The 144,179-nt window shown below is 41.4% G+C and overlaps 1 protein-coding gene across 1 annotated transcript; it reads left to right on the forward strand.

Moving 5' to 3' along the window:
• The first annotated feature begins 26,517 nt into the window (after nucleotides 1-26,517).
• On the forward strand, nucleotides 26,518-110,160 carry SLC9A4 (solute carrier family 9 member A4). The gene is made up of 12 exons (XM_075562571.1): nucleotides 26,518-26,779; nucleotides 43,028-43,491; nucleotides 66,722-66,981; nucleotides 68,201-68,418; nucleotides 71,207-71,409; nucleotides 72,213-72,299; nucleotides 76,433-76,503; nucleotides 79,618-79,779; nucleotides 88,229-88,325; nucleotides 93,674-93,805; nucleotides 94,545-94,632; nucleotides 109,805-110,160. The coding sequence occupies exons 1-12, from the start codon at nucleotides 26,518-26,520 to the stop codon at nucleotides 110,158-110,160; spliced, it is 2,400 nt and encodes a 799-aa protein (XP_075418686.1).
• Nucleotides 110,161-144,179: the final 34,019 nt, after the last annotated feature.

Consider the following 144,179-nt stretch of genomic DNA (forward strand, 5'->3'; position numbering starts at 1 on the left):
GGTGCCATTGAGTTCATTCTGTCTCATAGCGACTTCAGTCTATAAATAAATAGCAAGGATGGAACGTAAACTGAGCTTTCGTCTGAACTGTTTGCCTGCTGAGGCAAGAACTACTGGTGCGTGCTTCCTGACCTCAAAGTCTCAGGTAAGTTCTCTGAAGTAGCAGGTGTGAACAATTGTTCCCAATAAGCAAGCTTAACTACCTTCTCATCAGTTTGCTTTTATTTATGAGCATTCACCCTACGGTGAAAATGGGGCTCCAGTCACAGATGGATGGAAGACCTTCGCAAGATGTCTTCTCTGATAGAAACGATCTATCATTTGAGTGATAAAGCAAAGCAACTTCTGGGCTGACTCACTAATAACGTGTCACCTCCCCTGGTCTGAGAAGGATCTGTGACACGCTCGGTGTCATCGGGTCACTGCCTGGAGTCCCTGTGCAGTTGCTCTTCTGCTCCTACTGCACCGAGGCACCCACATCACAGAAGCCACAGTGGTTTGGGCACCAAGCAACACCCTTGTTGAAAATTTCAGTGATAAACTTAAAGATGAGTTTGAGGGTATAAATTATTCCTGGAGGAAGTTTCTTTGGGGCAGGATTATTGCAGGGTCTCAGCAGGGAAGAACCCACACTCTCATTGTGCCACTGTGCTCTGGTGCTGGGCCAGCGTCAGCGCGTTCTTGCCAGCTTTCCTCTGAGATCCGAGGTTCAGAATCTCTTCAACTGGTATATCCAGCTGTAAGCCTTCTAAGGCAATAATGGCCCCAATATAAAATTCACTGCCATAGAGTCGATTTTGAATCACAGAGACCCTAAAGGAATTGCCCCTTGTGAGTTTCTGAGACCATACTCTTATAGACGTCGAAGGCCGGGAGTTTCTCGGGTGGAGCATCTGGTGGTTTCAAATTACTGACCTTGCAGTTAGTAGCCCAACTGGATAGAAACTTTAATAACCAAGTTACATAGAGGTTCACTGGTTTGCCTTAGCTTTGTAGGAACTCACACCGAACCTTGGATTTGTGCATGATGCACACACACACACACACACACACACACACACACACACACACCTATCTAGCTCTAACATTTGATAGGTAGGTAAATAAGCACACTCAAGGTCTTAAATAAGCACTCAGAACAAAAGGTTAGTGACCCTCCTGACATGTAAATCAATAAAAATATACTGGCTGATTGTTATGGATTGTATTATGTTGACCCAGCTCCCCCAGCAGAAACAAAATAAAAATGTTACAGTCCTAATCCCTGTGCCTGTAGGTATGGCTCTGTTGGGCAGTGGGGACTTCCTTTTGTTTTGATAATTGGTCATCTCTGAGTAGGGTGGGCCCTAAGTCTAATCACACATAAATAACTTCTAAGTACAGAATGGACAGACATAAAGGAGGAAGACAAACAGTATGTGGGGACCGATCTACAGTGAGAAAAATACTAAGGATTACCAGTAGACACCCGAACTAGGAGAAAAGGTACAGAAACAACTGACACCGCCAAGATCTGGATTTGAACTTTTAACCTCCAGAACTATGCATAAGCAAAACTCTGTTCTGTGAAGCCTTCTACTTGTGATGTTTCTGATATGACCTCACTAGGTAACTAAAACAACATCCAAAGCAAATGTTCTACTGATAGGACCCTGATTGTAATTGGACAATTGGAATCAATGACACACATTAAAAAGAAGGCTATTATTTTTTCCACTACATATTCTAAGAACAGGAACCATATGTCCCAGTTCCTGGTTTACTTAAGGATAATTTTAATAGTGCTCTCTTTGATTCTGATAAAGCACTCCTGATTTCGATGGCAGTCACCATTCCTCTAGCACATAGTATAAGATACTCCTTATTGTTCCTGAATAAGAGCTCAGGCAGACTGTACAACTTTCCTACTATCCTTGCGGTTTTGATGTCTCATCTTCTTAAAGACTTCTGGTCCATATTGGTCTCTACCTGAAGCAGAAGGAAAAAAAAAAAGAGGAAACTATAGACTCAAAGAAGAAACCAGTTAACAGAACTAATAGTCTGCACGAAGCATGGCTTCATGGACACCGAGACCAGGGGCACTGTGCTGTTTGGGCGTGGCTGGGCAGGGCGTGAGAGATGCCTTCACACGCCCACCTGCTGACCTCTGGGCTGTAGGACCAGGGAAAAAGCACAAAAGCCAGCAGTCGCAATTCAGGCAGACCTTGCAAAACCCAAATCCAACCAAAACAACTGCCATCACGTCCGTTCTGATTCACAGTGAGCCTAAAGGACAGAGGAGAAGTGCTCCCCAGGGCTTCCGAGGCTGTGAATCTTCAAGGGAGGACAGAGCCTCATTTTTCTCCCTCAGAGCAGCTGGTGGGCTACAAACTTTGCACCTTGAGGTGAGTAGCCCATGCAAAACCCACTACATCAACCAAGGCTGCTTTCATGTTTTCCCTTCTGACAGAGTTAATATGGAGCTAACTGCCAGGGATTTCAAAATCCAACTCACTGTCCTCAAGTCAATTCCGACTCACGGTGACCCTACTGGGCAGAGTACAAGTACCCTCGTGGGTTTCTGAGACTTTCACTCTTTACAGGAGTAGAAAGCCTTGTCTTTCTCCCCTGGAGTGTCTGGCGGTTTGGAACGCTGATCTGGCAGTAAGCAACCTAACACATACCCACTATGCCACCAGGGTTCCTCAACCCCCATGGATAAATTCTGTATCAACTAGTGTACTATCCCAAAATTCAATGGAGCAGATGATGCCGGATGCATCCATTTTCCCAAAGCAAAGGAAGCTCCATGGGAGAAAGACGAGGCTTTCTGCACTTGTAGAGATTTACAGCTTCAGAAACCCCGAAGGGTTGTGCTACATGTTCAATAGCGATCACTGTGAGGTGGGATCCACTCAGTGGCAGTGACTTTGAGTGATCCCAGAGCAGACACCGAATGATGGTCTGGGAGATGAGAGCTGCCTACACTGATAACAGGGAAAACATACGTAAATCATTGTACCGACCAACAATGGAAGCCATGTATGCCTTACAAATTATCACGGAGAAATAAGACAACTTTGATGAATGTCAAGGTACTAAACTGATTGAAAAAGTCAATCATCTCAAATTGTCATTTTGTTTTTGATAAAGACCAAATTGCAACAGAGAACAGGTGTATGGTTTCTGGGGGCTAAGTGGTGGGAAATCTTGTGATTAGAAACGAACCACATGAGAATGATTTGGGGTGATGAAATCTCCGTCACTGCCTTGTGTTCGGGAAGCTGGTGGTACCACAGTTAATGGCTCGACTACTAACCCAAAGGTCAATGGTTTGAGTCCATCAGTGGCTCCATAGGAGGTTGGTGCGACAGTCAGCCTTTTCACAGATGACACCCTGGGAAAGTCCGTGGGGCCCCGGGCTCTGTAGAGATGACAGCATGGGACATTCTATTCCTTCGGGGGTTGTGAGTTGGGGTCCACTTGACAGCAGTGTGTTGTTGTTGCTGTTGTTGTTATTTTTAATGGATGCATATATTAAAATTCTTAAAACAACACTAATCGGTACATTTCCCAGATGCTAATTTAAAATAAAAAATTTTAGAACCTGGTTGAGTCAGAAATTAAAGGTTCGATGCACTTCAAAGCTTCTCTCCTGACCCCAGTTTAAGCCCAATTTGTGTTTCCATAGACCAACAATGTGCAGAGGAGTACGTTCTCTTTCTCTCTTTCCTTGGTCCAGCTCCTCTGTTCTGCTTCCATGTTTCCCTCGGTTGAGTTTATGGAGTAAAAGAAGTGAAAGAGAGCAGGAGCAGGTAAGGGGTACGTATTTTTATTTGGTTGGAACGTTGTAATTGCTTTTTGATTCTGGAATGTTCTTTCTTCTGTCCCATGACCAACTGCTAGTCCTATTTCTCTGTCTTATTTAGACATTAACCCTACCTCCCATCAGAACTGTCACTGTTCCCTGATCAGGTGATGCATTCGCTGGCTTGTTTCTGTTCCCGCCCCATTAAGTGTAAGCCTGAATGAGCAAGTCCTTCAATGGACCCACATATCATCCTGGACACTCCTCAGTGTCACAAGAATTCAAACACCAAAAATGCCCGGCTGTACTAGACTGAATATCATGTGTCCCCAAATTTGGGACCACTCCTAAAAATTTTACATAGCATGATATTGTTTAAAGCAGATGGATAAGATCCCATAAGATGCAGTACATTGACAGGGAGCTGCCAGAAATTCCAGCCAGACTCAGAAGAAGACATGAAACAAGGAATATCAATGTTGGTCTCAGATGGATCTTGACTCAAATCAGGAACATCATCACCATGTCTGCACTGACTTTGTTTATTATGCATGGGATCCTGACACACTATGGATCGTCTTGAGAAGAATGGGAGTTCCAGCGCTCTGTGTCTTGCTCATGAAGAACCTGTACCTGTACGATCAGAACAAGGGTATGCTTACTGCATGGTGCAAAAGTGAAGAAAGGTGTCGTCCCCTCTCTTATTCAAGCTGCGTGCTGAGAAAACAATCAGAGCATCTGGACTATCTGTAGAAGAAATCAGCATCAGGATTTTAGGAATGCGTGTGAACAACGTTCTACATGACATAACCTTGCTTGCTGAAAGTGAGGAAGACTTAAAACAATCATTGATGAAGATCAGGGATTACAACCTTAAATACAGATTACAACTCTATGTAAAGAAACCAAAATCCTCACAACTGAACCAAGAGGCAACATCATGATCAATGGAGGCAAGGTTGAACTTGCCAAGGATTTCATCCTACTTATACCCACAATCGGTGCTCGTGGAAGCAACGGTCAGGAAATCAAACAGTGCATTGTGTTGGGTCAATCTGCTGCATGAGGCCTCTTTACAGTCTGGAAAAGCAAGGATGTCGCTCTGAGGACTAAGGTGCACCTGACCCAAGCCTTGGCATTTTCAATCACCTCATATGCATGTAAAAGTTGGACATTGAATCAGCAAATTAAAAATAAACAAAAGTGTATTAGTGGTTGCCAGGGTTGGGAGAAGGAGAAATGGTAAGTGATTATGTGAGGGTTACTGAAGGTTTCTGCGGATGATGAAAAAATTCGGGAAATAGATAGTGCTAATGGTTTCACACCGGGTGAGTGTAAGCAATGCCGCTGAACTGTAAAGCTGAGTGAAAGAACACATGCTTTGGTATGTACATTTTGCTATAATAACATTTCTAAATATGAAAACATTAACTAAACTTCTGTGCTCTTCTGTGTGGCAGGTCCGATAGAGACGTGTTCCCTGAGAGAATAACATGCACGGGAATACTATCATTTAGCATATTCAGCAATACAATGGGGCTTGATGTGAGGGTGTGGATGGGGGTCTCAGACCACATACCTTCTCAGAGCGCATGCAGTCTATATCCTTTCTATTCCACCACGAGCTCCCCCTCGCCTGCCCCATGCACTCAATGGAACAGCTTTGGCTTTCCCAAGAGGACACACAGCATATCCGAGGGATGATCTCCCTAGCCTTGTGATTTCCTGTGGATGGAAGCAGCCGGTGGGTTTTGTCAAGCTATGAGATTTCTGTCAGGGTTGACAAATAGTTTCATTCTTGGTGCCCAGTTCTTTGATTCCTGGAGCGTATATCAATCACGATTGCAGACAAAACTGCACTCACAGCCTATGCTTTCTCTCTGTGGACGGACAGATACTGTGCTCTCTTGGTTCCGGAATCTACCACTTCAACACCTGTTAGGCTCTTTCCCAAAGAGGGAGAAGGCAGATCCAGGACCCTACCCTTTACCTTGACACTCAGACGAAATCAAGTCCCCCGCATTCAAGTTGATTCTAACTCATAGTAATCCTTTATAGGGGTTCTGAGACTCTAAATATTTACTGACAGCAAAAATAACCACGTGCGACAACTGGCTCTTCTGCCCCATAGACCCCATAGGAGCTTTGCAGTAGATTGAACCTTCATTTCTGACTCACAGAAAACTCATTTTTCTCACTAAGGACACTCTCGCTCCGATTATTCTATTATTTGAGCGGTTTGAATACTCATTTTGGGCCAAGGGTCATCTGCACAAATTCATTTGCCTACAGTGGAACAAGGATCTCCTCCCAGATTGTTTAATGATCATGTTTAAAAGAGGCTTTCTCGTATACCTGCCCAATAGGTAAATATCAGATAAGTGGGTCCTACCTTCAGGTCAGCAAGCGACTGCCATTCTGTTACTTCCAACCTCACAGTATTTCTGAAAGGCATAATGTTCTTCCTGAGCTTTCTGCTCCCAGTGTTCCCGGACGATCTCTTCGCTCCATTGTTGGTTTTATATTTGATTGTTTCTTACACGAATATGTCATGTGGGAGTGTGGGGTGGTGGTGGTGGTGGTAGGGTCACGGAAGCGTACCCTTCAAGCAGCAGGAAACATTACACCCCCAGCCTCTGGCTGTGACATGTTAGGTCAACAGCTGTGAGGGAGGGATCTTGGTGGAGGGTTGTTTTCCCACTTTGAAGACATGTCTGTATTCTGTGGGCCCCAACTTTGTCAAGGCATCAGGAAACTCTGAATTTGGAGGTTTGGGGAATAGCCCTCCCTTTCTGCGGCCTGCCTGTTATGTTGGTTTGCAAAAGGAATGCTTGCTGGCCCTGCTTCACCTGCCCTACAAAGCACCTTTGCGGCTCCACGGCAGAGCCTTCCATCTTGAGCGTTGAGTTACAGCAACTGAACACAGAGGGGGATTTGGAATCCATTCTATGGCAATGGGTTGGAGAATCTCTTCGTCGTTTCATAGCAACATTCCTCTTGCCGGCTGTTGTGAGAGTTGTGAAAGCTACATCACCTGGGGGGAAATAACTCTGTCTCATAACAAAGCAACACATTCATGAGTTACAAGAAAACCCGGAAAGCTCCCTGCATTCAGGGATTGACAAAAAGATTCCACTGTCTTAATACAGCACCTAACAACTCAGACTGCCAATTCATCACTTGTCAGTACAGGTCCAAAAGGGAGTCATATATACCAAGTCCCATGACAGCAAGCTTAACCCTCATGAAGTTTCTATTTCTTGTAAATCAATGCCTTTGTCATAACCTGTCCAGGAGTAAAGCTCAAGTTGATCAATTGACTATCCCTGACATGGAAACCTAAGCTAACCATTTAGAATGTGCCTCGTTAATTAAGCCTCATTAAAATTTCCCTTTAATCCCAAATAAAGTAAAATAATACCACCAGCCAATCTCAGAATTGTCTAAAGTAGCTTCCTCATTCCTGTGTGTCAGGACTCACAAAAACTTTTGCTTCATATCTCTTTTAAGCGCTTCTTGTCTGACTTTCCTAAGTCATGAACTGAAAAATAAATCTTCTGGAATTTAATCTTGAATTCAATCTTGTGGAAATTTAATTTAATCTTGTGGACACTTAGTTTTTATACAGTTGAGAGAGGAAGAAAAGAGGAGATAGGTAGTTGTGTTAGACTGGGCTGAATAGAGAAACAAATCCAGTGATAAGTGTGTAAGAAATAGCTTCATATCAAGGAGTAATTATAAATCAAGAAAACATCCCAGCCCAGAACAATTCAAGTCCATAAGTCAAATACCAGCCTGAAAGTCCTTCAGACTCACATAGTCACAAGCAATGAGGCAGAACGTAGGACTATCCACAGGGTGGTGGGTGCAAAGTCGTGCCGATCGAATGGTGGTGGAAGCACTACAGGCTTTGCTAGCAGGAGGGTGAAGACCGAGAGGGAGAGGGAGGTGCCCAGGATCCCCCTTATGAAAAGGCCACACTCACCAGGAGGCCCCATCAGGCTGTGACCTGACTGACAGGTTGAATGCCACCCCTACACTTGTATAAATCTTCAAGTTACGTAAACTATGCATCTACCACAGTACTGAAGAAACTTTCCAGAGACTCTTTCAAGCTGATTTAGAGATTTAGTGCTGGAGACAATAGGAAGCAGGTATTTGCCATCTGAGCAACCGTATACTCAGATGAGATAGAATAAAACACTGCTTGGTTTTATGCCAACCTCACAATTGCTTTTCTGCTTCATCCCATTGCCATCTCATTGAGAACATTCCCTTTTTCCACTGACTTACCAAGCACGGTGCTCTTCTCTCCTCCAGGGACCGGTACCTCCCAAGACCATGTCCAAAGTGTGTGAGACAAAGCCTCCCCACGCTGCTAAGAAACATTATGACTGTACTTCTGTCCAAACAGATTTGTTTGTTCTTCTGGCCGTCCATGCTATATTCAATATTCTCCACTAGCATTATAATTCAAGGGCATACATTCTCTTTTGGTCTTCTTTACCATGGTTCAACCTTTCCTTGCATCTGACACGACTGAAATGACCACGGCTTGGATCAGGCACACCTTAGTCCTCCAAGTGGCATCTTTACTTTGTAATGCTTTAAAGAGATCTTTTGTAGTAGATGTGTCTAACACAGTAAGTCATGAGATAGGTAGTAGTCTTGATATGGGGGTCAATTTACCTTGATTGACTTTTGGAAAATGAGTGACATGAGAATTGGGTTGTGGAGGACAAAGTAGCCGATCCACACCTACCCTTGAAGCCTAGGGACAGGAGAGCATGGCAAAGCCCCTCAGGCCCACACTATCTTCTTACATCCCACTGGCCAGATCGTCACTTCTATTCCCAATTGGAGCAATCCATGGGGTATTTTTCTGGGTTACCAACAGCAGCATCTTCCCCAAGCCAGCACAGGTTAGCCACACCGCAGGGTGCATCAATGTCCTTGTAAGTCCAATGTCACCCTCAGGGAATATAAATTTTGTTGGACGATCAAAGGAAAGGAGCGGGTGACTGTAGACAGAAGAGAGGGAGAGCAGGTCTCCTGGGCAGAGCTACCGTCTAGACAATCGTGCTGCTTGGCAGTGTCTGAGCAAAGAGGCTGAGACGTGGAAAGAAGGCGGCCAGTAGGAAACAATGATTGCTGCCTCAGCCATTGGAAATCCTTTTCCAGGCAAGAGTGGTTGACAAGAGTGCATATCGTTGATGCTGGCTGAATGGCTAGCTGCCTGGTTGTCTTACTCCAACCACGCAAGACATTGATACAGCGTACATTGGGCACAAGAGAAGCAGCTCCACTAGCACAGTTCATTCTGTGTTGAGCTGCTAATGGGAAGGTCATCAGCTTGAGCCCCTCAGCCACTCCTCAGGAGCAAGATGAGACAGGCTGCTGCCTTAACGATGTGCAGCTCTGGAAACTCCATCCAGCTGTCCTGCTCCCTCACCTTGAGCACTAGGAGTGAGAACCAAGTTCACTGTAGTGGGTTTTGTTTTGGTTTGGTGTGTAAGTGGCTGCTTAGGTCATTGTGGCAGATTCTAAAGAACATCACACTTCCTATGAAAGATGAATTTCATAATATCATTGAAATAATGTGAATCTAGCACTCATCAAATATCTCCTATGTACCAACCATTTCTGTGTCGTGTGTTCTATGCTGTGGTACCAAGTTCGCGGGGGGTGCAAATGGCTAACAAGCTTGACTCCTCATCAAAAGGGTGATGATTCAAGTTTATCCAAAAGTATTTTGGAATAAAGACCTGCTGATCTACTTCTGAAAAAAAAAAAAACCAAAAAAACAACCATCGAGAAGGCTTTAAGCACTATTCTATTTGGATACACTGAGGTCAGAATAAGTTGAATTTATGGCAACTGGTTTGGGTTTTTGTTTTGAAATGTATGTCACTTATTCTTCAAACTGTCTTTTAGGCAGGCAGCAAGATGATCATCATTATAGATGAGTCAGTTGAGGCTTGAGTGGTTTAAGACATGCCCAAGATCACATCGTTTCAAGTTTCAACCCCTACAAAATCCCTGTTTCCTTAAAGAAGCTGTCACATTAGCATGATAAGAACATGGCATGAGCCCTATTCCTGTGCATGCAGGTCTGTCTCATTCAGGAGCCCATCTTGACACCGCCCCACCTGCCCACACTGCACCACTGTGTCTATCTCTCTTCAGGTCATCTGGGCTGCTTCTACCCTGCACCAGTGCTGTCTGTTTCTCTCAGCACAGTGGGAGCTTGGCTTCGGGGAGCAGAGAGAAAGCTTAGCCTTTCTGTCCTGAAAGCAAGGTCAAAACTGTTGACTGCACTCCAGGAAAAGATGCAGGTTTTCAATTTAGGCGTATGTTGTGCCAGGACTGGATCCAAAGCCTTCCCAGCTTAATTACTTGCTATGGGCTTGGAAAGCAAATCGTCTTTCTGGACAGCACTGGACCATTCTTAATCACTGCTTTCCCCTCCCCTTTCTTAAAAAAGAATAGAAATTGGAGCCCTGCAACTGAATGGAGAATTTTGGGTCAAGGAACAGATATTTCAGTCCGAGAAATGCTTTTGCAAGTACTTTCTGATAACACCGCTCGCTACCATGCACTATGAAGAAGAACACAAGATGTGCGGCTAGTTCCTCCATCACGTGTCTGGGGGAGACATGCCACTCTATATTTTATTATGCACTGTGTCAGAAGATGGTGTAAATTTTGCCTCATTTCTTTTGGGGGATTATCTAACACAAAAGTCTGAGGGTGAGAATGCAAAACTAAACAAAAACAAAAACCCTAAAGTTCTCTTCCCAGCCGGGAGCACAGCAGTGTGCTGAGAAGCCCCCTGCGGGGCTCATGTCTGTCCATCTGTCCAGTTCGGGAAGGTGGACTGGTGGGTGGGACATGGTGACCCGAGTTACGAACAATTCCCCGGTGTCATGAACTGAATCACGTCTCACTCCCCGGAAAACCACGTGCCATCTTCTGGCGGAATTGTGGGGTTCTCTTTCATTGTGAGGCTGGGTTGGAAACGCAACCTCTGCTTGGCATTACTGAGGCGGTACTGTAGTTTACAACCTCTGCTTGGGATTTTTGAGGCAGTACTGTAGTTTATAGGTGCTCTAAAGTTGCTTCCGTTTCGAGGAGACCCAATGCACAATGGAAGGAAACACCCGCACCATCATCACACGTATTATTACGGTGCCAGACCCATTGTTGAAGCCACTAGGTCAAGCCATTGTGTCTTTCTCTTCTTCACTGCCCCTCTACTTTACCAGCATGATGTCCTTTGCCAACCTCTTTTCTAAGGACAAGTCTGCTGTACTTCTTCCAAGACAGATTTGTGGTCCCTTATGAAAGTCCATAGTACTGTTCAATTTTCTCTGCCAGCACCTTACATGCATCTCTCTTTCTGGGCTCTTCCTTATTCAATAGCCAACGTTCGCATGCGTATGACGCAATGGACAACACCATGGCTTGGGCCAGGCCCACCTTAGTCCTCAAAGTGACATCCTTGCTTCTCAACACTTTAAAGAGAGCTTGTGCAGCAGATACACCTAATGCAACACGTCCTGTGATTGCTTGACTGCTGCTTCCATGAGCTTTGGTTGTCGATCCAAGGCAGATGATAGCCATGCCAACTTCAGTCTTTTCTCCCTTCGTCATGTTACTTATTTGTCCATTTGTTAGGCTTTTGGTTTTCCGTATTTGAGTTGTAATCCATACTAAAGGCTGCAATCCTTGATCTTCAAATCAAGGCTACATCATCTGAATATGGAAGATTTTTATTAAGCCTCTTCCGATCTTGAAGCCACATTCTTTTTCTTTCTTAAAAAAACATCATTTTATTGGGGGCCCGTACAGCTCTTATCACAATCCATAGATGTGTCAAGCACAATTGTATATATGTTGCCATCATCATTTTCAAAACATTTTCTTTCTACTTGAGGCCTTGGTATCAGTTCATTTTCCCCCTCCCACATGCTTCCTCCCTAATGAACTCTTGATGATTTATAATTTGTTTTTCATGTGTTACACCAACTGCTGTATACCTTCGCCCATGTTTCTGTTGTCCATCCCCCTGAAGGACATTGTTGATCATTGTGATCAGTTCCCCCTTTCTCTCTCCACCTTCCCCTTCCCCTCCTGGTATCGCTACTCATATTATTGGTCCAGAGGGGTTTACCTGTCCTGGATTCCCTGTGTTTCCAGCTCTTATCTGAGCCAGTGTATATCCTCAGGTCTAGCCGGATTTGTATGGTAGAATTAGGGTCATGATAGTGGGGTGCGGGGAAGAAAGGAAGCATTAAAGAAATAGAGGAAAGTTGTTTCATCGGTACTATACTGCACCCTGACTGACTTGTCTCTTCCTTGTGAGCCTTCTGTAAGGGAATGTCCAATTGTCTAAAGATGGCTTTGTGTTTCCACTCCATCCTCCCCCTAATTCACATTGACAGGATTTTTTGTTCTGGGTGTTTGATGCCAGATACCTGATTCCATTGACACCTCCTGATCACACAGGCTGGTGTGCTTCTTCCATGTGGGCTTTGCTCCTTCTGAGCTAGATGGCTGCTTGTTTATCTTCAAGTATTTAAGACCTCAGATGCATTATCTTTCGATAGCCAGGTACCATCAGCTTTCTTCACCACATTTGCTTATGTACCCATCTTGTCTTCAGTGATCATGTTGGGAAGGTGAACATCACAGAATGCCAGGTTATTAGAACAAACATGCTTGTATTTAGACCCCTATAAGTGCTCTTTGCCTCCTAGTTCTTTCCTCTATTTCCTTTGACTTTCCTCTTGTCCCACTATCAGGTTCGGCCTTCCTTCAGGTTTCAGTAATTCCTCTTGGTTACATTGCTCTTGATCAAGCCCCATCAGGCACGCTATGCTCTTCTCTTCATCGATTTTAGATTATTTGTTGTTCCCTTGTCACTGGGTTTATTGTCACCCCTCTTCTTTTCCTCTGCCTCCCCTTTTCTTGTATCCCCTCACTCTGGAACTGTCAGTCCCATTGTTTTCTCCTCTGGATTGTTTATTCCACCTACCTCATCTAGATAGACACACAGAGACAATAATAAACACAAAGACAAGTCAAAGGAAAACAAAAGAAAGCAAAAATAAAACATCAACAACTTAAAAATAATGACAAAAATAGAAAAGCCTATAAATAGTTCCAGGCCTGTTTGTTGAGCTTTCGGAGTGTTTTCTGGTCAAGTCTGATGGGGTGCCACACCCTGGCCCCACAGTCTAATTTTGGTATTCCCCGAGGGCTTCATTTCTTTGCTTCCCTTGCTGTTATGTTTCACAACCTTAGTGTTTCACCCGGTGGGATGGGGTCAGCTCGGGCACAATTCCTACTCTGTGTCTCCAGTGTTGTCCCCCGTAGCACTGTGGGTCAGTGGGTCATGTCTCATGGTGGGGCCAGACCTATGGTGCTCTCTGTGCATTGGCTTCTTTGAGCAGGAATATTGTCCTCGGGGTTTGGTGGGCCAGGATGTGTTCCATTCTCTCTCCTTCCCTTGTTGTTTGCTCCTGTGTGCTCTGATGAGACGTGAGCTGTAGCCTCAGTGCTGTCCTCTGAAATGCATACTTTGGGGTGGGGGTAAAAGAGGGGCGGGATTTCCATGTAGTTGGGATTGGGACCGGCCCCACAAGCCTCTCTGCATGCCGGTATGTTGTATTTTTCATGTCTCGACCCATTGGGTTGAAGTCTCCCTCTCTTGTAGATATGGGTTAGTGCCCTGTTGCCCCGATATCCATGTCTTTTTTTTTCTTTTAGGCAGCTTCTCTGATTATTTGCTGTCTATAAAATTTGAATAAGTATGGTAAGAAGCTGCATCACATTGATGACATTAAATAAAATTAAGTTGTATTTGCTATGTTAATGATCCAGGAGTTGAGTAGGGTGTGACTTAAGTCACCATCATTTTATCTTACAGGAGATAAATGGAAAGAGAGATTGATCATGGGAGAAAGGCTCTCAGTACTACCAAGAAAACAGATCCGAGAAAACATCGGTCCTGTGGACCTAGGGCCACTGGGAAATGAGAACCACCTAGACCCAGGAAAAATTGATGCCTGGACACTTGGAAAACTCCACGGTAGGCCAAGCCCACAGATGTTGAAATCCCTTCCCTCAGAGCCAATAGGAAGGAAGTGCCTCCCGAAGAGCTGTTGCCTGAATTCATACTCACAGCCTCCTAAACAGAAAGAGAATAGATTTCTGTTGGCTAAAGCCACCCAGCTGTGGCATTTTTATTATAACAGCACTAGATGACTAAGACAATTAGCAAGAGAAAATTGGGCCCTTCCGCTTCCCCATGGCACTCTATGTTTGAGCAGGTGTATAAGAGCAGATGACAAAGGTCACATGGATTCCAGGGCCTTACACCAAAAATGGGTCAGAACAGGCCAGGTTTCCACCATCATTGCAATTCTAATTATCTGGATAATTAGAGAAAAATATTCAGGTGATTTCATGTTTTGAAGCTGACCAAAAGTTCCAGCATGATTGCATTGACTACTTTGGAAATGAAAGTTGTTTTAATTTTTCCCCTCACTTTTCAATTATCACTCTCTATTAACAGCTAAGCGTCCACGGCATCTTTTGGTGCTTTAATGCCTCTGTTAACCAGTCTTTTCCAAGGAATTAAGTTAATTGACAGTTATCCTTTGTATCCTATTCCTGCGGAGATATGTCCAGAAAAATCAAGTTTCCATTCACTTGTGAGAATACCAATATAAGATTTCCACTGAGTGATGGTCAGGCTGTTTAGAGGTGCCATTGAGTAAGTTCTGAGCCACCCTGACCCTACACAGGCAAGGCCGAACAAAACCCTGCCCAGCCCTGGACCATCAGCACAATTGCTCTTAAGTCTTCGCCCACTGTTGCAGCCACTGTGTCAATCCATGTTGTTGGAGGCCTTCCTCTTTGTCCAGCCTCTCTGCTGGATCCAGCCCCTCTGTTGGACCCAGCCCCTCTGCTGGACCCAGCCCCTCTGCTGGACCCTGCCCGTCTGCTGGACCCAGCCCCTCTACTGGACCCAGCCCCTCTGTTGGACCCTGCCCGTCTGCTGGACCCAGCCTGTCTGCTGGACCCTGCCCATCTGCTGAACCCAGCATGATGGCCTTCTCTGTGGACTGCTCTCTTGCTCTCTCCTGGCCAAGACTTCAAAGTACATTAGGTAGAGTCTCATCATCCCTTTCTCTAAGGAGCATGCCCGCTGTAATTTTCCCAAGACATATTTGTTTGCTGTTCTGGAAGTCTATGATACTTTCAATATTTCTTTGCCAGCATTATAATTCAAATGTATCGATTGCCCCCTAACTGTGTGAGTTCCCTTGAGTCTTATTGGGTAAACCTTCACAACACAAAATCTGCTCTTTACACTCCTATTTCTTTCTTAGAACAACACTTAGTGTTTGGGTTTGTTTGTTTGCTTTGCTTTAGTTGTCCCCAGGACACATAACAGAAACGCACCCCTGCTTGTTCAGTGAATGAAGATCTGCTCTTATCCACTTAAAAAAATCAAAGCCCAGTTCTTCGTGCTGCTGGGTGCCAGGCATTGCCCTAAGCATTTTACAAATATTAACTTAATCCTCAGGACACTCTTAAGACAGGTAATTTCTCCAAATTATGGACGAGAAAACAAGGCACAGAGAGATGACAGACCTTGTCCCAGGTTACACAGGCACCGAGTTGTCCAGCTGAAATCTGGCTCCAGGTCATCTGGTTTGCAGGCACGAAATCATGCTTCCTTACCTGACATTTTCTCAAGAGACAACTTTCCCAGAAAAATTTCTAAGATGTTCTCTTTTGTAATTTTGACCTTTAGGAGGAAATGGATTTTATATGAAGCTTTGAAATAAACCATTAATTAATTTTCTTATTAAAAAACAAAATCAGATAAAAACTGAGTTTTTTTGAAAAACTTTTCATTTCAAAAAGAATTTTAATGCCCACAGATCAAGTGCAGCCTCCTTTGTGAGGCAGGCATTGCAGCTTCAAAGGGAAGCATGGCATCACCTTTGCTTTTGGTGAGCTTGCCAGCTAGAGGAAGGACACAGGATAACAGCCCAGGATCAGAAGCACATTCCAGGAGGAACTTTTCTTTTAGAGTGGAAAGAATTAAAATATTCCCTTGCTGCATCCCACATTAATAAAATTGTATCACCCAGATTCAAGAGAATGATGGAAGACAAAATTGGGCCAATCCAGTCGAAGAAGCTACCTTTACAATGACCCAGATGTGAAAAAAACAGGGTAAGACTTCTCCCAGGAACTCTCAATTGTTTGGGATAAGTGAAAGGTGATGTAAGACGATGCTTTGGATGAGTGAAAGATGAGCTATTTGCACCATCTTATTAACATGATAAGGAATGAGATGAGAGGCGTGTAGGTGTTACAACCTTCAGATTACTTCTATAGATACTGAGGAGTTTGTTCTTTGTTTTGAAAACTATTAAGCCTTATCCAAGTGATGAAATAAGTTGATTGGAGAGACATATTTTTCCCAGACCCAGTTATTATGCCACGCCTCCTCCCACCACCATGAGTTGCTAGAGTCTAACTTCATCTTCATTATTTACTCAATGGAAATTTCTGATTGCCATAACCTTTGATCTTGGGGCATATGTCCTTGAACAAATGCCAGAGTAACTACTATAGGTAGTAGTCTTGAGAAACTGGTACACCTAGGTCTTTTCTTTTTATTTTTTTATTAAAAGATCATCTTATTGGGGACTCTTATAATTCTTGTTGCAATCCATACATCGCTTGCATCAGGCGAATTTGTACATATGTTGCCTTCATTCTTTTCTAGACATTTACTTTCTATTGATCCCTTGCTTTCAACTTCTTTCCCCCTTACACACACACCCTGCCCTGCCCGACAATAACCCTTTGATAGATTGTACAGTGTTTTTATTTTCATATCTCACATGGCCCGCTGTCTCCCTTCCCCCATGTTTTCTGTCATCCTTCCCCCTGGAGAGGGGTGTATGGCTATGTGTTGATCATTGTAATCTGTTTCCCCTTTCTCCCTTCCTCTCCCCTCCTCCCCCTACCCTTCTGGCATCACTATTCCCACTCCTGTTCCTGGACTCTGGGTGTCATGAGCTCCCATCTCTTATCTATACCTGAGTACATGTTCCGGTCTAGTCTGAATTGAGAAACAGCACTGGGGGCCTGGTAGTGGGGGCTGAGGAAGCCTCAGGAACCAGAGGAATAGTGTGTGTTTCATCCGTGCTTCCAGGTGCTTTGAGCTCAGTTGCCACAGGTAGGGTCGAGCAGTTCAGGTTGCCCTATGCAAATCCCCACAGTTCAGCCTCTATCTGTGGCTCCGTGGACAGCCATGTGGCACCCAAAGCCAATCCCACCACCCCTGCTGTGGCGTCTGTTTTAACTCACACCGACCCTCTGCAGGGTCACTGAGACTGTGCATCTTTATGGGAGCCAAGAGCTGCACAGGTGATAAACAGATGCTGCAATTGGATGGAGTGAATGGCCTGTGGGGAAACTTGGACCAATGCGATCGTGGAAATGGGAAGGGTTTGCCAAAAAACCTTAGCAGGGAGGTTGCAACTACTGAGTTTGCAGTTAGCCACCCAACACCTAACCCACGGTGTCACCAGGATCCCTTCCAAATTACAGTAATCAGTGTTCCTGGCTTTTTAGCTCTAATTTTCTTTTCTTTCCTTCCTTCGGTAAAATAACTAGAGTATTTGGAATACCTGTTTGACTGCTTACCATCCGGTCAAGCAATTTGAAACCACCAGCCATTCTGGGGAGAAACATGAGATTTTCTCCATCTATAAAAAGTTGCAGCCTCAGAAACACAATGGGGCAGGCCTACCCTGTCCTATAGAGTCACCTTGAGTCAGACTTGACCTGATGGTAGAGTGTTTCTTGCGTAAGCAGACATTTGGCCAATTCTAAATTATCTCCTGCTCAGGCTGTACCAACAGCGACAGGCTCAAACCCTTCATGATCTCAGCTCAGCTGGCATCCAGGAAGCTGTGGCTCTTCCTACCACTTGGATGCCACAGTGAGACGCTGCAATCACTGCAGGGTATAGGCTCTGACTCCCCACAACTGCACTTGATGCTTCCTGGAACTGGAAGAGTTAATGTCCTTGGTGAAGGTTGGACCAAGGAGATCCAGGAAAGAAGGTGATTTCACACAGCTGTCTTGAAAGCATACTCGGTGTTCAAGTAGCCGGGTGCATTTCCTTGCGGAGCCATGACAAGCAGAATAACAAATGACCTCACCTCCTCTGCTTCATTTTCTGTCTTACAAAAACCATCTTTACCAAGATACATTCCACATATCAACTAATTTGCCTGAAGTATGTATTTTATTGGTTTTGAGTTTATTCACAGAATTCTGAAATGATCGTCGTGATTTTAAAATGTTTTACTGAATCCAAAAGGAAACCTCCTGCTCACTGGAGTCCTTGGGATTTATTATATGCAAAGCCATCTCCAAATACAGGTTTTCCTATCCTATCCGGATAGCTTTTATTTCTTTCCCTGATCTGATTTCACAGGCTAGAATTTCCAGTGCAAGGCTGAATAGTGCACATCCCTTCTTTGTTCCTGATCTAAGAGAAACACTCGGCCTTTCATTACTAAGTATGATATTGACTGTGGATTTTAAAAGGCTGAATAGTTTATCATAAAAAATGTTGGATTTTGTCAAACACATTTTCTCGGTGCATGGAGATGATCATGTGGTTTTGTTCTTCATTCTATTACCATTGTGTCTTATGTTAATTACTTATCAGATGTTGACTCATAGTTACAGTCTTAGGATAAATTACACTTAGACATAGTAAAAAGTCTTTTCTATATACTATGAATAAAATTCGCTAATCTTTTGTGGAGAGTTTTGGCATCAATAGAAGTGTGAGAAAGAACATATTGCTACAAAATCATGTTGCTATTGTTAGGTGCCATCGATTCTCCCCTGGAGTGCCACTGTGCACAACAGAAGGAAACTTTGCCCAGTCCGGCACCCTCCTCGCAATTGTTCCTATGCTGGAGTCCAAAGTATGGAAGACCAAGTCTCGCCATCCTTGCCTTGTCATTATCACGAGACTCAACTTGTGTTCCTTTCGACAGTACTTTGGGTTTGAGTCACCCAAAGGAATCTAAGGAATAAGGTGGATGCGTGATTTCTCCATGGGATTTCTGACTGGACAGTTCTGGCTACTTTTGCATTGTTTTGATGGGGAAAATAAACCTCAGTGCAATTTCCTGGCCATTTTCTCAACTATACAGTTTTAAATTAAGGAAAATCTGTGTCCTTTGATAAAATATATCATGAGTACCACCTTAGGAGCCCCTAAAATAGGCATTATAACTTGGGAGTTGACCTGTCTGCTTTGATTAGGCCTTTTTTTTTTTTAAGACAACCTCCCTGAAAAACTAAATTCACTCCCATCCATTGAGTCAATTCCTACTCATAGTGTCTTATATGAGAGTAGACAAGTACTCCCTGAACACAGAACACTTTGTTCTAATAATCCAGCACTCCTAGATGCTCACCTACCTGACACAATCGCTGAAGACAAAGCGGGTGCATAAGCAAATGTGGTGAAGAAAGCTGATGGTGCCCAGCTATCAAAAGATAGAACATTGGGGGTCTTAAAGGCTTGAAGATAGGTAAGCAGCCATCTACCTGAGAAACAACAAAGCCCACATGGAGGAAGCACACTAGCTCATGTGATCAAGATGTGTCAATGGGATCAGGTATCAGGCATCAAAGACCCAGAGCAAAAAATCATAATGTGAATGAAGGGGGGGAGTGCGGAATGGAGGCCCCAAGCCAATCTGTAAACAATTGGACATCCCCTTACAGAAGGGTCAGGGGTGGGGTGGAAGACAGGCCAGTCAGGGTGCAGTGTAGCACTAATGAAATATATAGCCTTCCTCTGGTTCTTTAATGCTCCCCGCCCACCCCACCCCCCACTCTCATTACCCCAATTCTACCTTACAAATCTGGCTAGACCAGAGCATGTACATGGATACAGATAAGAGTTGGAATCACAGAGAATACAGGATAGATAAACTCCACGAGACCAATATTGAGAGTAGCCACACCAGGAGGGTAAGGGTAAGGTGGGGGAAGGAAGGGGGAACCGATCACAATGACCTATCTATAACCCCCCTCCCAGGGGAATGGACAATAGACAAGGGGGTGGGGGGAGATATTGGTCAGTGCAAGACATGAAAAGATAATAATAATTTGTAAATTATCAAGGATTCATGAGGGAGGAGGAGGGAGGGGGAAAAGATGAGAAGCTGATACCAAGGGCTCAAGTAGAAAGAAAATGTTTTGAAAATGCTGATGACAACATATGTCCAAAGGTGCTTGAGACAATGGATGGATGTATGGATTGTGATAAGAGTTGTATGAGGCCCCAATAAATGATTAAAAATAATTAGATAGAGCACAAATGACCTAATGGTTTCCAAGACTGTAACTCTTTATGGAAATAAAAATCTCATTTTTTTCCAGAGGAGTGGATGGTGGTTTCGAACTGCTGACCATGAGGTTAGCATGTCAATGCATAACCACTCCACCACAAGGGTTCAATAAGGCAACCTAAGGAAGTTAAAACAAGTGTATCATGGAAATAATTTATCTGCAGCTATCTACTGATTACAGAGATATGCTTAACCATATGTTACTTAGAATAAACCTCTGCATGGTCTCTTAGTAACAATATATTTTTACATATCTTTGCATTCATAAGAGGTTCTTGTCTACGGTTTTCTTTTTTATTATGTTTTTGTTTTTTCCTGGCTTGATAAAAGATAGCACTGATTTCTAGAATGCATTGGGGAAGAGTCCTTCTTCTACACGCTGGAATAGTTTGTGAAAATGCCAAAATCTTCTCATTTGTTGGAGTACAGTTATTCATTGATTCCATTATAGTACTTAGCATTTCTATCAGTTGGGTCATGTTGTTCTCTCGTTCACTTCTGATTTTAGCAATTTTAATTATTTTCATTGTGGTTCAGTCAAAAGGCTTGTCAATATTATTTATCTTTTCAAGGAACCAACTTTATTTCCATTGCTTCTTTCTATTCCTTTTCCATATTTATATTTGGTCCGATTCAGTAGTATTTCCTCTCTTCTACTTACTTTGGGTTTAGTTTGCTTTTGGTTTCCAGTCTCTTTTGGTTCCGTTTGCTTTCTCTTCCAGTTTCAAGGAAGAGATTAGGTTGTTTGAATGTTTAGATTTTTAAAATAAAGACTTCAAGGTTTAAATTTATCTCTGAACACTGCGTTCACCTCATCCTTCGCATTTTGATGTGTTGAATGCTGTTCCACAACCAAACTCACTGCCATCACGTGAGACCCTCTCACAGTGACCCTGGTAAGGCAGGGTAGAGCTGCCCCTCTGGGTTTCTGAGACTAACTGAGCTGGTAAGAGAGTGGAAAGCCCGTCTTTGTCCCACGGATCTGCTGGTGTTTTCCCCCTGCAGACCATGTAGAACACAGCCCAGTGCGTAACCACCACACCATCAGGGTTCCTGAGTGCCACGCGCATTCATTTCAAATCATTTCCTAATTTTCCTTGTCATTTCTTCTTTTGTCCATTGATTATTTAGGAACGTTGTATTTACTTCTCATATATTTGTGAATTTCTCCAATTTCCATCTGTTAAGAGTTTTTGTAATCTCATTCTTCATTCCATTGTAGATGAAGCACATAGTTTGAACAAGTTCAGTCCTTTAGATCCGGAGATTTATTTTATGGATTTACATGTAATCAGTCTTATATAGTTTTCCATATGTGCTTGAAAACAATGTGAATTATTCTGTAATTGGGTGACATTTTCTTTAGGTCTACGTGGTTTGTAATGTTATTTAAGCCTTCTATATTCATGTTGATATTGTCTAGTTTTTTCTAATCATTATCAAAATTGGCCATCATTTTTCATATACCTTAAGAATAATTATCAGATATTTTGAATGTGTCTTTTTAAACTATTTTGACAAAAAGTCAGTAACACTTCTCTTACCCTCATAAGACGTTGCATCTACCTATTAGCCGGTCACTTCACCCATTTCTCATTCAGTTTGCCATTGATGTTTGTTGGGTGTGTGTGTGTGGAACTGAGAAAAGCTATAAATCGCTGCAGTTAGAGGTGCATGTGTTTGATTCAGTGTGTGAGTAATAACTATCACTTTCTTTTCTTGTTTGTTTGTTTTGTTTTGTAAAAAAAATACATAGCTTTGGGGGGGAGGATATGTGTTTTTTGAAATCATTTTATTGGGGGCTCATACAATTCTTATCACAATCCATGCATACTTCCATTGTGTCTAGAACACATAAATGTAATTACATATGTACATTCCAGTCTTTAGACCTCTATGAATACCCTTTGTCACCTAGTTCTTTCCTCTATTTCCTTTTACTTTCTTCTTGTCCCACTATCATGCTCAGCCTTCATGTGGGTTTCAGTAATTTCTCTCGGTTACCTTGCCCTTGCTGAATCCCTGCCTAGCCACTCACACCCTACTTGCTACTGTTCTGGATCACTTATTGCTTCCCTGTCCCTGGGTTGGGACTCACACTTTCTACTGAGTCTTATATCTCATTGGAACAGAAATGAACTTGATTATTTCCGATGTGGTATGAAATGTGATCAAACAAAATAAAACCCGGCACAGATTAAGTGCCAGCTCTGTGCCAGGTAGGATTCCTGGTGGCTTAGAAGTTACATTTTAGGCTGCTAAATGAAAGGTTAGCAGTTTGAAACCACCAACCACTCCACAAGAGAAAGGAGGCTTCCTACTCCAGGAGACTCAGAAACCCGCTGACGCGGCTCCACCCCACGGGGCCAGTTCTTAGGGTCTCTCTGACTCGGGATTGCCATGATGGTTGTGAATCTTTTGAGTATGTGTGTGCCAGTTTCTTTACTTTAAAATCTGAGCTTTCTATTGTGACTTGGGTGAAGGTTGACAGAGCAACAATTCACTTACGTTTTTTGGCATTTCAATTACTGCAATCCTGTTGGGGTGCCACCAAGTACCCCCTTCTTCCCTCTGTTTCCATTTCCATTCCACCTCCTTTCCTAATCTGTCTGAACTTTGTCCTGGGGTAAATGCTGTCATTTTTATCCTAAATTCCTCATTAGAATAAGGTGCACACCCTCAGTGAGGCTCCTGTGGCCCTTCAAGGTCAAGCTATGGTTTGGATGACCTTTGAGCCACCCACAGGGTGAGTTTAAGTGACCGAGAGTCATAGTGTAAGGATTTCATCATCTCTAATTGACTAGTTAACCTGGGCTCTTTTATGAATTTGGGTTTTGCTCCACATTGTTCTTCCACTCTATGCAGGACCTTCTAATGCGATCCCTCTTTGAGCCGTAGATAGTGGTAACCCTCTACCACCTCGTCCTCCCTGTCTCGGGATTGTGGAGACTGAGGTTTCTGTGATCCGTTACTCTACAGGACTCAGTTTTTCGCGGTGACTTTCAATTCCCATCGCTGTGCCCTCCTCACTCCCTTCCTCTGTCATCAACCCCTTCAGTTCTCGCATCTCATGTAATGCTTGTCACTTCTTTACTATCATTCTCCCCCACCCCCGCTCTCTCTTAAATAAATCCTTTTATTGGGGACTGTTACAACTCTTACAACAATCCATACATCCATTCTATTAAGCATATCTGTACATATGTTGCCACCGTCATTTTCAAAACATTTTATATCTACTTGAGGCCTTGGTATCAGCTCTTCTTTTTTCCCCTCCCTCCCCCATCCTCCCACCCTCATGAACCCTTAATAAGTTATAAATTATTATTGTTTTTATATCTTACACCATCCGCTGTCTCCCTTCTCCCACGTTTTTGTTACCCGTCCCCCTCTGGGGGCAGTGGGGTGTTGTTATGCATTGATCATTGTGATCGGTTCCCCCCTTCTCCCCCTTCCCCTTCCCTCTTGGTTACACTACTTCCCTTACTGTTCCTGAGGGGTTTATCTGCCTAGGACAAGACATTTTGTCAGAATGTTTATCCTACAAGCAGGATCGTTATTATCACGGAGATGAACACCTTAGGATATCATTTAAAACTTGAAGTAATTATACATCAATTTATCTAACCACTCCCCTCTAACTCCATGCTAATCACTCTACCAACCAACCAAATGAATTCCAATATAGGTCTGCCCACAGTCAGTGGTTGTGTTTAGGTGCCAGTGAGTCTGTCTGACCAATGATGGCCCTACACCGAACAGAACACCGCACAGTCCCGCGCCCTGTTTACGATTGTTCCTGTGCCTGAGCCCATCATTGCAGTCACCGTGTCCATCCTCATTAAGGGCCTCCCTCCTTTTCACTGCCCCTCCACTTTATGAAGCATGATGTTCTTCTCCAGGGTCTGGTCTCTCCTGACAACATGTCAAAAGTATCGAAGACGGCATCTGGCCACCCTTACTCCCAAGGGGAGCAAGGCTGTACTTCTTCCAGGATAAATTCGTTTCAATATTCTTCTCCTGCACCCCAATTCAAATGCTTCAATTCTCCTTAGTTGTTCTTTATTCAGTGTCCAATTTTCACTTGCCTGTGAGGTGATTAAAATATCGTGGCTTGAGTCAGGACAACTTAGTCCGCAAAGGGATGTCCTTGGTCTTTCAACACTCTGAAGAGGCTTGGTGCAGTAGACTTACACAGCACAACACGTCTTTTGACATCTCTTGACAGCTGCTCCCGTGAACATTGATTTTGGGTCCAAGCAAGAGAAAATCCTGGACAACTTCATCCTTATCTCTATTTATCAGGATGCTTCCTAATGATTGTGAGAATTTTGGTGTTCTTGACATTGAGTTGTAATCCGTACTGAAGGCTGCGATCCTTGATCTTCATCCACAAGGGCTTCCAGCCCTCCTCACTCTCAGCAAGCAAGCTTGCATCATCTGCATACCACAGGTTGTCTTCCTCCAATCTGGATGCCACGTTTTCCACGATCACGTCCAGCTCCTCTGGTGATCTGCTCAGCATACAGATCGACTAAGTACAGTGCGAAGAGACAACCCTGACTCACACCTTTCCTGACTTTAAACCATGCAGTAGTCCCTTGTTCTGTTTGCACCACTGCCTCTTGATCCATGTGCAAGTTCTGCATGAGCACAATCAAGTGTTCTGGAGTGACCATTCTTCTCAAGGTGATCCATGGTTTATTATGGTCCACACAACCTTTGCACAGTCAGCAATCATCTTTCTGGTTCCTCCCTTCCTCTTAAGAAAGATGTCAAGGTAAGCCGGTTGGCTTAGATAACATGGGGAGATGTAGAAGAAGTAGGAGTAGATTCTCAGGCTTCAGCTCAACATTCGTCCACGATGCTGTGTTCTGCTGCTTCATTTAGGAAGTCGGTCCCACTCATAAGACGATTTAAAATGGAAAATTTGATGTGGATCTGAGCTTTCAAAACTGGGGTTTGAGTCATATTTGATGGGTGTCTGTTCTGCTTCTTGCTTTAGTGGTTAATACCCTGGTGGCAAAGGAGCCGCAGTATCACACGAGGTTACGAGTTGAGCTGTAACCTCGGCAGCAGCAGTTCAAATGACAAGCTCTTACAAAAGGGAAAGATGAGATTCCGCAGCCTCCTCATGGTGGATCATCTTGGTCACGATGAGTCAGAATCAACTTGATGGCAGTTGGTTTGGTTTGGGGAGGTTTCTAGGGAGGTGGAACTCTATGTAAGTATCTGTATGAATTACTACTCATGAAACTGAGCATTATGTTGGCCTGTGGCTGTCCTCCGCAGCCTCCTCCTTTTCTCTCTAGCCTCCTCCTTCTCCTCCCATTCTTGATTCTTCCAGAGAGATCATACGGCCAAGTTTTCCAAGATATTCCTGGTTTACACTTGGGGTGCAAGTGTAATTACACATGCGCACTGCCATAGGTGCCCTGGTGGTGTAGTGGGCACGAAGTGGGCTGCTATCTGGGTAGTCAGCAGTTCAAAACCACCAGCAGTACCTCGGGAGAAAGACTGGGCTGTCTACTTTCATAAATAGTGTTAGAAACCGCTGGGGGGGCACTTCAAAGAGTCAGCATTGCCCTGCTGGCAGTGTTTTCCTGTTCATCCTGCATTTTTATAGATTCTAAGGATGTACACATCATGCTTGACCGCTAGATGTCAGCAGTGCTACCCCTGGAGAATCGTCAGGGAAAACATTTTATTACAAAAGTCAAATCAGAGCAAATAATTCAGTGTGGTTCAGTAGCTACCTGCTGCCTTGGCCATTCAAAACAAGGGCGACGGCAGGGGGAGGAGAGAGAGAAGCAGGTGCCGGACAGGTAGCTCTTCCTTGGGTTCCGGCGGAACGGGAAAGCGGCCTCTCCTCGCTAGAAAGACTGCGACCGTAGTTGGAATGGGCAACCAGTTGTCATTTTTAATTTTTCACTCACAAGGTGAGACCAGTGTGCAGTAACGCTTGGGATCGTCATTGAATGAAGACATATTTCCGATTTCCAACCCGTGCTCTTCCTGGTAAACAGAGAGAGGTCTGGCTGTCTTGTCTTGCCTTTGAGTTAGAAGCTGACTTACTTGAGCACAAATGCTTGGAAGAAGATTCAAAGATATCAGCACTCAGAGTTCAAGGACATGCTGGGATTCGTGGAACGACCCACGGGCTGCATGTGCTTCCTAGAGGTCTCCCCACTCCGGTGTGTGACACACCGCGGCACACACGAGTGTAGGTAGGCAGCAGAAGCTCACACCATGGCTTTTCATGTCTTTGCGGCTTTCCACCCTCGGAATTATTTGCTGTTGCTCATTGCGCTTCAGTGTTCGAGTGCATCTTCTGGTTTGAAGCCCCCCAATGCCAGTGCCCAGCCTACAAACAACAGCCCTCACGCTCGCGTGGCTGCTGCCAGCTCACAGCCAGACGAGAGGGTCTCTGTCTTTTCCCTGGATTACGACTATGTGCAAATTCCTTATGAGGTCACCCTCTGGATACTTCTAGCATCCCTTGCAAAAATAGGTAAGTCCTCACGCACCTGGTTATGGGAGTTTTACCTCATAGCTAATGCCTGATAAACGGTCCTTTGAACTGCGACTGCTTTTGCATAATCATTCTATTGGCTCAAAGGAATTGCTTTTTATAAAACCGTTTAATGCTTTGGGATTGTGCTGAGAAATGTAAGAGCAGACTTTTGGGTCCAGGTTTATCTCGGTTAGTTTCTAATCTTAGAGTGTCAACCACGGGGGGTATGTTTGGCAGGTAAAATTCTCCAGTTCGATGTCTTAAACAATGCAAAGAGCAACGACAGGACATCGCAGGTTGCAGATTTCAAGAGCTGCCTAATGATGCTTCTGTTAAATACACTTCTTTCATTCTTGGCTCTGCTAGCATGGACTTCCTCAATGGCTCCAATTGTTTACTCTTTAAAAGTGGCGAGCATTCCATGCAAATGGAGAGAAAGCAGAGCACAAGGGCACCGCCAGCAACATTTAAGTCGCTCGGTGGCTGTGGTGGCATGTGAGATGGTATCGATCTGTCAAATATTCCTTCACAGCTGAGCCAAATGGAGAGTCAGTGCGGGCACCTGTGGTTTCCTTCGCAAAATAAAGAGAATTTGAGTTACTGGATTAAATTAGAATCAAACATTCTTTGTCCTAAGAAACTAAAGGGGTGGTTTACACTCTGTGACCGTTTATCCCGAACTCCATGTCCTTCCCTTCTTAAAATCAGCTTCTCCTAAAAGTGGAAAATTGATACAGTTATCTCAGTTATTAAATTCTCCTTCGATTCACTTTTCAACCTTACTGGGTTTGAGAAACTCTATTGTACGTTTGGAACCATGATGGCTTTGTGGGTTAAGCGTTGGGCCACTAACTTCAAGGACATTTGAAATCAGCTGTCACTCCCCAGGAGAAAGTTGAGGCTTCTGAAAGGATTTCCAGCCTCAGAAACTCTCCGGCAGCATTCTAAAAACAGCCCACTGCCATGAGGTCCGCCTATTTACAGCCACCCACCAGGACAGGGTCGACCTGCCCTAGGAGTGCCCCACTGGGTACCCTTTAATGGAGTAGAAGCCCCGTCTTTCTCACTCCGAGGGCTGTGGCATATGTTGGAATCAACTCAGTGGCAGTGGATTTGAGTATTGCTATTGAGATAGAATCTAGATAAAATATTTCAATGTTAATTCACATTTATTTTCCTCTAGGGTGGATGTGAAATATGGGTTGAGTCATGAACCATTGGCCGTTAGTTTCTTGGTATCAGGGCTATGGATTTTGTCTATTTTTTATCACCTTTTCCAAGGATCTTAGGTATCATACCTGTTGTATTTGTTAGCTGCTTCTTTCTAAGTGTTACTCACTTTGAGTCAGTCAATTCTGAAATCGGAATGGAATTTGTTTGTCTTTAGATCTCTGTACTAATGTAATGGTCCTTAAACCATTACACGGGCTAACAGGATTTTAAAGAATTAGTCAAGTAAATTTAGCCTTCCAAATGGATACTATTTTCAGGTCAGACCTCACAGAGGAATACTTTCAATGAGACCAAGAGCAACCTCGGCGATCTTCCCTCACAAACATGCTAGAGAGCCTAGCCTTCCCGTCTCCACCCCTTGCCTCTTCGTGGAAATGTATAAACTGCTCTGGGGATCAGGAAACTGCATCTGTCACTTGCTAGCTAAGCACATTCTCTCTATAAATCTCAGTTTGCTCTTCTGTGAAGTGATTTTTAAGGCCTCTTTTCAGTCTAAATATTGTGCACAGAATATTCGATCAAAAACCCCGGCATAAACTATCAGGAAACATCTCAGTGCAGAACAGGTGAATTTTACCTTGACTTTTCTACTAGTAGACAATGAAGCTCATTGCCTAGAGGTGCAGTATGTGCTGAGTCACTATGCGGACTAGAATTGAGAAGCATTGAAAGGACACAGTTGTGTCTGTCACTCACTCCCATCAAATCAATTCTGATCCAGAGTGACCCTAGGGGCAGGTAGAAGCCCCTACGTTTGGGTTTTCAAAGTTGTCAATCTGGGCTGACATAGACAGCAGAACTACTGGTGGGTTCATACTGCTGACCTCTGCTTAGCAGTTCAGGGCATGGCTCACCAGGCCACCAGCTTCCCTCGATTCTCCATAGAGCTGTTGACCAGCAAGTTCCGGTGGGGTGCGCACTGGGTTGCTAACGGCAAGGTCAGCAGTTCAGAGGCACAAGCTGCTTTTTGGAAGAAAGATGGGACTGTCTACCCACGGAATGATTTAGTCTTGGAAACCCAAAGGAGCAGTTGCCTCTGTCCTACAGGGTTACTAGGAGTCAGAATCAGCTTGATAGTAGTGGGTTCGGTTATGTTTTGTGTACATGATTATAAAATTCAACACAGTTTTTAGAAATGAAAATAAATAATTTAAAGAACAGTCACTCATTCACCACCATTCAATTGATGCTGGCTCATAGTGACTCTTGAAGGCAGGGTAGAACTGCCCTTATGACTTCCCAAGACAGTAACTTTTTTTTAAATCATTTTATTGGGGGCTCATACAATTCGTATCACAATCCATATATCCATCCATTGTATCAAGAACATATGTACGTTTGTTGCCATCATCATTCTCAAAACATTTGCCTTCTACTTGAGCCCTTAATATCTGCTGCTCATTTTCCCCTTCCCTCCCTACTGCCGCCTACCTCATGAACCCTTCATCATTCATAAAGTATTATTATTTTGTCATATGTTACACTGTCCGATGTCTCCCTGCTGCCTTTTTCTCTGCTGTCCCTCCCCAGGGAGGAGGGTATACATAGATTCTTATAATCAGTTTCCCCTTTCTACCCCATATTCTCTCCACCCTCCAGGCATTGCCACTCTCACCACTGGTCCTGAAGGAGTTATCTGTCCTGGATTCCCTGTGTTTCCAGTTGCTATCTGTACCTATGGACAGCCTCTGGCCTAGCCAGATTTGTAAGGTGGAATTGGGATCATGATAGTGGGGGGAGAGGAAGCATTTAAGAACTAGAGGAAAGTTATATGTTTCACTGTTGCTACATCACACCCTGACTGGTTCATCTCCTCACCACAACCCTTTAGTAAGGGGTGTCCAGTTGGCTACCAATGGGCTTTGAGTCTCAACTCTGCACTCACCCATATTTTCAATGATATGATTTTTTGTTCCTTCTTGCTTGATACCTGATCTCTTCGATAGATCGTGGTCACACAGGCTGGTGTGTTTCTTCCATGTGGACTTTGATGCTTCTGAGCTAGATGGTCTCTTGTTTATCTTCAAGCCTTTAAGACCCCAGACACTATCTCTTTTGATAGCTGGGCACCATCAGCTTTCTTCACCACATTTGCTTATGCACACATTTGTCTTTATTGATCATATCAGGGAAATGGGCACCCATTGATATGATTTTTAGTTCTTTGATGTCTGATAACCGGTGCCTTCTGTACCTTGAGGTCAGACAGACTGGTGTGCTTTTTCCATGTGGACTTTGATGCTTCTCAGCTAGATGGCCACTTATTTATCTTCAAGCTTTTAAGACCCCAGACGCTATATCTTTTGATAGCCAGGAACCGTCATCTTTCTTCACCACATTTGTTTATGCACACATTTTTCTTCAGCAATCGTGTCGGGAAGGTGTGCATCCTGGAATGACAATTTCATAGAACAAAGTGTTCTTACATTGAGTATGTACTCAAGTGGAGGCCCAATGTCCATCTGCTGCCTTAGTACTTAACCTATACATATATGCACATAGATCTGTTTAGCTACACTCATATACATATATTTACATATGTACATTCTAGTTTTGGACCTCTATAAATACCCTTTGTCACCTAGTTCTTTCCTCTATTTCCTTTTACTTTCCTCTTATCCCAATATCATGCTCAGCCTTCATGTGGGTTTCAGTAATTTCTCTCGGTTACCTTGCCCTTGCTGAATCCCTACCAGGCCACTCACACCCTCCTTGCTCCTGATTTTGGCTCCCTTATTTCTCCCCTGTCCCTGGGTTGGTCAGCACCACCTCCTTGACCACTCCTCCTTTTCTCCCATGTCCCCCTGGAACCACTGGTCCTGTTGTTTTCTCCTCCAGACTATTCATCCAGTCTATCTTATCTAGATAGATCTGTAGCGATAATAATATCCACCCAAAATCAAGTCGTAGCAAGATAGGCGATGAGTGAGAACACAGCTATGACAACCAAAAAGGAAATCAATTACCCATAGAAAAATAAATTAATTAAAAGAAAAAACCTTAAAACGAAAGAAAAACCTGTAAATAGATCAAGGTCTGATTTTTTATCTCTAGGCATATCTTTCAGTCAGGTCCAATGGGGTACCATGCTTTGGCCCCAGAGTCTGTCCTTTGTACACCCCCAGGGGCTCCCTTCTCTGCTCCCATGGTTGCTCTGCTGCACGCTTTTAGTGTTTTGCCTCAGTATCATAGGGTCAGCCTGGGCCAGTCCCAAGCCTGAGTCTCCAGTGTTGTCCCCCTTAGGGCCCTGGGCCATCTAGGGACTGTGTTTCTCATAGTGGGATCAGCCATATTGTCTAATCTGTCCATTGGCTGTTCAGAGCAGGGATATCGTCCTCCAGGCCTGATGGGCCAGGATGTGCTCCACTCTCTTCCTCCCCCTTCTTTGCTCCCATTTGCTCTGATCGACTTGCCCCTCTCCCCTAGCTGCAGTTGCAGTGCTGTCCTCTCAAGTAAATTCTTCTGGGGTGAGGGACAATTGTCTACATAGCTGGTATGGGGGCTGAGCCCTCAGGCCCCTCCACTGGCTCCCCACTACTTGCTAGCACACTGCATTCATCTGGCACCGGCTTTATATCTGGTCCCACTTTCTCTGAATAGACACAAACAATACCCTCCCCTTGGGAGGGTCAGTGCCCTATTCCCCCTTCACACATTATTTTCCCTTTCCCTTTCCATTTTCCTCCATCCACCCCGTTTTATTTGGCTACCATATGTACCCCTGGATTAGGTCTATGCCCTGTCATAATACATGGACCTCACCCCTGGAGTGCTTGTATCCAGTATCTTTTCCCCTGTGCCCCTTTTGCATTTACCTTTATATAGATAGATATAGAGATAGAGATAGATATAATCAACAGACTCATGTTATACTTGTCCTTTTGTACTTGGCTTACTTCACTTCGCATAATTTCCTCAAGTTCTTCCCATGCATCCATATGCTTCATGCTTTCGTCACTGATTTTTAGCGATGTATAGTACTCCATTGTATGTATGTTCCACCATTCGTCTGTTGATAGAAATTTGGGTTGTTTCCAGCTCCTTGCGATTGTGAACTGTGCTGAAATGAACACTGGAGCACAGATGTCTGACTGTGGTTTGTTTCTTGCCTCTTCTGGATATATGCCCAGTATGGGGGTTGCTGGGTCATATGGTAACTCTATTTCCATCTGTTTGAGAAATCGCCAAATCGATTTCCATAGTAGCTGTACATACCTACAGGTCCACTGGCAGTGGTTTAGAGTTCCTATCTCATCTCAGCCCCTCCAACACTTGTTACTTTCTGATTTTTTTGAATTGGGTTATCTTTGAGGGTGTTAGGTGGTATCTCATAGTTGTTTTGATTTGCATTTCTCTTATGGCTAATGATCTGCAACATTTTCTCATATGTTTATTAGCCATTTGAATTTCAGACTCTGTGAAACTTCTGTTCAGGTCCTTTGCTCACCTCCTCAGTTGGCAATTAGTTTTTCTCTTATTGTAAGTTTGCAAAGTATTATAGATTTTAGTAATAAGGCCTTTGTCTGATGTGTCGTTGCTAAAGATGTTCTCCCAGTCAGTGGACTCTCTTATTACTCTCTTGGTGAATTCTTTCAATGTACACAGGTGTCTTATCTTCAGTATATCCCACTTGTCTATTTGTAACTCTTCTGTATTTGTATCCTTCCCTATTTCTGGAAGCCTATGTAATCCCTGTGCCAAGGTTCTTAGATTTGTCCCAATTCCCTCATTGATGACCCTAATTATTTGGAGTTTTATCTCAAGGTCTGTGATCCACCTTGAGTTTATCCTTGTACATGGAGTGAGGTAAGGGTCTTGTTTCATTTTTCTGCAGGTAGATATCCTTTTTTTCCAGCACCATTTATTGAAGATGGCATCTGTTTCCCATTTAATATTTTTTGGGCCCTTAGCAAAGATCAGTTGCCTGTATGCTGATGTTTTTATTTCTGGGTCTTCAACTCTTTTCCATTGGTCTGAATAGCTATCATTATGCCAGTACCACACTGTTTTGACTACTGTATCCATATAGTATGTGCCAAAATCAGGTAGAGCAAGCCCTCCCACTTTGTCCTTCTACTTCAGGAGTTCTGTGTTAATTATGGGTTACCTCCCTCTACATATGAAGTTGGTAATCTCTTTTTCCAATTCTTTGAAGAAGGATGGTGGTATTTGTATAGGGATAGCATTGAACTTATATAGTGCCTTGGGCAGAACTGATATCTTTACTATATTCAGTCTGCCAGTCCATGAGCATGGGATATTCTTCCATTTGTTGAGGTCACTCTTGATTTCTTGAAGTAGTGTTTTATAATTTTCCTCATACAAATCTTTTGGTTTTTTAGTCAGGTATATCCCTAGGTATTTCAATTTGTGCTTGGCAATTGTAATGGGTACTACCTTTTTAAGCATCTCTTCTGTGGTCTTGTCTGATGTATAGAACAGTCCAATAGACTTCTGTTCATTGATTGTGTATCCTGCCACTCTGCCATATTCCTCTATTGCTTTCAGCACTCCGCTTGTGAAGTTTAAGGGATCTTCAATATATAGAATCACATCATCTTCAAATAATGATAATTTCGCCTCTTCCTTCCCAGCTGAATACCTTTCTTTTTTTTTCTTTTTCTTATGTTGTTAGCTAGGACCTCCAGTACGATGTTAAATAGGAGTGAGGACAAGGGACATCCTTGTCTGGTCCCCTTTTCAGTGGAATTGTTTTAGTCTTTTCTACGTTAACTACCACATTAGCTGTTGGTTTTTCATATATGGCTTGTATAGTATTGAGGAATTTTTCTTCATTTCCTATCTTCTTAAGTGTCTTAAACAGGAATGGTGATGGATGTTGTCAAATGATTTTCCCACATCTGTTGATATTATCATGTGGTTCTTATCATTTTCCTGCCAATGTGGTGAATAATGCTGATGGTCTTTCATATGTTGTATCATCCTTGCATCCTTGGTATGAATCCCACTTGGCCGTGGTGAATTATTTTTTAATATGCTTTTGTTTCTATTAGCCAGTATTTTGTTAAGGATTTTTGCATCAATGTTCATTAGGGATATTGGTCTGTAGTTCTCAATTCTTGTGGCATCTTTGCCCACTTTAGGTATCAAAGTTATACTAGCTTCATAGAAAGAGTTTGGGAGTTTTCCATCTTTTTCTATGTTCTGGAAGAGTTTGTATTAGATAGGTGTCAGTTTTTCCCTGAATGCTTGGTAGAATTCTCCTGTGAAGCCATCTGGCCAGCAGATTTTCTGTTGGTAATCTCTTGATTACCTTGTCTATTTCTTCCTTTGCTATGGGTCTGTTGAGGTTGTGGACATCCATCTGGGATAGTCTAGGGAGGATTGTGTTTCCAAATATTTTTCCATGTATTCCAAATTGCTGAATTCATTAGAATATAAACCTTTATAGTACTGTGTATTTATCCTTTTGATTTCATTAGGGTCCGTTGTAATTTCCCCTGTTTCATCCCTCATCCTTTCCAATGTTGTTTGTTCCTTCCTTTCTTTGGTTAGGTTTGTCAGAGGTCTATCAATTCTGTTAATTCTTTCAAAGAACCAACTTTTAGCAGGATTAATTTTTCCATAGTTTTCTTGTTTTCCCTCTCCTGTATTTTTGCTGTGATTTTTATTATATCTATCCGCTTGCTATTAGTAGGGTTGTCTGTTGACTGCTCTAATTGGTGTAAGTTTGTATCAGCATATCATCCACGAGTCTCTCTTCATTTTAATGTGTGCGTTTATTGCTATCAGCCTTCCTCTGATAAATGACTTTGCTGTTTCCCACAGGTTTTGATACATCGTGTTTTTGTTCGCATTGGTTTCTAGAAACTTCCTGATTTCATCTCTGATCTGGGTCAATACCCACTCCTTTTGCAGTAGGAAATTGTTCATCCTCCAATTGCTGACCCTTGCTTTCTTCACTGTCCTTCTGCTAATTTCCAGCTTTATGGAACAATGATCAGAGAGAGATGTCTGTATAATCTCCATGTGCTTGAATTTACACAAGTAAACCAAACCACTGGTCAGATTGTTGTGGGCCCATGATGGTGTCGCTTCCATGGCCTATTTCTAAGAAGGCTTCACAGTTCCTGGAGCACCTCGGCTCTCCTGTGGTGTTTTTCTCTACAACTGTAGGGCTGAGGAGGGTGTGCGAGTTTACCCTCCTTGGTGTAGAGCTTTGTAGCTGGTAGGGCAATAACCGTAGACAGAGAGATCTGATTGGAGGTTGGGTGGATGTTCCCGCAGTTGTGTGGAGCCCACAAGTGGTGGTTAGGCGTTTCCCCCAGTCACTTGTAGGGCCTCAGGATTTAAGCTGGGGATGCCCCCACTTTTTGTAGGGGAGAACCCCCTGCTGCTTGGTGTATGGGAGAGGACCCGCGTGAATTCCACAGCTGCTTGCCAAGCCAATAAATGTGGGTGGGAGCTCCCCCAGTTGCGCCTTCAGAGTTGCCCTAGGCAGAGGGGCGTGTTCTGGAGGCCGCTAGTGTCTTGTGACAGGAGAGTGAAAGAGAGGAAAAAGAGGGAAAGAGGAAGACACAGACTGGGGCAATAATGCCAAGCAAACTGCCACCCAAATAACCAAGCACAACTAATATGCACAGAGTAAACAAAGGTGAAACAGTAAAAAAAAAAGAATAGAAAAGAAAACAACTAAAAAGGAGAACTAAATCTGTTGAGGCTGTGGTAGGAAATAGAGAAGAGCTTGAAGGAGAGGAGTAAGAAGAAAATGTGTAAGAAGAGCACAATGAAAGAACAACAGAGAAAAGGAATGAGGAGGAGATAGGATTTTAAAAATAGTTAAAGCAACAGCTGCCCCCGTGCTGTGCTGTGTGCAGCACTGCCTCGTCCTGTGTGCAGCACTGTCTAGGGGTCAGCCTGCCCACTGGGAGGACAGGGTTGCCCTAGGCCGAGTGTGGGGGTCTGTGAACCAGCAGTGGTAGTTGCAATGAATGAGAGGGAGCAGAGAGAGAGGCGAAGACAGCAAAGACAGAAACAGGAAAGATAAAAAAGAGAATAAAGAGAAAGAAGAGAATAAACCTAACTGAGTTTACTAAGATTTGCTGTGTGGTAAAGAGGGTTGAGAGAGAGAAATAGGAAATAACGAATAAAGAGATAGCTGATCCCTGATTGCCTGGATGTGGGGCCAGAGGGGTTTAGACTCTGTCCCCAAATGGCAGGTTGGTGTGCCCTTTTAATGCCAGGAGCCAGTGTTGCTGGGCAGAATTGCCCTACTTGACGAGATCTTCTTAGAGGTCTGACGAGGTTTCCTCAGCAGCACAGCGTGGTGTAGGTGTCTGTCCCAGCCGCCTGGTGTGGTGTACTGCACTCCCACCTATCGCAGGCTGGAGTCCCACCTGCTATTTGGGTTGATACACCCTAAGCGGAGGGTAGTGGCCTGGAAGCCAGCAGTGGCATATGATAGGAGAGAGTGGGAGAGAAATGGAGAAAGAGGGAAAAATAAGGGGATAAAGACGAAAGAGAGAAATGAAAACCTCAACACAAACCTGAGTGCCCGCGGTGGGAAAGTTAGAAGGGTTAGTGAGTGTAGAGAGAAGATATAGAGTCGTAGGTAGGGGAATAACTGAGACTTGATCACCTGTCCGTGAGGCTGGAGGAGTTCCAACTCTTCCTCAAGGTAGCGGGGTGGCGTACCCGTTTGATGTCGGGTCCACAGATGCTGTGTGGGATTACTTCAAAGGCAAGATCGTGCCCGTGGCCAGGCGTCAGTTGAGTGCTGGAGTTCGCTGGTGTACCTGCCTTGTGCTGTATGTAGCACTGCAGCAGGGACTGGGAGGGGGCACTGGGATGTTCCCTCAGCCCCGTCTAGGGCCCCAGGACAGGCAGGGCCTCCCCAGCTAAGTGTAGAGTCACTAAAAGGAAAGCTGGGCTTGTTGTCCTATCTAGTCTGCTGGTGCTTACTAGATCAGAGGATTGTATTTTTCATCCCCCTGGCCAGCTAGAATAAAATCAAATGAAATTGTCTCTCACATTCACTGGGCTGCAGCTCCCTACTGTTTAAAGCTGACACTTGCTACATACAGCAGGTCTTTGTTTGGCTAAAAGCCGCCAGGCCCTGTAGCTGAGTTCTGGCATGCCTTAGCTAGGTTTCTTCTTATGCTGATTTATGTTAAGGAACTCCACCTATGTGCTCCTTGGAGCTGAGCAACCAGACTTGGGCTTGAGTTTTAAACCAATAATATATATTTCACTTTTTTAATGCTTATGATGTGCTCCGATTTGGGGGCTGTCAGGCTGACCCCCAGAGGGGGAGATCCAGCTTATTACGGGGGTTGTTTCCTTCTCGGCCAATTGGAACTAAATTTGTTCCCTGGACTCCCAACTTTCTGCCTATTTTCTCCCACACCGCGATCTTCCTAAGGCAATAATATATTTTTTCTTGTACTATAAATTATGGCTACCCGCCACCACTCCCCTGGCTGTGAGCTCAAGGCAGCCAACCACGGGGAGAGTTCCAGAGTGGGGTTCCCCTCGCGTCTGGGATTCTGTCCCCTCTCCAGAGATCGCTATTCCCGGCAAGGGCACAGCCTGCACCTGCGGGCTCACCTACCCCAGAGCGCTTTAAAGCGTTCTTGGTTTGCTTTGCGAGTAGAAATCCCACACAAAAAGGGGTTCAGGAAACCCTGGTACCCTAGTTCTAATTTCAGGACTCCACCTCCCCGTTTCCTTTGCCATACCTCCCAATTTTCTGGTCTGGCAGCAGGAGTTCTGGGCAGATGAGTCCCATCGGTCTCCATTTTCTCCGCCCATTAGACTGTAACTCTTTATGAGAAGAGAAAGCCTGTTCTTTCTTCATCAAAATAGCAGTAGGAACTTTTAATTTAATTTATTTTTATTTAAGGCTATTTTCATATGTGCTAGTGCTCAAGAATTTAGATTATTTTTCTCCTACACAGAGAGATAGGGGTAAGGCGAAAAAGAGCACATATTTGTTAAATACGTAGCTAAATGCCAGGTACTAGCTAATCGTGATATATATATATATAGCATTTCCTTTCCTAGGGCTGAAAAAAAAAGACCTATAAAACTTTAATACTAAGCAACTCATATGTTTGGTCTTCCAGATTCTTTGTTAAAACACCTGAATCAGGATATAATTAATAGTCAATTATTGTCATTCATCGTTTGATTCATTCATCCTATCAAGTAATATTTATTGAGCTCTGGTACATTATTTAATGACAGATCAGGATCAGAGTAACCTAAAGACCAGAATCTAATCATGTAGACAGGTAACCAAGTACGGCCAGGTAGGTAATGTGACAACAGAACATTAAAGCTATTTCCACTTGTTCAAAACCATTAATTTATTCATGTTACAACACAAAAATTTCATCGAACCAAGATAATACAAATCATGCATGACTTTTCACGATTTATTCCCTTTTCAGTTCAAATTCTTGAAATATTACAGAAGAATATTCTTTAAATCATTTGACAATCCATCTTTATTATTTCCTCTTTTGAGAAGGGTTTTTAAAAAATTGGTGACCATTTATATTTCAGATGCTGAAATCGTAAAATCTCAGTAACTGTCTTTAGCATGGCAGGGGAGAAATTTCAAAAAGAAACATAGATAATGTACGGTCTTTGTTTTCTAGGGTCTCATCCATTATCCTACCTCATATGATGTTACTATGCCCAACTTATGGGTCTGCAGCTCCTTCCTGCTATTGCTAGTGTAGGGGACAGCTTGGGTTATGGCAAGTGTGTGTCAAAAACCATTCCAGGAAGCTGGATTCCTGGAAACAGGGCCAACACAGGGAGTCAAGGAGGCTGAGAAAACCCATCTTATGAGCGCATCCATCTTGAGGGAAATTAAACTGTTTAAAATAAGCTTTAAGAGAAAAACAAGAAATCCGCAGGAAATGCAGAGTCGAAAACTTCAGAAGAATCCCTTAGTCCAAAGAAAGACATTATCTCCAGAGTGCAGAACTCCTTAGATTAACCTTGAAACCAGTGGGATAGGGGCTTGGTGAGAATATTCTCTCCTGGTAGTAATTGCATTCCATTCCATTAACCCAGCTTTGGAAGGCGAATGGAGCAGGTAAAGGACAGGACAGGAAAACACATACTCTGCATGACAGAACTGAAAAATTCCTGAAGAGAAATCCAATAATTCCCTATGAGCTACATAAGGAAGACCACCCACCTTAGCCTGGAATTGGACTATCTTCTGACTCAAAGGCACCTAGTGTGCTGATGACCCACTGGGCTGCTAACTGTCAGGTCCACAACTTGAAACCACCAGCTTCCCCAGGGGAAAAGATGGGGCTTTCTGTTCCTTGAAAGAATGACCATCGTGGAAACTCACAGCATCCGTCCCACCTGTCCGACAGGGTCCCTGCGAGTGGGCAGCGAAGAGTTGGGTTTCGTGTCTATTCTATAGTTCAATCGCATTCTTCCATTCTTCTCCCACTACTCTTCCCGATTCAACATTTGCCAAAACATGAACAAATGAAGTTCAAAAGTGCTGGGTGAGTTATTGTGGCCTCTCTTTTTTTGCATTTGAAATTCTCCCCACAGAAAATGTCTTAAATTTTGTTGTTCAAAACAGACAAACAAACGCATGCCATTGTGCTGATTCTGGAGTATAACTCTTATCTTTCTTCCACAGAGTGGCGGGTGGTTTGGAACTGCTGACCTTATGGTTAGCAGCTAAATGCTTAACTCTCAGTGCCACCAGAACTTCTCCATCTTGTTATGCAGCTATGTAAGTCCTTATTCAACAAACAAACAAACGATCAAAACTAAACAACCCATTCAACTTCTCCTTTCCATACTTCTTAAGAGGAATATTAAATCATTCATTCATTCATTTATACACCTAGAGATTCTTTCAGGAGATATATGAACTAGTACGGAAAGGGCAGCTAGATAAGGAATTTGGAGAGAACTAGAGACGTGTACTATTGATTCTAAATGTCCATCGTTTCAATATTTTGAGAGATAAACTATATTCACACAAAAACAGGTAAGACTTATTGTTGTTTGACAGATACAGATACAACATTGCTATATGAAGGGCAAGGTATATTATTTCCTTGAAAGGAGCTCGGGAAAATATAATAGGCCTCAAAATATGAGCAGGACCAGAATAGGCAGAGGAACAGGACTAAGTAGCCAGAATAGCATATGACAAGATAAAAGGAATGGTAGACAAAGAGCGTTTGGTTAGCTACAATGTAGGGCGTGCCAAGTCATGGAGTGTGTGAGATAATTGCAGAGAATGCCCTGTCATCGCCATTCATCCTCTGAGCATTCCTCGGCCTTTTGGAATAGTCAGTGTTCTAGGTTATTTTAGAATATTCTGTCTTTGGGATTATGTAGTTCTTCTTCTTTCCTCAGGTCTTCCTAAATGCTCGTCAGAGCAGGAAACATCCTGGCACACATCATTGTCTTCCAATTCGCATTGCTTTGCAGAGTGTATAGTTTGATCTTTGCACACGGTGCCTACAAAGATCCTCATTTTAAAACCTTTGAGATGTTTTGCATGTCTTCATAGTGTTTGGTGGAAAATGAGACAGATATTCACGAGAAGAGAAACCTGTCTGACAGCTGTGTTGGGATAGATTTGAGGACTGAGCGTGAAATTTGATATATGGAATATAACACAGTGCAAGCATACCTCACCTCAGAGATATTGTGAGTTTGGTTCCAGACTACTAGAATAATGTGAATATCACAGTCAGATAAATGCATATATTTTTGTTACCCAGTGTATGTGAAAGTTGTGTTTATGGTATGGTACAGCCTATTACATATGCAGTAGTGTTATAAAAACAACTTCGAAATACTGTGAGGATTGCCAGAGTCTGACACATGATATGACGTGAACCCATGTTGCTCTTCTGGGGCCCTTCCTACAATAGAACCACACACTTCTTGTTCATGCGCCAGCCTCACAAGTGTTGTTAGGCTGAGCTCATTGGTTCAGCCATTGAACCAATTCTTCTCTTTGAAGGTCTTCTGCTTGGTGATAACTCACTATTTTGACAAGTCTGATGTCCCTGTCCAGCAGTGGAATCCCTTGATAGTATAACCAAAGTACCAAAGATACAGTTTCACCAACCTTGACTCTTAGGAGCATCCTGACTGTACTTGTTCCAAGATCTGGTTTTAGGTTTCCTGCATCAGTCAATATGTTGCCCAGAGGATCCGTCAATATTTCACCTCGAGGCTTTAATTTTATCTTCAGTGGTTTCAGTTTGAATATCCTGAATATGTTGTTCCTTTTGGGCTTTAAATTCCAAGTCTTTAGCCATTTCATTACTCAACTTTGTCTCCTAGAGCTGCCCTTTGAAATTTTCTGTTCAGTGATTTTACATGGTAAGTCTTTCCACTTGCGTTAGCTGATGCCTGTTCAGGAGTGGATTTCAGGGCTCTCTCGGCATCCACGCTGATCCTCTCTTTCTTTCCTGTCTTTGTGGTGACTTTTTGCTTTCTTTATGTATGATGTTCTTTTTAAAAAATCGATTTATGGATAAATAAGTCACATAGCATACAATTAAGTGGTTTGAATATATTAAAAAAGAGTCGGGCAATCGATGGAAGCTTTTCTTCATTGATATTAATTGCATTTCCTCTCAACCTTCCTTTCCATAACCCTGAGCAATTTATTCTAGTTACTGTTCCTATAAATGTACCTATCCTATATCTACTATAAGTAAAATCCTTGTACTATTATGCTACCTCATATCTCATAGCTCATCTTGTCTTCTGTCATTAGTGCCCAGTGTGTCAAAACAGGGCCCTCGTGGTAGAGTTGGCAATGCTCTGGATTGCTAATGGCAAGGTCAATGGTTGGAATCTACCAGACATTCTATTGTAGAAAGATGAGATTATCTACTCTCACGATGATGTATGGTCTTGATCAAAACCTCAAAGGGACAGTTTTACTCTATTCTATAGGTTCACTATAAATTAAATTAGCTCAATTGGTTTGTTGTTTTGGTATCAAATATATTCTTGGGTGTTCTCTAAATTCAGGAGGTTTAGACTCAAGATCATAATCTGGTTCATGTGAACTTGTTTAAATTTCCTTTACCTTCAACCTGTACTGTCATAGGAGCAATTGATGATCTGCTCACAGTCAGCCCAGGACCTTGTTTCGGCCACTGATGTTGAGCTTTTTTACTTGCTCTTCATACCACAGAGAAATTGGATTTGCTTCTTATATTGTCCATCTTGAAAAATTCACATGTGTAATCGCTGTTTATGTTGCCAACAAGAGGGCTTGCCAGAGTAAGGCACCGGAGAGACGAGTGCTGGAAGTGAGCATGTGGTGTAGGGAAAACAGGGTGCCCTGAGTGCTCAACACAGGCTTGCCACAAACGTTCAATAAAAAAAATCAGTATCTGCAATATGCCAGACATCATAATATAGTAAATTGAAGTATGCCTGTAATCAGAAGAAGAAATGGGAAGGTGCTAAATGAATGCAGTAGTCAGAGAAATAGAGACGCGTGTAATTGGTGAACTAGCCAGCGGAGGAAGGAAGGAGATTGTGGTGAAGGAAACGGTATAAGATAATGGGATATGGTTCTTCCAGAGGGACTGACCAAATGGCAATGTCATGGTTTAAGTAAATAGAACACAATAAAGGATCTCATTATTATTATGACTATTGTTTTTTTCGAGTGGGGAATGGGACTTGGAAAGGAAATTCATAACAAGGGGAATTTGGGGTAACTGCATGAAATACAAGTGAGTTTACCTGGTTGCAGAAGAGTTTTTCCTCCTTCTCTTTTGCCCTTATGCGCCCTTCACATCCCGCGCAGACAGAGAGCAGGCACGAAGGGAAAGAAGGACTGCACTGCGCCCCACACGGAAGGTGCTTGACCCCATTTAAGACCCAAAGAGTACTCTCTGAGGCTCAGAAATGACAAAGAGGAGACAAATGACAGTGCTTCTTCTACACACCCATCTCATTGATTAGTAGCGCGAACAGTTCTATTTGCAAGCGCCTTCAATTAACTCTGCTCTTCCCCAGGTTTTCACCTGTATCACAGACTGCCGCATCTCATGCCAGAAAGCTGCCTCCTCATCATTGTTGGAGTTTTGGTGGGCAGCATCATCTTTGGCACGGACCACAAATCCCCTCCTGTCATGGATTCAAGCATCTATTTCCTGTACCTCCTTCCACCCATTGTTCTGGAGGGTGGTTACTTTATGCCCACCAGGCCCTTCTTTGAGAACTTTGGCTCCATCCTGTGGTGGGCTGGACTGGGGGCCCTGATCAATGCCTTTGGAATTGGCCTCTCCCTCTACCTCATCTGCCAGATCAAGGTTTTTGGCCTCAGTGATGTTAACTTGCTGCAAAACCTGCTGTTTGGTAGCCTGATCTCTGCTGTGGACCCCGTGGCTGTGCTGGCTGTATTCGAGGAAGCACGCGTCAATGAGCCGCTCTACATGATGATCTTCGGGGAGGCGCTTCTCAATGATGGGATTAGTGTGGTAAGATGCCAATGGCAAGTCCCCTATAGGGGATCAGGAGTCAGGAGCATGGTTAAGGGTAAGGGGCTGGCCTTGAAGCTAACGGGCAATGTCCAAGCTAATGGGCTGGCCTATAGTGGGGCATGGACAGTTTCAATCAATATTGTGTGTCCCAGCTCCTCGTAACTTTTCTTAGGACCTGCACTGTGCACACAGATGCCAGCTAATGTAGCTGGTCACTTGCTAACCAACTAGTCCTTTAATAAAAGAAAAAGGACAGGGGAGATATAATTCTGTAGTTTGATCCACGTTTGCACTCAGCAAGCAGAACTATTGCTAAAATTCTTCTGAGTTTCCCAGTAGGAAAAGCAATATTTTATGTTTTTATTTTGACTGACTTACAAAACCACCCCCCCTATTTTCTTTATATGCATTGTTTTATTTAACACATCTCATTAGAAAAAGTTAAATAAAATGCAATAATAGAGGGAGAGAAGACACACAACTTGGTTCTAATAAACTCAATTACATGACTTACATAGAGAAAGTAAGTGAATTATTTTTTCCTTAAAATTTCCTCTGGAAAGAAGGCAAGAGTGGCTAACGGGCTAGATTACCTCTGAGTCCTAGAATCTAAGAGATGTGTGTAGGTGTTGCTGCTGACAGATGAGGGGATACCCCTCCACCCCTCACAAAACAAAACAACAACAAAACAAACAAGCTTCACTGGACAGAGCTTAGTTGCGCACATTCTTCCTAAAGGTGAGCATCACTTTGAGTTAGTGCACCCAGTGGCATCACCCAGGAAGGTTCCCTCTGGTTACAGGGAATTTTTTCATAAAAGGACTTTCACTTGAACCTCATTTTTTGTGATGGCCAATTTAAGAGAACAGCTTGCAGCTGTGAAATTTTGTTTCCTCCTTGGGAAAAATGCCACAGAAACTGTTGTGATGTTGAGCACAACTTACAAGGAGAGCACTATGGGAAAACCTTAATTGTACAAGTGGTTTTCTCATTTCCCAAAAGGTGAAATGTTGATTGATGATAAACCTCATTATGGACCTCCATCAACTTCCCAAATGGACAAAAATGTTCACTCATAGTGCATTTAGAGTTTGTTCCACCAGGTCAGATTGTTAATCAAGCTTTCTATTTATAGGTTCTAAAAAGATAGCATAACAACGTGTGACCATAAAAAGGTTTGATTTGTGGCAGACAGGGGACTGGTTCTGCCACCCCGATAATGCACCTGCTCACGCAGCTATTTTTTTACCCTTAGTGTTGCTTTGTAAAAAATAAAATAAAATAATTAGATACATAGCTTTGAGAAAAATTCCATTTTTTGGTGTGGGGGCATACCTGCCTGTATTCCAAATTAACTAGACAATTGTTCATTTTCAACCTATTAATTTAAACTTCTCATTACTTGGTGCTTTATGAGGCTTTATACTGTGCTTATTTTAAATTTTTATCATATCAGTTAAATTATGCTAAAATACATTTTCACTGTAAAGGCATCAAGCAATATAAGGCGCTACAGCATAAAGCATAAAAACCTCTCTTTACCCACTCCCTCTTTCAAGGCTTTCCTCAAGAGGCAATCACTCTTATCAGTTCGGCTTTCGCTCTCCCAGTCTTTGTAACGGACACATGCCTAAGTATATAGATTGGATTATTTATTTTAGAAAGTTTACATGTTTGAAAGTCCTATGGAATCCAGGTCTCCTCTGATCCACTTGTGGTCAGCATGAGTCAGCATTCACGGGACTAGTACTGCTTTAGATGTGTTTTAGGCATTTGATTTTATATACACGAAGGAGGATTATAATGTGTGTAGTGCTCACATAGAAAAAGTCCTGGAGCTCTTTCTATGTCTTTTCAATGATTGCATAATATTTCATAGATTGGATTTGCTATATTTTTTAACCATCTCTTGATTGATATATATTAAGCTTGCTTTCAAATTTTCACTCTCAATATTTCAATGAATATCTGCGTGTCTGTGTATATTTCTTTTTGTCTGAATTTTTATTAGATATAGTCTTCTAAGTAAAATTTTTGTGTTAAAATTATTTTCATGTAAATTGTTAAAAGTGCTTGCTAAGATTTTTCAGAGCATTTTAAAAAATTGAATCACATTCACATTAACAGTGCATGGAATATGTTTCCTTGAGTCCTTACCAATACTAGACAGTTTTCTTTTCTTTTTATATAAAAAAACATTGTATTGGGTGCTCTTACAGTTCTTGTCACAATGCATACATACATACATACATACATACATACATACATACATACATACATTGTGTCAAGCACTTTTGGACATTTGTTGCCATCATCGTTTTCAAAACATTTTCATTCTACTTGAGCCCTTGGTATTAGGTCCTTATTTTCCCCTCTCCCTTACCAACCCTTGATAATTCATTATTTGTTTTCATGTCTTACACTGACTGATGTCTCTCTTCACTCACCTTTCTGTTGTCCATTCCCCAGCGAGGGGGTTCAATGTAGATCATTGCGATTGGTTCCCACTTTCTCCCCCCACCTTCCCCTTACCCTTCTGGTATCATTATTCTCATTGTTGGTCCTGAGAGTTTATCTGTCCTGGATTCCCTGTGTTTCCAGCTCTTATCTGTACCCATGTACATGCTCAGGTCTAGCCGGATTTGTAAGGTAGAATTGGGATCAGGATAGTGTGTTTAGTGGGGGAAGCATGAAAGAACTAGAGGAAAGTTGCATGTTTCATCGGCGCTCTACTACACCCTGACCGGTTTGCTAGCCAGTTTTCTTACTGTTTCCAAATCTAAGAAACAATTTTTTTTTTCTCATCTAGGTTTTAATTCACTCACTCTCACTGACATGGGGTTGATCCTGACTTATAGCGATAGTGTAGAATAGAGTAGAACTGTCTCTGTGGGTTTCAGAGACTGTAGCTTTTTATGGGAGTAGAAAGCGTCATCGTTTAGGACCATTGGTGGCATGGCGATTATGTATTAGGCTGCTAACCATAAGGTCAGTAGTGCCAAGCCACCAACTGCTGCACAGGAGAAAGAACAGGCTTTCTTTGCCCAGCAAGAGTTATTGTCTCTGGTGCCCACAGAGGCAGTGCTACACTGACCCATAGAATCTCTATGAGTCAGAATCAACCCATGGCAATAGTTTATGGTTTAATCTGCATAATGATACTAAGCATTTCTCAATTATTGATGATTCTTAATATCGCTCCTGGTTCATAGAGTCAGGGATATGATATATCCCTGATACATATTCAGGGAAGTTCATATATTTTCAGGGATGCCAGAATTTTAAAAAAATATAATATATGCATATATATACCAATTTTTAATTTTAGCTAAATGGTGACTGGTTTTTAGTTGAAGCTTGTCACAATTGCAGGCACATATTGAAATTTGCACACAAATTGAGTTATTAAATTATCTGAATTTTAACTGAATGATTGCAGACAAGCCAATGTTTCTTCCTATTCCATTACTGATATTTTTGTAATGGATTCTCTTATCCTATGAAATTCATTAAAATAATTATGAAGCCAGAACAAAAGATGAAGGCCAGAACCATCCTTCAGTTCTCTGGGTTTCGTATTTGGCCTCGGGAGATGGCACCTGACCCTATGGAATAAGCGACCATTCCATTTTGTGGTTTTCCTGCTTCTATAATTCATTATTTAATTCATCTCTGCAATATTTTTATTCTAAGTGTTTCAGACCAAAATATATAGTATAAAATAACCTCTCAAAATAACCTCTCAAAAGATTTGTGACTATCAGAGGCAGATGCGACAAGTGCAGTGGGTCCATACACTCAAGGGAGAAGGCGACTTATTTATTTATACGGAGAATTCTCACTGTGGATACGAGAGGCTGGGATCATCGGGCCTGAATATGCTTTCCTTTCAGGCAAGTTTCATAAAGAGCTAAATTGTCAGACAGTAGCCAGTGGATGTGGACTACAGGTGAACACAAGAACGACATGTTTACTTTCTTGTGTGCGGGTTTCATGCTTGGACTTCAGAATCACCTGTGAACTTGAGGAGTATTTAGAGGCCCACGCCCCCACCCAGATTTATTGCCTCAGAATCTTAGAGAGTGGGACCTTAAAATTAGTGTTTTTAACGAGTATCTCAGAAAGTAGCTGAAGTGGGAGAACTACTGGTTTATTGTTTTTCGGTGGAGAGAGTGCAGTGGATCTTGATTTAATGTGATGGTATACTGAAAACCAGAATCCTCGCACCTCTCTCAAGAGTGGCCTAAATTACTTTCTGAGATATTTCAGTGTCCTACTTCTGGTACTGAGAACCTCCTCTTTTGATTCATAGATCTCTGGGTTGCTATAAAAAGTTAATGTGCTTGGATGCTAAAAGGTCGAAGGTCTGAGTCAATTCAGAAGCATGTTAATCTATTCTGAAAAATTGACCACTGAAAACAGCCTACAAGGAAGTCCATCCCATCAACGAAGCCCCCATTAGTAACCAGGCTTTGGAAAGCAACGCCCTGGTCATTCCAGCATCTCAGCAAGGAAGCCCCCAGTTATCCCCTTGCCCTGGCAAGGAAGCCCCCAGGTATCCCTGTGATCCAGAAAGTTCAGCCCTGTCCATCTTCATGACTTTGCAAGGAAGGTTCTGTTATTCTCGCACCTTGATAAAGAAGCCCCTGGTCACCCCCGTGGCATGGTAAGGAAGGCCCCAGACATTATCATGCCTCAGCAAGGAAGGCCCCAGGCACCCCTTGTCCTGACAAAGAAGGCACTACCTGTTCTGTGCCTTGGAAAGGTAGACTTTTGCCATCCCACAGGCCAACAAGGAAACCCTCAGGCATCCCTGCAGCCAGACAAGAAAGCCTGCAGTTGTCTCCACACCGTGGGAAGTAACCCTCTAGCTATGTCCATGCCCCAGTTATGAAGCTCCTATGCTTCTCCACAGCTCTGCAAGCAAGGCCCTAGCCATGCCCAAGAACCATCCAGGAAGTATCTGGGTGACCCCTATATCTGGAAAGGAAAGCCCTGGCTATTCCCAAACCCCACAAAAGAAGCCCCCACCAATCCCTCTGCCCCGGCAATGAAACCCCAGGCTGACTTTGTGTACAAACAAGACAAAGCCAACTAGTCACGTATGACTCAAGAGCCCTCTCAGCACTATCGGTTCAGAAAGGCAGTCACGGTCCAAACAAGAAAAACAGGCACACAAACATCCAGATCCAGAGGAAAATCCTGAAGACAAGACCCTGAAACTACTAGAAATAGGATTCCAACAAATGATGGTCTGGTATTTTCCATGGATGGAGGGATTGTTCCAGAGAACAACAGGAAGAATATAACAACTAGGCACCTGGCACCAAATAGCATTCCAGAAGATAAACAGCAAAGTAATAAACTGAGACAACACAGAAAAAAAAAAAAACACAGTCACAGCATCAAAGAAACAGAAAGCTGAATTAATGAGCTTGAAAACAATTTCCTCAACTACAATATATGTGAGCAACAATCAGCAAACATAAGAAATAAAGCCAAAGACGGACTAAGAATTATGTGGAAAACTATAACCTATGTCTCATTGAGATTCCAGAATAGGAAGAAACAAGCACAAAAAAATCATGGAAGAAAACATCCCTAACACCATATAATAGGAGAAAACAACTTTCCAAGAATCTGAAAGAAACTGAAAAGGGACAGATTCAAAACGATAGACATTGTGACATATTGGAGTTAAACTCTCCCGTATTAAAAAGAGCAGAGAAATAGAAGAACCAATAAACCAATAAAAACAAAATAAAATGTTCAAATTATGAAGCAAACACATGTGTATCAATAATGTTACTGAATGGTAATAGATTAAATGCACCCTTCAAGAGACAGAGAGTAACAAACTGGTTAAGTGAAAAAGACCTATCAGTATGCTGCCTACAAAAAATATACCTAACAAACACACAAAAACAGACTAAAAATAAAATGATAGGGACAAATTTACAAACATAACGAAGAAAAAAAAGTAGGAGTGGCAAGGTTAATCATCGATCAAATAGACATCAAGCCAAAAAACATCATGAAAGGAAAAAAAGACGCTACATAATGATTAAAGGGAAAAAATAGCAAGAAGGCAAAACAATAATAAACAAATACCCCATGAAAGATCCTCAAAATACATCAATAAAATCTTCATAAAGTTGAAGAGAAATAGAAAATGAAGCAATGACAAGGAGATGTCTACACCGCTCTCAAGTAAAGACGTATGATCATGAAAGAAACCGAGTAAGACACAGAACACCTGAATAGCACAAGTAACCAACTTGACCTCCTAGACTAAACCAGAGCACTCTAGCCAATAGCAGCACAGTACAGTCTTTTTCAGTGTACTTGGAATAGTCGATAGGAAAAAGCATGCATGTTAATTACAAAGCAAGTCTTAATAAATTTTAAAATATTGAGATTCTACAGTCCACTTTCCCAAACCACAATGGAGTAAAACTAGAAAATCAAATGCATGGAAAATGAATAACACAATACTTAAAATAACTGAATAATAAATGAAGTAAGGAAGGAGACTTTAAAAACAATATTCTTGAAACAAATGAGAATGCTAAATAATATACCCACACCTTTGATACACAGCAAAAATTGCATCAGGAATTTATAAAATCAACACATACATAAAATAGCAGAACACCAAAATAAATGCTTTAACTCAACATTTTCAGCAACTAGACCAAGTGCAACAAAATAAAACGTTAGCAACTTGGAGAAAAGAAATCATAAAGATTAGAGGGGAAATCAGTGAATTTGAAAACAGAGAAACAATAGAAATAATCAACAAATCAAGAGTTGGTTCTTCAAAAGGATTAAAAAAATAAAAAAAAACTCCTTGGAAACAACAAAAGAAAAGAAAGAAGATTCAAATATCTAAAATTAGAGAGGAAAAGGGTGACATTACAACAGAACCAAGTGAAATAAAAAGAATAATGCATTTCTGTGAAAGACTGAGTGCACTCCAACAAGTTTGAAAACCTACATGAAATGAACGGATTTCTAAAACCCCATCTACCCCAACTAGTGCTGACTGACATAAAAAGTCTCAACAGACCTATCACAAAAGAACTAGATCAGGTCATAAAAAATCTCAAACAAAACAAGTCCAAGACCAGCTAGTTTCCCTGAGGGATTCAACCAAGTATTCAGAGAAGAATGGGTACCAATTGTACACAGACCACTTCAGAATTCAGAAAACAGACAGCAAACTTTGGAACTCAATTTATGAAATGAGGACAACCCTAAGACCCAAACCAGCAAAGACACAAAAAAGAGAGAAAACCACCGATCAACATTCCTTATTAACATAAATGAAAAATTGGCAATGAAATTCTGGCCAAATAGAATCCAGTAATATATATATATTTTAAATACAAGAATCTACATATGACCTCCTCCCTGGGGTACCGACAACAGAAAAGTGGGTGAGGAGAGACGTTGGACAGGGAAAGATATGACAAAATAATCATTTATAAATTATCAAGGGTTCATGAGGGAGGGGGAAGTGGAGAGGGAGGGGAAAAATGAGGACCTGATGCCAGGGGCTTAAGTGGAGAGCAAATGTTTTGAGAATGATGAGGGCAATTAATGTACAAATGTGCTTTACACAATTGATGTATGTATGAATTGTGATAAGAGTTGTATGAGCCCCTAATAAAATGATTTAAAAAATGCACCACAATCAAATGGGATTCAAATTAGGTATGCAAGAATGATTCAACATTAGAAAAAACAATCAATTTAATGTACTATAGAAACAAAACAAACAACAAAAAAGCACCACATGATCATATCAATCGACACAGAAAAGACATTTAACAATATGCAAGACCCATTTTTGATTAAAAAAATATACTTTACAAAATAGGAATAGAAAGGAAACTTCAAAAGACAATCAAGGCCTTATTTGAAAAACCAACAACCAACATCTTGCTCAATGGGGAAAACCTGCAAACAGGAATAAGATAAGGATGCGCCTATCACCACTCTTACTCAGCATTGTGCTGAAAGTGTTTGCCAGAATTATTAGGTAGCAAAAAGAACTAAAAGGAATCCAAATTGGGGGAGGGGTGGAATGAAACTTTCACTATTTGTAGATTATATGAATTTATATGCATAAAACCCCAAGGACTGGATAAAATAATTCTTGGAAACAATCAAAAGATTCAGCAACTTTCCAGGATATTAGATTAACATGCAAAAATCAGTAGGATTCCTATATGCTATTCCTGTATACTAATGAAGAGAACTCTGAAAAATCAATAAAAACAATACCATTTACAATAGTCACACAAAAGATGAAATACATAGGAATAAGCCTAATCAGAGAATAAAAGTTTTGTACAAAGACTGCTATCAGACACACACAACTGCACGAGACCAAAAAATACCTACAAAAATGAAAGAATAATTCATTCCCAACTGTAGGAAAGCTTAACATTGCGAAAATGTCAATACGATACCTAGCAATCAATAAATACAAGATTCCAATCCAGATACCTATCAACAAGGAAAATCGGGGTTAAATTTAAGGACCCCATTGCAAGACATAGATGTACTATGAAACATCATGCAGGAAGCACACGCAATAGAAAACAGAATTGATAACAAGGACCTATTTAAAATAAAGCATTATGCACATGAAAAGACATTATCAAGAGAATAGGAAGAGATCCCACAGACTGGGGGAGAATCATTAATAATGACACAACAGACAAGGAACTAATTTCTAAAATCTACTGAAAACTGCAATTCCTCAATAAGTGTGTGTTTGATATTATTCCAATTAAAAAACAGACTAAGGACATAAACAGACATTTCTAAAAAAATTATATATAAGTAGATAATAAATCCATGAGAAAATGCTTGTAATCACTGCTGGTGGGTCTGTAAATATATGCGATCATTGTGGACTTTGATGTGGCACTACTGCAAACAACTGGGACTAGAAATTCCATATGAGCCAGCAATATTTCTTCTGGGGATATTCCATAAAGAAATAACAGCCATATGCACTCTTGTGTTCATCGCAGCACCGTTTGTAACAGCAAGAAGTAGGAAACAACCTAAATGCTCATCAGTAGACAAACTGATAAAGAAACTGGAACATTTGCACAATGGATGATGGATGAGCCCCTAGACAATGACTTGCATACCAGAGGGAAGAGGCTTTGGAGGTTCAGAAGCAGGGGAGGGAAATCATGACTGGGAGGTGGACAAGTACTGGACCTGGTGACAGGGGGAATGCAGGTCCACAAGGGGGAAAGGAGAAATCAAGGGTCGGCTGGGATAAATGTCGAGGTGGGGATCAGAGAGCTGTTTGAACTGTCGGATGCAGAGTTCATGTGACATCTGACATGTAAACCCCCACCTAAGTCACAATAAGAAAAATTATTTATAAGAAAAAAAATAAGGCACCTATGGGATGGTGAAACCTAGGTCCCAAACTCAGCTGAGTCAAGCACAACTCTGTTTTCTTTTCTTTTCATTAACTGTCACACTTTCAGTCACAATGAAAGAAGTGTTCTTGTCTAGGAAGCCATGGGACCTTCAGGCTATATTCCTTATTTCCCAGAAGTTCCATTCATTTCCAAGTTCTTTGGGGATCCCTTGATTACTATTATGATCAATAGTGACAGTGAAGTTAAGAGGGTTTGCCTGTAAGAACATCAAGCTTACCTATTGGCAGTCCAGTTTGAGTTAGTTACCCAACTCTTATCCATAAATCTTTAGAGAAGCCTAGAAACCACTTCATTTATTTAATATTGTATTAGGGTCTCATACAACTCTTATCACCATCCATACATACATCAAGTGTGTCAAGCACATCTGTACATTCATTGCCCTCATCATTCTCAAAGCATTTGCTCTCCACTTAATCCAGAAGCCACTTTCTGAGCACCTCCTTTACAATTCTTAGAGAGCACACTGTTTTGTCATTGGGAACGCCATGATGCATCTACAAAAAGCTATTGCCTGCGGATAGAGTCATTCTTAGCAACGAGAGCATTTGCAAAGCTTCGTTGGCTTTGTGCTCCCTCTGACCTTGAGACTCTTTCTTCACCCCGAGCTTTCCTCAATTCCACATCTAGAGTCAACTGCAGCTTGGTTTCTGGTTGGGGTTTCTTGGCGGGCAGTACTTGTCTGACTCTTCCTAAGTTTCATTCATTCTGCTTTCGCATTTCTTTCAGAATACTAATTTCAGGGTAGGATGATCTTTTTCCAGTGACCAGAGGATCTGGGGAAGGAGTTGCTGTGACCTCTGCCAGGCAAAGCCGCTGCCGTGTTGGCTCCAGTAGGTTTGTCCCCAGCTCACTCCCAGCCACTCTGTGGTCACAGCATGGCACAGTGAGCAGAAAGTGTGTGCCAGGGCACTCCTGGGGCCCTAAGTGAAACCAGAGAGGCAGCAGGGACAGATTTAGACTGTAGCTTGAAAGCAACTGGTATTTTGTCCCATTCGGCTGTATTTTGAGCCAACGACCTTGGTCTAACCCTTTCATTGAGGAAGGCGTCCTTCCGGGTGCAGCAGCCATCAGCTGGCCTCCTCCAGCAGAAAGTGTGAGTCACTGAGCGCGTGACCTGTGATTTGTGGGTTACACGTGACCGTTTACAGATCCTTATCCACCGAAGGTTTCTCTCCTCACTCAAGGAAAGAGCAGTTCCCGAACTGTCGGAATGTCACCGAATCTGCTCCTCCAGACCCCTTGCTCCTCTCACTGGGCCCCCTTGCTGAATGTTTTAGGTTATGACGCTGATCATTGGAACATGCCCACAGTGGTAGGCAAAGAAAGCGACAACAAAGTCCACGCCTGGGAGGACGAGGGTTAACTCTCCTGCCCATCTCAACTGTGGAGTCCTGAATATTTCTAGAAAAGGATTGGGGGCAATCTTGAATATAATCTAAGGGGGTATGGTTGGCAACCCTTATGTCCCCTCCCATTTCTCTATTTATCAGATTCCAAGGGGAGGAAACCACAGTTGCCAGCAGTGGAGCCAATCCGTTTCCCCTGACTACCAATGGAGAACAGGAGCCCTGGTCGCCTAGCGGCTGTGTGTTGGGTTGCTACCCACAAGGTCACCAGTAGCTCCAACGGAGAAAGAAGGGGATTTATGCTCCTGTAAACATTTGCAGTCTCAGCAACCCACCAGGTTTCCACTCCATTTTAAACCGTTGCTATGTGTGGAGATCAACTCCAAAGCCGTGAGCCAAATACCGAGAGCTCATGCAGGTGGAAGACAAAGCTATGGGCAGTACAATCCTGAGCCGGTGACAGCCCTCTTGTGCTTCCATCCTCTCCTATGTGACATGGACATGGTCTCCAAGTACTGTTGTGAGGATGACATGGAACAACATGTCTGGCACAAATGAGGTGATGGACCAGTGTTCTCTTGAACCTCCCCAGGTGCCAGACATGCAGGGGAGGCCATTCTCTGGGTGTCTGCCAGGCAGAGAAATAGGGATCTTTGCTGCAGGCATGCCTCAGGTGCAAGGGCAGTGAGCTTCAACACGCACCCAAGTTGTGAGAAGCTCCCCTGCTGGCTGTGACGACCGACTGTGGGGGGAAGAGGAAAGTCCGGGGCACATCCAGTCCTGAGGACCAGGTACATTCCTCTAGACATGCTCTCGAGCAAAATATTTGAGGTCTGCCTCATGAGCTTCTCCCCTGAAAATGAGATATACTGCTGACTGTGTGTGTGTGTGTGTACACATGAGGGTAAGTCAAAAAGCATTGCTATAAAATCATAGAAATCCCAATTAAATAAAAGTGCTCCAAATGGGAAGCCATTGTTTCTGCACCTGCCCCCCTCTAGGTCTGCACACTTGCAAAGGCGGCATTTCCATCTCTCTCGCCCTTTCCTGGAGAAGGCTTACTCTTTGATTACAGAAATAAGTGAAATGCCAGCCTGTTATCTATTGCTTAGTGACCTATTACAGTCACTCGGGTTTGGAGTAAATTGATCTGGTCCAAACTGGGAGGCCCCTAAGACCTTTCTTGCAGAAGCTCATGTGATGAAGTGCTGATGACTAAGATTCAAGAGATGGAAGATTTAGATAACGGAAGGGTGAATCACAGAGTACGAAAACAGAAGTTGGGAACTTTGAGAAAAAAGATATTAGTCTCAGTGTTTCAGAAGGACTCACAGAACTCACCAAAATCTATTAGAATTCACACTTATGGTTTGTACAAACTATCACCAGCCAAAGGAAGAGACTCACAAAGCAGAATCTAGAAGGGGTCCACACAACTGACTTTCCAGTTGTCTTCTCCACATGCAAAGCCTCACCTCCTCCTGGCCATTCCATGCATACAGACTCAGAGAAGCTCGCGTGAGCCTTTGGCATCCACCAGGGCTTTAACTGGGACTTCATCAAGTCCTCTCCATGCGGCCAGCGTTATGCTAGCCCCTCCTGGTCACTGGACTATGCTTTAGTCACCCGCCCCTCCCAGAAATTAGGACAGACACTGCATGTCTAAAAGTTCTCAAGATAAATCACATTGTTAAACACGCCAGTGACCAAAGTGTCAAGGCAAAAAACCAAACCAAAAAAGGCATTCCCATCAAGTAGAGCAGGGCCCAGATAGCCCTTCCTCACAGCCCTTCCTGGCGAAAGCTAGATGCATGTAAGGGTGAGGTTGATTGTTCATTATACTCTCCTGTTTGAAGCAGCAGCATGACAAATCTGTTCCATCGTTACATGTTAAACAATTCAGAGGCATGCTGAAGAAATGCAAGGTTAGAAAGGGGCACATGGACGATTATTTTAATGGAATTCATGTAATTTGACTCATAAACACTTGTTTGGCTCATTTTCATGCGGTTAAAGAATCAGGATGATTGAAGTTTGAATTGTGCAAATTGGTTTTCAACCAGCACATGCTGGGAGCCACTTACAGATGATTAGGCCTCAGCCCACTTCACAAGCTCAAGCCAAAAGAACAAAGCATGACTGGTTATCAACTTGTCTTTTTTTTTTTTTTCTGTCAAGGCATAAGGTTGAGCAGCTATGGAAACCTATTTGGAAACGAAACAGTTAGGAAGAAAAGCAATTTCCCTTTAAATCTTCAGGGAATAATCAGAATGGACGCATAAAAGCATGTGGAAGTAGTTCTTTCAACAACACTAAGGACCATGAGCCAGGCTCCGACAGTGTTAAGTGCAGGGGATGCAAAAGTAAAGGGAGGCAGCTTTGAAGAGACAGCAACCATGAACACTTGACTCCCCCCCCCCACCTTTTCATTTATAAATTAAGCTTTGATGCGTAAACAACCAGAGGCCTCCTTATCCTTTTGCGTTTTCTTATCACCCTTTCAAGGCTTAGAATTTTCCTGGGAGTTTACATAATACCTAATGGCTACCACTCACCTCACGTGGGAGGAAAGCTTGAAATTCCACACACAGCCAAGAGACTTGCTGAGATTAGTGGGCTTTCCCACTCAACAATGCATGCTCATTACTCTTGGGGGAATGTGGGATACTTGGGGTGCAGGATAGGGCAAAATGTGCTAAGTGCGATGGATGATGTGCTGGTTGAGAGCTTTCTCAAGAAGGATCTAAGATGAACTGTATCCAGCAAAACCTGCTCTTCAGGCCCGTTTGGAACATTCGATTCAGGTGATGGGTCGAGAGGGAGCCATTGACTTTGCCTCGTGGCTGTGGTAACCTAGGCTTTTACTCCTTAGGCCTCAGGAAAGAGCCCTGCGGGTGCAGTGGGGTGTGTGTTGAGCTGCTAAGGACAGGGCTAGCATTTCACACCTACCAGCCCAAGGGAAAGAGGAGACTGCCTGTAAAGATTTAGTCTGGGAAACCTCAGGGAGCAACTCTGCTCTGGCAATTCTAAGTCAGAGTCAACTGCACAGCAGGGGTTTGAGTCTGGGGATACCCCTGGACAACCCACTGGTTGCTACCGGGTCATTAATATCAACCTTCACTGATAAAGCAAGTGAAACTCAATCATGTTTGGTTGAGCTAGAAATCCAATGATTACCAATCCTTCATTTGTGAAAAAGTATTATTGAGTAACCCCCCCTCTCAGGTATTGTTCTTTCTACTACAATGGAGCTTGCTTCTTCCGCAGAAAGAAAATTGCTGGAGTACCCTTAGGTGAACTTAAAGCTACTAGACGGTTAAGATTGATGCGTCTGGCTCTCATAGTCAAGCCTGTTGCAGATTAAATAAGCTTTAAACTATTTTCCAAACTTGTATTAGCACCAGGTGTTGAAAATAGTCCTTATATTAAGAGTTGAGAGCTATAAAATCAATGACATATGCTTTCGCTTTAGGAAAGCAGAAAGTAAATTAAGTAAGCCCAAAGTAATTAAATTTATAAAAATAATAAGTAACAAATAAAATATTGGGACATTATTTTTCATAAACTGTTTAAAATAAAAAGGGAGTATTTTCCCTTTTGCGTCTAAAATAAGATCATTTGCCCTGATAGCAAAAACAGACAAAGATAATGCAAGATAAGAAAGCAACAGATCAATATCCATCATGAATATATGGATATGGAAAAATAATCCTTAAATAATTAAGAAAATAGTCCAATAAAATGGCTTTGGAAAAAAAAACTGAGATGGTATGTTGAAGTAAAATAAAACTAAATTAACAGTGATCTATAGATTAGTACCCCGTGCACCATTGTTTGTCCTGAAGTAGAGCCTAGACACTATATTTTAGTAGCATTTTTTAAAGTAAACAATTAATTCCCTTTAATTTGAGTATGAGGATGAGTGAAAAATAGCACATCTGGTTGAGATCATAGGTTGCAGCCTTCAGTGTGGATTATAATTCAAAGCAAAGAAGACCACAATCGTCACGAGTGGACCCAGAGTCAACATCATGGTCAAGCGAGCGCAGTTGGAGTCGTCAAGGATTTCATCTTGCTTGGATCCACAATCAGTGCTCATGGAAGCAGCAGTCCGGAGATCAAGTCTTCTTGTACTGGGCAACTATGTTGCATGGTATCTTTTTGGCGTATTGAAAAGCAAGGCTGTTACTTTGAGGACTAATGGTAGTCATGCTAGTTTCACTTGCCTCACATGCGTAAAAGAATAAGGAAGTCGGAAGAAGAATGTATGCTTTTGAATTGTGGTGCTGAATTCTGAAAAGTACCTGAGAAGAATACCCAACGTGCCAAAGGACAAAATGATCTGTTTTGGAAGAAGTAAGGTCAGAGTGTTCCTTAGAGGCGAGGATGGCGAGACTTCGTGTTGCATACTTTGAATTTGTTGTCACACCAGTCCTTGGAGAAGCATGCCATGTTTGGTAAAATAGAGGGCCCTCAAGGAGGTGGATTGACATGGTGGGTAACAATGGGTTCAAGCATCTGAATAGTTATGAGGAGCAGACAGTGTTTCGTTCTGTTGTGCATGGAACAGGTATGGGTTCAAAACGATCCGGTGGCACCTGACATCAACAGCAATAGCAGCAGCAGCATACTTAAAAAGATGAATAGCAAGCACTTTCTCCTAAGGTGAGAATTAAACCAAGGATGTACACTCGGAACACGTCTATTGGTTTAACAAGGGGAAAAAAACCAGGTATAACGAATATTAAGGAAATAGTAAATCTATTTCTGGTTGACAGATATGAAGCCATATACTTTGTAGAAAATCCTCAAGAATTTAGGAAACCATTAATGAAATTAGCATATTCTTAGAATAAGAAGACAGACTATAAGGTTGATGCACCTAAACCACTAATGCTAATATACTAGTGGCAAACAACTTTAAATAGTAGCAACCAAGCCACTGCCGTCGAGTTGACTTTGAGTCATAATGACCCTCCATGACAGTGTAGAACTGCTCATAGAATTTTTGAAATTTGTAAATCTTTAAGAGAACAGATCTCTTCAACTTTCTCCTGCAGAGTTCCTTGTAGATTTGGACACCAACTTTGTGCTTAGAAGCCCAATGCTTAACCCAGGATGCCAGCAGGGCTCCTTTTACATGCTGCCGCACGATATACTAACATTGAGCTTATTCTGACTTTCATAACTACCTTATATAGGTTTCTAAGGCTGTCAATCTTTGTAGGAGCAGATTGCCTCATCTTTCTCCAGAGGGGCAGTTTCCGGATTTGCACTACCGATCCTGTGGTTAGCAGCCAATGCTCAGCAGAGCTCCAGTTTAACTATGAGTTAAATCAAACACAATACCCCACTTCCTTCTCTCGAGTCTATTATGGCTTACAGTGACCTTCTAGGATACAGTAGAAACGTTCGTGTGCATTTCTGGAACTGTTCATCTTTATAAAGTCTGAATTGCTGACCAGATGAATGTATAGTTCACCAAGCCAGCAAGGAAATTCTACTTATGATACAGTCCAAATCAAATTTTAATGAAATGTATTTCAGACTATTGAAAACTATAGACATAGCTAAGAGAAATTAGAAGAACAAAATAGTGTCATAGATGTAAATGGAAGACCAGTATTAAGATTCTATTTCTTTCTCAATTTACAAATGGATTTAATAGAATTGCAATAAAAATGCTAAATATGTTTGGGTATTCAATTATTTAGGATACAGAAATTTATTTATTTACAAAAAGAAAGAGAAAAAAGTCAATGCTGAATAACTTATCTGATGTGTTACTACTATAAGATAAAAACTGAAACACTGGTACATAAATACTAATAATGATTAAAGAATCAATAGATAAATTATAGAGAGGGTTAGAGAGCTCAGAAATAGACTTACACACTTCTTGTTAATTGCTTTATTATAAAGTTAGCAAAGCAATTTAATGGAAAGGGAGAATCTATTCATTAAATGATTTTGGAATTATTGGAAGTTGATGTAGAAAAACAGAAAACTAAGCCTCACCCCAAACCATATCCAATAATTAATATACAAGGTATCACAGACTAATTATAAAAGCTAAGATTTTAATTTTCCTTGAAGAAAATGTGGGGGACAAATCTTAGAGACAAACCTTGGAAAAGGCTAAGATTTCTAGAATCAACAGAAAAGGCACAAATAACCAAAGGAAAATAAACCAATAATTCAGGTATTATTTTATGTAATTAATTAATTTTTTCAGATATTATCTTAAATAAATTGCTCTTCCAAGTACATTGTTCATAAATAAAACATAGGCCACAGAATGGGAGAACATATTCACTATATACATATCTTACAGGGGAAGGGAAGTGGGTATTAACAACCCCAAAGGCAAGGGAACAACAAGTGATCAAAAATCAATGGCAAGGAAGGTGTAGGATGCCTGGTGGGGCTTGATCAAGGGCAATGCAACCGAGAAGAATTACTGAAACCCAAATGAAGCCTGAACATGATAGTGGGACAAGAGGAAAGTAAAAGGAAACAGGAAAGAACTAGGAGGTAAAGGACATCCATAGAGGTCTAAATACAAGCATGTACATATGTAAATATATTTATATATGACAATGGGGAAATAGATTTATGGGCATATATTTATAAGTTTACTGTTAAGGTAGCAGATGTACATTGGACCTCTACTCAAGTACTCCCTCAATGCAAGAACACTTCATTCTATCCAAGTGGCATTCCATGATACTCACCTTCCCAACATGATTGCTGAAGACAAAGAGGGTGCATAAGCAAATGTGGTGAAGAAAGCTGATGGTGCCTGGCTATCAAAAGATAAAGCATCTGGGGTCTTAAAGACTTGAAGGTAAACAAGCGGCCATCTAGCTTGGACGCAACAAAGCCCACATGGAAGTAGCACACCAGCCTGTTTGATGACAAGGTGTCGATAGGATCAGATAGCAGGCATCCCAGAACAAAAATCATATCATTGTGAATAAGGGGGAGTGTGGAGTGGATACTCAAAACCCATCTGTAGATAACAGAACACCAACTTACAGAAGGGTCACAAGGAAGAAACAAGCCAGTCAGGGTGCAGTACAGCACCAATGAAATATACAACTTTTCTCTAATATGTCAATGCTTCTCTCCACCACTATCATGATCCCAATTCTACCTTACAAATCTGGTTAGATCAGAGCATGTACACTGGTACAGATCAGAGCTGGAATCACAGAGAATCCAGGACACATAAACTCCTCAGGACCAATAATAAGAGTATGGATAACAGGAGGGTAAGAGTAAGGTGGGGGGGGGGAGGAAAAGGGGAACCAATCACAATGATCTACCAATAACTCCTCTGTGGGATGGACAACAGAAAATTGGGTGAAGGGAGATATCAGACAGTGTGAGACATTGAAAAATTTTTTATAAATTATTAAGGGTTGGTGAGGGAGGGAGAGAGGGTGAAGGAGGGGGGGGAAAGAAATGAAGAGCTGATATCAAGGGCTCAAGTAGAAAGAAAATGTTTTGAGAATGATGATGACAACAAATGTACATATGTGCTTGACACAATGGGTGTATCTATGGATTGTGATAAGACTTGCATGAGCCCCCAATAAAATGATTTATTAAAAATTAAATAATGTAATCAATGAGTGAGTTTTAAAAAGATACATCATAATTGATGGCATATAATGAAGTTATTATAATCAGGGAAAAGTACATTCGAATCACAATAAAATGCCACAACACACCTATATATGAATGGCTAGAATTAAAGATCAATAGTATCAAGTACTGGTAAGAAAGTGAAGCAATTAGAATTCTTAATTATACATGCCTTGTGGCAATGTAAGATAATACAGCCACTCTGAAACTATTTGTCCATTGTTTAAATTTTAACATCTGTGTTCCAGACTTCCTAGCCATTGCACTCCTAGATATTTGCCAAAGAGAAATGAATTCACAGATCTACAGAAAAGTTTTGCAGATGATAATTCATATCAGTTTTATTTCTGTCTTGGGGTATTTCATCTGAAGAATAAATAAGGAACATATTCAGATTTGTCATGCATAGCTCACTTAGTTTATTGCAATGTAGTCGTGACAAGGCATACCACTTTGACCTGAAGATATGAGAATCAAAATCAACAATTATAGTATTAGTTTAAGTATTAGAGTTAAAATCTTTAGATTCTAGGCTTTTACCTTTAAGGAATGGTTTTGCAGAGAAAATTTGACCATCCTTCAAACTCAAAGGAGGGCCCCCGTAATAGGGTCTTGAGGTTGGTTTTGGTAAGCAATTATTTTATCAGGCTCTTGGCTTTCAAACAGAGTCAAAGAAACTTGATGCTTTAATATTCTCCAAAAACAATCAGAAATCTGTGGGTTTGTGTAGTAGTTCTTCTGTTATGTTTTAGGAGTTCTGCTTGTGCAGTGGTAATGCATTAGGCTGGTAACCTGAAGGCCAGCATTTGGCTGGGGCTTTCTGCTCTTGTGAAGAGTTACCATCTCAGGAACCCCCGGGGCAGTTCTCCCTGTCCTGGAGGGTAGCTGTGAGTGGGAACAGACTCCAAGGTAGCGAGTTTGGTTTGGTTTAGTATTGCCAGGAAGGTTTGGAAACTGATTGTGGTACCAATTGTACAATTCTGCTGGATATGATTGAACTATGGAATGTTATGATATATATAATCCCAATTAATAAAAAAGAGCATTGTTGTATGATATTTATGCTTTACTGATTTGCTGATAACTAGCGATTATGCCATGATATATTTATTCTACATAATTACATATGTTTCAAGGCCAAGTTAATTCAGTTACAACTATGGAAATTACTCAGGGAAGTATCTATGTTTTTCTACTAATAGAGATTTGATTAATTTCCTATTTCCTGATCACGGAGTACAGGTGCACAGTCCAGATTTAAGAAAGTTATTTATGACATACTTTATTTATTTTCAAGATGAGATCAGCTTGATAATGATTTACTAGTTAAATGATCCCAGTGATTTAAGAATATTACAAAAAGCATGAAGAACATTATCAATTGCCAACATTTTAGAGTAGAGGAAACAGAGGAGAAGTACATTAATAGAAGAATGAATGAAAAAAATGTCTTGTCGATAAAATGGAATACTATTCAACCACCAAAGGGAAAGAGTTGCTGACCGGCCCGATAATTATCTGAAACATTATGCTAAGTAAAAAAATTATATATATATATATATATATATATATATATATAAGAGTACATACTATATGATTCTTTTTCAACAAAATAAAAATTAATCTATAAAGGAAATAACAGAAGTTCTTTGAGCCCAGGGAAAGCGGAAGTGATGAACATGAAAGAATAACTATAAAATATTTTTAGTTCATGGAACTATCCCCTATCTTTATTTTGGGTGGTTGTATGAATGTGTGTGTGTGTGTCTGTGTGTGTGTGTGTGTGTGTAATGCTAAGGTCTCATTTTATTTATTTATTTAATGGGTAGGATTTTCTTTATATGAGATGCATGATAGGTAAATCTAAAGAGTTCATTTTAGATGAAGCTGATTATATGTAAATGATTTTTCAATAGACTTGATTCGGTGAAAATGACAGCAATTTGAAATCAACTCTACATCCTTTCTAAAGTTTGGTTGGTTACGGATTTGTATTTTAATCGTTCATGAAACAGCTTTGAAAAATTTTAGAGTGGAATCTGTTAAAAGAATACGTTCAAAACCTATTTGACCTACCACCCTTTTTTCAGGGAAAAAAATTGTTCAGCAGCATTCTGATGATTAAAACCTCTTGTAATAAACCCCATAATCCTTTATCAAGTGTAGGTACCTGCTTTTGCAAACCAGTATGGACTATCCCTTCACACCGAGGGAGCAGTGTCACCCACTTGGGGAAACACTGAGTTATAATCCTGGGAAGCTTGGAAGTTGGTTAAAGGTATCACAATAGGATGGTTGGCTGATTTTACCTTCACACAGAGCAATCAGGGTCAATCAAACCTTTTCCACTCAGGCCCTGGGCACGTTTGAGATTTAACATTGGCTGAATTTTTTCTTGTGATTATAATTGAATTCATAGAAAGCTTTTGTAATTGTAATGAGACCCAGAGCCTGGAAATTTGAAATACAAGCATCATTATGTACACCGCTATGTGCCTTGTGTCTATAAATGTAGCCATTTTAATTCAATGTACACGTTCACATTTGAAACTGCCATGGTTTCCTCCTGGCAAGGTGCCCTTGTTTCCAAGAGCAGGGTTGGAGCAGTAGACTTGTCTAGGGCATTGAACTGAGTCACCCACTGCCGTCCAGCTGGGATCCTTTGGGAAAGAGTGGAACTGCCCTGTTGGCTTCCCAGAATGTCAATCTTTACGGGACTAGAAAGCCTCATTTTTCTCCCACTCATTGGCTGGTGGTTTTGATCTGCTGGCCTTGCACTTAGCAGCCCAGCATGTAAGCCAAGGTGCCACCTGTTCACGATCTGGTGAGCTATGTCAAAGAGTTTCAGTTTGTTGGAACAATATGCAAAACTTTGAGTCTCAATTAAACTCCCTAAAGTTCTCTGGGTTTGAGAGTCAAATGAACTTTGAGTTCTCACTTAAACTTAAAAATCAAAGTAGACCAAAACAAACAAAAAGAGCCTGTTCTCTCTGCTTGGGTGAACAGCGACTAGTTCTTATTTCCTTGACTATGAGGCAAACATCCAACACTTAGGGATATTCTGACACATTTTCACCTTGCTAAAGATCAGACAGAAGTAACATTAAACTGAATGCACATTCTGAGTTGGGACAAACCATTAAATTTCTTTTGGATTCATTTTGAAATCATAACTCACTCTTTTTTCTTTCCCAGATACTCAGCCAAAGATAGCCTCTGTTTGCTTAGTTAAAACAGGTCAGTATAAAAACATCTGTAAAATGTGATGGGAACATATGACATACATAGACGTAGCTATAGATATTATCTCTGGAGAAATATGCGGCTTTCTACTTGTGTGAAGGGTTACAGTCTGTGAAACCCACAGAGGCCCCTCTCTTCTGAAGTAGGACATCACTGAGTCAGAATCAATGTAAAGGCACTGTTTTTCTTTTTCTTTTCCTTTTTTAAGTAGACATTATCTAAGCCTCCCTGTCACACATCAAATGGGCATTCTGTGTCCTAGCACGGTGGTTCCTAAGGACCACACCACAGCTGATGAAGTTAATGCCCTGCAGCTGGGGATCTGAGAGAGTCCAAAGGCCACTGTAATATAGATGAGGGACAGAGAGAAGATAGCAAGAGCAGGATCAGAAAATACATAAATATATGTATTTATAATTATATTTATATTTATAGTGCTATTTCTAGGAAGAATTGTGAGATGTTCATGGGATTTTCCTATGTATTTTTTTGTTTCTAAAACTTCTACACTCGACATGTGTACTTTTAAGTAAATGTGGTTTATTATTTTGGCAGGGTTTTTTACTGTAATAAAAATCATTTCCTAATTTCAAATATTTACAGTGAATTAGGGGTGTGTGTGTATTTGAGCACGTGAGTGAGAGATATGTTGCTTGGACCAATTTGGACCAGGCATACTGATTTTTTTTCAACCTCCCCAGCATCGTCTCCTGCTTCAAAAATACTAGAGAAGGATATAATTCTAGTTATATCAGAGAAGGGTATAATTCTAGTTAAAATCTATGCACAGTTCCTTAATTAGCCAAGTTTATTAGCCACTGGCTAGTTGGTACACCCAAATGTGCTGGCCAATATTAATTCCATTTATGTTCTTTTTGGTTATAGAAATCAGTGTGATTAAGCTGAAACTTACAGCTGCAGCTGGACCTTCAAGACCAAAAACATGGGAACCAAGAAACCATTGTTTGCTCCCCTTCTTTTTCACCACCACCAAAGTCCATTAGCTATGAAGGGTTTGGGGACTAGGGACATCTGAGTTATCTGTTTCAGAAACCCTACATTGCATCTCTATGAGTCGGAATCCCCTTGATGGCAGTGGGTTAGGCCTGGGCTCCTCTAAGGACTGAATCTCTCTGTAAACTCACATCCCAAAGCCAAAAGCCAAGGTTTGGTTTAGAAAAGTTTTCTGCACTCTGCATAGTAAGTGGGTAGCAAAAGTATAAAACCGCAAACAGACCAAACTGCTCTGCAATGGAGTCGATTCTGACTCATGGCGACCTACAGGACAGTCTAAAACTGCCACTTTGGGATTTTTGAGATTTGAATCTTTACAAAAGTAAACCAGTATGCTATTCACGGAAACTAAAGATATCTACATTGATTAAGTAATCTTCTTTATACCTATTGTGTAATAATTAACAATAATCAATATCTACTGTGTAATTTATTGTTATGTAAAGCATTTCTAATCGGTGCTTGTTTTCTTTCTTTCTCCCCACCCCATCCCAGGTCTTATACAATATATTAATTGCTTTCACTAAGATGCATAAATTTGAAGACATAGAGACTGTTGACATTTTGGCTGGCTGCGCCCGTTTCATTATTGTGGGGCTCGGGGGAGTGTTTTTTGGCATCGTTTTTGGATTCATTTCTGCTTTTATCACACGTTTCACTCAGAATATATCTGCAATTGAGCCGCTCATCGTCTTCATGTTCAGTTACTTGTCCTACTTAGCGGCCGAAACGCTCTATCTTTCCGGCATCCTGGCGTGAGTACAAACCAAGGGTCAACTCTCACATGTAGGTGAAAACTCTAGGACCAGGTTAGGTAGATGAGGCTTATGGAAAAGGCAGGGGTTCCGAAGTTCATCCTCAAAGGTGTTGCAGGATTCAGAATTTTTAAGCTGTTTTAAAATCCAATCTGGGTCCTTTGCCAGACAAATGTCCTCTGCGATATTTGCCTCTGCTCTCTCCTCCTCATTTGCCTGAGGAGAGCAGCCTAATTATAAAGCTGAACCTGAAGGGCTCAGAGAAGTTCAAGGTGGAAATCTCATCTCAGGAGTTATTTTCTCCCTTGAAACATCAATTCTGGAAAAGTTAAAGGGAAGCATGCCACAGGGACCCGACTTCCTGGGATGACCCTTCAGCGATTTCCCTCAAGCTTCGTCACAGCACAATGATGCTCCAGTGCGGACTGCAACTTGGAAGAAAATTTAAGACTAGAAATGTTTATCCGTTTTAATGGTCTTACTTTGCATATTCAGGCATGTCCACTTGGCTTACTGTTTCTGAATTAAGTCCTGGTCTCTACAAGAGTATTCTCAGACCCAGGTATGAAAGAAGAAAGAATTAATTTTAAATGCTATAAATGCCTATTTCAATTGCATTTAGTAATGTGAACTCCAGGCAGCCATCATCTTCCCACCTGAAGGGGAAAAAAAAAAAAGATCAAAACTGCGAAGACAAGCCCCGTTCTTTCTTTTCCACTGTGATTGCTAAGTGGCTGCAGAGCAGAAACATTTTTAAGTCAAAAATGTCTCATGAAATGGTTATAAGAAATAGAGTTCAGCTGGCAGAAATGGGGGCCTTTTGGAGGTCTGTTTTGTCTAGGCCACTGAGATGGACGCATTTTGCTTAAGGCGAAGTGATGGGGAAGGAAAAGGTGGGGCTCACAGAGCTCACGATGAGGAAGCACAGTCGAAACTGCTCCTGACTTGCTCCTGGGAATTGCATGCCATTTTATTGGGAAGCATTCATGCTATTCCCCCTCAGCCCCACCAGATACCTACATCACCTTTTAAAACCCCTTGGGGAAGAAGAGTAAAATAAAACAATCTGGAAAATGTACAGCCAGAGACAGGGAATGGAGGAGACATCCTTCCTGAAATGGAACAGCCTTTGTGTCTCTGACATTGCCCGCAGGGAGGCATTTTCATGGAGTCGGGGGTAAAAAAAGCCATTCTCTCTGAGACTCTGTTCTTTTTCCAGAATCACAGCCTGTGCCGTGACAATGAAAAAGTACGTGGAAGAGAACGTGTCCCAGACATCCTACACGACCATCAAGTATTTCATGAAGATGCTGAGCAGTGTCAGCGAGACCCTGATCTTCATTTTCATGGGCGTGTCCACCGTGGGAAAGAACCATGAGTGGAACTGGGCCTTCATCTGCTTCACCCTGGTTTTCTGCCAGATCTGGAGAGCCATCAGTAAGAAACAGAAGGAGCCGCAAGGCTCTCCTGTCCTTTTTTGCCTTTTCTGGTTCTTCCCTGTAATAGAAAAGTGGCAGACCAAAAACAAATAGCGAGTTGGTGCTGACTGGTTTGACTGGTTAGAGGAGTATGGGCACCAGGTAGTGACCAAGAATGCTCTCTGTTTGTTCAATCAATCAGTACTAAGTAATTAGAGGCTGATAGGATGCTTCTGTACTGATTTAGTTGGAGCGAAGGGGAACTGTTTTTTGGGTTTTTTTGTAATTGAAGAGAGAACTTTCACATCAACACATTTAAATATAACTCGGTAAATTTATCCTTTTTCTCTTCACTTCCTTGCTCATCTATACACTCATGCATTTCCAGTTGCATATGAGCTGTGGCCATTTACACTTCTGATACAGGAAAAGTGAGATCTCACAAACTGTAGTTATGACCGGCAATACTGTTAGCAAAATTTCCCTGAATAGTCAAGGTAGTTTTATTTAATGGCTCAGTTTTGTGTGTGTGTGTGTGTGTGTGTGTGTGTGTGCGCGCGCACATAGTGTAGTATAGAGAAAACGAAAGACAAGGAAGAGAATCTTCATTTTAACAAGGGCTTAGTTTTCATGGAGGATGTGTCTATGACATCATGATAGACACACCTATCAACTAAGTCTACGTTTTAAAAGTGAGGTCTCATGACCTTTATCGTGTATATTTATGTTTCAGATACTAAAAATGAATATTAACTATAAAATATATGTTGCTCTATTTGACTAGACGTCATTATATTTTAAAATGATGTTGACTAGCATCTTAAGCTTTAGAGACAGTGATATTGGAGTCAACAAGACAATTACAAAGAGAAATTCGGGGAAATGATTGAAAAGTTACCCTGAGTAGGTCCATCGAGATCTACGAAAGGATAATAACAGTATAAAAATATTAAAATATTTTGAAAGTCATTGAATATATATGCCACTTGGGCGCCTGGGACAAAAAGGGAAATTAATAGGAGTCTATGATCTGTTTAAGTATTCTCACTGTGCCAGCTGGCTCTTTGACCGTGGACAAAACATTTAGCTCCTCACCATATCTCGCAACCACCAGATGCTTGGCTCCAGCTAGCCCACTTCTTGGATCCCTTGCAGTGCCAACATCCTGCCACTCCAGAGGGAGGGAGGCTAACATTAAGGAAAGTAACACCACACTTACATGAAGCGCAGGCAGCAAAGAGAGAAAACATTTAGGAGATTATTAATTCTTTGGGCACTTCAACATTATTGACCTTAGGACCATCAGTACAATTCCTTCAAAATGTAGCTAAGAGAACTGGAACTTTGGAACCCTCATCAGCAAGGGCGAGCCAACTTGTCCCGCATGAAAGTGATGGACAAAGTCGGATGTCAATGTCTGGTTTGTGCCCATCAACACAGTTCATCCTAGCTCATCATTGCTCACACTTATAAAAGCTTGAAAAGAGTGTTGTAGTCAGTCACTGTTCAGTCCATTTTAACTCATGTCGACCCCATGTATGCAGAGTAGAACTTTCCACTAGGCCTGTCTTTTAATGCATCTCGGTGGGGGGTTGGGGAGCGGGGGGTGGGGGTGGGGGGGTGGGCGGGAGACTCAAAGCAGCAACCTTTTGAGTGCTTAACTGATTGTGCTTCCCAGGGACTATATAAATAAGACCCTGTTTGTGTCCTCTATGGGTTTTATGTTTAATTCATTTTAATATGCACCTTTTGAGAACATGGATTTCTTGTCTCTACTGAGCAGATGAGGAAACTGGAGGAAAAATGAAGAAACTTTTAGAAAGTCTTATAACTGATATGTAGACGATCCAGGACTAGCACAATAAAATAAACACTTTTTAACTTTATTTTTGTCTTTGTGCGATCAAAGACAATGTGAAGACTTGTTGGGAGTTTGTTAGAAGTCACCTAAGTCATTGAAAGTTGGGATCAGGAGGTCAAGGTGGCTAGAAAACTCAGGTACGTTCGGACAACTTCTCCCACGGACCCGTGAAAGCTAACGAAGCTTGCTTTTGAACACTTGCCAACTTCTTTACTTATTTCCATTGAACTTCAAGAAAGAAAGAAAAAACAATATAAAAGATTTTCGCCCTCTGCAGAGAGCCCAGCAGGGCTTGTCTAAGATCACTTAGAGCAGTGGTTCTCAAGCTTCCTCATGCCGTGACCCTTTAATACAGGTCTCATGCTGTGGTCACCCCACACCGTGACATTATTTTCGTTGCTACTTCATCACTTTAATTTTCCCACTGTTATGAATCAGGCGACCCTTGTGAAAGGATCGTTCTACCCCAAGAGGGGTCGTGACCCACAGGTGGAGAACCACTGCCTTAGGAGGCTCTTCTCATTTTTGAAATTCGTGTGCTTTTTGGGTTGTCCAATGGGAATATGAATATATAAGAATAATTTTATTCTACAAATGCTGTCCTTGCTTTAACTAGTTTTGAAAGACAAAGTTAAACTACGAATATAGTTTGGAAACCTATGTACCATTTCTCCTATCAAGTGTATCAAGATTTTATTATTTTTCACATACACACAGTGCTAAAAAGCTACCAGAGAATACTTCGGATTTGAAGCACCACTGTCTTACCATTAGCTGAAATGTGAAGGAGTTTTGTAAGATATTTTATTTGGGCTTTCATGGGTCTGTGATGGAATTAGATGGAGTGTAGTTTTTGAGTGGTGTGTGCACATGGCCGTGGCTCAGCATCATTGTGTCTCTACTCATGGATGATGCTCTGCTCTAATATATCCTTCCCCCTTTCCAGGCGTGTTTGCCCTCTTCTATGTCAGTAACCAGTTTCGGACTTTCCCCTTCTCCGTCAAGGACCAGTGCATCATCTTCTACAGTGGAGTTCGAGGAGCTGGAAGTTTTTCACTCGCATTTTTGCTTCCTCTGTCTCTTTTTCCCAGGAAGAACATGTTTGTCACCGCTACCCTCGTGGTTATATATTTTACAGTGTTTATTCAGGTTAGTACATTTCTGTCATGTTTAAACTCTGTGGATTCTTTCAGGGATATACATTCAATTTCTATAATACAAAAAAGGCAATCTATCTGATTTTCCAGGCCTATACTCAATAACAAAACGAATTTCCCAAGTATTTCTAGATTATACTTGAGTTTTCTTTTAATCTTTGAATGTGCAGTGAAGAATATTGACCAAAATATTACTCAGTAATAGGTGAATGAGAACGACTTTACCATGCATTTTTGAAAATGAGAATCCAAATAATACTAGAGAACATCAATTTTGGGGTGTTAGCTGGAGTGAGCTCCTATCTAGTAGGCTCCCAAAATAACACAGGCTGTTTTAAAGAATGAAATTATCAAGGGCTCACGAGGAAGAGGGGAGCAGGGAGGGAGGGGGAAAAAAGAGGACCTGATGCAAAGGGCTCAAGTGGAGAGCAAATGCTTTGAAAATGATGAGGACAAAGAATGTACAGATGTGCTTTATACAATTGATGTATGTATGGATTGTGATAAGAGTTGTCTGAACCCCTAATAAAATGTTTAAATAAAAAAGAACGAAATAACTTTTCGTTTAATAGTACAGACAATGCTTGATAGCTATTTGGATTACAGAACCAGAATGAGTTAACATCGAAACATCTATTAATTCTGGAAAAACTAGTAAACACACACACACACACACACACACACACAAGCAACACTTAAAAACTGGAGCTGTTAATAGTTCTGCTAATAGATTTACTGTCTGTAGCAACAATCTCCACCACAACAAACATCTTTATTTATTTTTATTTGCCATAGGGTATCACAATTGGTCCTCTGGTCAGGTACTTGGATGTTAAAAAGACCAATAAAAAAGAATCTATCAATGAAGAGCTTCATATCCGTGTAAGTCTCTCTATCATGATTTCTCACGTTTATGTCCCCTGTTTTTCAGGTGTAGAAGTAACCCAGAGCTTTGCTGAAATGTATCTTTATGGGGCTAGACTGACTGCCTCCTTCCCTCCCAGCTTCCCCAAGGGTGACAATACTAGTATCTTGTTGTTGCTGTCAGAAACGACCACTTTCTTAAAACAACACAAATTAATTGTCTGACAGTTCTGTCTGGTAAAAGTCCAGTTATATTTATCGGACTAAACCCCAGGTGTCAGCAGGGCTGCATTCCTTTTTGGAGGCTCCGGGGAAGAAGCGGTATCCTTGCCTGTCCCAGTTGCTAGGAGCCGCTCACAGTCTTTGGTTCATGGCCCCTATTGTCTTCAAAACCAGGGATGGCTGTTCCAGCCTTTCTCATGTCCTGTCACTCCGACATTGACTATTCTGCCTTCCTGGGCCATATTTAGGGACGCTTAGTGCTTGCAGGTTAGTGGATTACACATTGAACTGCTGAAGGCAAGGTCAGCAGTTTGAAACCACCATACGCTCTGTGGGATAAAGATGAAACTTTCTACTCTTTTAGGGATTTACGGTCTCCGGAACCCATAGAGGCAGTCAGTTCTACCCTGTCCCATAAAGTTGCTATGATTTAGAATCAACTTGGTGGCAGTGAATTGTTGTTATTGTTGATGCTGATTAGGAAATCATTACCATGGCAATGAGTACAAGGATTACACTGGACTCACTGGGATACTCAAAAATACTCTTCATATCTCAAACCCAACAAATTATCAATGCTAATTCCATGTGCTCTCTTCTTTTTTAACATTTGGGTTGGACCAGGTTCACCAGGGAAACAAATCTAGTTATACTCATAAGAAAAAGCTTTATATAAAGAAGTAATTATATATCAGGAAAACATCCCAGTCCAGTCCAACTCAGGTCAATAAGTCTGATAGTAGTTCCTAAATCCCTTTCCAAATCCATGCAGCTACAAGCAACAAGGCACAATGCAGGGATAGCCCAGGTTGGTAGGTGCAAAGTCGAGTAGATGCAATGGCAGTGGATGCATCAGAAGACTCTGGCAGCAACCACGCTCTGCTGGCAGGAAGATGAAAACAGAGAGCAAAGGGGAGGTTCGCAGGGCCTTATGAGCAGGCCATGCCCACCAGGAGGCACCTTCAGGCTGAGACCTGATTGACAGGTTGAATAGCCCCCTACACTTGTATATATCTTCAAGTTGACCTGAAATTATGTAACGGCCACATTTGGCCTAACAATCTGCCTTCTGGCACCAAGGATTCATATCTGCCCCAAATAAAAAATGCATTAATTCTTCTTCAGCATCATCAAAAGTCTCAACCCATTACATCATCAACCCAAACTCCAAAATCACTCCTAAATCTTACCAATTCAAAAGTTTCAAGTCTTATCATCAGCTGAAATAGGCCTAAATGAGGCTGAGCATAATTCATTCAGAGGTAAAATTCCTCTACTTCCATCAACTTGTGAAGCTCAAGAAACAAGTTATCTTCTCCCCAGATACCATGGGGCAGGCATAGCATAATAGTTAAAAGTATCTCCTTTGGGGCAGGAAGGAAAATGGCAGGGAAAAAAGGGAATAATGAGCCACAACCAATTTCAAAGTCTAGTTGGGAAAACCCCATTTCGTTTCAAGACCTGGGACTAATTCTCTATGCTTCTTTATTTCACCCACTAAGGTCTCAGCTCCATGTGCATATTTCCCTTTACAAGAAAGGTGGCACCTCTTTGCAGCCCAGTTGTTTTCTCAGCCTGTTTCTTGTCACTGGGATTTTGGGGTTGTCACAGTCTTTCATTTTTTTCTTTTTCTGTTCCTTTTGATATAGCTGCTTCCAGTTCATTTGGAGAAGCAGAGTCAGTAGGAGATGCACATTAAGAGATTAATTATTGGAACGCTTTAGAAAAGGTAGAACAGAACACTCAGAAATGCATCCCAACACGTCTACCAATTGGTAGCTTTCTTCTTCATCAGGAAAGGCTCCGCTATGTTCTTAAGGCCGGTCAACTGATTGGATCAGACATTCTCCGATTATCTAGGATAATTTCATTTACCTAAAAACAACCTTATGCACATCTACAGAATACCTTACAGCAACACTTAGATTTTGGTAGGTAGAAAAACTTCGTTACTGTATCTTGGTGAGGTTAATATTTTAAAAGATCATCAATCACCATTTTGAAATGTTCAAATCTACCCGATATTCCTAAAAAGGATCTCTAGTGGCATAGTGGTTGCCAGTTGGTCTACTAACTCCAAGGCTAGCAGTTCAAAACCACCAGCCACTCATGGTAGAAAGATGGGGCTTTCTACTCCTGTAAAGAGTTACAGTCTTGGAAACCCATAGAAGCACTTCTACCTTGTCCTATAACATCACGATGACTTGGAATTGACTTGATGGCAGTGGTTTTTGTTTTATTTTGTAAAAACATTGTTCAATGGCACATGAGGGCACCTCTTTCTGAACTTTTAATAGGTGAGGCATGCCATTACTTTTTCAGACAGGAGATAGTGACTTTTTTTTTTTTTTTTGGCTAAAACAAGCCATAATAATACATTTGAGTGTGGGCTCTACTTGCTGGTTTCAATTCTCGGGATGTTTGAAGGGACGCCCTTCTGTATCAAACAAAAACCCTAACCATTGTCGGTGAGGCATTCCAACTCATAGTGACCCTCTAAGACCAAGTAGGACTGCGCCACAGGGTTTCCAGGGCTGTAATCTGTACGGCAGGGGACCGCTACGCGTCTCTCCCATGGAGCAGCTGGCGGTTTGAATTGCTAGCCTTCCCGTTAGCAGCCCAGCGCTTAACCTATTGCGGCACCAAGGCTCTTCCCAGTCTCTTTGGCATTAAGAAATAGAAACACAAACCACTATATGGAGAATACAGTAACAATGTAACTCAGTAAATGAAAGAGACTCTAATTTTGAGATGTCAGTGTTGAAATGAATTTCCTAAGCAGTGCTTGGGGAACACTTGGCTATGCAGAAGAGCTGGAAGGGAAATTCAAGTTTGGAGGAGATGACTGACCTAGATAATTTTTAGATTTCTTTTATCCCTCAGAGTCCACCATTCTAATACTGGAGAAACTGATGAAGCCTTCCAAAATCAGCCCTGAGGTTGAAGGCCAGTCACCGGAGGAAATAAAGCAATTTAAATTGCAGGAAATGCAAAGAAAATGTTTTCAAAGCCATTTGAAATATTAAACATATGAGGATAGGAAGGGGCAGTGTTAAAAATGAATTGCCTTTGTCTGATTCTAGACTTCTGTCAATGTCTTTATCTTCTCTGATACATTATTTTGATAAAGTAGATAAAATAATCCAGGACAATAGGCTTTACCTGTTTCTTTTTCATTTCTTCCCCCGCCCCCTTCAGTCTGTGAATGTGATATTTATTGGTGGAAGACAGAATCAGTTAAAGATTGAATCATTAACTTATCATGTTACTTGGTTTTGAAAATAGTAGGAATACAATATAGGTTTTAATGACAATAAATTTAAATTATGCGGAGACTAGTTCATAATTTTTTTGAATAGATTATGCTTTATCCTAATTTTTTTCAAAATATCTTACATAAAACAAATATAATATTGGTTTAGAGGGTGAAATACAGTTACTTAATCTAAATATTAGGTTAATAATGGGTTATACAGACAGGTTTAGTTATTATGTTATTATAATAGAATACCAGTAGAATTATGATTTTTAAAACTGGTAAGTTGAATATCGGCGTGTTCTTTTCTTTTGAAAAATAATTAAAACTAATTGTTAATTATTAAGCTTTTATTAATGTGATTTCAGTCATGAGAAATTTCCTAGATCATTTTAGTAAAACATTATACAAAGCAAGTAGCAGGTACCCTGTTTTCATAGCAAATTATGTGCATTATCAAGAAAGTTATCAGTAGAGTCTTTGAGTCATGAAACTAAGTAGAATTACTATGTAAGACATTACATAGTTCAGTTACCTGAAATGAATAGTAGAAAAGAGAATATGCTCCGAGATATTAAGGTTTCCTTTGTTTTCCCAAATTGTATTCACTTTCCTTCTGTCTTCCAGAGTTACCATGTCACCAGCAATCATTTTCTTGTGTTTGGTTTGGCAGTTGATGGATCATTTGAAAGCTGGAATTGAAGATGTGTGTGGGCAATGGAGCCACTACCAAGTGAGAGACAAGTAAGGAAGCTACGGATTTCACTACCTGGGAGAAAACATTTGTGACATGGAAAATCTCCAAAGGTTACATTGGAGCTAGGCGGGGGGTGGGGGGGATTAGAGAGAATCTGGGGGAACAGAATCAGGAAGATAAAAGTTTTGGGAACCATGCTATATCAACAGATTATTGGAAGTCCTGGGAATTTTTAACCTGGAAAACAAAGGGCTGTCTGGTAGGGGAGGCTATTGACTTGCCATGTATAGGTTGCTTTAGAAGGAAGTAGTATAACTTTTGGATGGAACTAGTAGACAGAGCGTTTGAATCAATGAAAAGGCTTCCAGTAATAAGACCAACTTAGTCATGGAATAAAAGGTGTTTGCTTTATCTGGCTCTGCGAGTCTCATTGAGAATGTAGAAGGAGAGTGTTTGTAGTTATAGTCAGTTGTTGGAGAATATGACATTAAGAACTGATTACAAGGATCCACATGTGACCTCCTGCCTGGGAGATGGACGGCAGAGAAGGGGGGGTGGAGGGAGACTCCGGATAGGGCAAGATATGACAAAATAACAATGTATAAATTAGCAAGGGCACATGAGGGAGGGGGGAGTGGGGAGGGAGAGGGTAAAAAAGAGGACCTGATGCAAAGGGCTTAAGTGGAGAGCAAATGCTTTGAGAATGATTGGGGCAGGGTATGTGCAGATGTGCTTTATACAATTGATGTATGTATATGTATGGATTATGGTAAGAGTTGTATGAGCCTCTAATAAAATGTAAAAAAATAAAAGAAGAGAAAAAAAAGAAAATGATTAGGGCAAAGAATGTACAGATGTGCTTTATACAATTGATGTATGTATATGTATGGATTGTGATAAGAGCTGTATGAGCCCCTAATAAAATGTTAAAACAAAAAGAAACAGCTGAATTAGCCAAGCCAAAGATGTTTTCTCTCTGGGTTTGCTTTCTTTGCCTTCCAGCTCCCAAACATATGGATGTGGATGGTGCAAGAAGTCTTTAGGCTGTTCAAAGGCACAATCTTGATTTGAATTCAACTCTTACTTTAAAATCTCTTTTCTTTAAAGGGAACCATGGTAGTTTGAGACCCTAAGCATAATAGGCCAGTGGAAGGGCTACCGAAAGGTTTCTGAGACAGACAGTGAACTTGGTGAAGTCATGTTGAGAAAAGGGAAAATAAGAATGACTCTCAGTCTTCCAGAGTGGGAGCCAATGTAGGAGCGAATACAGCGATTAATAATATAAATTATATATAATATATAAATTATAGAAAAATGTTTAGAGAATAATTAACAGATGTCATTTACGGTACTTTTCACATCTATGCTTAGATAACATGAGCATTTAGTCTGAGATTCTCGTTTGTGAATAGTTGGTCACTGAATCCACGGTCATTGGTGAATCACTACCAGGGTGGGGACAGTGAAAGCTGACTGAGAACAGAACTCCGAGAAGCTCCTGTTCATCTGATGCAGATAAGAGAGATGGAAAGGCAGAAGGAGATTAAGAAAAACGGGTCAGAGAGACTGGAAGGACAAAAGGAGTCAGTCAGAGTGTGGAGGACATGAACCAATGAGCCAGGGCATCTAGAAACACAAGGTGCTTAGTTAGAGCACCCGTAACCGATGGGGGTGAATATTGCACACACACAAAATAATAACATTTGCTGTTCAGATGGTTTTGATTCATCAGGACCGATGTGTCGCGATAGAACTTCTCCATAGGGTTTTAATGGATGGTTTTCCAGAAGTCGATTGCCATGGGGCCACTGGGTCCATTGGAAACTCTAAGTTTTTCATTAGCAGTGGAGCTCCTTCACCATAGGGACTGCCTGGCAGAAAACCTGTTTCTGTTGAGCTGATTCCAATTCATGGCAACCAGAGAGAACAGAGTGGAACTGTCCATCCAGGAGGTCTCAGGTTGGAATCTTTAGGGAAGTAGGCTGCCTCCAGAGAGCCTGGAACCCGCTACCTGTTGGTCAGCAGTCAAGTGCTTAACCATCGTTCCCCCAGGGCTCTTTTGCACAACCTACAAGCTCCTGATGCACAGCTCAAAGGGATTTTTTAAGAGGGATGTCTGAGCCGTGAAGGGCAGGAAGCTGAGGGCAGGGGGTTAAGGCATAAAGAGCATGATATCTTAAGGCAGCAGAGCAGAAAAGGCTGAGGAGCGACTCAGAGCAAGAACGGGCATGGTAGGTGCCAAGCACAAACCCCCAAGATCAGGGACTCACAGTCGGTGTGAATCACACCTGGAGGGAACTGAATTGATAAGGAGTCGAACTGGTCCAAGGTCTGGGAAACCAATCAAAAGATAATAAGCCAGCAGTCGAGGAAGTTAGGCTCCCTTCCCAAAAATCCATCAGTCAGACAAACCCCCTCTCTGAATGTAACATGATTGAAAGGGTTGGAAATTCATGCACCAAGCATACGGCAGCCTCTGGAGGCGGCCACGTGCCTACGTGCAGCTCAGTCTCAATGGGTCGGCCAGAGCACAGGACAATAGCCAGCCCCCACCCGTGTCTAGCCTATTCAGTATCTCTGTCATTTAGACTGCTGGGACATATGTGGCCTTTTCTTGTTTTGTTGTGTTGTGTTGTGTTTTGCATTTCTACCCTTAATTGGCAGGATTCAAACCGATCTGCAGCATAATGGGGCAAAACTACCGGACCATTTAAACTTAGTGGGTTCTAGCTGAATAGACCAGCATTACTGTTAAGTGCAGCTGCCGCTGTTATGAGCCATTAGAATGGAACACTTGTTCAAAAGCCTCACTCCCCCCTCCACCCCCATTTCTTCTCTTACAATTGGAGCTGCGCTGGGCTGGGCTGCCCCGCTCCCTACTGACGCACCCATTTTGCCCTGATTGCAGCTTGTCCCTTCCTTTTGTTTGGTTGATTTTCAATGGGTGTCGGCCGGTAGGCCATTCTTTCTTCACTTTTTAAAAAGTACATACACTATGACATATTTTTAAAATTATGTCCAAGAGCTAGGCATTCCAGTCATTGCCCTTGTGTTTTTCAGAATAAAGGCAAGTAGATCGTTATTTTAAAGAAAAATGTCTACTTATCTAACAGCACGGACAGAGATAAGGAATTTTTAAAAATGTCACTTTCCCTTTTTAGGTTTAAGAAATTCGATCATAGATACTTACGAAAAATCCTTATCCGAAGGAATCAGCCCAAATCAAGCATCGTGTCCTTGTACAAGAAGCTGGAAATGAAACAAGCCATTGAGATGGTGGAGACTGGGATACTCAGTTCCACAGCATTCTCAATACCCAACCAGTAAGTCCTGTCCGCTCTTTGATCCAGACTTTGAGTTTGATTTCCAAAGGGGACTAACTCATGATGCCAGTTACACTGGGTCAGACTAGGAGGGAAGAGGCCGAAACAGAAGAAGGAATGCTGAAATAGGGTTCTTATTGGGACTTGGCCCAGATCCAACATGTTTTTAACCTACTGTCTGAAAATTATATCCTAGCAAAAGTTATCTGTTTATTGATTGTCTTATGACACCTTTCCTGGGTCAAGGGAACAAGTGAATTATAGAATGATAAATATTTTATAAGCCTTTCTCTTTCTCCTTCTGACTAAGATCTCATTCTTTAGTACCAATTCTTTTGGGTGTTTGTGATCTTTTATTTTTTTCCTAACTTTTCTTCCTTTTATACCCACCAATGTATAGATCTGATGGGAAAGGAATTTGGAGAGCTGTTCTTCAGATTTTGAGGATCCTGCAGTTACATTTTTCTCTCTATTAAGTCATGTCTTCTGCATGAGGAGAGACGGGGTCAGCCTCCGCTGACGCTAACTTGGATTTGAAGACGAGTGGCAGTAGGGAAGAGTTTCTGGATGGAAGTTCAGGGCTGGGGTGCTAACTGAAAGGTTGGCGGTTTGAATCCACCCAGAGGTGCCTGGGAAGAAAAGATCTGGTAGTCTGCTTCCAAAAGGTCGAAGGAGTGCAATTCTACTCTACAACACATGGGATCACTCTGTTTTGTTCTCGGTAGTAGCAATTTAAAAAGGAAACTGTTTTGGTAATTTCGTCTACAGCACAGGTTGGTGTGAACCTTTACCTGCGTCAGTGTGGGTGAAGAGGCACCCTACTGAGTTGGAGTGGAAGTGAGGGACATCGTTAGAGAAGATACCAGTCTATAAATCCCTCATTATACAATAGCTTCCCTTTAAGCTTGGCACTCGTCTAAGTGCATCTGTATATTAATTGTCCAGAGAACTAGCTAGGTAAGTTTTAAAGCTGTCTCAACTCTCCCAGGGTACTTGGTCTGACATTTAGCAAAATATTTCTTCAAAGTCATAGGAATTAATTTACCTCCCAAAGAGGCCCAGTTTTCTTCCAAGAAATGATTTATGAATTGGGGGACATCATCATAGCATGTTATATTTAGGAGAAGGCACACTCACCTCCAGCCATCCTGTCATGTTTAACAGATAAAACCATTTGGTCATGAGCTTCCCTTAGGTCCTCAGCTTTATAAAGAAGCTGTGATCAGAGCTAGGAACGGGTGGCATTGAAATTGACACTAATGTCAGAGTGTGATTTCTGAGATAACACCTTCATCCCTTACGTGTTAATGAATCAGAAACACCCTCGCCTTTCTTACGTGACCTGGGAAAATCTGAGCATCCAAAGAAGTCTCCCCGAGGGAATCGAGGTATAAAGAGAAAGTGTCTTCCTTATTTCTCAGCGAGGTTGTTTTTGCTTTGATTGCTTGTTTGTTTTAGTGCTTCCCATTACATGGTTTTAAGGAAACCGCTGGTACTAAAATGGGAATGTGTTGATACACATTTATTGGCAATGCCATGCTTAGTCAGATGAGAGCCTGAGGCAGAAGAAAAAAATTAGTAATATCAATCTTGTCCTTACTTAAAAGTTAGATTTTCATTGTTGAATTTTGCATGAATCTTTATTTTATCTAGTATTGAATGAAAACTCTTTATCTTGGTTATTAGTTTTTGGCCACCCCTTACATTGTGTACTGAGGGTGAGTACCTCGCTTGCTTGATTTTAGACCCAGCACTCCTTCTCAGACACCTGTGACATGCCAGAGGATCCGCAGCGGCGCTGGGGCATAGGCACGGGGCTGCTGGTCACACAGGAGTCAGGAGTCCGGTCACTATCGGCTACGTGGGAGAAAGCAGAGGCTGGCTGCCCCTATAAAGATGCGCAGCCTCAGAGACCCGATATTGCATTGCTCTTTGGAAATAACTCAATGGCAGCGGATTTGATTGGGTTGGTTTCTTTATCACAAGCACTGTGGACACAGACACAGTCCCTGGCGTCTTGGAGATCACACTCCAACAGGGTCAAAGTCATTACTAAAATATCGCCTGAGCATATGATCATACAGAACAGGGAGCTAGCAAGCCCAACATAGCGTGTAAGAGGTGAGCATCATCTGGGCCCCCAGATTTTACCTGCTCACCCAAGGATGAATTGGAGCTACCTGTGTCCTGTAGAACTAGCTGGGTGCTGTCCAGGTTCTGACTGTTTAGGACATTAGGGTCTTCCTGGATTGGATTGCTGACTAGTTATATGAACAGTGGATGCAGATATGTAGAAGTACTTATCTTAAGTGTGAATCAGTCTATCGTGTGGTTAAACATATTATGAATCTTGGCATCAGACTGCAGAGGTCATAGCAGTTGCCCAGTTTCTGACCTCAAGTCAATTTTTAAACCAGCTTTATTAAGAAGGGGTCACTCTGCTTAGTCCATTATTTTTCAGCCATGGATTCAAGATTAGCAAGAGAATCTTCTAGAGAAGAGATCTTCTTCCTTGTATTGCCAAAACCAGTAAGTTAATTTAGCTGGGAGAGGGGATTTCTAAAAGCTGATGTTTAATACAAGTTTAGCATTTAAACTTATTTGATCTCAACAGAAATCTGTAGGACATCTAGCGAAAAGGAATTCCTCTCCTAACATCAAAGTCACTAGTGTTTTGAACAACATACCTTCATACAATAAGAGGAAAAAGAAGTGTGTATTCAGTTCACTTTTTATTGTTGTGTCTGAGATGATAACAGCAAAGCACACATTAATTTTTTTCCTTCAGAAATGGAAGCAATTGTTTTTTGAAGAGGTTTAAATTTCCAAAACCCTGTGTCTTTTAGAAGACTGTAGACAGCAGAGTGCCGATGATGCAGATTCTGTTCAAATCCCTTGTTTTCATGGGCCTCTCTTCTTTGACCTTCAGACCAACCCTAAGAAATCCGTGGAGTATGCACTTTGAGTCGCACTTTAAATCTGAGGCATTCTATCTGGCCAGGGAGTGGTCAACGTTTATCAATGTCAGATAAGAGAGACTCGAACTGATTACAAGGGTTGATATTATAAATAATGATTGATCCCACGTAGAAACCTATGCACAAGAGGAAAATGCATAGAGCAGAAATACATTAGTGAGTACTTGGGGTTGGGGGCGGGGTATAGGGGGAAATGGGGCTTATTGCTAAAGGGGCCCTGAGTTTTTGTTTAGAGACACGAGAACTTTTGGAAATAGACAGTGGCGATAATAGTACAGCCTAGCAAAAACAACCGATGTCACTGAATTGCTACCTAAAAATAGCAAAAATGGCAAACTTTATCTAGATATATTTGGCTCCAGTAAAGCTAAAATAAAATAGCATTAGTGCTTAAACATTTTGATTGATATTAAAGGGATCCTAGATATTTATGAAAGGATGCATAACGAGTTATATTTCATTCAAAATATATTCCAAACTTCCTGATAATTTTACTATGTCATTTTAAAAGTAGTGTGAAGTACATATAGAAAACTTTAATCGACCACACAGTGACAGCTATTAGTTTAAATTTATACATTCTTATACCGAAGACCCTGGAACTGTGAGCTGAGTGCCATTTTCCTTTCTGTACTGGAATTGCTTATGTCATGGGAGCAGTGACATCATCTATCCTGCGCTTCGGTCGTTGTAATTGGTGGTCATCTCCGGGGACCTCCCCATAAAGATGCGGGACTACCCCCCGCAGAGAACAGCTCTCAGGCTGCTTTCTAAGCAATTCAATGAGAAGGGTTCTTCTAAATGGGCAGGGTGTCATATGTGATCTCCTGAGGATCCACACTGTGGCACAGATGAACCATTCTTCCCATTATGCTTTTAAAGGTGTGTTTATGATCCCATTATGATCACAAACAAAGAGGTCTGTGAACCTGTTTTTCAAAGTTGTTTAGATTCACATGCTCCCACCACTTTGATGTTCATAGTCATAAAATTATGAATTTTCTTGAAAGAGATTTCTCTTTTTCTGAAGGTTCCATCAACAAAATTCTTTTCATTCCAAATTTCAATTTTGTGGCCTAAGAATTATTACAGATCCAATTTTTCAAAGATGTTTTCATTCCTATATGCCTGATATGAATAGTTCTGAGGTGAAATGAGAAGACGGTTCCTGGAGCGGTCCATGAGGTCATGGGGAGAGCCTGGTGGAGCGCTCCCGTGGTCTCCTGCACCACGCTCGCCAGTCCTCTGCTTAGGGTGGATCAGTGGAAGACAATGATTTGGGAATTTTAGTATTATTATTGCCAGACAGTAGCTAGACGAAGTTACATCTCCTTCCTAAAGTCACCAATTACAAATCAGGGAGTGCACCATCAGTGCGCTTTATCAAGTTCATTAAACTTGGTAAAGTTTAACTTCCCCTCCTCGGCTTGCCTCTTTGGTTGTTTTATTCTAAACACAGACAGAGGAACTATTTGCCCAGCTGTTTCTCTGAGCAGTCGAACACACCCGCTGTAACTGGAGGCTGTGCCCAGATTGTGAGTGTTTGCGGGTGGGCTGAGGTAGCGGGGTGTATTTCATAAGAATAAATCTTATTTGTAAGACATTTAAACAGTTAGGTTGAAAGAACCTAGTAACAATTAGATCACCTCGGGTGGTAATAACATATTAATAGAAGTGATTTTTGTAGCTCTGAGGTATGGAAATTCTGATTTGAGTAATTTTTAGAGTGGTATTAATCAACCTATAGATAGCATTGCAAAATAAAATTCAGACATAACTTGGTATCCATTATCCAAGCCCTTAAAAATCTATTGCAATCACACATTACTTGACTATCTCCTTACTATTCATGGCTATGTTTTACTAATGTTTGGAAAAACATATTTTAAAACATGGTCTATATTGAAACTAATGATTATTCATCTCTGTGATCAATTATACAAAACTCTTTGATAAACATGTATTAAATCCATCAGTGGTTCACTTCTGCACTAAGAAGAGCTGTTGTGTGTGGGGGGGAGGTGGGGAGTGGTGGTGAATGGGGGTGGCTCAGAAAGGAATTATGCCAAGATGTTAATAGAGGAGATAGTATTTTTAAAATTAAAACAAAAGCTAAGTCCTTTTCTGTCAAGTAGATCCTGACTTAAAGCTCCCTATAGGAAAGGGTAGAACTGCCTGATAGGGGTTCTACCACGTAACCACTGTGGCTCCTTGATAATATTCAAATTTGCTAATTTTTGTTCAGATTTTTACCCAGAACAAACACACAACCCTACTGCCATTAAATTCCCAGCAATGCTCTATAGGGTCCCCAAGATTATACATCTTTATAGTAGCAGGGAGCCACATCTCTCTCCCTCAGAGCATCTAGTGACCTTGAACCACCAACTTTGTAATTAGCAGTCCAAGGCGTACCTGACAAGTACCACTAGAGCTCCTTAATTTTCTACAGTGAATATATATTATTGATGTTACAACAAGTTGTGTTGCTGTCATTGTTAACTGCGGTCACTCCAGTTTGAACCAAACACATTAGTCACATGAGAATTTTGAGCTTCACCAATGTCATGACTCTGGAATGGCTGAGGGCAGTGGTGCTCTGGCTACCTTTTGAGCACCTCAGAGGAGAGGAGCTTGTGCAAAGAAAGGGTGTGGGGGGTGGCGGAGCTGAAGCAATGAGTGGCCTCCTGCCTTAGAACGTCATATGCTGGGCCCGTTGCTTGAACCGGAACTGGTTCCCCTGGTGAAAATGGCCCCCTTCTCTTGGCACACATGACTCTAGTTTGTTACAATTGTTTTTTAAAGATACAGTCTCTAAAAGGAAAATTTCCAAGATAAATGTAGTCATGAATTTTTAACATTCCCTTGGAGCAGTGCTACTTAGAATGTACTGGGTAGACCAGTGCTGATGAGTGACTAGGTTCGTTACCTGTCTGCAGTCGAGAAGTGAGAGTGGGCGTTTGGCTAAGCCATCGTATTCCTTTTTATTTTGCCTTTCATTGTGTCTTTCAATTTTCTAATGATTTATTTGTATTATTTTATAAAAATGTGTCAGTGGGTGACAAACATGGAGGAAGAAAACAACAGCTCTTTTTACCAACTTAAACCCTTTTTTATGAACGACTTAGTAACTAAGTCCACATGGAAGAAGCAGGCCATCATCAATCGCCAAAGGATTGTAAATCATAGAATCCAAAGTGGAAGGAGGGATTAGTATCAGAGTCCAAATTGTGAGATTCTGATTTGCAGAAGACGATGGATAATAGTGGGGCTCAAGATAGATTTGTGGGAACCACATAGGAAATAAGCTACCGGTGAGCTCCCTCTCTCCGTCGGTGAGGGATGTGGTTACTACACAGAGTCCACTGGAGAGATGAGTACAGAAGATCAAAGAGAAAAACCTGAATTGAACAGTCAAAACTTTTTCAGTGGATCCCTCCTCGGATGCACGCTGGATCTAAGTGGTGTTTATCAATTTTTTGTATTTTTTTTTCATATTAGGGTTTATTTCAGAGGTGTTATGTCATTGGGTCACCTTCTTAAAGTTGTGTTATGTTTTTCTGCTTTCTGTTTCAGGATTGATGAAGTGTCTATAGGGACAGCAAGTAGAATAAGGGTTTAGGGTAGTACAGTGGTGGTGGCGGGGGGGGGGGGGGCGCGGGGGGCGGGGCGGGGATAAAGGCAGACAATGTCAAGGAGTCCAGGAAGAAAAAGAATGCTGAAGACAGTGGTGGTAATTGTGCGACACAGCTTGACGTGTTTGAGCTATGGAGTGATATGATATAGGCGTGTGTAACCCACCCCCACAAAATGGATTTTTTTTAAAGTTGTGTTTAAATGTTTTTACAAATACAACCTTATTTTTGCAAAGTACTCTCCATTACACATAACATATTTGTCAAATCTGCGATTCTATTCTTGGAAACATTTTTCAAATGCACCTGTTTGTATGGCTGACAGCACCTCCCTTGATTTTTTTCTTCACCTCTTCTACATCATCAAATCATCGTCCTTTCATGTCCCTCTTCATTTGTGGAACCAAAAAGAAGTCGCATGGCATGAGGTCAGATGAATAAGGTGTGGGGGGCTAGAGAGGCATGCTGTTTTTTTGCCAACAAATGGCACACTGAGATGGCTGCGTGAGCAGGTGCACTGTGCTGGCAGCAATGTCAGTCCCCCATCTGCCACAAATCAGGCCTTTTTTGTCACACACTGTCACACTGTTATGCAATCTTTTCAGAACCTCTAAATTGAAAGCTTGATTAACAGTCTGACCTGGTAGAAGTAATTCCAAATGGACTATCCCCACCACATCAAAAAGACAAAACAACAACAACAAAAGGAGTGATATCACTTGATGAGCTTTTGGGGGGCGATGTGACAATGGAGCCAGCCATTGGCTTGATTGATACTTGCTTTGGGAGTCATGAGAACAGCGCCATGTCTCATCACCAGTAATGACCTTGGAAAAAGTCTGAGTTGCTTCAGAGCTGGGCTTTCAAAACAAGATGCTCTTTCTCCTGGTCAGTCAATACCAGAAGCACAGATTTCACAGTGACCCTTCTCATTCCCAAATCTTCTGTTAAAATTGGCTGCGCAGAGCTCCAAGGTGGTCCACAAGACTTCCTCATCTCTTCAATGGCTGTCGGTCTTCGAGCGCAAGTGCCCAAATCTTGTCAACATTTTCCTCCACTGGGGACATTCATGGACATCCAGAATGAAGTCTGTCATCCACCAACATTTCACCTTTTGAAAATGAGGAAACCACTTGTACACTTGAACTTTTCCCATAGCTCTGTCCTTTTAAGCTGTGTTCAACATCGCAACAGTTTTTGTGGCGTTTCTCTTGAGCAGGAAACAACATTTCACAACTGTGCACTGTTCTCTGAAATCAGCCATCACACACACAAAAAAACGAGATTTAAGCAACACCTCTCTTACAAAAGAATTCACTGTGACCAGGGAGAACCTTCCTGGGTGATGCCACTGGGTACATTAACTGAGAGCAAGTTGCTCGATGCTTGTCTAGCGGGACAAATGTGTACCATGAAAGCTTTGCTCAGTGGAGGTTTATTTTCTGTTTTTTGGGGGGATACCACCTCGTATGTATTAAATCTCACTAAATTTTTAAAGGGACCTAGAATAATCCCCACAAAACATGTGTAAGCTAAAGAACCATGCATGTCATGCTGTAACTTTAAGTTTGAGGTTTGATTATCATAATATAAGCTTGTATTTTGATAGTTCACGTAGATTTATTAATGTAATTTAATAATTATCAGATTAATCTAAATGGTATTTTCATAAAAAATTAATACAATTTACAATGAAAATAATAAAAAACAAACAAACAAAAAGAAAATTACCCAACCAAAAAATATATCAAGACAAGAACTTTCAAACTTTAAACTTCCACACCTCTTGCTATAATGGAAGAATAATGCCTGGATTCCTTCCAATGATGTTTCCAGGGTCCAGAGGATACAAGGAACCAAAAGGCTTTCCCCCGAAGATGTGGAGTCCATGAAGGACATTCTGACTCACAACATGTACCAAGTTCGACAAAGGGTGCGTATAAACCACTTGCAATGTCTCTGTTTCCTGTCCTTGGAACCAGTTCTCCAGGAATCAATTTCTGTTTGTGTTATCCTTTCTAAGACAGCCTCCCATTTCTCTCTGCTTAGTTTAGAGAACAAACACTCAATTGTTAAGTTTCTGCTGAAAAACAGTCAAACCTGTGCCACAGAAAGAAATGCAAATCCAGTGACTGGCTGTAGGGGTCAGGCTGCACTAACTCGCTCTCCAGCCTGTGCTTTTCAGACGCTTCACGTCCTCCTCTCCCTCCAGACAGACAGACAGGTGGGAACCCCAAACTCAGCCTCCAGCACTGCAGAAAGAAGATGGCTCTCATAGCAGCCACTTGCTTCCAGGCTACTGGCCATGACAGGGTTTAGAATATTGAAATGGGTTGGAGTACAACATCGAAATAATAAGTCTTAACACAAAAGAAGCAGGTATGAAGTGGGAATTAGTCATTGGAAACTGGTCTAAAGTAGGTAGGAAGAATATTCCTAAGGGGAAATGTGTGAATCATTCTGAAACTTTTATTTTCTCGAATAAAATTTAAACTTGTCTTTAAATCAAGTTTAAACCACAAGGTTTTTCAGGCCTGAGGATTAAATTGTCTATCACTATTTCTGAGCATGATTTTAAGTTAATTCACTGTGAGAACCTTGGGTTCGGTGCCTTAGAACATAGTCTTGATGAGACTAAGAAATTGTTTTAAAAAAATTGAATTAGGGAAGTTAGTTACCTCACTGTTCAAGGTCACAATAAATTCAGATTAAGAACATATATTTCAACTCCTATCCTGTGTTCCTTCCATAACTTCACACCTAGCTAATTCAGCATGTGTTCATTGTCTGGCTTCCCGTTTCAGAAGAGTCAGAGAGCCTCTCTTCCAGCTCGAGCCATCTAGGTCTGAAACGGTCATCATAGGCTCACAACAAATTCCATGGCTTTCGAACAATTCCAAGTAAAACTTATTCTCCAAGGCGATTGCATTCTGCCGCAGAGAACTAGATAGAACTTCTTGGTCTGAAAGGTGCCTGAAGTTCAGTGAGGAAGATGTTGACGCAAGGGCGCCCCAAGCTCAGCCTTTTTTCCGTGTTGATGAAGGGTACATTCGGGTAAAGGTTCAGAAATGAAGATGAAGATCCTCCACCCAAATATGCACTAACTGAGGTTAATTTCCCATTCTGTATTTTATTCCTTTGTCACAAGGCCCCAGGTGGTCAACTGTTTCTTTTCTTTGTGCATCTACTCAATCTGCCTTTAAGAATATCTAAGCTATACAGCACCCGACTTTCTTGTTGTCTCCAAGTTTTAGTACATAGACTGCATTGCTGATCACCGTGGGGAAATGAGGAAAATGTCATTAATCAACAAAAGAGGGTTAGGGGTTCTGCGCCCTGCCTCCAATTTTACTATGATAAGCGAATGAAGCTCCCCAATCCTTCCCTTATTAGCTTTCATTTCCAACCTTTATCTTTTACAAATGTCATGTGACTCCTCACTTCTGTCATGGGCTACCTACATTTGTGAAGGCAAACTGTACCCAGCAATGCAACCCAATACATCTACTTTGCGGTCAGTGGGCAATTTACAATCTGAGTTCCAGTCAGCCTCTCCCAGTGCAGGGCGGCTGTTGGGGCATTTCTCACTGCTTACCCCCCTGGAATACACCATCTTGAACATGTGGAGTCAGGACAGTGCCAGGAGGATTGCAGGCCTTCGCGCTGGGTAACAGCTGAATCCCTAAGCTGGCTCCTCTGTGTCTGGCACCTTGCAAGGCTCTGGCCACTCCTGATGGGGACCCCTTCTCTTCATCAAGCCTACTACAGGATATTCCTTGCTGAAGAATCAAGGACTAATTTCTGGAGTAGGTTCTAGAATCTGCTTTTCTGTGGAACAGCTCAGAAGGAGCTGTACAGGAACAAAGTAGCAATGGAGGTTGAGAAAAACTCTTCCTAAGCTTACGAGTGAACAAGTTGCCTACAGTCCAGACCTCAAGAAAGGCCAAAGATTGGTTGGTAATTTCTGGGTAGCCTTAATGATCAGCTCACTCTCAAGATTGCTATTTACATCCAAAGAAGAAAATAAATCATTCCATTTTTATCAACTATTTAATGCACACTTAAAGGATACCAGACGTTAGAAACTACATTGAAGAAGACAAAGGTTTTTCTCCTTTAGAACTCAAGGTTTAGTGGGAGAAAAAGTTTACCGTAATCGCCCGCTTCTTCATTAATGAGTACAATTAAGGGAACTAAAGACCTACTATGCGCCCTCCACAAAACACCAAATCATTGTCATCAAGTTGATTCTGGCTCATAGACTCAGAGCGACTGTGCTCCTTAGAGATGGGTAAAACAGATATCTTTGTGATTGCTTCATGTGAGGCAAAATAGAAGATCCATTCACCCAAATCGCCTTTAAAAGATAACTGGGTCTTAAAGGTTTGTCTTCAAATAAACAGCCATCTAAATGAAGCATTGACTAAATCCATGTGGAGGCAGCAAATCAGCCTACATAAGCCAAATATCGTAAATAATAAAATCCAAATCTGAAGGCGGGAATAGTATCAGAGCTTAAACTTTGAACACCTGGTTTATAGAAGGCTACCGATGGCGGTGAAAGCCCCAAACATTTGCAAGGTCCCCCAGGAATTGCCTCTGACCACAAACCAGGGATGGGCATAGCTTTGCTGTCGCGAGGAGAGCATTGGAAAGATTATTGCAAATGCAGTCAGTTTAAAATTTATCACCTTATCTTTTGCTCTCTCTTTTGACTCATTTTACAGTTGTTTTAGTTTTTAGTGTTTTCTGCTTTCTTTTCACTTGAGGTTTTTCTTCATTTGAGGTTTCGATCTGTTTTACTTTGTTCTTATTGTTAGTTTCTGCTGTTGTTATTTTTGTTTGGTATGCTTCACGGGATATGAAATCTAGGATAGGTAAATCTATAGAGATCGTATCTGGATTAATGTTTTCTCGGGGGTATGACAGGAGAGGTTTTGGGAGCAGGTATGGGGAGCTAATACCAAGTCCAAGAAAGAGGGAAATATTCTAAAATCAATTGTGGTGGTGATTGCACAACTTTTCTTTAAATTATCGAACTATTGAATTGTATTAAATGTGAGTTATACATCAATAAAAACCTATTTTTTAAAAAGCATTTCTTGTGAGGAGAAGGAAAAGGTCAGTTTACCATTTTGTTTGCTTGCTTGTTCCCTTTTTTCCGAGACCTGTGTCTTGGTTCTGGAACATTTAAAAAGAGTTGTCTGTTTTGTGAGACTTCAGAGTCCTGGTAGAGTTGTTGATGAGCCATTAGCCTGCTCACTGAAACATCCGCAGTTCAAAGCCATAGCTGCCCAGCAGAAGAAAGATGATGCTGTCTGCTCCCAGAAGGATTTGCCGTCTCAGGAGTCTGAAGGAGCAGTTCTGTTCCTCTCTTTGGCTTCCCTATGCGTCAGTAGATGCTGACAGGGGGGCTGGGTTCATTTGGAAAAGGTCACAAGTCACTGCTTGTAGATACATGGAAACACAAACATAACCTGGAAGCAAATGAAACAATGTGAACACCACAGCCAACCCCTCCTTGTTCTGAACAGCTTCCTCTGTTCAGACGGGAACCTCAATTGTCTCAGGGAAGGACCGTCTGGGGGCCCCATTATAAATCCATTGATGAAGTTCTCATGACGTTTAACTACACTGGCTGAGTGGATGAAAGCAAATGACAATGTCAATATCTTCTTTTCTCGCCCCACGGAAGACCTCCTGACATTCCCGAGAAGGTGTCTCCCCTCCAAGGAGTCCCCTGACTTTGAGAATGGTCTCTCTGCCCTTTGCAGGTTGCTGATGGCCTGGCCCTGCCTCTCGCGTCTCATTTCCAACTATGTTTTGAGCTGTACTTCACTCTCCTCTGATGACGAATCAGCTCCTAGCTCTGCTCACGTGTGCTTTGCACTCACTCAATTGTTTCATGGCTTAGCTCGCATGTTCCCTCTTTCTGACTTTGTTCCACTCCTTCAGTGATCCACTCACTAAAATAAACCTTCGCCACTCCAGGACTGAATAAAGGCCCCTGTTCTGTGTTCTGGGAACTCCTTTCATGATTCAGGACTTTATCACTGGCTTTAACATAGCATACGCTTGTTTATTTCACTTCCCCTTAAAGCTTTGTGAAGACCAGGAGCCGAACATTCTGCTTTTGTTTTTAAACTTGATGCAAACTGCAGCATCTCGCACCTGCCACTCCTGTCCTGTGCCTTGCGTCGCTGCTGACTCCCCTTCCCTAGAGGACAGAGTAAGGCTTCCAAGGCGATGCATCTTTACAGAGACAAGGACCCACATCATTCTCCTGCAGAGACTGGTGACTCTGAACTTCACACCTTTCAGTTAGCAGCTCGGCAATTGATCCCTATGCTACCAGGAATCCTTATCTGCCACATCTGAAAGTAATGAAAAAAAGAAAAATAAATATAAATATATATTTGTCCAAGACTATTGCCTATTGCTTGAACTGCCAAACAATGAACAAATCTTTCTTGGAAGAAGAAGTCAGAATGCCCCTTAGAAGCTAGGATGGCAAAATTTCATCGCATGTACTTTGGACAGGTCGGTAGGAAGAACAACTACCCGGAGAAGGCGTCAAGCTTGGAAAGTACAGGGTCGGTGAAAAAGAGAACCCCTCAATGAGATGGACTGACCCAGGGGCTGCTCCAGTGGGCTCACCCAGCAGCCATTGTGTGATTGTGGCCTGGCCATGTTTTATGTTGCACATAAGGTCACCGTGAATCAGAACCTACTCACAAGCACCTCTTTTACTTAAAAGAACTTTTGGAATGGATGATGCTGATGCTAGTAAGTGGTAGATATTTATTCCTGTCATTTGATTTCAAAGTTTACAAAAATAATAACCCTGGTGGAATTCCCAAAGTGCCACCTAGTTTGACATTTTAGCTAAAAGTCTCAGAACCACTATTCCAGCATTTTAAAATAAAATACATCCAGGGTGAGGAAATGAGTCTGTAAGGCAGCCAGTGTGGGGGTAGGTTGCAAGAACAGTAGAGAAATGGAACACAGACCGAGAACACTGGCCTTCATTTCAGGGAGAGGCAGAGATACAGGTTCCGAACTGAGCTCTGCCCTCATCATGGATGACCTTCGGCCACATTCCTTTAATCCCTGGGACTGCCCATCAGACTTGCTGATCTCTAACAGGCGGCAATGGGCCCAGATCTCCTCCAAAGACTTCCTGCTCTGTGTTTGTTGCTTTGTGTTTTTTCCGTCACCTCCTGAGGCTAAAGTTTGCCTTGGAGATGTCCTTAGGTATTTGTCATTCCATTCTTTCTGCAGACCCTGTCCTACAACAAATATAACCTCAAACCCCAATCAAGTGAGAAGCAAGCCAAGGAGATTCTGATCCGTCGCCAGAACACCTGGAGGGAGAGCATGAGGAAAGGCCACAGTCTACCGTGGGCAAAGCCGGTACGGATTTGCACGGCTGTCTTGGGACATTCCTTTACTTAGCAAATGTTGACTGTCTGATAACTGGGCTTGTTCCTGTCCAGGGCCTCTTTGGGTGGACTACTGTTGATATTATAATAAATGACCCTTGTTTCCAGAGAAATACAAAAGTAAGAAAGCGCAGGTCGCAAGGCAACCTCCTTTTCCGGGTCTGGGTCTTCCGAAGCTGTGGCCATGGGAGATTTGCTAGTGCACTGGACTTTAGAAGTGGCCGGACATGCGTGCTGGGCTGTGTCCAGGGACAAACACTGTGACATTTAGACTGAACATTCTCGGAGAATATCCAGCGACCAGAGCATCTGTTTCTAAAGGGCTTATTTCTACTCTCAGGACGATAGGAGGGGAAGCACCTTTTTGCCAAGACACCTGGGCCTCTTCTTCATCAAACCCTCTGTGTCCGTGCACTCTGTCTATCTAAGGCCATCTCCCGCCCACGCGACTCGGATTTCTATCTGCAGACTGGTCTAGAGCAGACCTTAATCACTAAGCTCCGTGAAGGTCTGCTAGTGTCTTTGAGAGACTCGTGAGAGTCCATTTTACTGTGGGAGGGAAAGGAAATTAGCATAGAAAGCTGAGGAAATCCAGAAAGCAGTAAAGCAAACACAATACTTCAGGATAGACCAGTGTCCTTCACCTTCTTTGCCATGTGAAACATGTAACTGTCGTAATTCTGCATTCTATCTCCATTTGTTACTCACAGGCTGGCACCAAAAACATCCGCTACCTCTCCTTTCCTTACAGCGATCCTCAGACAGCGCCGGGAGAGGCAAGGGCTGCGGAGCTCCCAGGTAATGCGCATGCTTTGTCCTCTTGTAGGAGGGGCTAGGACATGTTTCCTACAAATGATCAGGTAGGATGCTATGGATTATAGATCAAAAGGTAAAAATCAAGGACAACGTGTAGGTACTAATAACAAGAAAAAAATGATGAAATTCAAACGTTGTTAAGGAATTTCAATGTATAACTTAAATTAATGATGAAATTGGTCTCATCTTTAAAAGTTTTAGCCATTGAAAAATGCAACTGTGACTCTTAGGTCTTATAGAAAAAAAATCAATGGATTCAATATGGCCCAAGGACCATAACTTTATTGACTCTTTTGATAAGATAGCAGGGTTAATTCTTTGAAGTTGTAGAATTTATGTACAGTTTACATATTACCCAAATTCTCCAAAGTGGATTAAATTTTTGCTAAAATATGCAATCAAGACTATGATTAAATATTTCCCAGTTAATAACTAATTCTTAAGTCAAATTATTGGTCTTGAGACTAACGAAAATGGTTTTCTAATGAGAGAGAGAGAGAGAGAGAGAGAGAGAGAGAGAGAGAGAGAGAGAGAGAGAGAGAGAGAGAGAGAGAGAGAGAGAGAGAAATAGTGATTGCCTATCAGCAGCAGGGAAGGCGCCCTGGTGGGGCAGTGCTTATGAGTTGGACGGCTCACCGCCCAAGGGCCGTGCACAAGCCCCGCTGCTCCTCGAGAAAGACAGGCGTTCCATTCCTGTAAAGCAGCGCTTCTCAACCTGTGGGTCGAGACCCCTTTGGGGGTCGAAAGACCCTTTCACAGGAGTCACCTAAGACCATTGGAAAACACATTTCTGATGTCTCCAGGCAGGTCCACCCACATGCAGATACGCCCGCCTACAAGCACCCGGCGTGAACACGGTTACCCAGGCTACACCGTGCTTCAAGACAAAATTTCATTTATTTGTCATTAGAACTCAATATGCCACAATATATAATTACATATTGTTTTTGTGATGAATCACTATGCTTTCATTATGTTCAATTTGTAACCATGAAAATACATAAATATATACTGCCTATCAGATATTTACATGATGATTCATAACAGTAGCAAAGTACAATGATGAAGTAGCAATGAGAATAATTTTATGGTTGGGGTCACCACAACATGAGGACCTGTATTACAGGGTCGCGGCGTTAGGAAGGTTGAGAACCACTACCTTCAAGAGTTACCATCAGGGAAATCCGCAGGGGCAGTTCTACCCTGGTTATAGGATCGGTAGGGGTTGGAATCCACTCGATGGCCGGGAGCTTGAGTTTATTTTTGATTTTTTTTAATATACCAGCAAAAGGTAGTATACACACAAACACACATACACCTTGGAGTTATTGGGATTTAATTCCAGACCACCATAACAAAGCAAACATCATACAACTATGACTCACACAGTATTTTTGGTTTTCCAATGCACTGTAAAGGTTACGTTTACAGTACACTGTAGTGTGACAAGTGTATCATAGTATTATGGAAAAAAATCTGAAATATTATAAGAATTACCAAAATGTGACACAGAGGCAGGAAGTGAATGCATGTTGTCGGAACATGGTGCCAATAGACTAATTCAATAAAAAGCTGCCAGAAACTTTGAATTTGTTAACATTTCTAAAACACAAAATGCATTACTGCGAAGTGCAGTAAGGCAAAGTTCAATGAAAGAAGTATACCTGTATATGTATGTATATGTATATATATATATATGAATATATAAAATGAGACAGAGTAGAATTATCCCTCTGGTTTTCTGAGACTTTACATCTTTTTTTTTTTAATGCTTTTACTGGGGGCTCTTCCAACTCTTATCATACATTGATCCCGTGTGTCAAGCACATTTGCACATTTGCTGCCATTACATTTTCAAAGCATTCTCATCCTACTTCAACCCCTCATATCAGCTCCCCACTTCTTTCCCCTCTCTCCCCTGCCCGCTCTCCCTCACAAACCCTTGATAAGTTATAGATTTTTTTTCCATATCTTACATTGTCCCCGTTGTCCCTCACCCACTTTTCCATTATTCGTCGCCCTGGGAGGGGGTTCTAGTTGATCCTTGTGGTCATTTCTTCCTTTCATCCCCACCGTCCCTAATCCTCCTGGTATCTCTACTCTCATTGTTGACCCTGAGGGGTTTATCTATCCGTATCCTGATTCCCCATGTTGTGGCTTATCCATAGCAGTGTGCATGCTCTGGTCTAATCTGCTTTGTAAGGGGGAATTGAGGTCATGATACCACGGTGAAGGAAGCACCAAAGCGATAGAGGTAAGTTGTGTGTTTCATCGGTGCTATACTGCACCCTGACAGGCTCATCTCTTTCCTGTGATACCTCTGTGAGGGTATGTCCAATTGTCTACAGATGGGCATTGGGTCTCCATTCCATTCTCCGCCCCCCCCCCCCACCCAATTCACCTTCGGTGTGGTATTGTTCTGGGTCTTAGATGCCTGATACCAGATACCATCGACACCTCATGATCACACAGGCTGGTGTGCTTCTTCCATGTGGGCTTTGCTGCTTCTTAGCTAGATGGCCACTTATTTATCTTCAAGCCTTTAAGACCTTGGACATTATATCTTTTGATAGCAGGGTACCATCGGCTTTCTTCACCACATTTTCTATGCACCCATTTTGTCTTCAGCAATTGTGTTGGGAAGGTGAGCATCACAGAATGCTGATTGTTAGAACAAAGTGTTCTTGTGTTAAGGGGGTACTTGAGTTGAGGCTTAATGTCCATCTGCAACCTTAATTCTTAACATATAGATGTGAATGCATAGTTTTATTCTCTCATTATATATATGTATATATATATATTTTATATATACATGCCTGTATTTAGCCCTCTATAAATGCCCTCTGCCTCCTGGTTCTTTCCTCTATTTCCTTTTTACTTCCCTTTTGTCCCACCATCATGTTCAGCCTTTATTCGGGTTTAGTAATCCCTCGCTGCTATACTTCCCTTGATTGAGCCCCACTAGGCATCCTATGACCTTCCTTCCATTGATTTTAGTTCACTTGTTATTCCCTTGTCCCTAGGTTGGTTCCCTCCCCCTTCCCTTCACCCAACCCCCCTTTTCCCCAGTATCCCTGCGGAACCATTGGGCTGGTTTTTTCATCTCCGAATTATTTATCCCACCTATCTTATCTAGATAGACATGCAGATACATAATAAGTGTAAAAAATAGGCAAAGCCAAATAAAACAACAGAGGAAGTCAAAACCAACAAAACAATAACAACAACAGTAGAAAGCAAGAACAAAATAGCAATAACAAAAAGAAAGCCACTAACAAAAATGGAAAAAAATCCTATAAATAGTTCAAAGTCTGTTTGTTGGCCTTTCTGAGTGTTTTGCAGTTGAGTCTGGTGGGGTGCCACACTCTGTCTCCCAAGTCTATTTTTGGTGTTCCCGGGGGTTTCATCAGTCTGCTCCCCCTGCTGCTCTGCTGCGTGTCCTCAGTGCCTCGCCCCAGCGTGATGGGGCCAGACCGGGCACTATTCCCGCACTTTCTCCAGTGCTGTCCCCCACAGTGTCATGGTTCAGTGAGGGATGCTGTGTCCCATGGTGGGGCCAGCCCTACAGTCCTCCCCATGCGTTGTCTGCTCCGCTCAGGAACATCACCCTTGGGGCTTGGTGGGCCAGGATATCCTCTCCTCCCTCTCCATCCCTTTGCGTTTCACCTGTGTGGTCTAATCTGACATGTCCCTCTCCCCAAGCTGTAGTCCCAGTGCTGTCCTCTGAAGTGCATTCTTCTCAGGGGGTGGGGGTGGGGAGAGGGTGTCCACATAGAGACTTTGAATCTTGATGAGAGCTGACAGCTTCATATATCTCCTGTGGAGTGGTGGCTTAGTGCAAACCATTGACCTTGTGGATAATGGCCCACTACATGAGCAGAGCTTTAAGATAAACTAAATGTATAGAATTAAATCTTTGAAGGCAAATATATTATTTTATTTTAAATAGAGCTTCACTTTTTCTAATTTAAAAATATACTTGATATAAAATAAAACTAAGTAATGGGGGAAAGTATAAAAAGGAGCATTAAATGTAATTAAAACCATAACATCCAGATATAGTCACTTTAAATATGTTGGCAAACATTCTTCTATGTTTGTGTGTACCATCCCTACCCTACTGGATAACAAAAATTCACAGAAGCACAAGCATCATCTGATATGTAGCAAAGTATAACTTGCTGTTTTCTGATTTTTATAAATTGCCTATTTCATTCAACTGTGTATTGTGGACATAGTTTCATGTCAATAAATGTGCAACGAGCAATCATTGTTGTAAGTGTTGATCCAATTAGCTCCAACTCATGATGAGTTTCTGTATGAGAGTATGAAATGGTCCCCAGTCCTGTGTCATCTATCTTACCGAATAGCATTTGTATAGGAGCACCGTAATTTATTCAACCAACTCTTTATTAATAAATATCTAAAGTATTTTTAATTTTGAAAAAATATAAAGCAATGATATTTAATAATTAGTCTTACACCACTTGTGATTGATCATTATACTAATAACCAATCACTTCTTAGTATATTGGAAGTGACATTTTTAGGCTGTTATAATTTATATTTACTTATATATAGATGTAATGTTTTCAGAAGACATTTGAGTTACTCAATGTCTTCTGAAATAACATCAATTATTTATCCCCTCATCAATAATCTATGAGAATTCTCATTTCCAAGAACCTTTACCATCACTGGATTGTTTAAAACTTTTAAAATGACTTATTGTAGGATATGAGAATTTATACACAATATTTAATTTTCATACAAATCTCTGATATTGAGTAAGTTTAAATGCATTTTTATGTTATTATAGATAACTCTATTTCTTTCAGGGAATTTTTTGTTTGGGTCTTAATGTAGATTTAGGCTTTGTTTTCTATTTGTTGGTTATTTTTTTAAAAGTTAATTTGAAGACTTCTTTATATTATTGAAAGAGCCAACATTCCATATTTGTTGCTAATGAGTTTTCCTCAAGTTTCACACTTATATATATATTTTTTTCCACTTATAGTTTCTAATTCATTCTAATTATCAAACCTTTTAGAGAATAATTAAATATAATTCACCTATATTCATGGCTTAATTTTCACATTTATGTTTCAATGCTTCTGAAGCTTCTTTGTAAAATAATTACAAAAAACACATTTCATATATATGTGTGTGTGTGTGTGTGTTGTGTATTTCCCCCGAAATGACTATACTACAATCATAATGTCACCTCTTCCTCTTTTATGATTTCCTACTAATCATACTAAAGCAATTTAACCGGGAGATAATTTTGAACTCTCAATTCTGTTTAATTGTTCAGATAATCTACTGCTGGCCCACAGTCTTATAACCAGTATTAACTTAATTTTTAAGCAACTATTCCACAAAAAAAGTTAAGAAAAATCAGCAGATACAAGGATGTTATTCCCAAGATCTCCCTCCTACTGGCTAAATCAACACACACATACACACACACTAAGTGAAAGTGAAAGATGGGGATCTTACTTTGGTTGCTGAAGCAAGGAGCGAGCCAGGACTAGAGTTCTAAGGAAAGCCCCCTGAAAAAGGAGGATTTGCAGAGGATTTGTACAAACGTACACCCAAAGCAAATTGAGGTGGCCATAGAATATGCAACATGTTTCTGAGGAATGGTCCTGAATATGCATTAGGGTATGGGTACAATTCTTGTCTACAAAATAGCTTGTCTGACTATTTGGTCTTAAATGTTGTTTTAGTTGGTCTAGTGATCTGCCCATCAACTTTCTGTTCCTTTACAAAGCTCTTTTGTTCTGGTTGCCAGTCAGTCTCCTTTCTGTGCATGCTCAACTGGCCAGATCTGGCTACAACCCATATTCACTTACTCTGAAGGGATACTTTCCCTGGAAGAAAAGGGTTCAAAAGAAACAGATGAATAGGAGGGAAAGAGCTGAAAGACAGTTTAAGCATAGACACTCTATGGAATTTGTTTCAACATTCTGTGGCAATAACTCATATACCCTAAGGGTAGGCTCATTGGGCAATCCCTGGAATTTACAAGGTTATGTAAGTGTGAGCAGGTTAGGGAAGAGTCTCAAAGAATAGACAAGATTTCTATATACAAACGTGCTTTTAAAGCTGATGTTCCTCACGATGCTCGATTGTATAGAAAGACTGTCTCGCAGTTACTTCTTATGAAATGAAAATAGTGTGTCAATCAGTATCCTATGGCTGCAATAGTAGGGGATACAGATCAGTCTCATTTGAGCACCAATTTATAAACTTCCAGTAACGCATCAATGAATAGCATGGGGATCATTAAAAAATAGCATACCAATGCAAAGTTGAGTTTATTCCAGCAAGGTGAGGATTGCTTAATACTTGAGAGAAGGTCTTTTTGTTTCAATAGATGTACCACTCATACTTTATAGCATTGATACAGTAAAAGGCCTAAAACACCAGGAAAAAATACAAAGAACCTGTATGAGTTAAAGAAAATAAAATTACTTTTCTCTCTGTAAAAGGATGGTATTGGTACCCACTACTTCAGCGGTCTGGCTCTCAGGCAAAACAAGTCAGTGTACAGAAAATGCTGCTACAAAGTGCTTGGAACCAAGGAAATACAAAATAAATATTAGCTATTATTATTACTCTTTAAAGATGTGAAAGAAAACTTGAAGACATGAGTAGATGTAGGAACCCTCAAAAAGAAAGGTAACACTTCAAAAATGTGTTGTGTCTACAGGAATTAATCCCAAAATGATTAGGATTGCAATCTTAGTCCTGCCAATATGGCTTTCTTTCAAAAGCGATCAAGAGGCTCTACATTTACTCGGAATCAGCAAGGGGAGAGGAGTTAGATTAGCGATCTGGAATGGAAAAGTAATGAAGTGGGATGTACTTTACCAGTTATTATTTGGTTTTATGTAGGCAGGTCCAGCTCACAGTGACCTCATGTACAACAGAAGGAAACACTGCCCTCTCCTTTGCCGTCCTCACAAGTGGTCTGTTCGAGCTTATTGATAAAGCCACGGTGTCGACCCATCCCTTTGAGAGTCTTCCTCTTTTTGATGATCCTCTACTTTGCTAAGCCTGACGTCCTCTTCCAGGGACTGTTTTGTTTTGTTTTCATGCTAACACGTCCAAAGCACCATCCTTGCTTCTAAGGAGCATCTTTAACATACCTCTTCCAAGACATGCTTGTTTGCTTCTCTGGCCGTCCATGGGACTTTCAATATTCTTTACCAACACCATAACTCAAATGTAACAATTCTTTCATAACCCTCCCTATTCCTTGTGCAGCGTTCACATGCATATAAGGCGATTGAAGGAATCGTGCCTTGCATCAGGCACACCTGAGTCAAGGACACCCTTACTGCTCAACACGATTCAAGACAAGAAGTCTTCTGTAGCAGATCTCCCCAGTGGAGCTCTTTGTTTGATTTATTGACCCCTGCTTCCATGAGTATTGATCATGCAGACAAGTAAAATGAAAATCCTGGATAACTTCAATCTTCCTTTGTTTATCAAGTTGTTGTGTATTGGTCCAGTTGTGAGGGTTTTTATTTTTGTTTTGTTTTTAACAGTGAGTTGCAATTCATATTAAAAGCTGTGGTCTTTTCATCTTCAGCATTAAGTACTTCAAATCCGCTTCACTTTCAATCAAGGTTGGTGGCATCATCTGCTTATTGCCAATTCTTAAGGAACCTTTCTCCAATCCGAATGCCTGGCTCTTCTTCATATCGTCCATCTTCTCAGATTATTTGCTCAGAATACAGATTGAATAAATATGCCAAAATGTTACAACACTGCTGTGCAGTTTTCCTGGCTTTAAACCATTCAGTATTCCTTTGTTCTGTATAATGTTATTGTGACATATATACAGGTTTCACAGGAGCAGAATTAAGTGTTTTATAATTTCCATTTTTCCTAATGTTATCCATAGTTTGCTCTGAGCTGCATAGCTTTGTATAGTCAATGAAATGCAAGTAAACCTATTCTTGATGTCCTTGCTTTCAGACAGGAGCCCTGGTGGTTACCCAGTGGGCTCCAATCTGTATGTTCAGCAGTCCCAGACCATCACCAGCTTTGAGGAGGAAAGACTGGGCCTTCTAGCCCATGAGCAGTTACAGTCTCAGAAACCCACAGGGGAAACTATGAGTCAGCACTAACTCGGTGACAGCAAGTTTGGTTTTTTTTTTCTGCTTTCTGCCATTACCTGTCTGATAGTAACAAAAAAACGGTTCATTTCATATCCTGTTCTAAATCCAGCTTGAATTCTTGGAAGCTCCTTGTCAATATACTGTTTCAACTATTTTTATTTCCCTTTTTTATAAATAATTTTATTGAGGGCTCTTACAGCTGTTATAAGAATCCATACATCAGTTGTATCAAGCACATTTATACATATGTTGCCATCATCATTTTCATAGCATTTTCTTTCTACTTGAGCCCTTGGAATCAGCTCCCCTTTTATTTCATCCCTCCCCCACCTGCCCACCCTCATGAACCCTTGATAAAATATAAATGATAATTATTTTCATATCTCACACTGTCTGCTGTCTTCCTTCACCCATGTTTCTGTTGTTCCTCCCCCTCAGGGGTGGTGGTGGTGGTGGTGGTGAGGGTGGGGATTAATTCATTGATCCTTGTGATTGGTTCCCTCTTTCTCTCCCTTCTCGCCTCACATTCCCCCTACTCTCATGATATCACTTCTCCCATTTTTGTTCATGAGGCCTTATCTATCCTGGATTCTGTGTGTTGAGAGCTCTTATCTGAACCAGTGTACATGCTCCAGTCTAGTCGGATTTGTAAAGTAGAACTGAGGTCATGATAGCGCAGCGTGGGGGGGGGCATTAAAGAATTAGAGGAATGTGGTGGGTTTCATCAGTGCTAGACTGAATCCTGGCCGGCTTGTCCCTTTCTTGTCACCCTTCTGTAAGGAGATGTCCCATTGCCTACTCGAACTCCCCTCATTCACATCCATATGATTGTTTGTTTTGGGTCTTCTGATACCTGATCCTGTCGACACCTCTTGATCACAAAGCCTGGTGTGCTTCTTCCATGTGAGCTTTGTTCCATCCTGCTAGAAGGCCACTTGTTTAACTTCAAACCTTTAAGACACCGGACGCTCTATCGTCTAATAGCTGAGCACTATTAGCTATGTCTTTACCACATTTGTTTATGTACCAATTTTGACTTCTACAATCCTGTTGGGAAGGTGAGTATCACAGAATATCAAGTTATTAGAACAAAGTATTCTTGCATTGACTTGAGTAGAGGCCCAATGTATATCTTCTACCTTGATAGTTAAGATATAAATATATAAATATATTTGTACAGAGACCTATATCCCTATCATTATATATTGTGATAGTCTGGGTTGACTAGAGAAACAAATCCAGAGACATTCATATATACAAGAAAACATCCCCGGCAGTCCAGATCAAGTCCACAAGTCTGATGTTAGCCCATATATCTGATACCAATCTCTAAATTCCTCTTCAGACTCACGAAATACATGCAATGGCACTGAATGCAGGAAGATCACAGGCCAGTGGGTGGAAAGTCTTGTGGATCTAGTGGCGGTACAAGTATCTCAGTGCTGGCGTGGGTCTCCACATGGCTCCTCCAGCTCCAGGACTCTAGTTTAGCTCCATGTGTCTTGTCACCAGGAACATCAAGCAGAGAGTCTGTGTGTCCCGCCACCAGTGGGCTATTTATGTCCTTAGCACCTACAAATGAGGTCATCAAGCTGTGATCTGTTTGAGAAGCTAAACTCCACCCTTCACTCTTAATAGTCTCAAATTGACAACAGATCATGTAGGTACCACATATATTAATACATTTACATATACATGCCTATATTTATGCCTCTATAAATGTCTTTTGCCTCCGAGTTCTTTCTTCTATTTCCTTTTACTTTACTCCTGTCCCACTATCATGTTCAATGTTCGTTTGGCTCTCAGTAATTCCTCTTGGTTACCTTGCACTTAATCAAACCCCACCAGGCAAAATGATCTTCAGTGAAATTTTACTGGTGTCTAATATTCGTGATATTATTTAATAACTTTCATATTCTGTTGGGTCACATTTCTTTGGAATATGGATCTGTTGCAAATTGTCTGACAAATTTATGGGTATGGACGAGTGAGTGTGCCCAGTCCTGTAACAATTTGTTGAAACATTTCCATTGATATTCTGTCAGTTACTGGAGGCAGGTTTTTTTTACCAATGCCTTCAGTGAAACTTGACCCACCTCCTTCAATGCCACCTCCTTCAGTACTTTCAATATCTCCTTCTTACCTTCAGTAAATGCTTAAAGAGTCCCTCTCCTGCTGGCACAGTGACCCTGTCCATTCCTTCTATCTTTTCTGGATGCTTCCTGCAGCATTCAACATTTTCTGAATAGAATTCTTCAATATCGCAACCAGACACTGAAATTTTTATCCAGTTCTTTAAGCTTGAGAACTAGTGAGGTGTTCTTCCCATTTGCCTTTTCAACCCAAGATCCACATTGCATTCACTACTTTGTCACTCCCACGGACCTTCAGGTTTTTCTGTTCAGCTCATTAATTTAATCATTTCTCCCATTAGGGCTAGCGACTCAATCCTCAAGCACAGATCTCAGAGTCTCTTGTGACGTTAATCTGATGACTTTGGATTTCACTGGGTTCATGTTTTGTACATCCACATCCTGTTTATTAATGGGTGTGTGCAGTTTCTGCTCATTTTGTGTCATGCTCTATCGGCACATGAAGATCTTGAAAGCTTTCCTCAATTGGTTGATTTGACTTCTCCAGTAATATTTTGTGTGCTCTCTACCCGCCCTATATCAGATGATTATTTGTGGCTCTTAATAAGGCTTTCTGTCACTAATCTATCAGAAGTGACATGCTCTTCCAGTGGGTGTCCCTGCTGATGTGTCCCCCACCAGGGGCCTGCAGTTACAAGAAAGGGCTGGGAGGGCTCAGGGAGGCAGAGAACACCAAGAGAGTTGGCCCTGAAACAATCAGCCTTTAATCAGCAAGCTGTGACTCCAAGAGCCATTTCCTTCCTATCTTTCCCTCCCCGCCCCACCCCCCACCACGGCCCAGTTAGAGCTTATCTGGTTCCTGACTGATGAATGCCGTTTCGGAACTCCTTTTGCACCCTTGGGTGGCTTCAAAACCTCGGGGAAGAGAGAAAAGGGGAATGGAGTTTCTAGGCCTCTGCTTACTGTATGTTGCTAAATTTCATCCTCTCATGCCCTTTATTGAGGAAGCCCTCCAAGAAATGGGTTGACACAGTGACTGGGTACCAAAGGTGAGGATGAGAGAGGACCAGACCTTCTGGTATTCTGTCACCTCAAATGACAGAGTTCTTCCCTTTATTTCAGGATGGTCATAGCACAGTGGCAGGGCAGTTTTCACTGGTAACCTGCTATAAAAATTTCTTTCTCAGTTATGTTTGCTTCTGGAGGTCTATGGCAAAGATGCAGTGGTGATACTTTGCACCAAGACCCTTTGGGGATAAGTGATCACATCTTGCCTCTCTTGGACTACGATGGAGAGATACTTTGAGCATAGATATGAAATCCTAGACCTTCCAGATTTCAGAATAAGAGGCTGTCTCCCTTAGGACATCCACATGAGAAGAACTGCTGTTAGAAAAGGCAGCTTTACAATCCAACATGGAGGCTAGGCTGCTGTCACAACTTTAACATGGAGCTGTGTCTCCACTGCCAGCCTGACCTCTTCCCACACAAGGGGTTCTCTGAGTTTAGACGCTCCTCCAATACCCTCTGAGTCCGACCCGCTCAGTGACGTCCAACAATAACAGCAGCAACATAATTCAGCTCTCCCTTGACCTGAGATGACAGTGCTGAACTTGATTGTTTCTTTATTCCATTTTTTCATCTTGTAGTTTGAGTGAACAGCTAAAGAGTATATAGAGTTTCCACTCAACAATGAGGGCGCATTTTATTCATTACATGAACAACATCTTTCCCACTTCCTCCCTGGGCTCCCCATCTTTCCTTGCCCTTCCGGTCCTCTGTGCTTTGTTTTAGAGCAGATGGTTGCCCGTTCGGTCCCTTAGGGTCCCTTCTTGGTGCTACTTTGTCACTTCACAGGCCTGTCTTTGGTTTCACTGAAATTTGATCTCTATGTTATTTTCCTTCCCTTACTAAGGCAGAAAACAGAAGAATAGAAATTCCGATTGTTCTGCAATGGATGCATTGACCTGTCCCCAGAATGGCACTGGCCTGGGTGTTCATGGGAAGGAAAGTTATACAAAGGACGAAGCACAGGCCCCACCATTCCTTCTTTCCTTTGGCTTTCCAGCCACATATTAAAATCATTTTAAACACATTTAACAAGTGTGTTTAAGTTTTAATTTTTAAAATTTAATTAGAAATTTTAAATTGTAAAAATATTTCCAGTCCCATTAAATAAAAACAATTTCTACACAGAATACGTAAAGATTTTCTGGTGTTCCAGATCCTAAAAATAAGTTTCTGAAGTATTAACCTTTGGGCATTTTAGTTCCAGCTGTGGGGCAGTGTGTGCATTGTGTGTGTGTGTGTGTGTTTGTGTGTGTGTGTGTGTGTGTAAGGAGTGAAACCAATGCTTCATTCTGACTCATAGAGACCCTGTAGGCTAGAGTAAAAATTCCCCATGGGATTTCTAAGGATGCAAATCTCTCTGGAAGGAGGTGATGTCATCTGTCTTCTGCATAGCAACTGGGGCATTCCAATCCCAACCTTTGGTTCTAACTACTGCACCAGGAAAGTGAGAAAAGGAAAATTACTTTCGAATTTTCTTGAAGATATTTTAAAATAGCCAGATTCTCAGATCTCTGGTGCTACTGTGGGTTACGAGTTGGGCTGTTAGCCATGAGATCTTTGAACGTAGCAGATGACCCATGCTTCTGTAAAGGTTTACAGCCTCTAAAACCCGAAGGGAAAGTTTTGCTCAATCCTACAGGTTGGCTGGCTATGGACTATGAGTTGGAACTGACTTGAGAGCCATGTGCTATGTAATATTTGAAGGGGAAATAAAGCTATCATATTGAAATTCAAGGGAATATGAATAGATGAAATGTGTGGAATATATTATATACTTCTGAAGACATGTGCACGTTGAATAGCAGAAAGGCAAGGTCATATAACTTATTAGCTATTTGGAAGGTAAATGGAGAGAGACATTATATAACTATCAGAGTTCCTCTATGCCCCTCATTTAAAAAAGTCTACGCATTAATGTTGGTTATCTTCAAGTCACCTCTAACTCGGACAACAACATGGATATACAAATAAAATGATGCTTGGTCCTACATCATCTCCCTAGTAATAAGTATATTAAACAGACTATTATAGTCTATTATGTTTTCATTGGCTAGATTTCAGAAGTAGACGTCCAAGCCTTTTTTCCTAGTCCATCCAAATCAGGAAGCTCTACTGAAACGTTCTCATTATCACGGCAACACACAGTCCTCCACAGGCAGCAAAGTGGTGATGTGTGTTGGCTAGGAATCAAGCCCAGGTTTTCTGCCCAAGGCAACCATTCTACCACTAACCCTCTACTGCCCTCATGGACCATAGATTAAAAAAGTGAACTAGAAAGGCTCTACTCTAATTCCAGTACCGTCTAGACAAGCTGTATGATATTAAAAAGCGACTTCACTTTGTCTTCTTGAGAAACCTCAGCTTCTCTAGCAAGGAAATGAGGACCACAGTCTGACTCATCTCAAAGGACATATATGAAAGACGATCTAGACAGTGACAGAAACATAACAATCCCTCAAAAAATAGCAGTTATTATGATTAGGGGTCCTAGTGGCACAATGATTAAGCTGCAAAGAGTTGGTAATTCAGCCCACCAGACACCCCATGAGAGAAAGAAGAAGAAACAGTCTACTTCGATAAAGATTGGAGCATTAGCCTTTCTATAGGGTAAGTCTAGTCTACCCTATAGGGTCACTATGAATCAGAATTGACACGGCTGTGATTTTAAAACATGTTATCATTATTGTTGCCATGTGTCTTCAGCCCAGTTCTCTAGAGTAGAAAAAACCTACTTTCTCTATACATAAAGCAGATATATGTACTTATACAAAGAGTCTGCTGTCATGGGAGTTGTAGAGGCAGGCAGAGGCTGGGTGTCAAGCTGGACACTTTCTTGATTGGGGCAGCTACAGAGACTGATGAATTCAGCATTGGGGGTGCAGATGGCAGGCTTCTGGCTACAGAGGCCAATGAATCCAAGGTTGGGACTCCCAGTGTTGTCAGGCAGTCCAGCTGACCACGGACTAATCTAAAGAACCTGAGGCCAGATGACACGCCAGATGTAGGATCCTGAACCAGTAAAAAGCAAGCAAGTTTTTCCATAGCATCCATGTATATCGTAAACCAAGCCAACCTCCCAGGAAAAAACAAACAAACTTCCTTTCATTTAATAGCTGGCAGATGAATCAATTAATAGCAGATTTCTTTGTGAGAGTAAAAGTTAGCTCTCACCAAGGGGGATTATTACCTTTGAACTGCTAAACCACTGAGAATCCTGACCTAGTGTAAGAGTGCCATCAGGTTATCTTGGCTATCACTCCACTGCATGCCAGTCACGGTGCGTTTGTTCAGTCACCTCCTTCTGACAAACAGCATTCTGTCACGCTTGTTTTGCCCGGCACAGTTCACTGCTGGGGTCCTTCTCGTCTCTGCTTCTATACTATTGCCTCCTCGGCGGTGAAAGGTAGGAAACTGAGACTTAACGCTTTCAGGCAATCACTGATTAAAGAACAAACCAACGTAAAACCAACTAAGTTTACAGAGCAGTACCATGCACCCTTTATTTTTGCTGTGTTTCTCTTGGTGCCCCTGATTACCCTGGGCGACACCCAGCATTATAAGATCAGACAGATCTGATGATTTGATACTCTCATGTCACCTGAGGAAAACTGGCTCAGTGATGTCCGTGTCTTTCTACAAGCTTATTATATTGCTTATAGTGACTCTGTTTCCCACCCTCTTTGGGTAGTGATCGTGGAACGGGAAAATATGTTGATAAGAAAGTTGACTCTAAGAGCTAGAACCTAAAAACATCAAACCAAAAGCCCTTTGTTCCATTTAAAATTCTTGCCGTCTATTAAATCTGGACGCTCCTCTATCTCCTTCTGTTCTCCTCATCTTGTTGCCTTGTTGTTCTAGGTGACGACAGCAGTGATTCCGGATCCCCTTCCATCATTTTCAGTGCACACTCTCCAACAAGATCATTTCAGGACAGCCGGCCACCCCAAGAAACTGTCCCATTGAGGAGCTTACACAAAGGAGGGCCGCCGTTCAGCTTTGGTTACTCAAGAAATACAAGCCAAGAAGAGCACACCGGCAGCATCCGAAGGGCAGCTTCGAGGCCCAGACAGCTCTTTCACGCAGTGAGCGAGGAGGGTGAATCTGGCGAGGAAAGTGAGGACGAGATGCCACCATTTGGGTCCAGGTGGACAGCCGAGCGCAGACATGGCAGGGAACACCACAAATCCCACAGTCCTTTACTCCAAAGAAAGTAGTTCAGTTGTCTCCAGAATTGTTCCCGTAGTTTTCAGGAGGGCCTCTCTCCTTTTTATTTGTCAGAAGCGGGTTCCCAGCTCTGTAAGACTAACTGGCTTTCCTCCCTCAAGCCACTAGACATTTGTATGTGAAGAGACAGAGAGATTCCTCTGAAGACTGGGAGGGAAGTTAGAGACTGCTGCATAGTCTGCTGCTGGTTTCCCAGCGATTGATGGACGCTATGATCCCAGGGGTCATTCGTGAAGAATTCTTTAGAGCTTTATATCAGGAATGCTTGACCTACGTCGTATATGGAGATACAAGCATGATTTACCAGTAATTCATAACAAAATTAGATCTACGAGGGCCTTTATTTGTCACCGGGCCCAACCCCTGTGTTTACAGAAAAGGATACCTTGCCCGAGGTCACATGGTTAGTTGGTGACCCCACAAATGGATTGTCCTCTATCCCAATTGAAGTGTTCAATTTTGATTGTGATATTCAACATGCCATAATTGTATGTCTGGAGCGGGTTCAAATAACATTTCTATGCTTATTCAGTGTCAACCGTAGATAGATTTAATACTGAAGAAGATATGATTCATCTGTTAACAGTGAATTTGTAGTCTATTTTATGATTTGGATATTTATTTTTAAAACATTGAAAACAAATAGCAATAAATAGGTTCTAATAACAATGATGTAAACAGGTTTTTATTAGGTGTGGCTTTGTGAGGTGTGATATTTTTCCCTAGGGTTTAAAACTGTGTTCCAGCCTAATTTTCCATTTTCTTCATCCCCAAACTTCACCTGGGCTTCACACATCCACTGGACAACTTCCCTAGATGGCCTTATCTTTCCTCCCTCCTTTCCTGCTCTCCCTCCTGGTCAGTCACTTGTCAATAAATGCATATTATTAAATGCTATTTTGTGCCCAATAACTAACCTATACTAACCAATGAACTGAAATACCCTTTGATCGCTGCATTGACATCCTTATCCTCTCCAGAGTCTTTAATTCTGCGCATCTTTAAAGGCCATGATCAAATGCTACCGGCTCCATTGGTTTGTCTTAATTTAAAGGACAAGTGGATTTTTCCTCAGAATATGACCAAGGTAGTATTTCTTTGGACATGTCATATAACTTTTCTATCACTTGTGGTAATATATGGCTACAATGTGCACGTGTGTCTACTGGCACCCAGGTGATGCAACATTTAAGCATCACTCAACTGCTCATCCAAAAGGTGGTAGTTCAAATCCCCCCCCCCACCCTACCAGTGCATCTGCTGGTGGGGGGAGGGTGAATGGTGATCTGCTCCAGTAAAGATGACAGCATGTGAAATTTGATGGAGCAGTTCCACTCTGTCACAGGAAGTCCTTATGAGTCAAGATTGACTTGACCTAATCCCACTGACAGAGTCAACTCTAACTCTCACATTATAGAGACTGTGCTGGACAGGATACATCTGCCACTGATGGTTCCAAAACTTTAATCTTCACAGGAGAAAACAGCCTCATCTTCCTCTTGCAGAGCAACTGGATTGCAAGTTCAAGGCCCAACCCACTGCACCACCAGAGCTCCTGGACAGACTCATCAGTACCTAACACCTGGTCTGACGATCAGGGGAAATCCTTTGTTTCTTGTATATTTCATTTGTTTCTCAGTATGTTTCTTTTTAATTAGGAGGATTGTTTTTTTGTTCTTTTTTTTCTTGAATTTTTATTAGGTTGTCCATTGGTTAATGGAACCCATCTAACTCAGTGGTTCTCAACCTGTGGGTCACGACCCCTTTCACGGGGGTCTCCCCATTAATAACAGTAGTAAAACTAGAGTTATGAAGAAGTAATGAAAATAATTTTATGGTTGGGGATCACCACAACACGAGGCACTGTATTAAAGGGTCGCAACATTAGGAAGGTTGAGAACCCCTGCTGTACTCTTCAGCCTTTTGCTAACCTGATGATGCCATTTAGGAGAAAACTGGTGGGATTTCGAGCACGGATTGAAAGTTGTCCTTTTAGTTAGCAGAACTCCTAACAAAGTGGCTGTTCTTTAGGCCATTGGTGTATCTAGACACCGGCCGAGGCTGCCTATACCTGGGAAGTAGCCTGGGACCCTGATGGTTCTCTTACACTCACTTGTTTCAATTATACTTTTTAAAAAAAGAAGCTGCAGCTCCTGTTGGGACAACCTGCTAATGTCCTCAATGACTGCTACCTGAAAAACACCCACACAGAAAGGCCCAGTGATCTACTGCCCCCCCCCAAACCGCCATCAAAAACCCTGTGAAGTATTGTTTTACCCGGCAGGTGGCCCAAGGGGTCGCCAAGAGTCAGAGATGAGCGGGCAAAGGTGCAGTGTGGTCTGATCTCTACTCCACGGCCCTTGTCCAGCAGCAGTCCGCTCCTGTGCATGGGCCCCAGGGATGCTTGGGTATTGGTTCCACATGATGAGTTGCTCTGATAGGCACCAAGCAGTGCAGCTCGGGGGGGGGGGGGGGAACTTTCCTCTTTGAGGTAGAGAGAAACGTGTTTTGTTCAAAATCGCATCTCAGGGAGATGAGGAAATCATGTGAGGGTCAGTATAAGGGAAGTTGGGGGGGGGGTCTGGCTCATATCCAAGGAGAATTCACCTTCTCTGCTAGTGTCACCAGAGGGTGTACCCTTCAAAACCTTCATCCTCAAAAAAAAAAAAAAAAGTCAGACACACAAGCCACAAAATCCCAATTTTCCTCCATGAGTTTTGATCTGGTGGTTGTGTTCCTCACTTAACATTCCTACATTTATTTGCAGGTTTGGATGGTTTTGAATGCAATAAATTCTGAATTTGTGTAAAATAATAGTTGCATTTGCTTATCCTATATGATGGTATGCTTTCATGCGTTTCTGAGTGTGCTCTCGTCTTTGGCAATGGGGTCAGTGTTCTTTGTCCTCCTACAGAAACTCATCGGTGTATGTGTCTCTCACGTGTGTGCCCTGGTGGCGCAGTGGCAGTAGTTAGAAGTGGGGCTGTGATCCGCGGGGCCACAGCCGTTCAAACCCTCCAGCTGCTCGGTGGGGAAAGACGGGACTTTCTCCTCCCGTAAACAGTTCGTTAAAGCCTGGGAAACTGACAGGGGCAGTTCTACCTGTCCTGTGGGGCCACTACAAGTCAGCATCGACTCGAAAGCAGTAAATTGTTTGCTAAAAGACAGAGGGTCATGGATGAGTGGAGCACGGGCCTCGGAATACTTTATTATGCTTCCTTAGGGCCTCTCTTTCCCACACTGGCAATATACTGTACTTGTCATATTCGTAGAGAAAGCTAAGTGGTCACGGAACGTAGGAATGGTATTACTACCTATATCCAGAAATAGTGACCATTCATTCATGTCTAAGACAGAACACAGGACATCAGCCTACAGGAGGCCCCCGAGTGTTTTCTTCTCTGTCTTGAAACCTGTCACTCTGACCATTTAAATTTAAAATGAAGATTGTCACTTAGAGGCCAGGCTCTGAACTCAGACCAGTTTCATCTGATGACTGTAAGCAGATTATTTATCTTCCTTGAGGTGATTGGTTGATTAGTAAAAGTGAGTTATAATGTTATCTACCTCAAAGAACAACTGTGAGGGTAAAATGAAATAAGAGATGTAAAATTACTCACTTATTTTTGTCTTATGTAAGTGCCTGATAACTATTAGCTATAGTATTAATCGAATGAAAATGTATGCACCAATGAGAGAAGATTAACATTGATTCATGGCGAGAGATATACATAACTGATACCTGGGACTTATTTTGAAAAATAATGTGGCTGTCAGATTAGAGAATATTAGGGGTTGGGGCAAGGTGGGGCTGGGAAAGGAATAGAGAACAATGAAACAAAGTTGGCCAGGATCACAACTCGACCTAGACCCATGCTCTGCCCGGTCTCTCTCTAAGAGCAAAACAGTAGAGAGGCTCTGAATATGGATTCACATCTTTCAATCAACCACAATCTCATCTTGTTTATTTTTTGGTCATGATCTCAAGTTCATTGCCTTTTCCCGTTTAGGGATGCTGCATCTTGAGGGCTCTCCTCATGATGGGTAGGTACCTCTATGGAAGAGGGAAACAGACTTGGTGCAGAAAAATTCAGTGGGATTAAATTCCTCAACTTGGAACTTGGGTTTCAAAAAAGAAAACTTCTCCCCCAAAAGAAGATTCTCAGACATTATAAATATTAGCTAAAGAGATAAAGGTTTGTGCATTTTAAGAAGGGAGAAAAAATAATTTATAATATGTTTCATAATGCTCCAAAATTAGCAAAAGTGAGATGCTTTCTTTTCTAAATAAAGTCAGTGAATATGTTGGTCTTATATAATGCTTTTATAATATATTTTGTACACAATTAAAACAGGAGACCTCTTGTGATCTTTGTTTCCCTTTGACCAAAGTCTGTCAAATATATAATTTCTAACTCCTGCTGAGAAAGCCCAGCAGTGCAAAGAGGACCCTTTCTTTTTGGACATCAGTCACTGTTAATTGTTAATTGGGTCATAAGCCAAGGGGAATAAAAGAGATGCCTGCATCAGTGATAGTCCATCCTGTCATTAGCAATGATGTCTTGTTTGATCTGTGTACAATAATTGATTTAATAAATTACTTTTCTTTTTGAGAGCAACAAGCTTCCAAGCCAGGGATGTTCAACTTAAGTATGGCAGATCAGACACCAACATTTCCCTTTCTTGGCCTTTTTCAAGTTCAGATGAGCTCAACACAGCAACTGTAATCATTTTATTGACTCAACCAAAATGGTTATTGCCAATTTCTGGCATCCTACTGCAGATCTCAAATCAAAACAGGCGGTTCTAAAATCAAAATGATTGTCTTGTGTGACTAGAATTTTAAAAGCTGTGAGAGACCCTCTGAGTGCAACTATTGGTGTCCCCTGTCTGTAGGTGAGAAGAGTGATGAAAACCAGACATGGAACAAATGAAAGGAATGGATCTGCAAATGTCAGTGACCATGACCTTGAGATCAAAAGGACTAGATGGTGCCCGGCTACCCACTCCAACAGCTATTCATAGATCACAAGAAACTCACTGCCATTGAGTTGATTCTGATGCATAGTGACCCTACATGACCAGGTAGAACTGCCCCTAGGGGTTTCTGAAACTGTAACTTTTTATTGGAGAAGAAGGCATCATCTGTCTCCCACAGAGCAGTTGGTGGTTTCAAACTGCTAACTTTGCAGTTCATAGTCTAAAGCAGGGGCCCTCAGAGATCATATTAGAAGACTTGTAGAATGAGAGAAAAATGTGGAATGAAACATGGAAGAAGCACACCAGCCTGTGTGATCATCAGGTATTGACAGAATCAGGTATCAGGCATCAAAAACCTAGAACAAAAAAAATCATATCAATGTTAATGAGGGGGTACAGGAGTGGAGTTGAGATCCAAAGCCCATCTGTAGATAATTGGGCATTCCTTACAGAAGGGTCACACGGAGGAGAGAGGCCAGTCAGGGTGCAAAATCAATGAAACACACAACTTTCCTCCAGTTCTTTAATGCTTGCCCCCCCCCCAACTATCATGACCCCAATTCTACCTTACAAATCTGCTTAGACCATAGCATGTACAGATAAGAGCTGGAAACACAGGGAATCCAGGATAGATAAACCCCTCAGGACCAGTAATGAGAGTAGCAATACCAGGAGAGTAAGGGGGAGGTGGAGGAAGAAAGAGGTAACTGATCACAATGGTCTACATATAACCCTCTCCCTGGTGGATAGACAAAAGAAAAAGTGGGTGAGAGAGACATCAGTCAGTGTAAGACATGAATGATAATAATAATTTATCAATTATCAAGGGTTCATGCAGGAGGAAGGGAAAAGATTGAGGAGCCAATATCAAGGGCTCAAGTAGAAAGAAAATGTTTTGAAAATGATGACGGCAATCAAAGGTCAAATATACTTGACACAACGGATGTATATATAGATATTGAAGAGCTGTACAAGTCCTCAAGAAAGTGATTTTTTAATCATAAAACTTCTAGGTTTGCTGTCAGATAGAGATTAGCAAAGCTCCCAAGAAAGTAGCCTTTAGTCACCCATGAGGCCTGTGAAGGAACTCATCCCCATGGTTCAATTTTCAGTTAAACAATATAGGGTCTAGCCAAGAAGCACAAACACCACTGAGATATGCACACTTTAGCATCATCAACCACTTGAGATCAAATGGGGCATATTTGCCCAAGGACACAGCTCAGAAGGATTAGGAACCAACGAATGGAAATAAAACAGGAGGAAGTAAAATAAGTCATACTTCATCATGGGGATTGCAATCTGTGAGATGAAACAAAATGTGTATGAACTGTGTGGAAAACTGATGTGTTTCTTAAACATTTAGCTAAGTCACAATAAAACAAAACAAAACAAAAATTCACAAACTCACTGCCATCGAGTCAAGGCCGACTCTTAGTGACCCTCCTGTGGGTTTCCAGTCTGGAACCAGAGGCATAGAAAGGCCTGTTGGTTTCTTGCTGAGCTTTGGGTGAGTTCAAACTGCCCACCATGCAGATCACAGCCCAATGCATAATCACTATGCTACCAGGGGTCCTATAAAACATTTTTAAAAAGAAAGTTATTTATTCTGTGTTCTAGAAAATCAGTCTTGAACAGAATAACAATTTCTAGCATTTATTTGGGTGTTTACTTTATAAAAGGCAATGTTCAAAAGGCCAGTAACCCTCATTTTAAATGAGAAAAAACAGAGTTAGAGAAATTAAATAACAAGTCCAAGATATCCATGCTTCTAAGGAAGACCTTAGAAGTGGTGAAGTCCCCAGGGAATGCTGAAGGTGGACTTTGGGGCCAGGGCATGGTGCCCCAACAGACTGGACTGGAAAACACTCCTAAAGGCCAACAAATGATCCTTGAACTAACTATTAGCTTTTCTTTCTTGTGTTTTTTTTTGTCATTGGTTTGTTGTTGTTGTTTTGTTGTATATTGTTGCTTGTTTTTTCTCTCCCTTGTTTTTGTGTGTGTTATTATCTCCGTAGGTCTGTTTAAATAAAATAGGCTGGATGAACAATCTGGAGGAGAAAACCACATCAGTGTGGTTCAAAACCACTAACCTAAGCCTTTCTAAGAAAAAATGAAGCTTTAAAAGTGTCTCCTCCCTGAACATAGTTTTCTTTCTCACTTGGAAAAGATTCATTAGGAAGCCATGTAGAAGTTTCTTCCACCCTTGGAGTCCTGGTGGCTCAGTGGGTTATGCGTGGGGCTGCGAACATGGAGGTTACAGTTCGAAGTCACCACTGTTCTGAGAAGAAGGATAAAGCTCTATCCCCATGAAGAGTTACAGCCTCAGGATCCCACAGGGGCAGTTTTACCCAGTCCTATAGGGTCCCTATGAGTCAGAATGGACTCAGTGGCAGTGAATATTTGGGACCTTGATGTATTATTGAAAAATAAAGTCTTCTCTTTATAATGGACAAATAAATACAGAGGAAGGTGATGAGATTTTTGAAAATAAGTTTTTTATACACTTAATGGATGATCTAAAAAGGAAATGATCAAAAAGATTCAGATATAACTTTAGCTTGGGTTTCCTTTTAAAATAAATTGGGTGTTGTTTCCAGGGAACTTTGTTTTTCATTTTCAAATGAGGAAGCAGACCAGACAACTTCTACATCTTTAGACAGATCTGAAGGATTACTCTGTGCTGTTTATTTGCATGGAGACATAGACCAGCAATGTCACGAAATAAAGACAAGAGCAAGGGGAGAATGGCTTTGTCGATCAAAGCAGTAGGGGCATCTTTAAAAAGAAATCTATTTTTGGTAAGCACTGCACCATTAATTGAAAACATTAATTATACCATTGGTTGAAACATCATTTGATAACAAAATCTGGCAGTTTCTTAAGAACTTTGTCAGCACATTTAAGATTTTTTAATATCCATAAAAATCTTAGGAAATAGCTGCTGTGATTATTATCCCTTTGTACAGGTGAGAAAATTGTAGCATAAGAATGTTTACATAGGAGACATAATGCTATTAAACAACGTTGCCAATGGTCCCAAATCACTTGCTCTCTCCTTTAAGCTGGAGTGCCATCCTTGTAGTGATTGTAAAGAATATATGGAGTTACTTCAAAGACACTCGAGTTACCTTCCATTGCCTGGCATTCAAAAAGTCACTTCATGAAACCAGGTATAATGGAGGGTTTCCTCACCCATTGCCACCACTGCCACAGCACCTTTCTGTGGTTGAACATTTTCATGGCAGATTATAGTGGCCATGGCCAAATCCTGGAGTCAGTCGTCTATGTCTTCGTGAAGCATGGTGGAAGAAGAAGAGATGTTATCTTTGGGTGGTTGTTTTAAACGTTTCATATTTATGTCCGCTGAAGTGTGGCTTTCAGCTAATGGAAATAGTGGAGAGAGAGAGAGAGAGAGATTTTCAAAGGAAGGGGAAGGTCCCACATTGTTTTCTTTATTTTGTTTCCCTGCAGAAATGTTCTGGTCACTCAGAGCAAGTGAAACTCAGCCTCTGGGTTTCGCTAGTGTCCTGTTGCACCTGTGAAGGCTGCCGTTGTTTTGAGTCCGTGCTGGTCCTGGACCAGGTTCAGACTTCAGCTCCATTATCTAACTGTGCCGTCTTTAAAAGGAGTGGCTTGTGCAGTGAGGAGGAGGGTTTCAGTGTTTTAACTTTTCATCCACAAGTTAAAAAAACAACTCCTCATGAAAAGGAAAATCGAGAGAAATGCGCTGTCTTCCTAAAAAGGAGATACTCTTAAAAGGAGAAGAAACACAGACAGGTCCTCACCCAAGAATACGCCCACGGGAGAGTCATACAAGCCGAACAGTACAAACCAGCAGTCCTGAGAGCCTGGGGTTCAGCAAACACACCCCTGGAGCTGAATTTCAAGTTCTGCCTTTACGTCAGTGCTGGAATTGCTGCAGTTTCATTCCACAACCACAGGGAGTTTCAGGCAGCTAGCCACCTGATGGGAATTTCTGGACAAACATCCTGAGACTGAAAATAAAAGTTGGAAAAGGAAAATGCATCCTTAGCATATTTGCTTGATTATGTTTTGTCCGAATGAGCAGAAAACAAGATAATATGGAGGTTCCTTCTTAAGAGGACTGCTTTGATAAGGATTTGAAGTAGTAGGGAGATCTTCGTGGAGAGGGCAAACAAAGGTTTCACTGTGGTTAAATCACAGCACTAAACCCTTCCCGGGAACGTTCACTCATAGAAGAGACCTCTACCTTTGACAAGCTCCCTGTGACACGTGGTGTACTTCCCAATGGCCCCTTTTGGATTGTCAACTCTTTGAGGGTCGGGTACAAAGAAAAACCTTGAAAATCACTAGGGAATGTTGCATCCTAATAAATCTTAAAAATCGAATCATTTAGAATGGGAGTCAAATGTTGGTTTAGCAGGCAATGTCTATTTTTGAGGGTCCTAAACTTCCCATGGGATTACACTCACCATGGCTCCCCTGGCAGCAGGCACCCTCCAACTCAGGAGCTACCTGTCCAAAGCCTCTTTCCTCAACCAGGCAACAGAGACAAATTCTGAATCAGACGGTGTGATATGGCTACCGACTCGGTCATTCAGTCATTGTGTGATCTTCACCAACCAATCCCTGGGGACCGTGGCGGTGCTGCCGAGCTAGCCTTGGACTGCTCACGGAAAGGGTGGTATGTCAGCTCACCAGCCACTTTGTGAGAGAAGAGTGAGACTATTTGCTTCCATAAAGATGTGGTCTCAGAAACCCTGTGGGGACTTCTGCTTGGAATGGACTCCACAGTCGTGCGCTTCATCAGCCTCAGAAGTTACTCTGTTTGTGTGGTTGTTATTAAAGTATCACACAACTCTTGTCAATCTTAAAAATAAAGTATTCTACAGTTGTACAGTTTGGCAATCAATTTACTGATAGCAAGGATATTTGCTCTGTAATCCTATCATCAACACAGTATTTCCATCACCGTTAACTTCCCATGGCCTTTTTTCTCACCCCTGGTAACCACTAATAAATTTTGTTCTCTATATATTTACCTTTTCTTACCCTTTTATAAAAGTGAGGTTATCTTACATTAAAGAAAAATTACATCTACTCCTTACTTATTGGCTACCTCCTGATATAACATTTTATATATTCTTTTAATCTTTCATTTTGTTGGGAGTTTTAAAAATCATTTATTGGGGGCTCATACAACTCTTATCCCAACCCATACATACATCCATTGTATAAAGCACATTTGTACATCCATTACCATCATCATTCTCAAAACATTTGCTCTCCACGTAAAACCCCTGGCATCAGCTCCTCATTTCCCCCGTCCCTCATGATATCAATCATTATTTTGTCATATCTTTCACTGTCCGATGGCTCCAACAACAGTTTAAAAATCTACTCTCTGACTGTTTTACTCATTAATAACATGCATCTGACAATAGCACATGCTGCTGAGGTGTGAGGCCAGTGTAACACTGAGTATGGTGCTTACGGCTATATGTCAACTTGGGTGATCTGTGGCTTTCAGAGGTTTGATAGTCGTATAATGATGACACTTTACAGACATGTAATGATTTTATATGGTCATCTTCAATTTATATATAAGACCAAGTTTTACCTAGTGACTTGTTCTTTGGAACCTAACTTGGTTGATAAGTGAGGGTGGGCTTATTTGTCTTTTCCTGATCCCCTGTTTCATTAAGCATCCTGTCTCCCAATGACATCCATTGTAACACATAGCAAGCCTTCATTTCTCCTACTGACTGGGGAGTATTCCATTGTATGCATTTACTGCATTTTGTTTATCCACTCAGCTGTTGATGAGCATTTCGGCTGTTTCCACCTTTTGGCAATCATGAGTAGTATTGCAGTGAACATTAATTAGTATACATATCTCTGTATCTCTGTTTAAAACTTTCAGGTACATACCTAGGAGTGGAACTGCTGGATTCTAGGTGGACTTGGAACTGCAAGAGCAGCAGTGAAGAACCCCCAGGGACTTAGTAAGAGAAAGACAAGACTTTCTACTCTTGTAAAGATTTCCAGTCTTGGAAATCCACCGGGCAGTCCTCCTATGTCCTGGAGGGTTGGTAGCAGTGCGAATTGCCTTAGGGACAATTGGTTTGGGGTTTAATGGTAGATTCAGTTTTAGTTTTGTGGTGGTTGTTTTTTATGCACTGTCACATTGTTTTCCATAACAGCTTTGCTAGTCTGATTTCTATTAGCGATTGGTAAGTATCCCAATTTCCTCACACCCCCCTCAACATTTGTTCTTTCCTGATTTGTTTGTGGTTGTTTTTTATTTTAGCCATCCCAGTGGAAATGATATGGTGTCTCACCAGGGTCTTAATTCCTGTCTCTGATAATTAATGACACTGGGCATCATTTCATGAGTTTGTTGGTTAGTTGAATGTCCTCTTTGGAGAAATGTTTAGTCAAGTGCTTTACCTATTTTAATATTAAGTTAATATATCTACTGGTATCTGGTATGCAACTATTGATACAGTCAATGTCTATTTCTCAGTTCTGGAGTCAAAGGATCCCCAGAAGCAATTTTCCCTCTGCTAGGAAGGGCAACAATGCACTTCCATAACTCTCCTTTGGAGTTATATTAATTCTCTAGCACTATGTCATGATTTAGTCTACTGGCACTTTGGTCACCTTTCCCTTCCATCAAATGTCACTCCAGTCCATTATACTGATGCCATTTTCCCTATTGGAACAGGTAAGGTAGGCGTGTCAATGACTCAGGACTTACTGGTAAATTGTCTGCATGCTAGAGGGTGGGAAATTAACCAGACACAAGTTCAAGTGCCTTCCACCTCAATGGAATTTCTAGGACTCCAGTGGTGTGGGGCAGGTCGCTATTCCTACCAAAAGGAAGTACATGTTATTACATCTGGCCCCTCCTACAATTAAAAAGGAGGTTCAATGCCTGCTGGACCTCTTCCAGTTTTAGAAGCTACATAATCTTCATTTGGATATGATACTCCAGCCTATTAACTGAGAGACTCCAAACGTTGCTAGCTTTGAATAGGGCCCCAAGCAAGGGAAAGCTCTACAACAGATTCAGATTTTCCTACAAGCCACTCTTGAGCCATATGATCCAGCTGAACCAATGCTTCTTGAAGTGTCAGGGGCAGAGAGAAATGAAATTTAGAGTCTTTGGCAGGCCCATATTGGTGAATCACAGTGCAGGCCCTTAGGATTTTGGAGCAAAGCCCTTAATTCTCTGCAGATACTACTACTCTTTGGGGAAACAACTTTTGGCTTGTCACTGGACCTTAGTAGACACCATACCCCTCCCCAAGGGCCTCCAAGTTACCACATGGCTTCAGTAGCCTATATGAACTGGATTGGTGTTGTCTGACCCACAGTGTCATCAATTTTAATGTGCTCAGCAATCCTCCTTCATTAAATGAAAGTGGCATATATGAGAATGGGCTCTTGAGGAACTTGAAGTACAAGTAAGCTGCATGAAGAAGTGGTTCAAATGCCTATAATCACAAATTGTGTGACATTACCCTCCTTCTCTAAGTTGGCACCCATGACTTCGTGGGATGATTATTATGATTACTTGGCTGCAGAGGAGAAAATACATGCTTCGTTTCCAGATGATTCTGCATGACATGCAGGCACCACTTAGGCGTGGACAGCAGCAGCCCCTTTATGGCACCTCCCTGAAGAACAGTGGTGGAGGGAAACCTCCCAACGAGCATGCCTTTCAGCAGTACACCTGGTTGTCCATTTTTCCTGGAACTAGAAATGTTCAGTTGTGTGAATGTATATTGACTGTGACCAATAATTTAGCTGGATGGTCAAAGACTTGGAAGGACTGTGCTTGGACAATTGGTGACAAGGAGATATGAGAAGTGGTTTGTGGATAGACCTCTCTAAATGGGCCAAAACATTTGTATCTTCTATGAATGCTCACCCAAGGATTACCTCTACAGAGAAGGATTTTAACAATAAAGTGGATAGGATGACACCCTCTGTGGAAACCAGGCATTCTCTTTCTCCAGCCACTCTTGCCGTTGACCAATGGGCTCTTGATCAAAGTACGTCGGTGGCAGGGACAGAGGTGATGCATGGACTCGGTAACATGGATTCCACTCACCAAGGCCAAAATGGCTCCTGCCATTGCTGAGTGCCCAGTCTTCCTGCAGCAGAGGAAGTTTAACCTGCAGCCTCATGGCAGGTTGATTACAGAGGACCACTCATGTCATGGACCTTTTGCTCTACCTGGAACAGACACCCTGGTTACAAATTTGCCTTCTCTGCATGAGCACTTCTGCCAAAACTACTATTCTGAGACTTACAGGGTATCTTAATCACTGCCATAGCATCCTGCCTAGCACCGCCTCTGAACCAGCTACTCGTTTCACAGAGCATGATGTGTGACTGTGGGCTCATGTTCATGGGATCTACCGGCCTTACCACGTTTCCCATAATCTGGAAGCAGCTCGCTTGTTGAGACGATGAAATGGTCCTCTAAAGACACAAGTATGGCACCAGCTAGGTGGCAACATCTCACAAGGTTGGGACATTGTTCTCCAGGAGGCTGCATATGCTCCAAGGCAGTTTCCGATACATGGTGCTGTGTCTCCAATAGCCAGAACTCTCAAGTCCAGAAAATGGACTTGGAGTGACACTGATTGATATGAATTCCAGTGACCTACTCACAACATGTGTGCTTCCTGACGCGATAATGGTATGCTTTTTGGTTGTGAATGTTTCAATGCCAAAGTGAGAAACAGGCAGGATTCCATTGAACTCAAATTTAAGACTACATCTTGGCCACTTTGGGCCGCTTGTGCATGTGGATCAACAGGCCAAAAAGCACTTAAGCACTGAGTGGTGTAATTGATCAAGATTACCAAGGAAAATGTAGATTGTATTATATAACAGAGATGAAGAAGAATATAGAGAATCCAACAGATATTTTCCTTAAGCTGTCTCTTACCATGCCTTGTGATTAAAGTTACTGATCCTATAAGGAAACTCAATTCTTATATGATTATTAATGACTTTTATATTTAAGGAATGAAGTGTTGGGTGACCCCATCAGACAAAGAACCACGACCAGCTGAGATACTGAGACAAAGGGCACATGGACCAGAGAAGAGAAAAAGCTTGTAAATACCAGCTATGACTGTGTGATTAGTTGTAAAAAATGAAGACTGTAGTTGTTAGGAGTATTTCCTTCTTGAATGTAAGCATTACATAGTTTTGTTCATTTCTAAATTATAAGATGTAAACTGGGTTGTGCATTTTGGTTATATATATGTTAGTATATATGTTCGTTGTATATATGTTAGTCAGTTGTATATTTTATGTGCAAATATTACTTTACTTTTGTCTATGGTTGGAGATTATGTTGGTTTGGAGATGTGTACAGGTACCAAGTTGACAACTGGCCAACTCTGATAGCTAAGTTGGATAGGCCAGGATTGTCAGTGGTTTGGCAGTTGGGCAAAGCAATCTCCTATTAAGCTACATAACAATGCAATCAACTGCCTAATGGGATCTGGTGTGAGCAGTCAATCCATTGTAAGAAAATTAGAGCAGATTGCAATCCATTTACTGAAAGTACAACAGACCCGATGGAACGGAAAATAAATTTCCTAGGAGTGTAGCCTGATTTCTACATAAGTTGATTCTGTGAAGAGCTTGCTTGTTTCTTGCTTTGTCTGGACCGTGCATCTGACTCATCAACCTTGAGTTCTTTTAACTTGAGCCAAGAACTGCTTCCTGATTCATCTTCCTGATTTTGGGCTTATCAGCCCCTGCTGTTTTGTGAGTCAGGAGAAGCCTCCAGCCTAACATCTGTCCTTACCTACTTCTACAACTGTGAGAGCCATATAGACACACACACACACAAATATATCAATCACTGATGTTATTCCTCTAGAGAACCTCACCTAACACATAGCTTCCTCTCCATCGCTGCTGTAATTAGGATTTGGAAGTTCAGCATCTTTATTTTTAACTTTCAATGTCTCCCAACCACACTAGAAAAGACACTGCATGGTCAGTGTGGCATCTGCTCTAAGCAAGATAGTCTGTGCTTATAAATATCTCCAGCAGGGGGCGGGATCCCCTTTCACTGGTTAATTTGTTTGTTTCTGCAAGAATTTATTTAGAAAACCCACCCCCATCAAGCCCTCTATAGAGATGATGTCCTCCAGATTTTCCCAACCCTTCCTTGCCTGCTCTGTGAAAGGAAAGCTGCTGATGTTTGAGTTGGCGTTCAGGAGAAGGGGCTAGACCTCCCCAGAAGGGCTTCCCAGAGATCTGTGTTGTTGGTCTGTGGGCTCTCAGGGCCCAAATAGCTCTGGTGACTGGAGAAACCAGGTGCCTCACCTCCTGGCTGCAGGAATGCTATGGAGAAGTGTGTGTAAGACCGACCACTGAGGAATGGAGTGTGGAACTTCAAATGGACCAGTGTGCTGCTGGTGGGTGTTACCTCCGCTAAAGATGTCTGCTTCCTAGCAGACAGCAGCTTCAGGAAAGTTTTCAGTGCTGATAGAGTGGGGCAGAGGTAAATCCAAACTGATCCCCAGGGATATTTATCTTCTTGGTTTCAGAAGCCTGGGCTCCATAGGAAGAGGCTCTACCTCCAGCTCCTGATGTATCAGCTGCAAACAGCCTGGTGACCAGCAACTGCCAGATAGGAGAGAAGGTATCACACTCTGGTCAGTCCTCACGGTGCTTTGCCCTTGTTGCGATCACACCACCCTGGTAGATTATTGACCGAGAGCAATCTTCACATGAGACTCCTGCTTCCTAACACACGACAGCCTTGGTCAGTAGTCCTCAGTGCCAACTGAATGGGATGGCAGACTAGCCTTAATTGATTCCCAGGGAGGTTCAACCATTTAGTTTCAGAGGAAACTATGAGAGGAAAATACGGGTGGTTCTATGGGGCTCTGGAGAGGCATGAGAGGGAGGAGGCAAATGTGGTTGACTTTGCCTTCCCGTAGTTCTGAAGAGAGGATATCAGTGGCATGCAGGATTTCTGAGAAATGCTGGGAACTGCAGAGTAGGACTTCCAAGAGTTAGCCTAAAATAACGCTGCTTGTAGAAGATTCAATTTAATCTATAAAATTTTTAAAAGTCTGATGGTTTTCACCCTGGGACTGTGAATTTAAATTCACCTTTGGTCAAATCTAGTAAGGAGTGCCATCACATCAGATCGTTTACTTTTCTCTGGCAAAAACACAAGACTCATTCAATTTATTGTCTGCTGTTCATGCTCGAGTCATTCAAATCTCACAAATCTTTGTCGTGTGCTTCCCATCAATTTGATGCCTTCAGAATCCACCTGGCGTACTGCTGCAGGTGCCCCACACTACCAGTGGTCCTCACTTTGTTATAATGCGTTTTACTAACAGATACCATAGGGTATAATTTCTGTTGCTTCTCTGTTTGAAATCTTTCTTTTCTCTATGAATTAGCATCATGTTCTTTTCTTTAATACAGACAGTGAATCTCAACATATGGAATCAAATTGCAGTTATGCAATATCAATCTATACAACCTCACACAAGTTACCTTAACTCTTTGAACTATCTTTCTTGATTTGTAAAATGAGAACAATATAAGTTATGAAAAGGATCCCAAAACAAAAAGCTGAAGTAAAGAGTCCAATAAATGGAGTAAAAAATTCACTGAAGGAGTTCACCAGCACATTGGACAGGAAAAGTAAAGAATCCACAAATTTGGATATAGATCACTTGAGATTACTCATTCTGGGGATCTAGGTAGAAAACCTGTGAGTCAAAAAAGTTATGCTAATATGTGCATTTGGGGGGTTCCAAAAAATGTAAAGGAGAGGGTGAAAATAATTTTTGAATAATTTATAGCCCAAAACTTTTGCAATGAGATAAAAGACATTAATTGCACATGTAAGAATACCAACATATACCAAGTAAAATAAGCTGTGAAAAATGCACACAGAGACACATTGCAACCAAACTGTTGAATGTCAAGGACACAGAATCTTAAAAGCAGCAAAAGAGAAACAATTCATCACATGAAATGAAAACTCAATTAGATTAATGTGAGAATGAGTGGTTTCTCATTGGAGGCCATGGAAGTCAAAGACAGCAGAGTGCCATAAAATACTGAAACAAAAAAGGGAGACTATCAAACAAACAAACAAAAAAAGGAGAATTCTGATAAAGCCCATGAAAGCATGAATAGTAGCAATTCAACGAACCAGAGAAGTGAAGGAAACAAGCATTAAGGAAATGCCAACAGAAAGACGAGTAAAAGCTGATAAGAAAATGTATCAAGACATGCTAATTTTAATGAACTTGTCAAACTTGAAATTTTCAGTACAGTAATTTTCTTTCAGATTTAAAGCTAATACCTTAATGAAGTCTAGCTTCTATTTAAAAATCTTCTATTTGGAATGAATCAGATAGTTTCAAGTGAACTCAAAGGTTAAATTGACTACTGTAGAAATTCTGAGTAAGTCAAGGATAACAAGTTTAAGTAAATTAAATATTTCCTAACAACTGATATATTGCTTAAACTCACTCTGCAGTGCAGGTAAATGCTTATGTGAAATTCTTCTAGAAGATAAGTTTCATTTAGGTCTGCCTTAGTAAGTATAATTCCAAATAATGAATCTAAGAGACTGTAACCCAATTATGGCTACAGTCTAGTAACCAAGTTTTGATTGTGATAAATAAGTGTTTTCCATATGAAACTGGATAATACCTAAGATATAAAGGACAAACCCAATATTCATGTAAGAATATTTAAAATACCATATTTATAAATTTGAAATCTTAGTGCCTACATATATGGAGGGAAATGCATCCGATTCTCCTAAATTAGTGATAAAAGTGCCAGGATAAAAACCATGCAAGTTTTACTGAATATAAAACCTGTTCAAATCATTTGTGTATATTCTTTAAAATTTAATGATCTATCAATCATTAAATATTCCCAATTTTAAGATATTTAAATTTAATCAAAACAAAATTCTCCTTTATCTGGATCTTTTAGACTTGATGCACAGTATATAAAATAATGACTATTGTTTTAATACCCTTAGTTTGCTGCCTTTTATGAGGGTATCAGGAAGTTCTCAAATATATTTTTTAAGGTTAACCTTTTAACTAGTTTAGTTTACAATTAGTTAATGAATATTTTGTGTAGTTGTGTTCACTGGTTAGCTTCTGTATTTTTTAATTTGGGGGGAGCAGAGCTCTTGAAAGCTTGGCTTTTTCTGTTTCTCATCACTTACTATCTTTGTATGGAACCTGAATAATTTATTCATTAATATGAAATGTTGATATTATGTGACTCGGAAGATCTTGGGTTTTAACAAGTCTAGCATGAGTTGAACTATAATGTACTGATGAAATTTAATTGAACGATCCTTGACTGGAAGGAAACACTGATGTTTTAAATGGTGTTTTTCCTAGTGTTAGAAATCCTAATATTAAAAGAGTGTAATCACACCACATAAATTTTCTTTAGATGATGTGTGGAAGAAACTGATTGCGACTGCAGGAGTAACTGTAGGGAAAGCATTTGATCACTGATATGCCTTAGAGCTACCCTAATGAATAAAATAGATCATCCCACCAGTCACTGCATAGAAAGTAGTTAAGTTTGACATAAGACATGTTGGATGTTATGAAAACAAATATTGTACTGAATTTAATCTGTCAGAGAAAAAATAAATTACTTTGTTGAAAATTAAAAAAAAAAAAAAGGAGAATTCTATACCTGGGAAAACTATCCTGCAAAGTGGAAGGTCAATTAAGGCATTTCTTGATAAACAAAACTGAGAAAGCATGTCCAGAATAGACGTTTCCCCCAGTAATTCAAGTAATGTGCTATGGATTGAATTGTTTCTCCCCAAATATGTGTTGTAAATCCCAATTTCTGTGCTTGCAGATATAATGTCATTTGGGAATGGGTTGTCTTTTCTATATTAATGAGACAGGATTAGATGGAGGGTATATCTTAAAACATCTCCTTTGAGATATACAAGAAATTAATAAGTGTGAGAAGCAGACATGGGGAAAGTGAATCTTAGAGGTATTATAATAATCCATAATTCAATTAGATCAAGCATTATTGTACAGTTGATGCCACCATCAGTTTTAAAATATTTTCTTTTTTCTTGAGCTCTTTGATATCATCTCCCCTTTATCCGCTCCCTCCCTCCCTCACTCTCCCCCCAGGAACCCTTATTATATATATATACAAATATATATATTTTGACAAATATATATATATAATATATATATATTTTGACAAATCTTACACAATCCAGTGTATCCTTTCACCTACAATCCTGTTATCTGTTCCCCTGGAGTAGGGCATCATTGCTGTTGATTTCCCCCCTTCCTTCCTGAACTCCCAGGAACTCATTGCTTTCATTACTATTTTTGAAGGGTTTATGCATCTTGGATTCATGTATCGGATGAAGGGTTTATCTATCTTGGATATCATGCATCGGATGATGTTAATTATACAAGTGAACATCACAAGATTAATGAGGAGAAATTAAGAGGAAATATTAAAGAACAAAGAGGATATTTATGTTTCATCAGTGCTATACTAAACCCTGGATTTATCACCCCTTCCATGTGGCCCTTCTGTGAGGGACTATCCAGTTATCTTACAGGCGTATTTTGGGTCTCCACTTTGTCCACACTCCTTCATGTCAATCTGATTGCTTGATTTTGAATATCTAACACTGATTCCCGTCAACACCTCATGATCACACAGGCTGATGTGCTTCTTCCATGGGCTTTGTTGCTTCTCAGTTAGATGGCTACTTGTTTAATGCCAATCCTTTAAGACCCCAGATGCTATATCTTTTAATAGCTTAGCACCATCAGCTTGCTCATGTACCCATTTTGTCTTCAGCAATGATGCTAGGAAAGTGAATATCATATAATGCCATATTATTCAAACAAACCATTCTTGTACAGAGGTAAGCTTTAAGTAGAGGCCCAAAGTCCATCTGCTTCCTTGTTTTATATATATATAAAACAAGAAAGCAGATGGATATATATATTCGATACACACACATACCTATCTTTATATATTTACATATATACATTTCTATATGTATACCCGTGTTAGTCTGAGTTGACTAGAGAAACAAATTCAGAGACACTCATATGTGTACAAGAAAGAGTTTTATATAACAGAGCATTTGTATTTGAGAAAACATCCCAACCCAGATCAAGTGCATACATCCTATGTTAGCCCATATGCCCAATACCAATCTCTATAGTCCTCTTCAGACACACACAACACATGCAATGACCCTGATGTAGGAAGATCAGAGGCCAGTGGGTGGAAAGTCTTTTGGAAACATCTCAACACTGCCAGGGGTCTCCGTGTGTGTCTTCCAGGTCCAGGGCTTTAGTGTAGCTCCATGTATCTTGTCAGCAGGAATGCTTCACAGTGAGTATGTGTCTCCCCTCCAGCAAGCTATTTATCTCCTTAGCTCCTTCAAATGAGATCATCAATCTGCAACCTGATTGACAGGGTAAGCCCCACCCCTTCACTCTTAATAGTCTCAAATTGATAACAGATTATGTAATTACCACAAAACATATATATACTTTTTATTTTCTTATTCTTTCTTCTTTTTCTTCTTTGTTTCCTCCTGCCCCCTCTCTGCCCATAATGTATTGTGTTAGTCTGGGTATTTTAGAGAAACAAATCCACAGAAACTCGTGTATAAGAGAGAGTTTTATATCAAGATTAAGTGTGTATCAAGAAAACACCCTGACCCAGTGCTGCCCAAGCCCACAAGTACAACAATAACCGATTAACCCATATGTCCAACTCCAATCCACCAAGTCCTCCTCCATCTCACAAATGCAATGATGCTGACTGCAGGAGGAAAGCCGAGTCAGTGAATGTGTAATCATCACAGTGTTGAAAGGGGTTTCCACATGGGTGCTCCAGCACCCAGGGTTGCATTGCCTAGGTCCATGGGGCTTCTCATCAGTATGTTTCAGAGGAAATAAGCCTTGCCAGCTAAAGCAGGGAACTAACTAAGGCAGCTGCACCCTGGTCCAACCATCAGAAAGCAAGAGACGTGATAACTAAAAAGGCGAGGCTCACTGAGAGATTTAACCCTCCACACTTCAATTAACCCCAAATGTGTTTATCGGCCAGGTAGCCACTATAAACTAACTACCTCAATCCACCCCTTGCCAAACTGGCACCTGTACATAATTCTTTAGCTTCACAATTGCAATTAAGTAACACCTACACCTTCACCCTACAATCCTGTGAATATGTTCTCCTACTTATGAAAGTTTGCAAGCCAACCACTTCATGCCTTTCCCCCCCAATTTTGAGTATACAATGTATATACTTCACACTTACATCAACCCAGTTCTCTGAGAAGACAATCATAGTTTTTGACATTAAGAGTCTTCATTCCAGTTGGAATCTTGTGACGTCTGCATCCATAAACAAAGTCAAACCCAGACAGGCCATCCATAAAGTCAGCAACAATATGCACCAGTTCACAGGCTCAAGAATCTTTATCTGATCGGGTTCTGGTCAACTCAATGTGACCACTCTTCTCTGTAGTACTGCTCCTCTGCTGAAGACAGGTGGCCCCACTGGGTGCCCATTGGGTGCCCATTGGTCGCCTTGCCTTTAGACCATGGACTCTCACCAATACTCAACAAGCCTAGCCCTCTCATGCTAGGTCATGAACTTTAGACCAGTCAACTGGTCTCATCGTTTTTCCTGTAAATCAAGTCCACAGGTGTCAGTGGCCAAACTCAACCCGTCTCTTTATTGCTGTATTTCTCCCACTTCCACTCAACAAGTAGATCCAGGTGGTCACCTAGCAAGCATGTCAGCCTGCTCTCAGGCTCCCTTTAACATTCAGTCCCAGAGAGGAGTTTTCTTCATGATTCCAGATTTTTTCCAGCTTCTGACAAAGGCTACTAGTTCCTAAGTACTCCAAAGCATGGGATAGGGCATATATTTTCAAAGCTTTCTTTGCTGGAATGGCCTAAACACATCTAAAGATGAAATATTAATGGATGAAAGCAAGTGGGCTTAGAAACTTTCTGTTTTTCTACTTCCCATATTTTCTCCAGAAAACAACTGAGCAAAGTGTGGCTTTATATGACTTCTGGTTAGACAAAAAAAAAAAAAACTTCCATGAGGGAGAGGTCAATAAACATCTAGTCTCCATCTTATGATTTGTTTCTCCAGTACCCCACTCCCAAGGTACCATAATGTGTTAGTCTAGGTACTTTAGGGAAACAAATTCACACAAACTCATGTATAATCAAGAGTTTTATATAAAAGTTAATTGTGCATCAAGAAAACACCCCAACCCAGTGCTGACCAAGCCCACAATTCCAACATTAACCCATAGATCCAACACCAACCCACAAAGTCCTCCTCCATCTCACAAAACAGATGTAAAGATGCCGACTGCAGGAGGAAAGACGAGGTAGTGAGTGTGTAAGCATCTCAGCACTGGCAGGGATCTCCACACGGGTTCTCCAGCACCCAAGTTTGCATCGGGGTAGGTCCATGTGATTTCTCCTCATGGATATCTCACAGGAAGTAAGCTTTGCCAGCTGAAGCAGGGAACTCGCATAGGCAGCTGCACCCTATTACAACCATCAGAAAGCAAGAGACCCGAGAACTAAGAAAGCGAGGTTCACGGAGCCATTTATCCCTCCACCCTTCAATTAACCCCACATTTGTTTATCAGCCAGGTTGGCACAATAAACTGTCAATGTGTACCACAATAAACTACCTCATGTATACCAATCCTTCATCTCTCAGTAATTCCTCTTGGATATATTTTAATTGATCAAACACGACCAAGAACACCATGCCCTCCTTATCATCAATTTTAGATACCTTGCTATATGTCTGTCCCTGTCCTTATTTGTTCATTGTTTCCCTCCCTGCTCCACCTCCTTCTCTCCCATGCCCCCAGGAACTGTCAGCCTTGTTGGTGTCTCCTTGAGATTGCTTATCCTGACTATTTTATATATATAGACAACCAGGTGGTGGTTGGGGGGGGGGTGGAGGGGGCATGGGGGGAGACTGGGAACATGAGTCTAACTGTTGTCCAGACCCAGAGTAGATGAGTATCCCTGACACAGACACTGCTGTCATCCATTGGTCCAATCCCCTAGCTTTCCGGGTTCTATAACCCAGGGCCCACTTGCCTAACAGCACTTATACCCTTTTAGACCTCAGCATTCAAGTCTGAGGGGTGTGCCCTCTAAAGATCCTACTGCTCTCCCTACAGTCAAGGATGGAGTCATCTAATGAACCTTTTTGTGGGGCCCCTTGTGAATGTCCCCCAACCAGTTCAGGTGAGGTGCCAAGCACTGTCCCTGAGTCAGAAGTCTACAATTGAGATCCTTCAGGGACTTTGTGTCTTTGCTCCCATTGCCCCCCTCCTGGTTTGCCCCCATGTGGGTGGGTCAGACTGGCCTCACTCCCAGAACTATATCTTCAGTTCTGTCCTCTGTAACACTGCTGTCTCATCAGGGGACATCATGTTTTGATATCCAATGTATTCCTTGTGCTAAGGTTCTTAACTTTGTCCTAATTTTTTCTTGAGTGATTCTGATAGGTTGGGAGTTGTAGTAGTTACATAATCTGGTGTCAATTTGGGACTTGAGAGGATTAAGAGTGAAGGGGTAGAGTCTACTCTGTCAACTTGGTCACAGACAATGAGGCCTCTGTGTGGGTACAGCCTTCTCCTGAGGATTCTGGAAACTCCTGTATTTCCTCCTTAGAGGTGAGAGACACGTCCTCTGCTCAGTTTTCGCGGTACCAGTTGTTTAAAAAAGGCATCTGCTTTCGGGTATCAAGCATTAAAGAACAGCAAATCATATCATTGTGAATGGAGGGGAGTGTGAAGTGGAGACCTAAAGCTCATCTGTGGGCAGCTGGACATTCCTTTGCAGAAGGGTTGCAGGAGGAGATGGGCCAGTCAGGGTGCAGTATAACAGCAATGAAATGCAGACCTTTCCTCTAGTTCTTTAATGCTTCCTCCCCACCATCATCATGATCCCTATTCTACCTTACAAATCAGGCTAGACCAGAGGATGTACACTGGTACAGATAAGAACGGGAAACACAGGGTATCCAGGACAGATGAACCCCTCAGAACCAATAATGAGAGTGGCAATACCAGGAGGGTGGGGGGAAAGTGGGGGTAGAAAGGGGGAAATTTTCACAAGGATCTATACATAACCCCTTCCTGAGGGATGGACAACAGAAAAATGGGTGAAGGGAGACATCGAATAGTGTAAGACATGACAAAATAATAATAATCTATGAGTGGTCAAGCAATCATGAGGGAGGTGGGACAGGGAGGGAGGGGAAAAATGAGGTGCTGATATGAAGTGCTCAAGTAGAAAGCAAATGTTTTGAGAATAATGATGGCAACAAATGTACAAATGTGCTTGAAACAATGGTTGTATCTATGGATAGTGGTAAGAGTTGTACGAGCCCACAAAAATGATTTTAAAAAGAAAAAAATTAATAAGTAAAGATCACAGAATCCTATGGTAAGGGGTGAAAGGCATCTTCTTCCTATTTGATTTTTTTTGGGGGGGGGGCTTATCAAAGATCAGTTTTCTGTATTCTGCTGTTTTTATTTCTGGATGTTCTGTTCTTAGCCATGGGTCCAAGTATTTATCATTCTACCAGTAATATGCTGTTTTCACAACAGTGCTGCATAATACAGTTCAAAGTCAGGCAATGCAAGCCCACACACTATTCTTCTTCTTGAGGAGTTCTTTGCCAATTCTAGGTTTTTTACCATTCCTTATGAAGTTGGTAATAAGTTCTTCCATTTCTTTGGAAAGTGATGCTGGTATTGGATCAGGTTTGCATTGAATCTATATAGTACATTGGGCAGGATTGACATTTTTACAATATTGAGTCTACCAATTCATGAGCATGGGTATTTTTTTCATTTGTGAATATCCCTTTTGGTTTCTTGTAATGTCACACAGTTTTCCTCGAACAGATCCTTTATTTTGTTGGTTAGGTCTATCCCTAGATGTTTCAACTTTTGCTTGGCTATTGTGAAGGGTACTACCTTCTTGATGTTTTGTTTTGTTTTTGTTATCCCATAAGCTGTATATAGTAATCCAATTGACTTCTGCTTGTTGATCTTGTATCCGGTCACTCTACCATATTCCTCCATCATTTCCTGCACTCCTATCATGGAGCCTTTGGGTTCTCAATAAATAAAATCCAGTCATCTGAAAACAACAATAATTTCACTACTTCTTTCCCCAGATATATACCTTTGATAGACTTCCAGGGTGATGTTGAATAAAAGTAGGCACAAAGATCATGCTTATTTGGTTTCCTTTTTCAATGGATTTTTTTTTTTACTTTTCTCCATTGAATGTGTCACTGTCTTGCGTTTTCATATATAGATTGCATTATATTGAGGTAATTTACTTCCAGTCCTATCTTCCTGAGTGTCTTAATTAGGAATGGGTGCTGAATGTTAATTAATGCTTTTTCAGAATCTATGGATATTATCTTGTCATTCTTGTCCTTTTTCATCTCAATGTGGTGGATAATATTGATGGCTTTTCTAATGTTGAACCTAACCTGCATCCCTGGTATGAATCCCACTTGGTCATGATGAATTATTCCTTTGTATATATTTTTGTATTCTAGTGGCCAAGATTTGTTAAGGATTTTTGCATCTATGTTCATTAGAGATATTGGCTTGAAGTTCTTTATTCTTGCTGGATTGTTGGTATCACCTCTTCCCTGGATGTTTGGTAGAATTCTCCTGTGAAGCCATCTGGGTCAGGGCTGTTTTTAGTTGGTGGTTCCTTGATAACCTTATCTATTTCTTCTTTTGCTGTAGATCTGTTCAATTGCTCAAAGTCTACATGAGATCATCTTGGGAGGGTTTGTTTTTCCATGTGTTTGTCCATGTCTTCCATGTTGTTGTATTCCTTGGAGTATAGTCCTTCATAGTACTGTGTGATTAGTATTTTAATTTCATTGGAGTCCATTGTAATTTCCTCTGTTTTACCCCTCAATCTCAATATTGATATCTGCTCATTCCTGTCTTTTGTGGGGCTTGCCTACCGTTTGTCAATTCTGTTCATTCTTTTGATGAACCAACTTTTTACTAGTTTTCTCCACGTTATGTTGTTTTCCCACTCATTTATCTCCACCCTTATTTTTATTATTTATTTAGGTTTGCTATTAGAAGGATTATTCTGTTGACTCTGTTCCTAATGCTGAAGGTTTTGTGTGATTGTATCCACTATAAGTCCTTTTTCCTTCTTAATATACATATTTATCACTATCAGGCATCCTCTGTTTACTGCCTTTTCTGTATCCCACAGACTTTGGTATGTTGTATTCTCATTCTCATTGGTTTCTGCTACTTCCTAATTTCATCTCTAATTTTGGCTAATACCCACTTCTCTTGAAAAAACATGTTATTTATCCTCCATGTACTTTCCTTTTAAAAAATATTTTTATTCTTTTGTTGATTTCCAGCTTTATGGCATTGTAGTCAGAGAAGTAATTCTGAGTCACCTCTTTATGTTTGAATTTGCTCAAACTTGACTTGTGTCCCAGCATGTAGTCTATTTTTTTAACACATACCATGTGAACTTGAAAAGAATGTAATTTTTTGTGTGTGCAAAGGATGGAGACATCTGAATAGGTCTATCAGGTTGTGTAGTCTTATTCTAAAGTTTAGTTCTGTAGCCCCTTTATTGAGCTTTCTTCCTACTGATCTAACCTCCAAGAGTAGTGTATCAAAGTCTCCTACTATGATTGTCAATTTAGTAATTTTTTTTCATCTTTTGAAGGATTTGATTGACAATTTCGTAGGTCTCTTGTTGGGTGCATGCATGTTTATTATGCTCATTGGCTCTTGGTCTACTGATCCCTTAAGCATTATATACTGCCCGTACTTACCTCTTGATATGCCTTGCCCCTTGAAATTGATTTTGGCTGAGATCAGGATTGCGAGAACTTTTTTTAGATCCCCATTAGATTGATCTACCTTTCACCGTCCTTTGATATTCAGCCTGTTGTTGTCTGTGAGCTTAAGATGTGTTTCTTGCCTCTTCATCTATTTTGATGGTGTGTTTGGCAGAATGGATACTTTTTGACTTACTGTTATTGTCCTTCAATTTTTGGAAGATGCTAAGCCATTTTTTTTCTTCATGGCTTCTGCTGATAAGTCTGAGCATATTCTTATCTGATTACCTTTATAAGTGACTGTACTCTTTCCTGTAGATGCTCTTATGATTTTCTCCTTTTCCTCAAAGTTTGATAATTTGACTACTGTATGCCTTGGTGTGTTCTTCTTGGGGTTCAGTCTAATTGGTGTCTTCTCTGCTTCCTGGATGATTGTCTGATTCTCTTTCATTAAATTGGGGGAGTTTTCTTCCAGTAATTCCCTCGCTATCTTGGCTGTTGATTTTTTCATTGTGTCTTGCTCTGATAACCCAATTACTCTAATATTGTCTCTCTTCATCCCATGGCTCATTGTTTTCAAGTTTTCTTCAGCTCCTTTGACTATCTTGTTAAATTGTCTTTCACATTTATTGAATTCTATCTGATTATCTTAAAAGTCACTGATACAATTCTCCAACTCTTCCAGTTTGGTGGTAAGGTTTTTTTACTGTGTGCTTTGCTTCTGCCACATTTTCCCTTAACCCTTGTATTTCCCTTAAGTAAGCAAACTTTATCTTCTCCATTTTTTCATCCTTTTCCTGTATTGATTCCCTCATATCCTGTATGATCTAAGTAGCATATTGACTCTTTCTGTGGCTCTTCAATGTCTTAAAAGCTTGAAGTTAAACAAGTGGTCATTTAACTGGGAAGCAACAAGGTCCACATGGAGGAAGCACACCAGCCTCTGTGAGCAAGAGGTGTCCATGGCATCAGGTATCAGGCATCAGAAGACTCAAAACAAACAATCATATTGATGTGACTGAGGGGGGCTGGAGTGGAGACCCAAAGCCCATCCATAGACAGTAGTACATGACATCCAAAGGGTCACAAGGAAGAGATGAGTTAGCCAGGGTGCAGTATAACACCAATGAAAAACACAACATTCCTCTAGGTTTTTAATTCCTTTCTAGGTCTCCCTGCTATGATCATGACTCCAGGTCTACCTTTCAAACCCGGCTAGACCAGCACATGTACACTGGTACAGAAAAGAGGTCTCACACACGGAATCCAGGATGGATAAACCCCCTAGGAACAGTAGTGGGAGTAGAGATAACATGAGGGTAGGAAGGAGGTACAGGAGAAGGGAGAAAAAGGGGAAACTGATCACAAGGATTGACATATTAACACCCCCGCCCAGGGGGATGGACAACAGAAACATGGTTGAAGGGAGACAGCAGATGATATAAGATATGTAAACAATAAGAATTTATAATTTATCAAGCAGTAAGGAGGGAGGGAAGGTGAGAAAGGGAGGGAACAAAGAGAAGCTGATACCAAGGGCACAAGTAGAAAGAAAAAGATGATGGCAACAAATGATCAAATGTGCTTAATGCAATTGATGTATGGATTGTTACAAGAGCTGTAAAAAACCCCAATAAAATGATCTATTTGGAAAAAAAAAAGATTTCACCCAAATCATAATCAAAAGCTGAAAGGAAACAAGCAAACAAAACAACCTACCCAAACAGAGGAGAGGTCAGAGAACCACACGGCTGAGAAGATGAGGATCCCAGAGAGGAGGTATGCCTGCCAGCATGGTTAAGAGGTGTGTGGACAAAGAATTGTATTCTTAACATCTCCTAATGGTTAGCTTTCTTAATAAGCCCCATAATCATACACATGACTACTATAACAGGTCAGGTGAACATTAGTGCTCAAAGTTATATCCTTGCTCTTCAGCGCGTGCGGATTTACTTTGATTTCGTAGCTACTGCTTTTCAGGAACATGAATTGTAGATGAAATGAAATCCTTGAGAACTTCAATCTTTTCTCTGTTGCTTATTGGTCCAGTTGTAAGAATTTGTGTTAGGCTGAGTTGTCTAGAAAAACAAAACCAGTCACACATGTAAAGAAAGGGCTATATATCAAGAAGTAAATCTTATAACAAGGAAGCATCCCAGTCCAGCTTAAGTCCACAGGTGAGATGCTAGTGCATTTAAGTTGTTAAGTCCTGTTAAAACTCATGGAACTGCAGGTCAGGAATGCAGAAAGACGAAGCAGCATGCAGGAAGATCACACTCGAGTGGGCTTGGAGCCCTGCAGATCTCAGGCTAGTGGAACAAGGCAGGGCACGGATAGGTCTCAAGGTTGGACAGGAACAGAGTTCCAGAAATCAGGAAGGTCAAGTGGCAGAAAGAGTTGCACAGATAAACATTTAAAAAGAGCAAGGAATGCACATTTCTGATTTCCACATTGGGCGGCTGCTCAATAACCCACCCAAGAGCGAACCCTGATGACAATACCATTGAAACGACGATTGATCCAGACTCAGCAAGCAACCAGGTGTCAGTGTGCTGAACAGGTCCCGACCGGCAGACTCCCACCCTTGCTCAAATTTATTCTTGAGATGTTGTCTAAATTCCGGGTCAAATATAACCAAGATTGTACTTTGGCTCTTGTATGCTTGTTTTTAATTTTCTGCAGCTTTAAATTGAGCGGCCATGTAAGCATTTGAGGATCTTCTCCAGTAGGCGTCTGGTCTGGTTTGGGATCAGATTAAACTTCTCCATTATCTTTTCCCACAGATCTTATCAATTTGATTCCTTTGTCTTCCATCTGTTGAAATCCTGTTGTAAAAATACCATTTATGCTGTTAAAAAGTATTTGCAAGTAAGAAATAACTGCTCATGCAAAATTCTGTCATATGATTAGCAACTTCTTTTCTATAACCAAGGGGATATTTTCAAGGCCATATATTGCAATTACTGTTCCTTTCTCTTTGTTTCTCATTTAGCCTTTCCAATGGTCAATTATTACCAATGAATCTTTACTGAATGTTGGATTAATTTCAAAATAAATAAGTCAACAGGATTATTCATTTTTTTTCTTTACTAGATTTAGTGGTTGGTTTTGTAGATTTCAATAATAGTTGTACTAACTAGTCTTCAACGTAGGCATATAGATCTTATCCTAATACAGACAGCATTGTACTTCAAGTCATTTTTAAAATGTTCATTGGAGTGATGAATACAATGCCATTCCTTTTGGTTTTGTCATTCTAGCACGGTGAACCACGTGGTTGCCTGACTCAAAATGGCCAATACTAGTTCATTTCAGCTCACTAATGCCCTTGATAGAAATATTTATCATTTTATTCATTTTTTCCATAGATCCATACTCCATAATTCCACATTTTGAATCATGCCTCATTATCAACTGAAGGTCAAAAATTTTTAATCCATTCATAACATTAAAGTAAACTCAACCTTGTGGAGAGTTCTCTTCAGTTGCACTTCGCATGTCTTCCAACCTGCCAACATCATACCTAACAGTGGTTCACTTCTCTGCATAAAGTTTTCAGTGGCTAATCCCTCATAACCGGATAGCCTCTTCCTTTCTCATAATCTGTTATTAGTCCAGAAGCTCAGTGTGAACCTGTCTATCATCACTGTCCCTTCTGAAACACAAATGCATGAAAATATGCATGACAACATCATAACATATGAACAGAACCGAGGCCAAATTAAAAGCAAGGGACTTTATTACATAAACCTTAAAGAATCAAAGAGGAATATATAATATTCATAACATATTATGAACTAATATAGCTGCATTGCTAACTAAAGGCTTATTGTTTTGATGCCACCAGGCATTCCATATGTGGGAGATGTGGCAGTTTGGCCCTATAAAGATTTACAGCATTGGAAATATTATGGGACAGTTCTACTTTGTCATGTAGTGTTATTGTATTCATTGTCTAGTGGTGTTATAACAGAAATACCAGAAGTGAATGGCTTTGGGGGAAAGACAACTTACTTTCCTAACATTTTAGCAGGCTAAAATTTGAATTCAAGGTGCCTACTCAAAGGCAAGATTGTTGCCTCCTTTCAGCCTCTGTTTGGTCCTTGGAGATCTCCAGTGGCTTGACAGCCATCTTCCCACGGGTCTAGGAGTTACTCTGGTCAGGGACCCTGGGTACAACAGGCCCACTTCACCCTCGGCTTTACTTTCCTGGTAGTAGTGAGGTCCTTTCTCCCTCTGCTTGCTGCAGTCTCTCTTCTATCTTACAAGAGAAAAGGTGTGACTCAGGCAGGGTTATGATTTGCATAAGGGTGTGACTTGAGTCAAATCCTCCTGTAAGACTGTGACTTAACATATCCTACTCTATACCTGCCTTACTAATATAGAGAGACAGTAGGATGTTTTTAAAATCATTTTTGGGGGACTCATACAACTCTTATCATAATCCACCCATCCATTGTGTCAAGCACATTTGTACATTTGTTGTCATCATCATTCTCAAAACATTTGCTTCCTACTTGAGCCCTTAGTATCAGCTCCTCATTTTCTACCTTACAAATCTGGCTAGACAAGAGGATGTACACTGGTACAGATAGGAACTGGAAACACAGTGTATCCAGGACAGATGATCTCTTCAGGACCCATGGTCAGAATGGTGATACCGGGAGGGTGGAGGGGAGGTGGGGTAGAAAGAGGAAACTAATTAGAAGTATCCACATATAACCCGCTCCCTGGGGGATGGAACAGAGAAAAGTGAGTGAAGGGAGATGTGGAACAGTGTAAGACATGGCAAAATAATAATAATTTATAAATCATCAATAATTTATAATTTCAAGAGGGAGGGGGAGTGGGAGAGGGGGAAAATGAGACATTAGCGTTTTAACACATTACAAAAGGGAGGATAGTTATATCACAATTAGAGAACAACAACACAATATTAGAAACATCCAAGAGGACACATATTTGGAGGAGCTACAATTTAATCTATTACAATGATCATGAGTTGGGATTGCCTCAATGGAATTCAGTTTCGTTTTGATTAAAGCACAAATATACACAATGGAATAACCAAGCAATTGAATGCATCCTTGAAACTGAAATACAATTATTTGAAAAACAAATCATAAAATTTACCAACTTTTAGTTAAATTAATGAAGAAAAAATAGTGAAGACTCAAATAACTGTAATGTGCAAAGAAGTGGGGCATTACTTACAATGTTTCAGAAATATAAGGAATTATAAAGTGGTGTTACAAACAATTCTGCTGCTGTTGTTGTTAGGTGATGTCAATGAAGCTCGTACCTGTAGCAACTTTATGCACAATAGAATGAAACACTGCCCAGGCTTGTGCCATCTGCACACTTGTTTCTAAGCTTGAGTGCACTGTCAGAGCCAGGGTGCCAATCCATCTTATTGAGAGCCTTCATCTTTTGCTGCCCCTCTACTTTACCAAGCATGATGTCCTTCTCCAGACTGGTCTCTCCTGACAACATGTCTAAAGTACCTAAAAAAAAAATCTCACCAACCCTTTCCTCTAAGAAGCAATCAAGACGATTTGTTTGTTCTTCTGGCAGTTTATAGTACTGGGCTACAGTAATCAATTATAGATTAGCAAGTCAGACAAGCTAAAGAAACCATCCATATTAAAAGAAAAGCATGAGAAAAATAGAAAATCTACATCGACCTAAAATGAAATGTAATGATTGAATTAATTATCAAAAATTTCCAAATAAGTAAAGGCCAAGTCCAGATGGCTGAATTGGCGAGTACTATTAGGTGTTTAAAGAAAATAAACACTAATTTCAAACTTTTTTCAATAAATAGGGGGAAAAGTTGATAATTTTTTCCATCTGGCCAAAATTTGTAACACCAAAGCCAGACAAAGAAATAAAACCACCAAAGCCACCAAAAGAAAGAAAAATTGCAGAGTAACATTTGTGAATACTGACTCAAATATCTTGAAAAAGTTTACTTTTAATACTGATAGGTGCCATTGACTCGGTTCAGACCCATAGTGGTTATGAAACAAAATCTAGCAATGTGCTTAAAGGCTTATGCAACCTTGACTATGTGGAATTTGTCCCAGGAACTCAACAATAATAAAGCACAGAATGAGGAAACAGAAGCATGACACATTTGATTAGTATATAAAAGGCCTTTGACAAAACTGAACAATCATTCATGATAAAAATACTCATCTAGGAATAACAAAAATTAATTCCCTGTCATCAAGTCAATTTCAACCCATAGTGACCTTGTAGGACAGAGTAGAAGTTCTCCTGTGGGTTTCTGAGGCTGTTTATGGGAGCAGAAAGCCTCAAGTTTTATCCATTGCAACCTAGAATAGAAGTCAAATTTCTCTAGACATTAAGGTGCATTTTCAGAAAAATCTAAAGCTAACATCATACTAAAGGGGAAAAGACACAAAGAATATACATTTACACCACTGCTATTCAATATTTTACTGGAAATTCTAACTAGGACAGTTAAAATGATGTAGAGACCCCAGGATTTGAGGAATTGTGTGTGTGCGTGTGTGTGTGTGTGAGTGTGTGTGCTTGAAATAGAAAGGTGAGATTTTCTATTGGCACAAATATTTCCATTGTCTCAAACCCAACTCTATCCTATAGGGTTGCTATGAGTTGCCATCAACTCAAAGAGGATGAGTTAGGTTTTCTGAGTTTGTAGATATGTGTGTATTCACTTTGTTACACGTTAATAGTTATAATGAACAAAGTAGAAGATACAGCACCAACACAAAAAATATTATATTAGAGAGTGTGGTTAAAAGGGTGGCTTAGGTAAACAAACACGCTGTCATTCGTGTCCTCCTACATCTAAGTCGTTTGGAAATAAGAATAGGCACAAACCATGACCTTGAATTCTTAACACAAATACAGAGCTCAAGAATAAGACCAGGCATGACTTAGAGGCTGAGATGAACCAGGACTCACTGGCCCTCTTCCGTGTGCTGCAATACTCCCCTCACGCCCTATCTGTGTGCTAAGCGCTTGCAGAGACCCTTGTCCTCCGCCTGCACCCACTCTAACATCGGCCTTTGCTTGGGCAAAG

Source organism: Tenrec ecaudatus, chromosome 11 (genome assembly GCF_050624435.1).
Source record: "Tenrec ecaudatus isolate mTenEca1 chromosome 11, mTenEca1.hap1, whole genome shotgun sequence".
NCBI classification, from domain to species: domain Eukaryota; kingdom Metazoa; phylum Chordata; class Mammalia; order Afrosoricida; family Tenrecidae; genus Tenrec; species Tenrec ecaudatus.

Bases quoted from the DNA above. Each gene is read 5' to 3' on its own strand.
- SLC9A4 (XM_075562571.1), top strand. From the start codon at position 26,518: ATGGCTTTTCATGTCTTTGCGGCTTTCCACCCTCGGAATTATTTGCTG. The intron at 43,492-66,721 runs GTAAGATGCCAA...ACCCCATCCCAG, and splicing joins TCAATGATGGGATTAGTGTG to GTCTTATACAATATATTAAT. The intron at 94,633-109,804 runs GTAATGCGCATG...TTGTTGTTCTAG, and splicing joins AAGGGCTGCGGAGCTCCCAG to GTGACGACAGCAGTGATTCC.